Source organism: Leguminivora glycinivorella, chromosome Z (genome assembly GCF_023078275.1).
Source record: "Leguminivora glycinivorella isolate SPB_JAAS2020 chromosome Z, LegGlyc_1.1, whole genome shotgun sequence".
In the NCBI taxonomy this organism is placed as follows: domain Eukaryota; kingdom Metazoa; phylum Arthropoda; class Insecta; order Lepidoptera; family Tortricidae; genus Leguminivora; species Leguminivora glycinivorella.
Window position 1 is genome coordinate 44,329,739 of NC_062998.1, and position 144,179 is coordinate 44,473,917.

At 37.6% G+C, this 144,179-nt stretch overlaps 2 protein-coding genes across 3 annotated transcripts; one reads left to right on the top strand and one right to left on the bottom strand.

Moving 5' to 3' along the window:
* The first annotated feature begins 33,845 nt into the window (after nucleotides 1-33,845).
* Nucleotides 33,846-36,133, top strand: LOC125240496 (laforin-like). The gene is made up of 2 exons (XM_048148389.1): nucleotides 33,846-33,881; nucleotides 35,654-36,133. The coding sequence occupies exons 1-2, from the start codon at nucleotides 33,846-33,848 to the stop codon at nucleotides 36,131-36,133; spliced, it is 516 nt and encodes a 171-aa protein (XP_048004346.1).
* LOC125241477 (homeobox protein caupolican) lies at nucleotides 36,027-99,211 on the bottom strand. Of its 2 annotated transcripts, none has more exons than XM_048149988.1 (5): nucleotides 98,836-99,211; nucleotides 66,184-66,510; nucleotides 59,684-59,793; nucleotides 37,720-38,018; nucleotides 36,027-37,588 (listed from the first exon to the last, which is right to left on the bottom strand). In XM_048149988.1, the coding sequence occupies exons 1-5, from the start codon at nucleotides 98,875-98,877 to the stop codon at nucleotides 37,077-37,079; spliced, it is 1,290 nt and encodes a 429-aa protein (XP_048005945.1). In that variant the 5' UTR covers nucleotides 98,878-99,211; the 3' UTR covers nucleotides 36,027-37,076. The 2 variants fall into 2 exon arrangements, with proteins under 2 accessions (XP_048005945.1, XP_048005946.1); XM_048149989.1 differs by having other exon boundaries at nucleotides 66,184-66,494; nucleotides 98,836-99,210.
* Between the last annotated feature and the right edge of the window lie 44,968 nt (nucleotides 99,212-144,179).

A 144,179-nucleotide genomic window follows, 5' to 3' on the forward strand; every position in this document is an offset into this window, starting at 1 on the left:
ACCCTAGACTAGATATTGTTATTTATTGCAGTTTACAGTTAATTCAATTTGTTACTCTATGAAATTAAGTGAAATGGAAATAGGCATCAATTTGTCTAACGATAATCGCAAGCAGCATTCAAGTACAATCAGTGACATCAGTAGGCTTAGATTTATGACGGAAAATCAAAGTTAAGACGGAGCCGTAGGCGGCGAGTCGACTTTGGTAAACAGATATTTATCTATGAACATCTATTTTGTTAATGCGGCATTCAGATTAAAAACAGATGAGGGTAAACGATCGAATAAGTTGATATACCTAATTACATGAATACATATACCATATACCGTGGCGTCATCCTCACAGTGTAAGGGGGAGGGGGGGGTCATACTAAATGTGACAATCCCTGTTAAAGGGATACAAAAAAGCGTGACATAGGAGGGGGGGAGGGGTCCAAAAACCTGAAATTTGGTGTGACGTAATATGTGGATGATCCGAAAGTACACATAGATACTCGTAAAGGCTCTACATAGTATACGTTTTTATGAATGTATTTCTTAAATTGTTACATGTTAAGCTGATAAAATAAAAAGTTCGACTTTTTGGAACCCTTACACCGTGGCTTACACCTGGGCGACGGTCGCGCGATGGTCGCGCGACGGCGATGCGATGCATACGGAATCAAACCTTATCGATATGGAAGTATGAGACGCGACGGCGACGGTCGCGCGACCGTCGCCCACGCAAGACACGGCGTTACCAAAAAGGGTGTAAAAGAAGTAAAATCACTATTCATGCTAGTTCGGTCAATGTTAGAACTTCTTGTACTGACACTACACGATCGTGAGTTTCCGTGAAAATACGAAGGGAAAACATTGCGCACTAATACATCTGTATGTACCATAGCGTTACATATCGCAGCTGACTAAAATCGCCGTGTGAACATGAACAAGCCTGTCGTTGCTGAGAGTTTAAGTAGTGAAGTGATAGATAGCAAATGTTGTAAACTTGATAAAATACACGGTGCTCGTGAGAATTGGGAGAGATTTTATCCACGCATTTCTGAGGCCAAAAGAAAAAAATTAAAAACCAGATAAAGAAATTTTGCGAAAATAGTCATTTTTTTACTATTTTTGAATGTATTTTCACACAAAAAGTAAATGTTAAACTAAAACTGACAATTTAAATGAGTTTTAACGGTTTTTTGTCATTTATAAAGGTTATACTTCTCACTTTTTGACATCTTTCAATGATGATAGTGAGGACTATCCTCCATAATGGAATCAACGCCGTTAAAAAACCCTTTAGCACTGAGTAACAATAAGAAAATATAGTTTTTTCAATAACTAGGCAAAATCCAGAAAAGTGTATATATGACATTTTAATATTAAAATGGTATCATGAACATGCTGTTAAAGTCTCTCGCAATGCTCACGAGCACCGTGTATATCACTGATAATATAGCTGGATGCAACTATAAATACTAAGGAAATTGTTTATATTTTGAGCTTTTGTTCTTTATTAATAATCAAGTCTTTGAATCCAAAGTTCTATGCTCATGTGTAAATAACCAGTATCACCATGGGATCACCAATGGAGAAGTGTATCATCCTGGGGCGAATGAATGGTAAACGCGCTTGGGGTGGGGCTCGTAAGAGATGGTCTGACTGTGTGAAGAAGTCGACTGGCGGCAGCCTATATCGTGCAGTCCACATGGCTTATGACCGCGTTCAATGGAGACACGCTATTTGTGGTCGCGATCCTGAGCATTGAGGGAACGGGGAAGAAGAAGAAGAAATAACCAGTATAGCCACCAGACAAAGTCGCATTGCATACCACAGCAATATACAAGGTAATTAATATAATATTTGATGGTAAGCACCTATGGATTATGGATGCCTGCAATTCCAGATATTAGGTACATGTGCCGACCCTTTAAGGACCTGGGGACCGATTTTAGAGTCTCACGCGATCGAATTCAGAAAATCGTCACTGAAAATAATAGGCAATTCACCGTTTTCAACCGGTATTTTAATGACAGTAAGACTCAAAAATCGGCCCCCTGATCCTAATTTAAGAAAATCTTAGCATCCCGGCCCCAGCTTATTTGGCCAGAGTTTAGTCGAGACGGAAGAAAACAAAATGTTGATGACATTTTTCTTAATTAATTTTACTAATTAATGACAATAAAGTAAATGTTTGATGAAGAAATGCTTTTGGTGTATGGTGTGTATGTCTTACCTAGTCATATTGAAATTGTTAATATATCGAACAATGGTACCTACATATTTATTTACTCATTATTGTACACCAAATTATATTAAGAAAACAATGCATCATTTTACGTACCTGTTAGTTAAGAAAAGATAAATCTTACTAGTTGAATCGGTGCGACAGATAGGTAGTTGAAGCTGGTTGGGTTGGAGCAGAGAGTATTTTTAGGTTACGTCAGATCGGTCCGTCTGCCCGCAGATATGCTGCCGTGTCCCGCTGACGTTAACAAATTACATCGACTGTCGACTTTTTGAAACAATATACAGTTGGCGTTTAACTTATCTCGAGACTTTTCGTTTCGTGTAGATAAAGTGTTGTAATACTAAAATGTCATTATACTCCGACCGCTCGGTACTCGTAAGTCACACAAATACACCACTACGCACTAATAGTGTAGCACGTAATTCTATGGGATAGAGATTAAATTGGAACGATTATGTTGCATTGTATGGAAGCTGTAGATAATATTTCTCGGCGACCCTCGGCGGGCGTATCGTTTTAGTTAGTATCATAGTTATCGAAGCGATTTGTTACGTTATCTGAGTTACTTTGTTTGAGGTTGATAGGTTAACGTTAAGGTATCGTTGCTTGGATCTAGTCGTACTTATAATAAACCACGGTGTAGTTAGGTTCAAAACTAAAATCCGATTGGGTTGACAATTATTTATTTTATTATATCTAGTATATAAGTACCTACCTTATCTACCTAACTTAATTATGTATAACGAACGGCCTCAAAGCTGCTCCGGTAACATCGCGCGGCATGTTCGCTCTGCAGGAGTCATTAGTGCTAAGGCGTCTGCAACCTATGTCGGTATTACCTACTGTTTAATTAGACGACACCGGTTACGAGGTACTTAATTACCGTCCTACTTGCTACCAGCGGTCGGCTATTTGTAAGCCTTCTTTATGTAATAATCCTGAATTCATGACTCTTTACACTATCGATCGACCCTTAAAATAAAACGCGAATGACGAAAATTTAAAAATGTACAGAGACCGGTGCTTTGTTGGTAATGTGTATAATTTTGAATAGGATTAAAGTTACTAATCTGACAGAAGTCTACGTAAGATAGCATCGCGGACATCTCGGCTCTTCAAGTAACATATTGCCTTTTTAGACAAACGGTACGACACAACCCACGTTCTCTAACAATCGGTGGGCCGTCTTAAAAACTAATCACACGACGTTTTTTATTAGTCGTTGGGAGAGAAGTTAGAAGTGATTTGTCCAGGGCAATCTATCATTCGAGGCACTATGGGAATAATTAGTGTCAGCGAGCGCATCCGGACGGAGTGCGCGCCAACAATGAGCCCCGTGACGCACCATTCAAACAAACCATTAATAATTTTGAACGCTAGTTTTTCTTAGACGGATTCACTCTTGTAAATAAATGGTACAGCGGATTTGTAACTACCTACTTACGAAGACATTTTTTAACGAACGAAGCTGTTATGTTTAGTTGTTACTGCCGCGTCGGACAAGGTGTGGAGGATCATGCCAGTTGAGTTCTGCGATTGCGATCCTATGACAGGGCTCCTCGAGTTGGTCCAAGAAGCCCATGACTATCATCATCTTCCTTGCGTCCCGGCATTTGCCACGGCTCATGGGAGGCTGGAGTCCGCTTTCACATATAATCCCAAGATTTGGCGTAGCCACTAGTTTTACGAAAGCGACTGCCACCTGACCTTCCTACCCGAAGGGTATCTAGGCCTTATTGGGATTACTCCGGTTTCTCACGGTGTTTTCCTTCACCAAAAAGTGACTGGCAAATATCAAATGACATTTCGCACATAAGTTCCGAAAAATTGGTACGAGCCGGGGCTCGAACTCGCGACCTGCGTATTGACTGTAGCACGTTCTTAACGCTACACTACTAGCGTACTACGTAATAAGTACCTACATGTATAAAAAAACACACACAGTTGAGTGGTTTCATTTTGCGAATATTCATACTCGTACGATTAACATATGAAGTTAAAGCAAACGGTCACGGTCGCACACCACGTTTTATAGGAAAGGAACCGGTGTGAACGACCTCAGTTTCGAGATATGTTTTAATACGCATTTTAATAAAGCTTGTATTGTTTAGGCTGCCGGAATACATTAAGCTTTATGTCGTTGTAAGCAGCCGTGGCGGGCGGTGTTGAGCATTGTTCATAGGAGTAATTAGATGTGTTCCTACATAACATTAGTGTTCAAATTTAACGCTTGTGGTATTATCCTTAACATATCCTTCTTATTACTGTTTGTTTGCATTACCTACTCAGTTTAATTCCTACAATGCTTCACCAGACCAGGTTCGTCCCATCTAAGTCTCAGTCAAGTCAAACCAGTTTAAAATTCAGGGTACTTAGCCAACTTTACAATCGCTTGCGCTGATGTCGTCATGGTAGCTAACTCTCTCTATCGCGTTTATAGGGATGATCGGGTTGAGTGAGCTAGCGACGATAACGATATTAGCATTACCCAATATTTTGCTAATCAGTTCCGTTACGATAAACATACATTGGACCTTATTTTAACACCTGATATATTAATTAGGGGTAAAACATACCGCGACACCATGCTTGGCTCATAAAGAGCACCATTAAAACATACTACAACGAAACAACAATGGCGATCGACCTCAGACATTTCGGGAAGCGCATTCTCAGAGTAATAAAGAGTCCGTTCATAATTAGCGCTGCTTATTTAATATGTCTAAAACGTGATAATAAGGAAGTAATGTAAGCAAGATCGTTATAATAAAAATAGAGATTTCTTTATGTGTACAATTAAGTGGGCGAGCGTGTATTAATTACTTTACAGCAGCTGTTAACGTGTATGAAATACAGCTAGGTCCGCGGCGGGGAGCCGTGTCATAATTTGCCTTTTAATAAAACGTTCATCATTTCTATCTTTTTTAATTTAGGATACCTAATTGAAGTCAACGTTATAGACATAATGAGAAACTGTGATGTATTTGACTGTAAAAGTGCATACTTGAATACTTAATTTATATTTTGATCGTGTAATTAAAACATACAATTAAGTATACCTGTACATTTTCTTAATGTCGGCAAAGTTTATGTCGGACCATGGATAATGAACTAGATAAATCAAAAATTATTAAACAGATAACGGCCATAACAATTTAATAAAAAGATCCAAGATCTCTATATTTCCGTTTTTTTAATTGTCGGGTCTAAAATTAGCGGGACACAATTTTATAGTTTTGATTGCTGTTAACCCCAACCACTTTACAATAGTTATTTGTTTTACAAGGGGGCAAAGTTGTTGTTTACCGCACGGGCCAATATTGATACCCGAGCAAGCGAAAGATTCCAATATGGATTCAAAAAGTGGAATCTTGAGCGTTGCGAGGGTATCAAGGCACGAAGATTAAACAAACTTTGCCACCGAGTGAAACACAAAATTTTTCACCACACCAACACTATGAAAATATGAACTGTAAAACATCAAAATAAATAAAGTACTTCAATTTATTTAACGTTTATGATTCAAAATCAGCATGTATACGTGAATTCCAACATCAAGCTTTAGACATCAAGTTAAAATTTGTATGAAATTACTTTGCAGTTTGCACTCTTGTGGATAAAATGCAATTTTGCTATCAGTTTTCGAATATCAAAAAACGCCTTTACGCAACATTTAAATATTGTAACATAGTCGTACAGACGTACATCTGCATATCTATACAGATTTGCAACGTTTTAGTTTTATGATCACGGAGAAAACCTCGATTGCCTCATACGGCAATGGGATATGGCGAAACTATTATAAGAATTCCTAGTTAAGTATGACATCCTAAAAAAATATATTTTAATTAAAAGGCTCCGCATTATGTCGTTGTAAGTGTATAGTTTGCAAGTATCGCAATAAGCTACCGATACCAAATTGGAAGTCGTGGCAATTTCAGTTTAATAAATGTTATTTCTGCTTTGAGCTGAATATCAAAGTTGCAATGAAATCCGGTCGGGTTTTTCTGTACCTATCATTGGCGCGATTAAACAGAAGAAGACACGGATCTGTCGACAGATTTAACGAGGCGACTAAACAACGCCCTCTCAGAAATCTTTCACCTGAATATTTAGCTCTTTGAGTAAAAATAAATCCTTCCGTTTCTCGGAATAACAACAGTGTCAATTCGACGCGCTTTAGAGCAAAGATTATATTTGTCATCGGCGATCGCATTAACTGCGTCCGCGCAGTGTCTCGGTAGCTTCGCGGGCTGAAGGCTCCCACACCGAACAGATGTTTTGTCATCACGCCTTTACTTCGAAACGATCGAACGATCTTTTTCCCTGCAGTAAAAATGTATACACAGAAGACGCCTGTCTACTATTTATAGAGCTGTCATCTCAGCTTAAAGACCTAATGAGGCGTTTCTAATAACGTTCCGGGGCTCATTCGGTATCCCTGTTTGTTCACGTAATTACTATCCACACGCTCTTCGTCTCACTTTAAACACTTAAGGGAATACGCGCCACCTTTACTCCTAGTCCGATAGTGGTTAGCAATTCGATTATAGGTACTTCATACGTAACTTTTAAGAGTTTCTGTTATTACTATCCCTGATATTCGATAATCACAACTGTATACATAATTGATCTGTCTGCTAATTCTTTACGCTTGATAAAACTTATGAAATTTAGCAGGTATCGAGCTTCCTACACACCTAAAACAACAAAACCTATTACTACTGCATAATCTTTCCTTACCCTTTGATAAGTAAAGATTATGCATTAGTTTTTATTTCTGGGACTCTTTCATTTAGAATCATTTTCGATCAATTTATATCCTTAGGGACCGGCCACACTTAAGAGACGCATGTCCTGAGGTGCGGAACGGACGTCCGCGCCACGCCGCCTGAATGTAATTCAAAAAACGTCTCCTCAGTACATTTTGTATAGGAAGGACGTAAGACACACGCACCCCGGCGTGGCGGTGACGTCCGTTGCGCGCCCCGAGACACGCGACGCTTAAGTGGGAACGCTGCCTTAGGGGGTGAAACGGGAGAGGAAATATGTATCAGAAACCTGTCAAAATCACTTAGATAAAATCGATGCAAATTAAGCGACCTAGCCTAACTGTTAAAAAATAGGAACCAACCCCACGTACCGTAGCATCTGAAGCAATCTAAAGGACCTATCCTGCTAGTCTCTTGGGTTAAAGTGACTAGGGTAAACCACATAGGTACCAAAGTTTTCGATTAGTTGCCGAATAATAATTACATATGCCTCTGCATGCTTTCTACGACTCAGGTAAGGGCAGCATCCGTTGTCCCGTGGTCCGGTGTACCCTTTACATTTTATTAAAGTATCAAGAGGGACTCTACGTGTAGGCTTCGATGTTGTGCACGCGCACGCCTCCCAAAGGTCCGGAACAAGGTAGTTCTGTGATGGGAAAAAAAACCGGCCAAGTGCGAGTTCTACTCGCGTTTTAAGGGTTCCGTACACTACAAGAAGGGCTTAAGCGCCTCCTTTTTAGTAGGAACTTAAGTCATTTTTGCAAATAATCGATATTTTGAACAAAACGAAACAGAAATGAGTTTATATGTAATATTCAAACGCGCTCAAACAATTTCAAGAGATTTGGTGACTCCTTGCGGCGGCAGTGAGTGAAATTTGTAATTTGAGTTTTTTTCTTTTAAGTCCGACTTACGCTTTACTGTAGATGTCTAATAGGTTTTGCTGTAATCTATAGATTGAAAACTATCTCGTGTATTTTTTTGAAAATTTTACGCTTAGTAGTTTCGGAGATAATTCGGGATTCGGGGTGTCATTTTTTGCCTATTTTCTTAAATAACTTGAAAATTACCTTACTAAAAAGTATTAAAAAAATATTTTTGAAATACTTATAAAAACCTCTTTCATTTGATATGTCAATATAGTTTGAGAAATTTTGATTTTTAATTTTCACTTTTATTCCCCAAAAGTGGGCCCTATAATTAAATTTTCTTAATTTAAATTACATGTCCGTCTTTGGGTCACAGGTTTACATATGCGTGCCAAATTTCAAGTTAATCGTTTCAGTAGTTTCGGAGAAAATTGGCTGTGACGACGGACAGACTGACGCACGAGTGATCCTATAAGGGTTCTGTTTTTCCTTTGAGAAGTACGGAACCCTAAAAATATAAGTAGGTATAGAGAGATGTATGTCCTGTCCACCAGAACTGTTCAGATTTCCTTCACTGCACGTACCTATACCTGTCTACTTATACAGAGTGGGGCCTGTAACAAAGGCGAATAATTGAACTGTAGGCTATTCTCCTTATACTGATCAACATTTGTTCGGCGACTTTTAAAAATAACTTGTATTTTGATTTTTATCACCCTTGAAAGTTTTTTCTAAGAGGTAATGTATTGCGAATTTTGTTAAGTCTACAGTGTGACAGACAACGTCAATGACAACAATAATGGCGTACATTGAAGCTAATATTTATTTTGTATGAAAAATTAAAAAGTTAAAGACTTCATAATTTTTAAAAGTCACTGAACAAATGTTCATCAGTATAAGGAGAATAGCCTACAGTTCAATTTTTCGCCTTTGTTTTGTTACAGGCCCCACTCTGTATATGCATATATGTAAGTACACTTTAAAAACCTAAACTTGAACATTAAAAACTCCAACCATGAATAAAAACTAGAAACAGTTACATACGTAGGTACGTCCACTAGTAACATAATATTATGCTTTATCACATATTTATTTTAATTAAACGCACATCGTCATGTTTTAAAGAGGTACAGTGATATTATAATCCTCATAATTATGCTAAATCGTTACGCGGGTCGGAATAGAAACAGGGCGTGAACTTCCAATTTTCATTATGCGCACTTTGCGTTGGAAAGTGACCCTAAATCCGCGCATCCCTGTGCAGATAACTGTTAATTTGCATATTAACGAGAAACTTTGCATCGGAAATACTGAAAAATTCCGGAGGTTGAGTGTGAACGGGCAGGTGGTCGGACTAATGCCGGAATATTTCTCAAATCCGCCGCGGCCGCCCCGCTCAGCGCCGCGCGCTCTCGCGGCGAATTTTGCTCCACGGCGGCGGCGACTTGTTTCAGTTGATGGCTTTCCAAATACACTTTTATTTTCCTAACCATCTCAGATGCGATTTGCGAATACGGTGCTGATCATTAGCGTGAGAATTAGTTCATAATAATTTCCTACCTAGGTATAATTTAAATAATTGTTAAAGAAGTCCTTGGAATTCAAGTTAGTAGCCTAAGGTGACGGACCCAATCATGGACAGTTTAAGAAAAAAATTCGCCTGTTTTTGATATTTCACTGATAAATGTAAAAATTCTACCGCCAAGCGTGTTAAATCTTGAATGTCCTATCCTTCTTCTACATTTCAAGCGTATTGCAGAATAGATACTCCTATTGGTTTCTTCATAGTTAACAAATTAAAACTAGGTGTTTTTTCTCCAATTATGGACGGCAGTTCTCCAGTAATGGATCCCCCATTATGGACAGTGAAATAAGTTTAAAATTTTACTTTTAAAGCCAACTGATACGCAATGAGTCAATTTTATACACCATAAATACAATTAGTTTGGGTTATTTTAACATAGGATTGTTTCTTGTAAATTTTGGTTTTGTAAATTGTTCCTTGTCCATCATAGGAGGTAGGCAGTTTTTCGGGTCCAGTAATGGACACTCGCAAAATAACGTCATTTCTTTATATCTTTGGAGCAACAAACTAGTATGTTTTATACCTTATCTCATGCTTAATGCAGTAAGTAAAACGCATTCAAGATTACACCGTGCGTTATTTTTTTATTTTTTTATACATGAACTCATCTCTCTTAGCAACATTACTAAGAATTCGTCTTGATATTTTTTTCAGTAAACTGGTGAATTTTATCTTGTCTCCAAATCCTTCAGAAATAACCGAATTAATTGAAACTTCAAAATTAAACAGCTCTACAACTCTAGTTTATGGTACATAGCCGTCAGTTTTTGGAAACTTATTTTAGATACTTATTTTTAAGGATTTGTGTTTGTTTGTCCATAATGGCATCACCGTCCATTATGGGGTATTTTACCTTAGGTCTATTACATTTTGTCACGTATTACATTACTTACCTATTACAAGATGTTCTATCCAAATATTGATATTGCAATTCGAAACGCATGTTTTTTTTTGCTGAAGATTGATGTTTATATTTGTTATAATGGGTGTAATGGGTAAATATTCCACGAAAAAGTGCGTTGGTGTACCATACGAGTGCTTTAGCACTATGTCCGATCCGAATCCGTGAAAATAAGATCCGTCATAGCTGTATAACGGATTGGGATCGGATTCGCATCAACCGTACATAGTGCGAAACCGCTCTACCAAACACAAATGTAAATAAGAACCCGATTAAAACCATTCCAATTCTCCAATTGAGGCTGTAAAAAATAAATACTCATAAATTTAATTATAGTCAATTCAAATTTCTTGTTTGGGGCTGTTAACATGATAATGACACTGTAAGTTTTGCTAATAATGCGGTGTTGAGTGACGTTACCCAGTAAAACCCTCATATTACTTAAAGTCACGAAACTCGGCGAAGAGCACGTACCGTACCGACCCCGTGACGGTTTGTTATCATCAGTTCTTTTATAACTTCTAAATTACAGTATCTATTTGGGATGTACCTTCTATGAAATTATCTCTCAGAATTAAAACTGTCCAACATGAGTTCAGAACTTGAGCATGTGAACTTTAAGTTAGCTCCCACTTTTAACAATTCTTTTGTCGGCGAAGTAAATAATTAAATTGAATTAGATTGGACATCTTACCTTTTTATACGCAGAAGTTGTTAGATACAGCCTGTATCTTATAGGTTATAACCGATTGAACTATATTCTGAAACATAGATATAGGTACTCAATACTTGTATAATATTTATTGACGACCGGTCTGGCTCAATTCGGTAGTGACCCTGCCTTCTAAGCCGCGGTCCTGGGTTCGAATCCCGGTAAGGGCATTTATTTATGTGATGAGCACTGATATTTGTTCCTGAGTCATGGATGTTTTCCTATGTATATAAGTATGTATTTATCTATTTAAGTATGTACATCGTCGCTTAGCATCCATATTACAAGCTTTGCTTAGTTTGGGGCTAAGTTGATCTGTGTAAGGTGTCCCCAATATTTATTTATTTATTTATAAGTATTTAATATTTGAACTAATTTCGAGTGTTTTAAATCGACAGGAGTTAGCAGTTTCCTCTTCGAACGCTTAGTACCTACCTACATATAACTCTTTGAAGTTTTCACATAGCCACATAATGCATACCTTGGCGATAAAGGAGCGTCATACATACATGTGTCCTGTAATAGTACATTACGATACAAGTGACAAAAATACGAAGAAGGAAGAATTTCCTTTTTGCACGTGTATCGTACGACGTTTTTCAGTACAACATACAATAAACTCTAACTTGAAGAACTAATGGAAACAATAATACTAATAGAGTTAAATTTGGACTACAAATATGAGTAGCATTATTTCGAAGATTAATCATGCATGACGCTTAATGATTCAGAATATTCAGATTGCATTCCGATTTCGAGTTCGCGCGCGATTTGTAAAGATAATAAAGTGACTTGTAGGGTTGGAATAATAAGTAGGCACTTACTCGTAGTAAAGAATCAAAACCTTCTATATTTTTAATTTTAATAGCTAACAGTCGCCTGCGAGAGGCGAGAAGAGCCGTGCTGCGATTGGACTTAGCTGTCTCAGGAAAGGAAACGATGCATCTTTTTCTAAAAGTCTGCCGCAGTAGCCCATGATGGTGAACGTTTGTTTGGAGTTTGGAGCAATTGGAGATTTGGAGCCAACGCTTTGAAGTCATAAAGCACATAGTCTAATCGTAAATCTACCAATTGGAAAAAGTTTAGCAAAAAGCTCATTGTATTGCCTGGAAAAAATCTTTCAATATTGGAGATAAATGCAAAGAAAATACGAAACAGTTTAGTGGCATTCTCATCTTATGACGAGGTGCCAAACTTCGTAGGTAGGTACATAATTTTTAAGAAAAAAATCCACTGCTTTTGGGGTTCTGGTGAAAGGTAGGTACTGTTTGTAATGTTGGATTAAGTAGGTACTTATGTAGAAATGTGTATTTTTTAAAACTGCTTTCAATGTAAATCTTTAATTATTTAATGGAAACACAAATGAATATACGTATACCGTTAAGGTTTGAGGAGTTTCCTCAATTCCTCATGAATCCGATATCCGACAACTTGTAAGAACTCGATCTTGACAAAATTTGACTTAAAAAGTTAATATGCTTGACAAACATAACAAAGAGAACAAAAATCCTAACAAATAAATGTCACTGTTCTGAACGTACTAAGTACTAACTGAATGCTGTTTTTATAAAAATACCAAAGTCACTATAAGTGTGCCGTTCAGATTTGAGGAGTTTCGTTCTGATCATCATCATCAGCAGTTCCACTGCCCATACTCAGATCATCAGAACTGGGTAAAAATGACACCAATCTCTATATACGAGTATATAGGTATCTATTAGGTATACATTCAATATATAGGTATACATTCAATAAAAAAAATCAAAATCGGTCCAATAACGACGGAGATATCGAGGAACAAACATAAAAAATACAGACGAATTGAGAACCCCTTTTCGTGAAATTTGGGCGGTGGTTAAAAAGGTACCGTACTCGTAGACATACCTAAAAATAAGTCATAACTGAAATAATGCCGCTACTTGAAAAAGTACCAGCAAAGTACCTTCAAGCAGTAAATAGCAAGCGTGACGAACGCAGTCGCAGAGAATCCGAACATTAAGGACAATCGATTAATAGGCTCGGTGAACCCGCACAAGTGGCCCATGGCGGGTCTTTGGCAGCACGCACGGGAGATCGCGTCGAGTGGTGATTTATCGCAGGCCGCGTGATCCCTGCCTTGTTAGCGACCTATGCCGCGATTCAAACTTTAACATAACGTTAGAATACGGCTCTAGATACGATTACGATGGGAAACGTCGTTGTCAAAAACGACATTTCATCTAACAAACACGATACTACTGACATCATCATCATCCTCCTTGCGTTATCCTGGCATTTGCCACGGCTCATGGGAGCCTGGGGTCCGCTACGACACTACTGACATATCCGATTCATATTGTCTCTATAGGTAGTTCTAACTAGCTTCGCTATCCATACTCTGCACGCCAAGTCCTACAACAATAGTGTATTGGAATTCACAAAAAAATCATTTTCTAATATAAATATTTTGTAGTGCTTGAAATAACTCTGCTAAAACACGTGCTCCAACATTTTATATACATATTTTAATTTATTGCTTCTGTTACAGGTAACATATAATAGCATTAGTAAATATAGTGGTAATCATAGAAATATTACACATAGAAGGATAGTTTCCATACAACTCATCGGCCAACAATGAAGCCAAAACACGATCGATGTGTACATGGAACGCTCCTGTTTTACGCTCACCCCACGCACACATGCTTATAAAAAATGTTGCCAGAGTAGAATAAATATCCTCAAAGTTCAGATTTTTACAAAGTCGTTGTACTTAGTTATAATAATTAATTACTAATAATTTTTAGTGTGTGTTCCATGGGAATGTTGTAAGTAAGATTTTTTCGTGTATTTGGTGCAAAATGGCTGAAATGAATTTATTTTAAAAATATACATATTGAGTACTTATACAAATAAATTTCTGTTTGGTTACCTATTAAGTATCTGAAGTAACCGGGTAAGTAAGGGAACGCAAAAATACGTTTTTAGGGTGCAAACGGGTACAGCAGGAACCCTTTTCATATGGTGCGACTCTGTCACATTTCTAAATATCTTAAGAACTGTTCTACTTATGCTACTGATTTGTTTTTAACATCTACACATTGGGAGTGTTATTATAGTGCTAACACATGACCGTGTGAGGACCTTACCGCGCCAAAGTCATCCAATTACTTTCCTGTAAGTGGGAGCGAGGAAGAGTTATTATTTTTAACTGACTTCAAAAAAGGAGGAGGTTCTCAATTCGACTGAAGCACAGTTACTTTTAATTTATTAATATTGATTATTAGAGTGATATTTACCTACATATGAAATAAAACTGTGGAAATATCGCTTAAGTATACTGAGATTAATGACTTTATTTCGACTTTCGAACCCTGTTATAGTTGTATTGTAACCGAAAAATGACAATCAAACACAATCAATCACTTTAATTAACTAACTCAAGACTATTTAAAAACGGTGAAGTTATACAGACGTAGTGCGAAAAGCTTTTCCTTCGTATTTTTCCGAAAACGTTCGTATTTGTCATGCTAGTTCAGTCAATGTGAGTACTTCTTGTACTGAGACTGACTGAAATACGAGTAGCGTGACATTCGTACGTTTTGCAGACAGAAGCGGATCAGTTGGAAATCTAAAGCGAACATTATGCTAAAATTCTTAGCTAGAATTAGAATTTCGATAAAACAACAAAATTTATGTCTTTGGGAAAACTTAGAAAAATATTTTTTCGTTTCAAAATGTATATATTTCATTAAATATACCTGCACACAAAGAACCTAAAATTGTTATTACTTATACTTCAAACATCATTTGGCGGAAACAAAAATCATTGGACTGGCAACATTTATAAGAAATGGCGGACGACGAAAATTTCAATTTTAGTATTTACAATTTCGTAGAAATATCACAACTCTATACTTTCGCGTGGAATGTTTCGGGCGGTTTCTTTTTATTAATTAATGTTGTGTTATAACATACATTCTCTGCACAAACTACCATATTTCTCGCAAAATTTTTTTTTTCGGGAGATGTTTTAGACCGTACTGCGAGGGCTGTTTGGAGACAATCACACAAGCGCGGCGAAATGGAGCACTTGGCATGGCTGCACTAAGATGTTCGGATACACTATCTGGTGTTATAATTAATCTAAGGTATTAATCTGGTAATATATTATGTACGATTATTTAAAATTAAGTTTAGAATAGTTTTAATTTGTTTTGTTTGTTATTTATAGTACATTTATTTAGCCCTGTTTTAAAGTTATTTAGGTTTTTTAGATTTAATTTAGTTTTATTTGTAGGCTAATTTGTACCTATTTTAACCCTTAATTGGACAGTGTTCGCTGTGGCGAACATACATTTCAAAAAAATCTACTGGTCACATTTTCATCTTTGTTTATGTTCCTTTAGACTCAAATTGTAGCTTTGTATTGTTTTAATTGGTAGAAAATTATTTCACTACTGTCACAATATTCGTATGTCAGCAGTGCACGCAAAATCGCTTCAAGACGGCTACCGCGAAGTATCATCAAGTTATTTATGACATTATATTAGATTTTTATTTTGTCACATTAATAAAAACGACATTTATCGGTTACCAATGAGGTAATTAATCGTACTAAAGAGTTTCTAGTTTAGTGTAAGTCTTAATTTAGTGACAATGGCACTTAAAAAGTCATGTTCGTGGTACCGAACACTGCCATCTTCACAGTGAAACAGTAGGTTTGTTGCATGTTCGGTGTGGCGAACACTGCCAACTACGCAGTGTTTGAATTCCAGGGTTGCATGTTCGGTGTGACGAACATCGCCAACTTATCGGTGGACCTTATACTAAAATATTTATTTGACAAAAGAACACAAAGCTAAATAAAATTACATTAATATGGCGTCTAAAAAAAAAAAAATAGCCAAATCTAACCTAATTACGAACATCCCGATGCAAAAGTACCTACCCGTGTTCTTGCTGCGTTACCGTGTTGAACCGCGATGGATGTGCATCAGGAAGGTCCTACAGCGAGGATTCAGACCCCTTTTCCTCATGAGTCTTCCCACATCCCCAAAAATACTTTCTAAGAGTAGGTCTATTCATTCACCATCATTCATCCAAGAAAAAAATTTTCAATACTCTCATCCGAGGTTCGCTTCACTCAAAGTGTAGTTAGGCGTGCACTTTTTGCCTTCGGTGTCAATAAGTCCAATGGGCCTGATGGTATTCCAGCTATTATGCTGAAAACGTGCGCTGGGGAGCTTACCCCAGTTTTAATTCGCGTTTTTTGGCATTCATACTGCTCTGGTAAATGCTCGTCATCCTGAAAGACTGCTTGAGTCCATCCAACCGCAAAGAAGGGTGATCGTACAAACCCTACACACTGTCGGCCCATTGAGGCCCAGAGGAGAGAACCTCTCTTCTCTCCAAGACAATGAAGTAAGTGGTTAATAACCAGCTCTTGGCATACCTGAAGAACACCAGATTATAGTGACCGACAATACGGCTTCCACCATGGTCGTGGCGCTGGTGATCTTTTGGTATACTTATAGTTGGGCCACCGCCATTGAGAACAAGGGAGAGGCACTGGCAGTTACCCTAGATATCGCTACCTAAGGCTTTTGATAGAGTTTATCATAAGACGCATCTCCCCAAGCTACCCTCGTACGGGCTCCCAGAAAGGCCTTGCACGTGGGTCGCCAGCTTTCTACCTGGGCAAAGCATTTCAGTTTTCATCGACGATCAATACTCAGAAATCCGGCCCATTAACGGAGGTGTACCCCAAGGATCTATCCTATCACCGACCCTGTTTATCCTTCATATCAATGATAAGCTAGAAACTAGCAATATCTATTGCTATGCGTATGACAGCACAGGTCACAGCCAGTACACAGGTCGTGCAAATGCCTATCGTGAGCAGGTTTTGGAAATCAGAATGCAACTTGTGTCTCAAATCAATGCCTCTCTTGAGCAGGTATCCGAGTGGAGTAAACATAATGAAAATGAAATAATGAAATATTTATTTTTCAAGTAGGCATATTACAATGCGCATATGAACGTCAAATAAAGCTACGCCGGCTCTAACCCTACGCCTCAGCCTCGAGAAGATTTCAGTCCCCCCTCAGTTGGGAGGGGGTATCCACTATGGGACCGGCAAGAAACTCGGCGGGCAACTTTTCAAAACATTACATCTTATAATTAACATGCATTAAATAACAACATACAATTTAACATGCAAAAGTATTCATCAAAGAATATGAACAGACTAGGTACTCTATGGAAATCAATTTCAATAAATTATATTATTGCTTAATAATACGTCGTTCTTCTTCAGAGAAAACATATCAAATTGTCATAGAAGAAAAAGATAATATGAATCTCAATATCATTAAATATGTAATTTACCTACACAACATAAAATATAAAATATTTGATGTGCTTTCTTATCTGAACTGTGTCCTCTATACATAATACAATTATTTTAATTGCTATTCGTTTTTTGTAGTTTCTGGTTCGGGCCATGCATGTTTGTCTGTCAAATAGTCCTCGACTCTGTAATAAGCCTTTAACATCAATGATTTTTTTAAGTAGTTCTTAAGAGCTGGGAGGGGTAATCTCAAAGCAGTGTCAGGTAACTTATTATAAAAATGAATGCATTGCCCAACAAATGACTTCTGTACTTTACGGACACGAAACTTCTTTATGGCAAGCTTATTTTTGTTTCTAGTGTTATAATTATGGATATCAGAATTCTTAGTGAAACAGTCTAAATTCTTAACAACATAAATTATACTATCATAAATGTATTGGGAAGCTACAGTTAAGATATTAATTTCTTTGAAGAGTTCTCTTACTGATTCACGTGTTCCTAAGTTGTAAATAGAACGAATGGCTCTCTTTTGTAATACAAAGATAGTCTGTATGTCAGCTGCTTTGCCCCAAACCAGAATACCGTATGACATTACACTGTGAAAATAACTATGATACACTAGGCGAGCTGTCTCAACATTAGTCAGTTGCCTGATTCTCCTAACGGCGTATGCGGCTGAACTTAATTTGCTTGCTAGTTTCTTTATATGAGGACTCCATTGTAGATTTTTGTCCAATGTTAAACCAAGAAACAGTGTTGTATCTACCATCTCTAAGCATTCATCATTCAAAAGTATTTTTGTATCGATTGGTTTAACATTCGGCAGAGAAAATCGAATACATTTGGTTTTCTTAGAATTAAGAAGTAAATTGTTGACAGTAAACCACTGCAGTACATCAGCTAACGTGCTATTAATTACATTGTAATCCGTAGATTTTCGGTCAACATTAAAAAGCAGTGATGTATCATCAGCAAAAAGTACTATTTCACAAAAGTTTTTCACTATACATGGCAAATCTTGACCTAAAATTGAGCCTTGTGGCACTCCTAATTGGACTACAGTCCCGCTAGAGCGAGTTTTGTTAACAACTACTGTTTGTGTTCTATTGCTAAGGTAAGAAGACATAAAGTTTAGGGCATTTATAGACAAACCATAGTGTTCTAATTTCAAAATGAGCGTTCCATGATCCACACAATCAAAGGCTTTTGAAAGATCACAAAATATGCCAATTGCATCACAAGAATTTTCCCAAAAATTATATATATGTTTAATGAGTACCGAAGCAGCATCGGTCGTGGAACGGCCCCTTGTGAAACCGAACTGTTTGCTTGTAAGTAATCTATGTCTGTTGAAGTGTCCCAGTAGATCATTTAACATTAGCTTCTCAAAGACTTTACTTAGTACAGGAAGTATTGATATGGGACGGAAATTGGTTATATCACTCGAATCACCCGATTTAAAAAGCGGTATGACTTTGCTACATTTCATAAGATCTGGAAAGGTGCCTTGTGAAATTGAAATATTATATATTACGGCCAAGTAAGGTGCTATTATATCTATGACATGACTAATTACTTTAACTGATGTTCCCCATAAGTCTTCCGTTTTCTTTAAATTGAGTGACTTGAATGTTTTAACAATATTTACAGAGTCTACTTGACTAAATTCAAATGAATTATTACATTTCTTAACATTAGCACAAAGTAATGAATGGGCTTGAGCCGCAGAAGAATGTAAACATTTTGTGGTGTTAACGGCTATATTTGAGAAATAATCTTCGAATGCCGAGGCAACATCGCTGTTCGACACTATTTGTTGATTATCTGATACAATGTTGACTTGACAATCGCGTGATTTACATTTACCAGCTTCTTTATTTATAATACTCCAAGTTGTTTTCACTTTGTTGTCCGACACTTTCAATTTAGAACTAATAAAGTTTTTCTTGGCAGTTAAACACACTTTCTTGAAGATTCTTGAGTAGTTTCTTACATAGTCCAGGAATTCTGAATTCTTGTTCAGCTCTCTCTCACCATAAAGTTCATAAAGTCTTTTTCTACTTTTGTGAATACCTACAGTAGCCCATTCACTAAACTTTGTTTTAACTTTTGACCCACTAATAGATTTCACTTTGAAATTGTTATTAAATTGATTAAGAATTACATTGAAAACATCTTGATACAAATGATTACAGTCATAACGCGAAAATGGTATTATAGACAAACTATGTAGAATTTCATTTTTGAATGATTCCAAGCGAGATCCAGTAATGGGTCTATATGTTATTGTTTGTGGAGTATCATGAATAACGTTTAAGAAAGCTGCCCTTTGGCCGCTGTGATCGGAATGAAAACAGTTAAATAATTTCTTATCTATACATTCACAGTTACAAAAAATATTATCTAGGCATGTTGCACTAGTCACACCTACCCGGGTAGGTTCAAGAAATAAATTAAATAAATTAAATGATTTAAACAAACAGAACATTTTAACAGTATTACTAGATGACTCGAGCAAGTTAACATTAAAATCTCCACATACAATAACATGTTTTTGGCCCTTGCATACTAAATTCAGAACATTTTCCATTGTAGATTCAAATATGCTGAAGTCAGCTGATGGTGGTCTATAAACACATACAATAATATATCTGTCTAATTCAACACATGAAATTTCTATAGTTCTTTCTATGGAATATTTTACAACATCTTTGCGCTCTTTACACTTCATACAATTTTTAACAATAATAAGGGAGCCACCATGAGCAGCAGATTTTCTGGCAAAAAAACTAGCTAATTTAAAATTAACATAATCAAATATCAACTGTTCTTGTTTCAACCAATGTTCAGTAATACACATAACTTCAACATTATTACTATCTAAAAATAATCCTACTTCTAATTTTTGCTGGAAAACCCTGAATATTCTGGTGAACAACGTTCATATTCAGGTGTTTTTCCGCTGTCTTACAATCTAGTTTAAATGAGGCATGGGGTCCTTGGCTTTGTCAGCTGACTGAGACTTATATATAACACTATTACATCTATTTGGCTCAATATTGAAGGCCAATAACTCCACTAAATATACAAATAATTTCTTTGGCAAAAATACCTTCCGTGGAGCTAGCATGAAGCGCTCAATGAATTTATTTAAGTCAAAGAAATGGTACTTTTTATTAACAGCTATGGCATGGTACATTAAAGAATTATAGTAAGCTATCTTACAATTATAGTCATATGATACATTTTCTGCATAAGGTAGTGCACATAATATAATTTTCCCCACACCAGATTTTTCAATAACATTTAGTGTGGACATCAATTTATCTATGCTAAGCTTATCTACATTAAGACTATTTCCTAATAAAATTACTAATGTAGTACTGCTATCATAACATCCCTTTGAAATAAGGTCACATAAATGAGACAAAGTAATGTTTTGATAACAGTAATTTGTCACTTGTTGCTCTAACTGGTAGCTTAATAATGGGCCCATTCCTAACCCAATCTGATCTGAAAAAACAACAGTCTTACTGACTGCTCTAGGGGGCTGTTTAACTACTGCCGCATGCCTAGTTGTGTCGTGGGCCACATCGGCTTGAATAATCTTTGCTGGTGGCATTTGGCCACAATTACAATGTTTTCCATTTAATAATGCCTTACACCGCTCCTCCAAATTTCTATTTTCTAGCAGCAATTTATTAAAAGCCTGTATGTGCTCCTCAACTTGTTTTTTAGTAGTCTCATACATGGTGGATACTGCCAAAAGCTCATCTTTCAGCCTGTTAATGTCGGCATTTAATTTCAGAAAATTTGATTCCTTGACTTCCAGCTCTGAATGACAGTCTTGAACCCTATTTTTCATAACTGTTAATGTATGTTTTAGTTTACTATATTTTTTAATACATGCCTGGCCTTTGATCAGCTTTTGGGTTCTCCTAATATACCTATTAATCTTAATGTACTTTTTTAACTTATTACTACTATTAAAGAATACTATGTGTTTGGAGTCCCTACTCAATTGTGTTTCACCGCTTTCCAACTCTTGGTACACATTCTGTAACTGCGAAGCATCATAATCTCATCTAGGTGAACCCCAGTAGGAAGTTTTGCAGATTTTCTGCATATAAAACCCCATTTGACATAACATAGCGCATAAATTCCAAGACATTCCCCTTACCGTCTCCAAGAGTACCGGGATATTCGGTGTCAACATTACGAAGGAGGTCTAGTTTCGGGGTCACAAAGTACAAAAAGGGCACACAAAGTGTAGACAATACTTTTATGTTCATTTTCTACGAAAAAATTGTATGTTTCTTGACATTTATATAGCAAATTATTTCACACTTTTAATTCTTGATTAGCTGGCAGTGTTCGCCACACCGAACATAATTTTCCTGAAAAACTGAAAGATTATGATTTTTTTCATTATTTTTTCGGGGCTCCTTATGACCCATAAAAATAGTATTCAACAAAAAAAAACGGCATTTTTAATGTTTATATGTCTGCCAAATTAAGGGTTAATAAAAAAACCTATAAATGATTTTGAATCATAGATAATGAATATAAATGTACCTACCTATTTACATACGGTAGGTCTCGTAATCGCAACAGAGGCGATTTGCGTTACACGATTGCAACAAAGTGACATGTCAATCAATGAGAACCCATTAATAAACATCTAATCGCACTTGATAATACTTTAGCCTCATCATAATCCTAAGTGTTTTAATTATGACTTACAAATTAAGTTGTATATCTGAAACTAAATAACAAAGAAATAATGTTATGGTTTTAATTCATGAGCGGTCTAAATATGCCAGCGCAGGGCTTCGCCAACGCTGATTGAGTCCCGCATTAATTATATTATAAATAAATCCTTTGAAAAAAGTCAACAATTGTTTATTTGAAATTCCAACAAAATAACATTTAGTCGGTATGACAAAACCAACGCTGGTCAGGATTGTTGGCGGAATACTAATATGCCTTAAAGAAGAAATAAAGAATCGTATAATGCTGTGTCGTATTTGTAATATGGACATCGATAAATCATAGGGAACCGACCACAATCGTTCCGATGACATGGTATGTCCACAAAAAATAATACAAGCCATCATTCAGATGCCCCGTAGTATTGGGTGGGAGCCCGCTCTCCTGTAGGGTTGAGCTCGGCCCGCGCCCAGCACTGCCACCGGTCTGCGGTATCGTGCATTTGTTTCATTGCTGTCAGCGGAGAGAACGCCAGTATACCTCAATATAATTAGTAAATTGGACCTCTATCGAAAAGCAGTATCTATCACATGGTAGGTACCTACCAATTTCCACCTCCACTTGAATCCTTCACATTGCCCAAAATGCTTGGTTCCTTCACAATGCCCAAAATTCTTGCTTAGGTAGCTCTTAAATTCTTCGCTTCACCCATGACATGATTCAATCTATGCCTTTGTCGTAAAATATAATTTTACTCCCTCGTGAGTCTCGTGACACATACGAGTAATATATTGTTAATATCATATATATGGCAATATGTGCTTCTCTTTCAGTGGGTTTTTATATTATTTAATTCCATAAAATTTATATAATTTTGTACATGGCGTACTAGACGAGAGGCCTATGCTCAGCAGTGGGTGATAAAGGGCTGATATGATGATGATGACATGATGCCCAAGGTTAACCCCTTCATAAATTCATAATAAGTAATTGGTCACTCAGATAAGGCATATGTAAGTTAAGTAGGTTGGTAATATGTCCAATAGCCAATGACTTTTGAATTCCTGAAAAAAATTGGGATCTGGGGGCCGATTTTTGAATCTCACGGCGTTCGAATTCAGAAAATTTTCACTAAAAATAATAGGCAATTCACCGTTTTCAACCGGTATTTTAGTGACAGTGAGACTCAAAAATCGGCCCCCTGATTTGAAACAATATTTTTTTTATTTTAACTAGAAAGGTGCATTTTAGGAGTCATTATGAATTTTAATCTATCTAACAATAAAACTATCATAAAAGGTGACTTATTGGACCCGATAAGCGATGAAGCTTAGCGTCCGAGATAATCCTTTTGGCATCCTTATTAGGAATCACGACTCGCCCGGCTACAAGCGATATACAATTTTTGTTCTAAATGTTAATATGACCCTCGTCTTTAATTTATTTTCCTATTGTATCGACGAGAGAACAAGAGAAATTAAATGTTATCATAACAGGAATCGAATACATTCGCGACATATTATTGATCGTGTGAAATGAGCGGTATCAGATTGTCCCATGAATACTAAGTAATTATATTGTTAGTAGACTTTGATTATTAAATATTTAATGGTTGATTTTACCTTTGCATGCCATGGATATTCTTTCTGATTTTTGATCAAATCATGTAGGAATCTACGACACACACGTCCGTGTTTATTTTAAGAGTGGGAGTCAAGCTTGATGGAAATTAGCACGTAACGCGGAACCTACTAAGGAAAATACAGCCATCACTAGGATTTATAAAAAAAAATCTTGTAGCAAAAAAATGCCCGTCGGGCCGAACTAGTTGATATAAATATAGTATTGTATTTTATGCAACCGGCTTTTAAAGGAGGCCAAAAAAGACGAGTGGTGTGGGTAACAATTTGAGGCGAAGCCGAAAATGTTAGTAAAGACACCACGAGTGGACTCCGTAAAATGAATCTTCAGTATGGTAATCCATACTTATTACATAAAAGATCATATATACACCTCCAATCAGCCAATTTTACTTTTGCTTTTGTCGAAATTGTGCAAAACTTTGAATTGCCTTATCTTAGTAGCTATTTGATCTAACAAGACCAAATTATATTTATTATAAAGATAGTTTAGTTTGCATTAATTTGTCTTGGTAAGTAGTAATGGTAAATGTAAAAAGAAAAGAAAGCCTAAGTACAATTTTATGGATTTGCATGAATTTAATTATGATTTGACCCTATGGGCTTCTGGGCTCCCTTCGGTCGTATTTTAATTTATTGCCACTCTTTTCGAACTTCCTCTTTTTCGCACTTGTATCGTTATGTAGGTACTATTTTAACTAATCCCTCATCGAATTGTATTACATATAAAAGAACAGTAACGTTTTAAAATATGCATACATTCCCTTGACGATCCCGACTCATTGTTCGTGTCTAAAGAAAAAGCAAAACACCAAGCAAGATGGAGATGTCCAATATTTTAGATGGCATAGCAGTCGCCGCTACGAAATCAGAATTCCTGCTCCACGGATTCGCGCTAAACGTTAAGTGAAAAATAGCCTGTAATTCAATTTAGTGTGAGTCTTTATTACCTTGCACGACCGGGGACAGTATCGGATGTTCGAATATCCCTTTAGTAACCAAGTATGCAATAGATAACCATGTTTTATGCTAATTTTTTAAAAAGAAACATAACTTACAAATTTTCGAGAGCTATCGAAACTCGGAGTTGACTCACGGAAAAATGAGATATATGTACGAACAAGTTTCTGTAGTCCACGGAATTATGGGCAATCAGTGCTCGGATTGTTACGTTAACTTTTGCCCGTCATCGACTATTAAGTTTTCTTTGTTGTAGAAACATGTTGGACTATTTACACAACACGGGCTGTGAGAGAGCCTTTGTAAAAATAACTTGAGGCTTTTTACCAGGCGTCCCTGTCGGCCGGCACATATCGCTCTCACGAGTTTGAATGAAATGTTCAAGTCATTTGGTGGTGTGACGTTAGAATTTGCTTTTAATACATGAATCGTTTTGATAGCTTTATTATAGGAGTTGAACGACGGCGTTATAGACGGTTAAAGACTCAACAAAGCGCGCATCTAGAGTGACAATGAGTGGTGATTGCCTCGTGAGACTGTAATTGAAATGGGAAGTAAATACTCGGACATGACGCACCGTACAAAAATGTTGATTGGCCTTGGGAACGTCTTGTTAGGAACACTGTGGAACTATCAACATAACATAACAATTACCTACAAATAAAAGAAAGCTAAACAATGAGGAACTTAAAAAAATCACAATACATAAATATACATAATTATGCAAAAAAAATCTGTTTAGGTGTACAATCTACCCACATAATCTTCACGCTGTAACAAATTTAATGTTAAATAGCTGCCATATAAGTAGTTGGGTTGGTTTAGTTTGATGATAAACAAAACAAAATAGGGTAACTGCTAAAATTATTGGTCTTTCATGAGAAAAAGATGTTTCTCTTCGTTCAGCTCGCTTTAGAGTCTTAAGTTTAGACGATTATTCTCACCTTTTGCAAATGAGACTGGTGTAAGTACCTATAAGTTTGGCTTGAGTCGAATCACATTTGGAAAAATCTGTCCTTTTTAGGGTTCCGTATTTACATAACAATTATACTCTAAACCGACATCAAAGCGGTTGTTTTCATCACTAAAGATTGTAAAATATATTGATCAAACTTGAAACATCATCAAAAATAAAGCAATTCAAATGTTTTTTTATTATTGTTTATTGAGTAAGCGGCTCATATCCGTCCATTTTTCCTAATATTTTCATTACAGCTACACTGAATAGATGAAAGAGCCGCGTTAATATTTTGTCTCACCCTTTCATCTTACGCGGATTCATCGAATGTCAGTTTTTCCACGAGATATAATTTTATACATTTTAACAACCTCATTTAACATATAGTATTAAATCAGTCATGAGGCAATGCTATTAAAATATCGTGGGCTCTATTAAGTATGAGCGGCAGATAAAAGTAATCGGTTCTCATGAACTGTATTACAATTCCGGTGGGTCCCTTACAACATTGTCACACTCACAGGCTGTGCATCGCACCACTTGTTTATTTAGACTGTGGTGGCCTTTCATCTAGTATACGTGAGCAAATAATGAATGTAAGACATGGCTGTTAGGGTTGTAAGGCACATGCTAGAGAATCACAATCGTATTGAATGAATAAAGGTACCTACCTAGCCGGTTAAGCAAGTTTGTCACTAGGAAAGGCGCGATTTTTAAATTATCTATGGGATGAAAAACATTCGCGCCCACATTATTTTTGCTAGTGACGGAAACGGAATGATAATGGATATTTCAGGCATAAAACGACAACCTAATACTTAGTCGTACAGAATTTTTTTTTTTATTTAACACAGTATGGTGTCATTTTCTAACAGACAATATTTAAGGAGTTAAAAAAATTATACACCGTGTTTCCGGTATCACTCAAAACCTCAGACACCCCAACTGATTTTAATTTTTTTAAACGTATCTAGAATGTTCATTTTTTAATCTGATGATTATGATTTGTTTAAATTGAATTTTTAATTTTCTGTGCAGCTCTACTCGGCTTTTAACTCTACACTCAATAAAATAATTGCTAGCTACCATCATAAACCTTCAAACTGTTTAATTGTGTACGTTACTGCAACGACACAAGGTTTACCAATAGACAGCTATGGCAATGTAAAGCACTTTAACCTGTCTCACAGTAAACTTCAAATTGGACAGGTGACTCAGTAAGCAAATTTAAACCTAAAATTCAAAATGACAAGGTTGTAATTAGGTACGAGTTCAGTTTGTTATGACTTATGATAAACTTTAAATTTAAACTGACGCACAACGTCTATTTCGTAGCAGAAAAAAAAATCGTCCAAGTAACCAGCCAGTATTAATACCCTCAAATACTGAAAAAGGTATACAACCTCTAACAATATGATATGCACAATGTTGTATTACGAATTTGTAGAATGGGCACGTAAACAATCACTACATAGTATAAAACAAAGTCGCTTTCTGTCTGTCCCTATGTCCCTATGTATGCTTAAATCTTTAAAACTACGCAACGGATTTTAATGCGGTTTTTTTTAATAGATAGAGTAATTCTAGAGGAAGGTTTACATGTAGGTATAGTACCCGTGCGAAGCCGGGGCGGGTCGCTAGTAACTAATAATACAAATTAAAACAAAAAATATTACCCCCATCAAGATATACCTCAATCGATTCTACTCTCGATTCTGAACAAACAGTTTTCAGGTTTTTAGTGTTAAGTGAAACACGGTGTATAGCTGCAGCATGTGCCCATGCGTTTCTGAGACAGAATAAAATGACAGGCAAATCATGATCATCCTCCTTGCGTTATCCCGGCAAGGGTCCGCTTTGACAACTTATCCCAAGATTTGGCGTAGGCACTAGTTTTTACGAAAGCAACTGCCATCTGACCTTCCAACCCGAAGGGTAACTAGGCCTTATTGGAATTAGTCCGGTTTCCTCACGATGTTTTCCTTCACCGAAAAGCGACTGGCAAATATCAAATGACATTTCGCACATAAGTTCAGAAAAACTCATTGGTACGAGCCGGGTTCGAACCCGCGACCTCCGGATCGAAAGTCGCACGCTCTTACCGCTAGGCCACCAGCGCTTGTAAAATGACAGGCAAATATAGAACAAAATATAATATTTGATGCTTTATTTAGTTTTCACATTCATGTCCATAAAATATTTCCTGGTATAAAAATTACAGCCTGTGTATTTATAGAAGACATGTACGTATAAGTACAATGATTACTTAATATAATGTTAGATGTATTCTTTATCATTCTCTAAACCATTGATTATCAAGAATGAGGCCACTTATATCACATCCTCGACAACCCTAGTCGCTGGCGATGACGTCACGCCGGACACGGTACATCAAAGCTCGCCACTTCCATGATTTATGTAAGTATCTATATATTCACAGCGGCCCAATTACAGGCACGTACATTTCGTGCTTTTCCATAATAAAGAGTTCACCATCGAGGCCTTTGATGTCTAATTAGATGGCTAGATGAGCTGGTATTGTGGTAATTGATTGATTTATTCACGTTTTCTCCCCTTGTGTCCTGTTATCGGAATAGGGGCGATAGTAAAATATTACCTTTAAAACATAGCTAATGAAACTGAAAAAGGTTCGCAAGACAACCAAAAAATATACGTTAGATTCTAGCACTCTCCACAGATCTTTTATAGCTAGTACCTGGGCGGCTGAATTTTGCTCGGGGTTCGAAAATTCGCGTTTCTCGGGACATGACTTTTTAAGCTACATTGAGTTTTCACCCCCGAAAACCTCCACATAACAAATTTCAGTGAAATCGTTAGAGCGGTTTCCGAGATCGCCGGTATATAATATAAATAATGTGTGACAAGTGAACAAAACTGTCGTACATATGAAATTATACACTAACATAATAAGGCATTGAAATATAAAATGAGATCAAACTGTCGTACATATCAACTTATACACTAACATAAACACAACTTATACAATAATAAAATGAGATCAAAAAAGTAAGTATTAAGTATGCAGTAGGAAGGCAACGACACGCTCACTCAAAGGACACAAAGTATTTCTGCACTAATATAATTCCATATTCAGCTATTCGGTATGTTATTATCACTTTGCCCACCAGAGGATAGGCATTATGTAAAATGCCCGGACAAAATTCAGCTATTCGGTGTGTTCTTATTACTTTGCCCAACAGAGGATGGGCATTATGTATAAAGCCCGGGCAAAATTCAGCTACCTATTCGGTGTAATAATCATGTATTTTTGCCTAAATAAATGTATTCGGTGTGTTATTATTACTTTGCCCAACAGAGGATGGACATTATGTAAAGTTTTCGAGCAAAATTCAGCTATTTGGTGTGTTATTATTACTTTGCCCAACAGAGGATGGGCACTATGTATAATGCCCGGGCAAAATTCACCTATTCGATATGTTATTATCACTTTGCCCAATAGAGAATGGGCATTATGTGTAATGCCCGGGCAAATTTCAGCTATACCTACGCTGTGTTATTATTATTTCGCCCAACAGAGGCTGGGCATTATGTATAATGCCCGGGCAATTTAATTTTTTGTATAGTTATTATCAAATTGCCCACTCCCAAAGGGCATTATCACAGAACTAAATCAAGATAGAAGGAAAAAGTGCGGAAAAGTTAAATAGCGAGCAACATTGTTCGCCGCGCAAGTCAGTCTGCTCCCGACCGCTGCCCGCGAGTGACATACAGTGAAAAATACAAAATGGGTCGGTATTCGATAATTAACTGTTCAAACACCACCAATAAAAGCAAGGGTGTAAAACAAAGTGTTTCCTATCATCGGTAAGTACCATTTGTCCTAAAATATTTTTTATTAAATAAAAAACACGATTTTCCTATTTTTATCATCAAAACATTAGCTGACGTACGGCCGTCAAACTAGTTTTCCATTGCGGCTTTAATTTGACGAGTCCGACTTGGCGTGCGTTTAAAACAAGCGATATAAAAATAGGCTATTAAAACTGTCGAGACAAAGTGAAGGTAGATTTGTTATTTTGTCCGTCGAACTCACGTCGAACTTAAGAATAGTGGTGCACCACGGAACTATATCGTCATGTATGCTGCGATTTCCTTATTCGATTTAAATCGATTTTGCGAAGCAGTGGAAATTATAATTATGTTTTTATATTGTTATGAAACTATACATATAAAGTACGAGTGAAAAATAAATTTAACTTTAAAATAGGTTACAGTTACGGTATTAACGTTGAATTTGTGGTCGGCAGAAAAACAAATACAAACATAATACGCTTTATATTTATTATGAATAAAAATAACTCTAAAAATGTGTTAATTATATTTATATATTACTAAAAGTTGTAACAAATAACATGAGGATAATGCTGTGAGTACATGGTCGATTTTCTTAAAAATATTACGAAATATTAACTAGTATTAATACCTACCTACTAAAATCTTTGTTCCTGGCCTTAGGCAAATTATATACCTACTAGTGAATTGTTTGTCATCACACGAATACAGGTATATACTTACTTCATTTCACAACGAAGATGAACATCCGATATTTTTAACTTCGGCGGGCATCCCGCACGCAACCTCCACAATCGATCGAATGGGTTACGCGGCGACAACGTTCCCATCACTAAAGTACACTCGTGACGTCATAGGCTCGACACAAAACGTTACACGCTCGGTTTCGCTGTTAATCGCCGAGCATTTTCCTTCTATCTTGATTTAGTTCTGTGGGCATTATGTATAGTGCCCGATTTATCACTTGGTCCATAACACATACGTTACTTTATCTACAATATTTCTAAGTGCGATGTTTTATCATTTATCGTGCGACCATGCTTGCCTATTCGATAATATCTGTCTGTCAGTTCTCTTTTATAAAGTTCGATATTTGAAACGAAACAAATGAGTGATCGATGCATTCCATCATCGCAAATGCATTATGATTATTTCTTTGTAACACAAGTAATGATCTAATTTTAAAGTTTAAAATATTTAGGAGATTTGATTGTTGCTTATGTCCATGGGCGGCGATGACTGCTTCCCATCAGGCGGCTCGTCTGCTCGTTAAATAGAGTACCTATACAGGTTTCTAAGCTAGAGTAAAAACAAGTTTAGTATCTAAATTTTAAATTCCTCGTGATGGACACGATGGCCGATTATAGGACCCCCACGACCCCCTCCCTGGATCTGTTGGCGTGAAGTAGCAGGAGGAAGACAACTAAATGAGTATATGCATGCGTTTTCTTGTATGCTTGCCTGAGTAACAACTAGAAACTAATTTTACGATGACGACGTACGTTGATTTCCTTTAACGAAAGGATGACAAGTATCGTAGGTACTAATTGGTAGTTCAGTGCAGTAAATTATAATTAGTGATTTCAAAGCTAAAAGGGATTTCTATTGAATTTGTGTAATAATTAGGTATGCGACCCATCTATTAAGTTTATTAAGGATGTTAGTTAGTGCTATAACAGATCTCAACATCTTATTTACCTCGTGTTTATAGTCTATTCTCCAAAAATGCATTTTGGCATCTGTAGGTACAGTCAACCAATTGGAACCCTAGGCCACTGTAGAACTACGTCACAGTGACGTTACAAATTAGATTGTAAGAAATCTCTTACTGCTTGTCATTTTGACTTGGTTGTAGAGTGGCCTAGGGTTCCAATTGGTTGACTGTACATTGCCTTGTTTTAATGACTAATAAAAAGTAACTCAATTTTTAAATGATAACGTTAACAAAAAGTTGCGCACACAGCGTATTTCAGGTTTATTAAATACACTTGCTATCTCGTAATAATAAGTATAACTGCGATTTTGGGCTAGTTAACAGGAATTATTCGTTTCGAATTTGATACTTGAGAATATAGTACCTACATAGACCCCACTGCTACTTGCAAAAAAGCGCGGTTCTTGTAAATTGCGTGGTTCAATTACATTAATTTACCTAACTGCAATTTCTATGTAACCAGTCCACATCTCTTCTTGGAAAACTCTAGTCGGTAAATAAGTATCTATTATGAAAAAAATAAATGATGCTTTTAATCACAAAAGTGTAACTAAGCTTCAAGTTCAAGAAGGTACATAATTACTGTGAAATCCATCAGTAACCATAGAGGAATAAGTAAGGGAAGAGATGTAACTCCATACATCATGAAATGCGAGTTATTTGTATAGGCATAGTTAAGTCAAATAACGTGAATTATCAGTACCACTACTCGATACTAGGTGGCAACTGTGTCTCGTCTGCCAAAAAATTTAATATTAGAACAGTTTACTACTTATATTACAAGCAGAAGGAATTGAAAACAGAATACTGATTAATACTATTTTAATACTTAGGTAAAAATTGGTGAGCATTAGACTTTTCGTTCGTCGCGACATCTATTGACAAGTAGCAGTACTGTAAATTATCAGTGCTTGTGAAGTAGAAAAGTTACGCGTGAATGACGCGTGATTGTCGCTAGATGTCACTTAATTATGCCTATACAAATAACCCGCATTTACTGATGTATGGAGTTACAACTCTTCCCTTACTTATTCCTCTATGGTAGAAACCTAGTAAAAAGGTTCGTATTAAACATGGAAGTAGGTAGGAGGGACACAAAAAAACACTTATAACTAGATACAATATGATGCGTGAGTCGCTAATCCCCTAGATGAGCCGTTTTATAAGTATTTGTAAGCTAAACTCATGAATTTTATTTCAGGAGTGCGGTTTGTAGAATGATCTGCTTGACTGAAAACGGACTAATGAACTGAAACAGAGGAGACGATTACCTAGGTACCATGTTACCTTGCGCTGTATACATTTTACTGTCGATCCACTGATCGTTTCACCTTCACACTATCATACGTTGTAGGTAATTACACGTTTTTGGTCAGAACGTAAACGTGCAGCGTTTTTCGTGCGACGTATTCCGGGTCCAACAGGCTTCTTTGTGTGGTGGCCAGCAGACAGGGTTGCCCTTCCAACACCACAGGGTTGCATGCATGGCGAATTTATCAATGAATTCATTCATCATTTCTCCATGTACTTTTGCTGTTGATAGTATATGTCCAGGGTTAGCGGGCAATTGAGATTGAGTTAAGTGCGTAGTTCGTACTAAGGTGAAGGTGAGGTGTTCAGTATTTCTCGAACAACGCGTGCTACGTGGCCTTTTTTATGTCAAAGTCGCTCACGCATTCACGTTGTTTAAAAAATACTTATGTAAATACATATTGGCATCTGGGTCCGTTACTTACATAATTGTATTTCTTTGCTGTAATATTATTTACCTAAATAATTAAAGTTTTCTCATTCAATGAGCCAAATCTGGAGTCTTAGTTTATTACTACTAGTGGTTTGTTTTGTACATATATCACCTACTTGTGTCAGTAATTATTACTTTCCGCCTCAAAATGGATTGTTTCAAAAGAGAGTATTTTGTATTAGGTACTAAACAAGTCAGCGTGCGTATGGTCGCGTCAAATAGTTGCCATATTGGTTCGACGTTGTTGCTCGGGTGAGTCAGGAGTTCATGACTACGGTTCTACATACTAGTAGGTACAGTCAAGTTCATAAATATGTGTACATTTCGTCACCTTGCAATAAGGTGAATAAATGTACACATATTTATGAACTCGACTGTACAATTAGATAGAGGAAGCCGGTTAATATTTGTCGGAGTGGTTGGTTAATACAGCAGCTTTGGCACCGTACACAAACTGTAAAAATTAAACGAAAATCCAACTGCTGTCGACAGATCGCAAAAGGCGTTCTCTCGCTAAGAGTAATTCGATTAATTATTTTACATTTATTTAGTGGTCGCTGTAACCACGAAACTTACCCATACCCGGTCTGCCCTACATAATATACAATAGGTGTTAAAAGTAGGGAACTTATTAACTAGTCGGAGCAGTAAGACTTCTGTCAGTTGTCACACCAACAAATATCTCTAGAACTACTTAAGCTGTCGATTTGAAATTTGATCTTTGAAAGAGCTTGAATTGTACAATCGGAAGTATTCTTTTTGTTTCTAATAAGTGAATATAAATGTTCTTTGATGGAAAACATTGAGGAAATATACTTATGGTACCTACCTACGGGATTATACCCGTCACTCACATGGGAGTCATTTGAGCAAACGATGGTGCGTTTATCTTCCATTGCGGTATGCAACAAGGTACACGGGCGTTTTCCAAATTAAATCTCGAATATCGAATTTCACCAGATCAGGACGTGTTCCCGACGATAAAAAAGTGTCCCAAATTTTCCATTCAAAATTCGAGTTTCCAATACGTCACGCACATAGTATGTTTATACTAAAATCGTGACGTAAAAGGAAAAAAATAGGATACATTTTTTATCGTTTGGATCGAATCAGCTCGTGATTCTAAGAATGAGCCCAGACACGTCCAGATCTGGTAAAATTCGATTTTCGAGATTTATTTTGGAAAATGCCCAAATTCGTTTCATAGCAGAAATAAGACAAATAAAAATCAATAATAATATTTCTGTATTAAATTTTATTGCATCTATTCACACCTTTCTGGGGTAGGTTTTCAATGAGATTTAAGCTAACAAAACACAGTTTATATAGCCTTACTCGAAAAATTATATTGCATTAAAAACTAAAACATAGAAATGGGAGCTCACTTAAACAACAATAACAACAATTAGTTTTCGATGTTTTACAATCAAGTTTCAGACAGATTTATATTTTTATATTCCTGAACAACAATATTCTTTGTGCCAGCTTAGTTAATGAGTAACAGTTAAGGTAAGCGTCCATATGCCCGCTCTGTGGATTTTAGCGGATTATTCAGCGGATTTTAGAAATTTAATCATCATCATCCTCCTTGCGTTATCCTGGCATTTGCCACGGCTCATGGGAGCCTGGGGTCCGCTTTGACAACTAATCCCAAGATTTGGCGTAGGCACTAGTTTTTAGAAATTTAATAATCTTTGTATAATAACTTCACATTTGAGCAACCCCTGACCCGCATCGATCGATGTGTCCGATGCTTATTATTCGGATATGTGGACGCTTACCTTTACAAGGGACTGAAGCAGTGGATCCCGAGGAGTAGGTACCTAACATTACTGAAAGCTATCTAGGGAACACCCTTGCTAAGAATAGAATAGATTATTATTTTTTTGTATAACTGTGTATATGCATAGGTGTTTTTTTATACTTACAATAAGTATCAACAATTGCCTGCTAGGGCGAACGATTATGGTAGGCAAGAAAATATGTTAGTGGTCTAATAGCCATGCCTACTCAGCAAATTTACGTGTTGGCAGTTAAACATCGTAGGTACATAATATGTTAACTGTCAGACACAAAGGTCACACCTACGCGTAACACTAGGTTGTCATAGTTCAAGTTTCAACAAATATTGGATACCTACTCTGAAGTGGGCTTTACGCTTTATTTCTATCAAGACAACTTTATTTATTGGCGTCAACAACATAGTTGGAAGGCATAATATGAATGTGTAAAGATACGCAGAATAACGTTTAAACGACTTTTACCCATTCAATGAGTCCCATTCGGATCCGAACTTATCCATCTCAGCTTAGAGAACTATTTCGTTGTTTATGTACAACTAACTCTCAGGGTTTACAGTGTCATTTGCAGGCAATGTTATTTACATCAAAGAGACCTAATACAGAAAATTTATTGCGTTTACCTCTCTTAAATATTCGCATTATTATTACAATATATACTTACAACAGGGACATTATGTACAAAACTATAGACTCAATTTTGGACTTTCAGTCTCTACTTTTAAAATAATTTACAGTGTTAAGGAAATAAAACGAGGACACAACTATCCATCCATCGATCAACTTTCATACAATAATACAAGGCCATCTTAGACGTATGTAAATTCAAGTTAGTTCGGAGAGACCAAATTCTAGTTAGTATTTTCGAACGGAATACTTGTGCAGGAGCAGCGCACGCGGGCGCGGGCGCGGACGCCGACCGGCGCGGACGCCGACCGGAGCGGACGCCGACCGGCGCGGACGCCGACCGGAGCGGACGCCGACCGGCGCGGACGCCGACCGGAGCGGACGCCGACCGGCGCGGACGCCGACCGGAGCGGACGCCGACCGGCGCGGACGCCGACCGGAGCGGACGCCGACCGGCGCGGACGCCGACCGGCGCGGACGCCGACCGGAGCGGACGCCGACCGGCGCGGACGCCGACCGGAGCGGACGCCGACCGGAGCGGACGCCGACCGGCGCGGACGCCGACCGGAGCGGACGCCGACCGGAGCGGACGCCGACCGGCGCGGACGCCGACCGGAGCGGACGCCGACCGGCGCGGACGCCGACCGGCGCGGACGCCGACCGGAGCGGACGCCGACCGGCGCGGACGCCGACCGGAGCGGACGCCGACCGGCGCGCCCGCCGCGCTCCTCCTCCTAATGTCTAAACTCTTCACTAAATATGTATGTACCTACAGTATGTTAAAATATTTACGACACTCTTAACGACAAATGAAACGTCATCAATAATGAAATTTCATTTATGTTTAACATAGATAGACGATCATAGTCTTCTGACTAGAAATGAATTACTCAGATTTCGAAAATTCTCAACAAATCTGGTACTGGTAGTTATTTAAACTTAATATAAAGGGTTAAGGCTTACTGACCTCGTAAAATAAATAGTTAAGATGCGATGTTAGATTTATCTAAAACACTATTAAACAATAGACATAAAGTGGACGTAATTAAGAAGCGTATTTAGAAACGTGAAATCGTACATCAATATTACTTAATTATTATATGTCAGCGCACCGCTCTCACACGCATGTACATCACTGTAGTGTATAGCGCATGTTACATAGGTCGGTTTATAGTTATCATTTTTCACGTTTCTGAATACGCCTCTAGACACTAAAATATATGGGAGAAATGTGAAAATAATAATTTACACTCTACATAGATATAGGTACAAATAAAAGTCTAAACTGTGTTATTTTATCTAAAAAAAACGTAACACATGTTAATACCTATTCTTGAATTATAGATCACTTTGTTTAACCACCTCCGAATATAAATACATAAACGTGTTTGTTGCAAGGTCCAACTGGTTAGCACCTAGTATTGTCGGTCAGTCGGCCCGGCGCGGCGCGCGCGGAGCGGCCGGTGGCCCCTCCGCTCCACTATCACATTATTAAGCTTCTCTACCGGTGCACATTTATTATTATCATGTATAATGTATGTATACATATTTATAATATTATTCTATAGATTTATTTACAGGTGAGAAGGCCCTCGCGTGGTTGCGTGGCGACCGGCGGCACGGCGGCGACGGCGGGTCGTGGTTATTGTCGGTGCGCCAGCGGCGGGCGGGGGGCCGGCGGTCAGGCGCGCGGCGGCGGCTCGGCCAGCGACGACGTGGACGAGGAGGAGGGCGAGGGCGCGGGCGGCGCGGGCGCCGGGGCCGCCAGCGCCAGGGACCGCGAGTACTCGAGCAGCGCCACGTCGGCCGGCGTGGCGGGAGGGTACAGCCCGCGGTACAACTCGGCCCGCCCGTACGGGTGCGCGAGCCGCGCGGCCGCCGCCGCCGCCGCTGCCGACTGGTAGAAGGCCGAGGCGGACGGCGGCGGCGGAGGGGCGTCACCGTCTTTACTCGCCATGTCCGCCAAAGACCATATTCGCGGCTTGGCGGAGGCGGGCGTGCTGCCGGGGGGCGCCCGTGAGGGCAGGTGCTGGTAGGCCGGATGCAGCGGCCGCTCGTACGGCTCCGGCGACTCGGGCCCGCTGTCGGCGCGCGATTCTGACCACTCGGACTCCGTCCTCTGTCCTAGCATGTCCAACCTTTGCTGTGGCCGGTCGCCGTCTTCGCTCGATCCGGTTCCAGAATCTTTTCCATCTACAACAAAATTAATAACATTGTTTGAAAATGTTCATTAAAATTAATAAAATTTTTTTAGTATTTCCCACATTTCGCCGAGCAATTAGGACATAACGTGGGTTTGATTCAGGTACGATTACGATACGTACCTAATACATCCTTTCCGTCGTTGCTCTTGTGGTCATCGTCATCATTATTATTGTCATCGTCATCGACCCTGTTCCGCGGCTCCCACGTCATCTTGTTCTCCTTCTTGAGGCGGCGGCGCGCGTTGGCGAACCACGTGGAAACCTGCGTGAGCGTCATCTTGGTGATGATGGCGAGCATGATCTTCTCGCCTTTCGTCGGGTACGGGTTTTTCTTGTGCTCGTTTAACCAAGCCTTAAGAGTGCTCGTCGTCTCTCGTGTAGCATTTTTTCTTCTGGCTCCGTTAAGGTCCATTCCGTATCTGTTAAAAATAAAGAATAATGAATATGGATAAATTTTTAATCTGATTACATCGTAATGGAATTATGAGCGTACCAATCTTCGCTAAGAAGACAGGCACGCGAATTTTCACCCCGGTCGAAGTGCTTAAATTTTTTATGGGAACAATCATGCATAAACGGCGGAGTCTGATTTGGGCGAGATTTAAGATAACAGTTTTCAAGACCGCCGGGCGGGACCCTCGGCGCTGCCCAATGAGAGCAGCAGCATAATAATTGAAATCGCGATAAGCCATCGACTGCCGCGCCAGCGCTAAGCCCGGCTTATCTTAGACACAGCTAGCACCACGCATTTGTTGGACCGTGCGCCCTTATTTGAAGTGGCCTATCTTTATTACGATGCAATTCTCGTATCGGCAGCCAACTTTAGTAACCATTATTAATTAAAATATAATCAGTAATTCAATATTATATAATTTTACTAAAAATGTTACTACCTGTACCTACAGCTACGTACTTTTTCTTTACATCCAAACGATATTAAAGAAAGAATGAAATAGGGTTCATTAGTCAAATATATTTTGAACTGATTACATTTAAATAATACGCACAATAACTAAGCCTGAACTAAATTTTTGATACTCCAGTTTATCATGGCCATACGTTGTTTCGAATTTTATGACATTTTTGTTGTGGAGTGCAACGTTCTGCCGGCTCCATATGCCGCCAATGCAACAGTCGGAAATAGAGTAGGGTGGAAACTGGGGATGAGTTGTATGGGAAATTAATAAAACTGTCACTTAAATCGTATAAGTGACGGGCATCGCCCTTTATCGCTGCAGCCGCGTTCCGTTTTGAGTCTTATGCCCGCCCCCCAGGACTCCGATCTGCGCCTTCTGCGGCCGCGGATAAACTCCTACTACCCATTGTTAAGCTCGTTGTTGACTTAATAATACTCCTCACCCCGATCGAATAAAATGCTTATAAATAAACATAAATGAATTATGTTATTTCACATTTTGCGATGTGAAAACTGATATCCGTTTGTTACAGGAACTTCAATTGCTTAAACTACTGCGGCGGAGTAGCTAAATAGAAAGTTCACTTTAAATGATTATCTGACCGTAAAACACCGCTTTAAGGCGACATAAATTTAATGACGTTCGCGTCGGAGCGGGCTCCATGAATGAACTAACATCCATAGAATTGAAGTGACAATACGAAAGTGGAGCGACGCCAAGCTTAGGCGTATTCCACAAACAAAAAACCTTCATTTATCCACGGCGTGCCACTTTCACAGCATCCGCGCTCGCGGGGGATACCGCCGCAAAGCGTGCATTTTTTTATTATTTTGCTTCCCCCGGTGCGGCGCAGCACCCCGGCCGTTGCGGCTTCCCCTTCTCACCCTCACTCCTCCTTCAATTAAATCCCTATCTAACCCACCACCTCATGCTTCCTACTTAAACTCATAAAAATGAGATAAACACAAAAATATTGCTGGTATCTAAAGTTGTTGATATTAAACCTATAGCATCCGCGGTTAATTTGGACGTTTAAATTAATTTTTTTATGATTTTAATCGCGAGAGGGGAGGAAGCGGGTTGATATAATAGTCATGAAACGCTTCAGCCGAGGCATTTCATAAAAACGCAAATCCGCTTATGTCCCGTCGGTATAAAAGCGGAGTTTGTTTTCGTTGTCGTTAAACTGTGGGTACACGTCACGAACATTCGAATTTCTACATAAAGGCCTTCAGAAAACTTATAAACCCCGAGATTGAAGTATATAAATTAAAACTTGGAGTACGTAATTATTATTCACTGATAGTGTTTTGTAACTACATAAAAGATAAAAATAATTAACTGGGATATTATATGTATGTAAGTCGGTATGTAAGATCTGGCAGATCGTGATACAAGTCCGGAAAGGAGGAAATCCGAAACAAGTGGCGATAAATTAAAATCGACGAGCTACGAATTCTCTCTTCGCACGTGCATCGTACGACGTTTTACCGGTTTTACAGTATACAATATGGCCTTTTGAAATTTAGACCCGACAAGAAATATACTACTTTCCGAACTAGTGCGGGAAAAAACACCCAGTTTGCCCTTTGTCCATTTAAAGCCTATCCCACTTATTACTTGGTTTGATGCGACTATCGACAAAACTGTACGATCTGTTGCTTCTTGAGATCGGCTGCAGTCGCTGCAGACATACCCTAATATAATCTAGTTCCAGCTTCAAGAATAAACTACCGAACCTTTCGAATATTAAGAGGCAGTCTCTTATCGGACAAATAACTAAAGATGTAATTTTATACTTAAGTTTAAATATGAGTGATCATGCCGCCGGGGGAGTGACGCAGGTTAAAGGCTTCGAGGATATAATGTTACTACACTTCGATTTAACCAATGACACCGTCGCCGGTATAGAGTTACACGGTGCGATATTTTGAGAGGTAATAGATGTACACCGTTTTCTTTACACGCCAGTAGGTTGATCAACAAATTAATCTATGGACTAGAACTTCGGAAAAAAGTTGACACGCCGACAGGTTTTGTGTTAAAAGTGACATGGGACAGTGTCATATGAGGGAAGATCGTGTTACTGGCAGAACTCGTTCCTTCCCGCACTATCGCGGGCAGACAAATTGAGATAATGTCGGCAGCAAACCCGTACAACCGTACTTATTTAACTGTGAATCGTTTTAATAACAAACGCGCGGGCATATCAATTGACACGAAAACGTACGTAGTTATGTCATTGGAATTTTTAATAATTAAGTAATTGAAAAACGAGATACCAATATACACGTATTTATACACGCTAAAGTTATGAACCATACGCTAACATGAAAAAATAAACCAATAACATCGCCTTTCATGCTACAAGTAAATTACTATGTTCGTAAAAATGATATGAGATAAAGCTAATTATTTTGCCTCGTAATATAGAAATGGACGCACGCAACGACCAATCTCGGGGTTATGGACGAACTTTTAAAAGGTACTATACAGGCCCTAAATATTGGTGGGTAGATAGGGCGGTCGGGGGCGCGGCACGCCAAAAACACATTATGAGCGGGCAAAGCGCCATTACGGCCAACCGCACGCGTCGCGCGAGCGATACCCGCCACCTGAACATGCTAGCCGGCGACTAATTGGTCAGCCCCATGCATAAAAACCCTTATAGAACAACTACGGGGGAGCCTCATGTTTCCGCCTAAAACGTAAATAAAACGTTATAAGCACACTTTGGAAATAATTTAAATGATTAGTTATCGTGCGGTAAGGACGTGTAACCTGAAATTTAGGCGGAGCAGTGAAGCAGTGTTTCCGACAACGCGGTATCTTTGCTCTGAGTAGTGTAAGACCATAGAAACGTTCAATAAATTGATTGTAAATAACAAATTCACCTCACACGTGAAAAGTACATTAGCTGCAAAAGTACATATCATATTTGAAATGGTTGATCGACTTGATTATCATCATCATATCAGCCCTTTATCGCCCACTGCTGAGCATAGGCCTCTCTTTTAGTACGCCAGACTTGATTATATGTACTTATTAGTAGTTTTTGTTTTTAAGTAAATGATAGGTTTAGTTAACCATTAAATAACAAAGCATGAATACATACAGACAAGTAAATGAAAAAAACAAGACATAAATTGTCGTTATTATCAGTGGCAAATTATTTTTCTGTTAAAATTGTTAGTTGACCCGACCGACGTCCGAGCGCTGATAACGTAATAGTGGGCATGTATGTCGTCCGCACAGTTAATTAATTCAAGTAACAATCTGTCTTGTTGTCTTGTACGTGTTTACTGGCTGTAAAGCAGCTGCACCTTTGTCATTGGCGTAATCTGACTGAGAAACGTGACCCGCAAAGGTGGCGCGAGTCGGGGATCGATCAACCGCTTCAAAAACTGACTAGTTTTATCAACAATTAAATCTCCTTTAACTCCGTAAACAATGAAATAACTGTACCTACCTTTATCCAATATTGTCTTTGTTTCTCATTCACAAGGGCCAAAAAACGCTTATTTGATTACATTTATATTCTCAAAGTTACAGGAAGAAAAGCTAAAGGTTCCCATTGCATTAGCCGCCCATTGTTAGGCGGATTAAAGATAAAAGCGATCTATCATATCAGACTTTATTAATTCGATCATATTTATAACGAGCTGCCGTCCCGTTGCACCGCTCTCTTCGTGCGCTTCATTTCCTTCTCCACGTGCCCGCATCGCCGACACTTGTATGTTCATCAGCCATAACCACCTTAAGTAGAGAGCCCTATGCCCTGCCCAGCTTTGCTGATGCTGTGGTATCTCAATTAGATATAGTTCAACCTGCATTAGTATAATCATTTATTATTGTTGCTAGTGACGTTTCGGCTTAGAATTTCATGAAATCAGTTGCTGAAAATGATATCGTAAATACGAGTTCCACCTGTCGACACAGGCAAAATCTTACCTTAAGATAAGTTATCTTAAATAATATATAGTCGTTACAGGTTATGCTTCGAATAATATAAATAATGTAGCCATTACATATATTTCATTAAAATTGTCCTAGTACATTACGTTTTCACAATAAAACATAATAAGTATTTGATAAGACGCCTGTAAGGTTCAGCTGAAAATGTTAAACTCTTAAACTGTAGTAAGATTTCCATCGTTTTTTTTTAAATACGCATTCTTTGTTTCAACAAGGTTATATTAACATAAAGCAGTAAGAGTATAAAGTAAATAACAACCAACATGACGAAACCAAATTACCAGGAGATGCAAAACTGCGTCCATCAGAACTTTATGATAAGTTCTTCTTTTTCACAAGTCCAAGAGCTAAGAGGTCAGTCTTGTTCCCGATGTCAATAAAAATTGAGATCATTAACAAGGTCCATAGTATATTTAAAGAATATCTGTACTGTCAGGAATCGCATAATAAACTGAATTTACGATGTATGCAAGTAAACATATGTTCTTCGTGTGCGATATTTGAAACAATTACGTATCAATTAATGTTCGCAGTTTAAATGTATTTGTTTACGGTGAGCAGGGACAGACAGAGTTCATCTGGGAAGATGACAAGAGATGTTATTTATCAAGCGTCCGTCGGCAGGCCGGGAGCGGCGCCGGCGCCGATACGGGACCTCACAAGTCGACTAATGTGGAACGAATAAACTAGTGAAAATTAAGTGTCGCGACCACGATTCCTCTGCTATCTCAGGTCACGTCTCATTTTATTGCTGACATATTATTAATATCTCTGTGAACATTGAATTTTATGCCCCTGAGAGGCATTGTTTCACAACATGACCCAAAGTGAATTGTGCAACCTGTTTCGTCACCAGTCTATGATTGACTAAATTGATTGATTTAAACAGCTTTTAAATGAAATTTATATTCGAACAGCATTCTATAGATTATTTAAGAAGCAACCAGAATTACCATCCCTGAGTTACTACTACTCAGGACTACTGAGTTAGGTACTTATTATCGGCAGATACATATCTCTAGCTAGCTAGGCCCACAGAGTAAGTAGGTATATATATCATCATACTTCATCCATTTTAAGATACCGACTGTCCAACACCAAAATATTTTATTTAGGGATTGAGAGTAGAATTTATTTAAATATAGGAATGAACTAAAATGGAAGGTTGACCTCTCGGTTAGCTATATTTAATTAGAATAAATCATTTCACTTAATAAATGTCATGTGCCAAGAATATCAGTCTATATTTATTTTTACTTTGCCTAACTTACTGCAAATGCAAAGACTTAAAATGATGACTGCAGATTCTTTTACCCACTTTAACTTTACTAATAGGTACAATGTATAACCTTACACGGGCGATAAATTAAACCAGCCTTATAATACGTGTTATCATTAATTAATTGGTGTTTTAGAGTTTACTCTTAATTTTCACCCCTTAATAAATTTTTGGATATTTTCTCAGCAGCAAAATGTACCATAAACATGGTTGCGATGACAGTCAATGACAACCGTTAACGAGCGTATAACGTTTGTCGTTTACAGTTTCACATTGCGGGCCGATGTATTTTGTATGGATAATGTACCTTTAAGAGATTCGCCCGTTAGCTTTACAAACTGTATACAAGATGTGACTAGTAGGTATATTGTAGGTAAAATCCGACCGGCCGACCTCACTGCGACCTCAGCATCCATTCACCACTTGTCTTCGTGACACCGGAATCGTTATCAATGTTAGGTATTGTTTTAAAAGGTACTCATGTTGCAATGCAACGCACCTCATCATAATGCTATCTCATTGTTTTTTCGGCCCCGGCGGCAAAAACCACGGATTAAACACAAATAACTCCTAAAAGTCAGACAGCAGCCTTCTAAATTTAGCAAAATGGCTTTAATTAATGAAATGCTAAGTATAAAAATACAACAAATATAGCTTCACTATTTATGACAACACCAAAGAGTAACAAAATCTTACAATATAAACACTTGTTACAGTGGAATAACAAAATCTCAGTAGATTTTAAACGTTTTTTCTATATCTTAAGGTTATCAGGGCCCCCACTAAACATGCTGTAGAATGTGTTAAGACACTATCTCTGCCAAAACAGTCGGTGTTGTCATCTGTAACAGTCGACCAATGTTGTTACAATAGCGGTCAGGTCGATACACAACCGAAGGCCTAATTGATACTGGACGAAGTAACGTAACGACCAGTAAGATTACAGATGTAGACATTGTAGACAAGACACTACATTTCAGTCAAAATGAACGGCATTGTAAAACGCTCTCTCTCTGTCTCATCTTAGCGAGCGCTTCAGAGCCCGGGGTTCGCTTTCCGGCTTTTCCTCCTCCACTACGCACGGTCTTCTGCATCCCTGGGTTGGTACGCACATCAACCCCAACGACACGCCAACACTTCTTGGGTTTTTCCCTTCGACCGGGGCCAGCAGCAACGGCATTGTAAAACGCGGCACAGTGTTATTTTCGAGTATGATATAGTGTGTATGCTTTATACGGGCGATAAATCAAGTAAGACATAGAATTCATTAATATCATCATTATTTAGAAGTGTTTTAAGTTACTTTTTTTTCACCACATAATACAATATTGAAAGTTTTATCAGCAGCAATGTACTGTAAACGCGGTTGCGATTGATACGTGATATGAGCTTTTAAAAATAAGTGTCATCGAGCGTTTAACGCCTTTGTGTTTTCATTACACGACGGGCCGAATTATTTTGTATTAGATAAATTTTTCAATTTCAATTCTAAGTATAAGTTGTCTCTTTATCTACATTTCTTATGTCCTATACTAGCCACCGTTAAGAGATTCGCCCGTATTAGATTTACACACTGTATTAATATAAACTACTTACTGCTTTAAAATGTTTATAACTCGTACCTACTGTTTGCCGTCGTATGTATGGAAAGAGGCTATTCATGGGTCTAAAACCATAATCAAGAAGAAAATACGTACGTTAGTGGCGAAGCATGAGTCTCGTGCGCGGCTGACCGATAGGAAAAAGGAAAGAGGAAGCGTCCAATGCGCCTAGAATGAAATTAGCTTGTCGGTCAATTACTCCAGGCCCGGGCCGGGTTACTAATGGCGCGCAAGCGCTACCTGAATACGATACCGCTCATTGGCATGCGTCCGCGCGTACTCTTTATTGTTCTATAGATCGGTAATACACGGGAGGACTGGCATTTTGTGCTGTAAATCGTTGTCTATACACGTATCCTCGATTAACTGTGTGGTGCGGCAGTGGCACAGTGTTAGGACAAGTCGCGAGCGCTCCGATGACATCATGTCCGGAACGCGCCGCCGTTGGCCACACAGGAACGCGAACCTTTGAACGCAACGGCGACGAGTACCTATCGTTACGAATCGCTAGCGATGACGCATCACCCTTCCTCGACCCCATAATGGATAGCTATGTTACCTAGCTAGTTGAGTAGCAATGTACCTACTTAGATAATTGCACGTTAATGTAGTTTATGCAGAAATCCTGCCAATTGCTTTGGTAGCACTTAGCCGACGACATTGCGTTAAATAATTACGACGACATTTTGCTATGGCGGCACTGCTTATATGTAGACTTTTTATTTTTTGACTTCCACGAGGCTGTCTCAGGGCTCGACTGGATACATTGGCTCATTTATAGGCTCTAAGCCGTAATTACCAAAGGCGGTGCTTACGCTTAAACGGCGCCTTACCAATAGGTAAACTTATTTTAAGTCATTTGTTTCATGAGTATGGATTTAATATGGAACGACGTAATCTTATTTTTACTAGTAGTAATATTTTCATGTAAAGCCTACATCCACTCATCGCTCATACTTTTAGCATTCATTTTATGTTTCGTATATCGTACGTGTTTACTGAGTTGACAACGAGGAAAGCGTGCTCAGCTGACCGATTTCCCGAGGGGCGAGATTGACAAATAGTCTTATTCTTGCCTAACGGTCCTAAATGTTCTCTTTACATCACTCGCGCTTTAAGCCTTTTTTACTGAAAGCGAAGGCTTTTTATGCACTGCTCTTTGTAAAGCTGAAAATAAAGCTGTTAAAATGCTAGCAGGTACAGTGAGCTGCAAAATCGCATGGAGAAATTAAGAATGAATTCATTGATAAATTCGCCATGCACGATTGCAGTTTCTGTTCCTTTCTCATATACTGATGAGGTAAGAGTAAACGTTATAAAAACATTACAAAGTCCGTAATGTCACCACACATAGATGTTTTATTAGGTTTAAAATACTATACTCTTAGAGCTTACTTCATTATCATAAGTAAAAACCGGCCAATAGCGTGTCGGGCCACGCTCAGTGGGGTTCCGTAGTTTTCCGTATTTTTCTCAAAAACTACTGAACCTATCAAGTTCAAAACAATTTTCCTAGAAAGTGTTTATAAAGTTCTACTTTTGTGATTTTTTTCATATTTTTTCAACATATGGTTCAAAAGTTAGAGGGGGGGGACGCACTTTTTTTTTCTTTAGGAGCGATTATTTCCGAAAATATTAATATTATCAAAAAATGATTTTAGGAAACCCTTATTCATTTTTCAATACCTATCCAACAATATATCACACGTTGGGGTTGGAATGAAAAAAAATATCAGCCCCCACTTTACATGTAGGAGGGGTACCCTAATAAAACATTTTTTTCCACTTTTTATTTCTGCACTTTGTTGGCGTGATTGATATACATATTGGTACCAAATTACAGCTTTCTAGTGCTAACGGTTACTGAGATTATCCGCGGACGGACGGACGGACGGACGGACGGACGGACGGACGGACGGACGGACGGACGGACGGACAGACAGACATGGCGAAACTATAAGGGTTCCTAGTTGACTACGGAACCCTAAAAATGATAATAAAGTGAGCGGTTATGATGAGTTACTTGCAGAAAGCGGAGTTTTTGACCAGAATGCTGTACCTACTGATATACTTAGTACACTTGCGAATTTTGCAGGGGTGCAATAAATTAAGACACAACCGAAGGGAGTCTTTTAATTCGCAAGTGTATTATAAAACTTTTTACAGTAGGTACAAAGTAAGTTTAATGTACCGAGGGCAGCAGATAGGTTAGAAAGAACTAGAAATATATTAGAAGAACAATCGACATAGGCACATAAAGTACTGATTAGCGCACTAAAAGAAAAGCAGCATATGGCGATCTAATTATGCACCATCTAATTATGTTTCATGACGCGCCTACTAATTTTCTGATCTGGCGTAGGTATCGTAATATGCCTCGGCAAATCTTAGGAATTATCATGAATTATCATGAAAGAGTTTCTGGACATCTATGCCTAAACATTTTGATGATTTGGTGGAATGTAAGCGCTGGTAGCCTAGCCTTAGGTACGTGCGACTTTCGTTCCGGACGTGGCGGGTTCGAATCCCGGCTCGCACCAATGAGTTTTTCGGAATTTATGTGCGAATTGTCATCAGATATTTGCCAGTCGCTTTTCGGTGAAGGAAAACATCGTGAGGAAACCGGACTAATTCAAATACGGTCTAGTTTACCCTTCGGGTTAGAAGGTCAGATGGCAATTGCTTTCGTAAAAACTAGTGCTTACGCCAAATCTGGGGATTAGTTGTCAAAGCGGACCCCAGGCTCCCATAAGCCGTGGCAAAAGCCGGGACAACGCAAGGAGGATGATGATGATGGTGGAATGTAAGATCGAACTGGATTTATTATATTCAATATCATACTTAGATAGGTACCACCTGTTTATAATATTGAATTAACTGCAATAACTCATCTATTTATTTATATTAAACTTACATATCTAGTTTTAAAAGGAACAAAGTTTATATAATATGCCGCCAGGCGCCGTGTCATATTGGGAAGTTATAACCATTAAAAGAATACAATCGCAATTTCTTCCTGTCATAAATAAAGTTCGGCCGGTATGAGTAATCGTTACTTTGTGTGCACAATATCAGGCGGAGACCAAATAGACTGGGACGTGCCGGGCATCCTGACGCCCTCTCGCATTATCACTTGCTTCGACGAAATTCGTCTACCTACTCTTATATGGTGGTGGTAGTTGAATTTTCCGTTTGTAATTATGTCGGTGAAGAGCGGAAGTGTCGACGGTGGTTGTTACACTGGTCACGGCGCGCCGCTGACGGTGACGACCGGCTAACGGCACGCCGCCTATGGCTCGCCTTGGGGACCGTCCGTCCACTGCCCGCTTGTATTCAGTTTGTTGGTCCCGGAAAAGATCAATAAATTATCTTTACATCATTATTTTTCTCCCTTCTTCTAACTAAACGCAGAATATGGCGAAAATAGGTACTTATATGCATCGATCGATAGCAGGTGCCGATAATGTAATACAGCCAAAATTGGCTATACTTATTTATTACCTACCTTCTCTGGGCAACTTTACCATACATTAATCTTTTCTTTGATGTGTAGGTACTTTCGGTATGTAAAAAGCAAAGTTATTCATTTAATTTAGCCTATAGCCATAATTTTATTTGACCTTTGTATTGGAAGCGATGTCTTGAAACTCGAAGTACCCTTAAAACACTTTTATCAATTCCTAAAAATCTTAAATAATAATATGCGTCAGTAAAGTACGCACGGACGTGTGAAATAAAGGCACTTGAAATTGAGAGTAACTAAGTCAATCATCGCACACTATGACTTAAGTGATCCACTCAAGGCCACAGCTATGGAAATACATATGTGTTTCTGTAGCTTTGGCTAGCTAAAACTGATATTTCGTGTTGATTCTCCGTTGATGGGTGGATAAATCGCAAGTTATCAAATGGATATGTAAAAATTAAACATTTGCAATCCTCAGACAGGCGACAATGGTGATATGACAAGTTGATTTTTGTTACATACTTTTTTCAATTAATACGCGTTCTGGTTGATCGGAGATGCGCCTCTGATAGTTGATATGAATCGAATAAGGCACTCTATTATTTATTCGGGAACTTGCGATTTCTTTTACATCAACGCAGAATTATCACGAAAAGTCAGTATTGGCAAGTGGAATAAAGCTCAAGGCTCAGAACAGTTGTGCGCGCCGTAGAAGCTCGCTCCTCGGGGTGACAGTCGGGTGGAGGCTCGCAGAGGGTTTGTTTGCGAGCGAGGTGCCACGCCGCTTGTCCTCGCGCTAATTGTCGGAGAAGTGCCGCTTTATTATAACAGATGAAGATACACCGACACGATTTTACAAACAGGGCATTGTTGCCTCGGAGGGTAATTAAGGCTTTTAAATATGTTTGAGTTGAGTGTTTGCCTCTTGACCGTCCTCGAGCTTTATGGAGCGTCGAGTGAAACGTTAGCGAGAAGGGAGTAGACTTTTTGTAGGCACATTATTTATACCATTAGAACTGGCAAGCTTTCTCAGGTGTTCATTATAGAGAAAAATATTTTGATTAAAAAGTTATGTTTTAGATATTGTATTCAATTTAATTTATGAACAGTTGTTTGTAAATACGAACTATAAATGTTTTATATGAAACGTTTTTTGAAACCATATATAATAAATCCAATGAGTAAATAAGAGTATTAACGTAACGCTAATTAAATTAATACCTAAGTAAAATTCCTATCGGTTACGTAGGTACTAACACAACTATATTAAAACACACATTATTAATTCATTTTCTATTCAATTTATTTAAATTACCATAACCCACCGTGTACGTATAGGTAATAATTATTTATAAACCGATAAACGATTTGATACCCTCCCTGACAAGTGAGGTGTTTGGGCCGAAAATAGTTAATTACACTCATTGACGGCCCGGTTTGGAGTGTGTTTAGTAAATATCACTACGAATTGTTGGAGGGAGTGATTAAGGTGTGAGATAGGTATCAGGCGTCAGGGCTGGCTACGCCGGATTTTTATCGAAAGTTAAAATGTTGCACAGTATGCTGGCGAGTGCTTTAGCTTTACATATAACGGTGTCGAGAACTTAAGACTCGTAAGAAATCGTTTGCAGGAGGAAAGTGTCGAATTCTGGAGGAACTCAAACTGTGTATAAAGACAAGTACCTGCATAATTTAACTACGTTAGAAAATCGAACAGGATGCACATGACTTCAATAATGGATGAACTATAGAACTATTTTCTTGATTCAAATATTCCAGATATTGCCATGATAAGGTGTCCCAACTTTTTTTTGTTGTATGGATGGAAATACGATCAAATAGTTCAGTAAATTACACAATACACTAGATAAGGGTTTCTTTAAGTGTGCTCCAAAATTAGGGAAGTTCACTATCGGGGACAGTAGGCCAGTTACAGAACTAAATAGAAGGATCCGTGAGAATGATGAAATCTTGAAAATAATCCGTGACTACGTAAAATTCATTCAAACCCTACGCTAGAAGTATTTATTCAGCATCTGGCCCGCAGCGGCAGCCCTAGCATAGCAGTCCAGGCGCACCTGCCGAGCCGACCTGAACCCCGTATTACCTCATTATTAGTCCGAAGACGCCCCACCACATATTTTATGACGTTTTAATTGTGTTATTTAACGCTTGTTATTTTTTCGACAGCTTACTTTACTTAAGACTTGAAATAGATAGGCAAATTGCTGTAGTCTTAGTACTCCTCGTTGCAGAATGCAAAATACAAAAGTACGAGCACGCAGGAATATTTATTATTCGTTTATTATAATCATACCAGTATATCCCGAGTCCTAGTTGAGTCGATGATTTCCTCCATATACTCGTATAAGTTACATATAATCGAGAATATTCATTTATTTCATACAAATAACCTATTCTGGAATTTATTTGTAAAAATATAATGGATTAATTGTAATGACCTTTGCGTGCTCAGCAACACTAATCATCTCTTAATTCAAACAATGAATTTATTTATACTCTTAATTGTTATAAATACGGTTACTTACAGTGATAAGTCGGACCGAATAAAGCAAGGTCTCCTTTAAACACAAAACACCTGCAATACCTACATTAGTACCTACTCAATAAACATTATAATATACATGTGATGGCTTAAGTATTTTGCTCTTGAAACATTATTGGATTTGATATGCAGATAGCAAAAGTATATATTTTTTAATTTAGTGTCGTAGCCTACACATGGTATTTGAGGTTTTGGGTTTGAGGTTTTAGAATAAATTGTACAGTGTGCTGCAGAGTTGCATTGATAAATTCGCCATTCACTGTTGCAGCTCACTGCACATGCATGGACCTATTCTTAAACGTAATAAACTCGTAGAGGGTTGTAAGCAGATATAATAATACTTTATAATTTGACTAATCTTGACTTGTCACAGGAAAAAGCAACTGTAAGCCGAGCATTAGGTACGGAGGGGAATTCTAATTTAAGGTGTTCACTCGGTGGCTGAAGTGCATGCGTCGTTAATCTTTATTCAGCGAAGACGGCTCCGCAGTGCAGCGGCAATTAAAAACGAATAAATCACCCCCATCGATCGCTCCCCTTAATGAGCTCTTAATAACAACTAATATTTGTTTTGAAACTTCAACAGGTTTTATAAGTGACAGCTCCATTAGACTTAAGCACATATCTTGAAATGATTCGTTAAATTTATTTGTACCGATGTGATTAAATGACTACCGGGAATCCTCTATAGAATACCTGTAGTACGATTACGGTTTTTCCAATAGTTATATGTTGGCGTAATGGTTCTTTAACACGTGAAAAATATGAAACAATTCAAAAAGTGCATCTACTATGTACCTATTTCTATCTGGCTAAAATATGATTTTTGATTTTGAACTACCTACAGTATGTCTAAGGGTCGGTTGCACCAAACCGTCTGGCAACGTTCGTTCGTTAAATTTTATCGTATGGGAAGTTCCATAGACGTCTGCTGCGTGACGATGATGTGTCTGTCAAATGTGGTCGGTGCAACTGGCCCTAAGTAAGCAAAACGTGTACTTATCACTTAATAATATTTATGTTTATTTTTATTATTTGTAATTTCTTAGTTTACTTTATATTTAAAAAAAAGTCACTCACTAAGGCCTTGGTACAGTTGGTACAATAACAGCGTTGCAATTCGCCTAGCTTGCGTTTTGCAACAACATGCTGAGTTTGCCTTATCCCTACTGCACACATTGCTGGACACACAAACGTAATTTTCTGTTTGTGTGTATACAGTGTGTTACCACCACCCGGGCATTTATTAAAACAAATAATAATATAGCCAATTATCAATCGTTTGCGCATATCAGCAAATCATAGTTATTTAAATTAACTGAAAAAATAATTTTCAGAAAACCATGATTCAATGTAATGCGTGCACTTCTTAATACAATTGTCATTACTCACATAGCTCATACTTATGAGGTGTCATTGCCCTCACTTGACAAGTGTGTGTGCTGTACATTGCTGGCAATATTTTTGTTAAAAAGTTTATAAAGTATTTTTTTTTTAATTATTAATTAAATTAATATAAGGGCATGGTTAAGTTAAATAACTATGTAAGATTATGTACGTTCCTTCAGAAAAGCCTATTTGTTGGTAACACACTGTATAATTTTCTTAGGATGTTTTTGTGTATTTGTTGTTATCTTATTCTTAATTTTTGTATTTCATCATTTTGTGATGTATACGTGTCTTGTATTGAATAAATGACTTTTTCTTTCTTTAAGTAGCTTTTTTAGAATTAACATACGTAAATAGTCAAACTTACACTATGGAATTGCGTGGTTGTTGGTGGTTGGTTAATATCATGTAGTGCATGTTTAATATTAGTTAATGGGTCAAAAAAATGACTCAGGTACGGTCAGCCAAGAAAGTGGTTTACCACTTTTCGACTCTATTTTTTAGGAAATAAAGTCGGAAAGTGGTAAACCACTTTTTTGGCTGATTGTACCTATTACTATCTATAAAGAGGATCGAGTTTTAGAGAGTTACTGTCAAAGTAAAACGTGTAATCACAGTGCAAAGACTGCCATCTCTCGACACAAGCTTAAAACTTTTGAACCTCAGTTTTGACAATTTAGCCCATATTGTTAGCTTGGTATGTGTTAAAATGTCAACTATTAATATTAGAGCCATTTAGCCGAGCGTTCCCCAAAGGTGTAACGCCATCTAGGCCACCGTACCTTTTTCTCTATGGCTTTGAGGTACGTTTTTTTCTTAGACTTTATCCGTCTTCTACTAGTATACGGAGTTACATAGGTAAGTATGTCTTTGCTATCTATTACAACTATAGCTCTATCCGAGTTAAGTTAACTTGCAAAAAAAGATTTACACATTAATATAACACCACTGAAGATTGTCTGCAAACGACAGTGAGAACAAAGAAGCTCAGAACAAATCGTTTGATAGGTACCTCGTAATTTTCTTTAACAAAAAGTATATTATGCGTAAACTAAGAAGCCGGTCTCTTTATTCACTGTCTATCACTTTATATGGCAAGATCATTAACGTACACGTAACTAATGGCTTATTTTATTTATTATGTTCTATATTTAAGGTACAGCAGGGCAAATCTCGACTGGGGGCAAATGTAACTGGTCCAATTTTTCCATGTTTTACAATGTTTTCATTATTGAATAGGGTGTACAACTCAACATCATAGTGTAATAATGGAAAAAATGGATAAGTTTCAATTGCCCCCCAGTCGAGATTTGCCCCGCTGTACCTAACATCAATTTCAATTACCTACATAGGGTTATGTTAGCCATAGAATAAACATGAGAACTTAATTGCATGGCTTTCAGGTTTAAAACTATTAACTAGAGTATCATCTGTATCCACTGTTACAGTGGACTCACATTGCACTTTAGTTAATAGTGTAAAACATGGAATTCAATTACCGTCAAAATTGATTCCCGGTGCACCTTACATAGAGATTGTAACCTCTCTATAAGCTTATCTTAGTTACTTTTTTACTACAGCAAAAGCTTACAATATAAATAACTGCCTTTAATAATATTAATATTTGAAATTCTATATTTAGAATTTCAAATATACCAATTAAGTAGTAGCTTATTAGCTACTACTTAATTGGTATTATGAAGTAGCTACTAGGATAGTGTCATACCAAGCTTAGTTGGCAGTGATTTAAGATGGCCGGTGTAAATGTTATCAAATTTGATGAAATTATGATGTTTACTTAAGACGCAACGGGCAGGTGTCAATTCTCCACACCATTGCTCTCGAGTCTCTCGACTATTTCCTCCCTGGGGTTTTGCAGCTAAAGCAATGGTTTTCCAACACAGATTATTATTATTTTTGTCGGTGTCGGCTTACCTATTCACACATGTATCGTACAACACTTTACAAGTCATTATTTTTTTGCGTTAATGTGTTAATTATCGCACTAGTGCGGCAATATCGCGCAATATGTACTTGTAGGTACATGAATTATTACAAGTTTCGCAATACGGTATGATCGATTGTAATTGAATCAGTGTCTGTTTATCATTACAGTTGTCCATCAGCTATCGCCATTTCTCGACTGCTATCACTTATCAAAATTAATCATTCATAATCAAAACTTCTGTTACATACTGGATGAATACTAATGATTAGATTTAAGTAAAAAAAATATATATACAAGCTTTTCTTTGTACTTTTTCTGTACGACTACGTTACGTTGTTTTATCACCGAGTGCCTATGGCTACCTCTTGTCTCTACCATAACATCAGCTCCGTGTCATCAAAATACATGTCTGAGAGCAAAATATTGTTTAAGACGCCTTTTATGACGCCAAATTTTATTATATTACAAATAGAGCAAACTAGGGTTTTTTTTTATTTCATACGACCTGGCGGGTATTCGATTCTGTTCTGCAAAAACGTCATAGAAGACGCGGCGGCGGTCTAAAAGGACAGAATCTGACGAGAACAGATGACGAGAGACTGTCAATCGATCTGCAGGAGAAATGTGTGAGGACGATCGGCGTTGCTGGTAGCTCCTAATCTGACGGTTTCCCAAAATAAGATGTGTTATCAGTACTGATGTGCAAGTTCCGGAATCTTTCCAAAAAATAACTTATTTTTATTGAAAAATTCACGAAACTTTCACGAAAAATAAAGGAAATATAAATTTATGAAATGGAATGTTTCCATCCATACAATTGTCCATACAAAGTATGGAAAGTTTCCGAAGTTTTTCTATGTGAAAATTTCAGAACTTTGGAAACTTTACGTCGGCACATCAGTAGTTATCAGTTTTATCCAGTAAACACTGAAATAAATACCTATGGTATGGTATATTATTAAAAGCTCCTCATCAACCACGATTGACGGTCCTGACATAGTTTCAGGTATGCTATACGCTAGGGTGTTTCATATTTGTATGGGAAAAATAAAATTGTGATATTTTTTCTGATTTCGCTCGGCTTTCGGTTCTAGCTTATCTTAAACGCCTATATACCAAATTTCAAGTGATTTGGACGTTGTTTAGAGGTCGCACACATGAACAGTTTGAAAAAAAGTCGCTAAAAAGTAATGTTACTCAATTTTCTTTTCAAATAAAACAATAGAGTAGTTGTAACTTATTTGAAAGTAAAAGTAAACTTAAAATACAACAGTTGTAACATCCATTCTTCATAAAATAAGTCATCATCATCATTTAGCTTACATGTGTAAGCCGCAACCTTATCTTTTGTTCGCAAGTAGTAACGCATTTTCTGTGATGTTCGACGACTTTCAGCGAGAACCGTTTTGCTCTTCATCTTTGACTGGAGCGTTAATTTTTATTATTAAATATATAGGTATACTTACTCTTCTTTGCGGTATGATAGACTATTGTTAGACTATCGACCAAGTCTGGTGTTAGGGCTACAATAATCGCTAACATCCTGAACATTAAATAGTTCTAAGACAAAAATCAAAAATGTAAGTAGGGTCTATATCCCGGTCAATATACTTAAGTCAATGAACGATCTTGTTTTCTTCTTTGTCGTCACACTCTTGGCAGAGTGGTCGTGGTCGTCACATCAGGGGTGGTAGCAAGCTTAACAATGCATCGACATTCCTTACGCATTCGTAGAGTGGGCCACTAAGTGCAGCCTTGACTTGGCTGGTCCATCGCATCTGAACCATCACTTTTATACCACCTACTACAAAAAGTTACATAAATTTTGTTTCTAGCCTTTCCTGCGCCCATACTAACTTCTTCAGACAAAAGTTGCCACAGTGTGCGACCTCTAAATATTGTCCGATTTCCCTGATTTTTGGTATATGGGCTCTGTATAGGTGTAGAAACAAGAAGAAAAGCGAAGTCAAAGATAAATCAAAATTTTGGAAAAATGAAACACCCTACTATACGCCAAAAATTGTCGATGTAAATACACCGTGGGCATAAATAATCTGAAAGAGTTTAATCATGCGTTTTTGATGTAGAAACAAGAAAAAAAAACTATAACCATAGATCAAGCAAACGTATCTACTTAGCGTGTAAAATGAACTCAGTGAAATCCACTGAGTTGTCCGTCTTTAATCGCAGCTTGCAGCTTTCGGGCGTCAATTTTTGTAAGTTGAAGTCAACAAAAACATTAAAAATGCCTCGTTACATGATATTTAATTGCAACAACATAAAACTTATCAACACTCAAGGGCCTGAGACATATTTAAAATCACAGGCAAGTAACAACTTCAGTACAAAATCTGACACGCTCGGCCGCCATACAAATAAATGAACTCGTTTCTTCTATCTATATCTAATTCTGTGGTGACAGACAAGACTACATAGACTAGATAGAATACATAGTGGTGTAAACTTCAGTAAATAATGCGATTTTGCCCGATTTTGACGACGAAAAAGTCTTAGAGAAAATTTTAGGTAATTATCTCTGAATCTAAGCCAAATCCAGATACTTCATAATAATATTCTTCCTCCTTCCGTTATCCCGGCATTTGCCACGACCAAGGATTCTTTATATAGGATTTACCGCGGATTTAGCGCTACCTATTAAATACTATCATAGCTACACTGATGATGATGATGTTTACTATTTTTTTTTTTTTTCAAATGTGTATTGACGTGTTATCATGATTTTGAAATAAAGAAATATGTCATTTGTTCTTGTAAAAAATAAAAACACGCAAAAATATTTGGAGAAAATATGATTTTGGCCACTTTCAGGCTGCGAAACAGCGCCATCTAGTTTTAAGCATAGCTGGGCACCGTTAATCAAATAGTTAACTTCGATAATCGTTAATCCGTTACTAAAAAAGTTAACTTCGTTAATCGTTAAAGCGATAAATTTCGACAAATTTAACGGAAGTTAAAGTTAATCGATAATCCGTTAGCACGTGATAAAACTTGAATTTTACTTGCATCAATAATTCATTATATTTATTGTATTATGTTACTGTTCAGTACAGCAAAGCCTCTCAAAACCTACAACTATGTTCTTATGATTTAGTGGATAATTAAAGCATAGTTAAAACAACTCTGAACTCTTCTCAACTCTTAAACTACGGTTTTTTTTACTTTTTTACAAAACAATTGTGTTTATATTTTGACGCATTTTTAGTAGTTCCTTAGAATGCTACTAAAATAAGAGCTTATTATCCAATGGAATACGTAAGATTTTCATTAGTTATTTACTTTGTTTATTCGGTAAATATTCGGCAATGCAACCGAATTATTCGGCCGAATACGAACATTGAAAAACTTGCCGAATATGCCGAATACCGAATATTTACCGAATATTCGGCCCATCTCTACGCAAAACTAATAGAATGTTTGTAAAATACTTTTAGGAATTGTGGTAAAATATAGGTAAGTGGTGCATGCTCTGATATTTGGTTAGCAGTCTTAGCAGCACGGTCTAATATAAAGGTAACAAATGACTAGCTCTCAAGAACAAACTTTCTGAAAGTAGATAAACTGAAATAGCTCCAGTTACGACCAACACAGTACAAGTGTTTATGAATCATATAAAAATCATTTGATTACCTAATGAAAAGCGGTCGATTGCGATCTAAGGAAAATAATACGTTACCAATAACAGATGTATATTGCGCATTGCACATACGGTAGGTACGCGGCAACTGGCCCAATCTGATATCTGATACAACATTCATATCTAATAAACTCATGTTTTGTTACCTTTACAATTCACCGCTATCAGCTTGCCTACACAAGCGTCCTGTCTACATCGCCTAACATATAAATACGGGCACTGATTAACTGTATCAATCGTTATAATAATGATAAAGTGCTTATTTATCGCTTCCACACGTTGCCTTGGAAATTTTGAATCCTTTGATTTTTACGTTTGAATCTAACACTGTGATTTTGGGGCAAAATCACATTGCTATAGTTAGTGATTGTAGGGACGGCCGCATCTATAATAAGTAATAAATAATAATGCCTTGCTGATTTCTTTCTCTATAGTTGCTGTGCTACTGTACAAAATGGGAAAACAACATTACGGCGATTGAACCTGGTCAAATGTAAAGTGTCGTGGTCACTTTACATTTGACCAGACTAGAAATATAGTGATGATGATTTCTTTACAGCGATCATCTTTAGCTCATTGGTAATGACAGTGACCGAGGTGAGTACCGCAACTATTTAATATTATGTATATCCATGTGAGGTGTCATTCAGTACTTATTGTCTTGGGGATGGTTAAGGTGTACAATTTGTTATTTTTTGTGTCTAGTCAGGACGGGTCAGAGCGGTTTCGCACTACGTCTGATCCGAATCTGTGCAAATCAGGTCCATCATAGCCGCAAAACTAACGTTAACGCACGTGTTTACGCACTACATCCTACATGATTCGGATCGGACGTAGGTACCACCATAATACAAGCAAATGCGATTTCGTTCTGGAGCAACCCCACGTAGTGGAATAAAGAGAGTAACACGTGGGCCGGACACGTGAAGTGACAGTAGACGGGCCGGGTCGCTTGGACGCGTCGATGCTCTCATTTGTTCCTTTTTCATAGATTTGGACGTTTATCCTGTCGATAATGCACCCGACGGCGACTTATGTCCGTATGGCGAGAGCTCAATACTGTCCGGCGACGCTCCGGTGGGAGCCCGCTCAAAAATTAATTATGCCCGGCTCCAAACTCCCCGATACTGTCACTGGGAGTTAGAAATCAGGAGAGGCCCACGAGCAACGTGCATTTTAGATCGGTACAGGTTCATAAATACTGCACAATCATGAACTCTCCCAATCGTGCCTTAACTGTCACGGATTGTGACGCTATATCGTTACCTAAATAGACAAAATAACTCACCCGTTGAAGGGGTAGCCGGCGAAAGCGGCATCGTAGGGGTGGTATACTGTCGGGTAGGGCCAACTCGCAGCGCTAGCCGCCAAGTTCTCCTTCAGTTCGATACCCGCAGCCTGCAAAAAAAATATATTCGTTTAGAATAACACCTACATCCACCTTCCTCTTCATTTTACAAAAAAAAGCTGATCTTATTTATCTAAGCCGCCGTATAAAAAGCGGTTAAAATCAAATTAAAATATTTACGTATGCTAACATTGGCGCATTAAACACAAAAACTTTAATTTAACCGGTTTAAAGTCCGAGGTGAATCTATTATAACATCGTTTCCGGTAGCGTTAGCGCGATCCATTACGGGTCCTCGCCGGATTGATTCCCTGATCGATCGCTTAAAGTCCTCGTCTTAACTATTATACGAGCTAATGGGCCCAGATACAAGATGAGAGCATCAATCATCTACGAGACAAACGCACCTTTTAGAGTTCCGTCACCGGGTTACTACTTACTTCAATTTAATAACTACCTACATATTAACTTGTAAGCTTCGGCACTTTCAGTTTAAGTCGTTGTAATTCTTGTGGCATATATAATTTTCTTATGAAGTGTTGATCTTAATTTTTTATAATGCATTTTATAATCGTTTGAAACAATCTTATACACAGATGCAGGTACACTCTTTTTTAGCAAAGTGTAAGATTACCACGATAGATAATAAATTTATTCATATTATAAAACTATTAAAATTATAATATAGTGATTATGAACACGAATAAAGTTTAATTGGTACAAGTTATCAAAGAAATTGCGTAAAAACTCTTGACAGTAACAAAAGAACTGAGGGTCCAAAAATGTATAGCGACGCATTAAAATAACTCAGGAGCGACTCTTAATGCGGTCAGCCAGGATAAATCTATCAAAAGATTTTGTTGTCCAACAACTTCATTGGTGGCCGAATCGAAAATCCGATAATAAATTTTACTCAAGTACGACAGCGTAATCCAGGCGCTCTGTCGCTCTTTGTTGCTTAGACCTTTCTGATATAATTCCAGTTTTCTGTTACTACAAATAATCGGACTAAGCCGTGACGTGACGCGATTCTGCATTCAGGATTTATTGTACGCGCCGTGTTGTGCGGCGCGACTTGGCCATTTCGTCGATTTATGATAATTTACCAATCAGGTACGAGTTTTACTTGCTTTACCTATTAAATAGTAATAACTATATGCACTTGTAATTAATTTAATAAAAATGTAATTATCTCTAAAACGTTTGCCTATAAGTAGTCTATTTTACCTAAGAGTATTTTATTGACACTTTGCTACTTTAAAAATTACTACTACATTTAAAAATTCGTTTTTTTTCTTTTGGCCTCAGAATTACATGGTTAAAATAGATAATTGTTGTTCGCCGTATTGTATTTACCATGGTGCAATAAACGATTATGGTTAAGATAGATGTAACAAGCTACATACCTCTAAAGAAAAGAACACACTATTTATCAACATAAAAAATAATAAGTGAGTTATAACCATAAAACCATTAAATTAGTACGGAAAACTTTATATTTATGAAACACAAATGTTTAATCCGTCAAATGATTCCATGGACACGCAAAGGCACGAATGATTGAATGGTAAGTTATACCTAGAATGAAAAGTTTCTACAAAACATCGATTTTTAAAATATTTTCTCCAACATTGCCTATCAATTTGTTTCACAGCGGTTTATTTACCTAATCTAATAAAAGTTTTATCAATGGTTTTTACTTACGCTTCAAGTAATTTGGATAACAGTAAAATGTATTATTGATACCTGACTTGTTCACTAATAATTATACTATGTTCAAGTCACGCTTGTTCATGACATCAGTTTAATTTTGTTAATACCTACATAAGTATACAAAAAAGAAAATAGTATAACTATAATGAGAACTTCCTTTCAGATCTTAGAAAATGTATGTTTGTTTACAGTATTCAACACCCGCCCTCACAAAGACGGCATACAACTAGGGTATGCAAACCGGTTAACCGGTTAACCGAAAAACCGGTTAACCGAGACTTTTTGGCCTCGGTTAAAAACCGGTTTTCATAGTCTCTAACCGGTTAATAACCGAAACTATATTTATTTCCCAAAATGACCAAATTAGGCATAAAAAAGGGTCAAAAGTGCATAATTCTTCAATGTTTTGTAACAATAAAGATTTATTTATTACTTTTCATTGACAACATTACGCACCTGCACTGAATTTCTTAAAGTAGTCATAGTATGATCATGATTTTGTAATCTAACTAAACGTGAAGATTAAACAATAGTCCCAAGTCCACTCAAATATACATTTTATACAGTAAAGTCCGGTTAGTATTACGACTCCGCATGCATATATCTAACGTCCAACCGCTTACAATAACCGAATAACGGAAGCACAGGTATTTGTTTGGTTTTCATATGTAATATTATGAAAGTACATCCGTTTATTACGACTCCGGTTTTAACGACCAACCGCTTTTTACGACGTAATTTAACGCAAAATCCGTCCGTCAAGTCCGGTTACAACGACGAGCGACAACGTTTTTACTAGTAAATTGAGGAAACAAAGCTATTTCCGCCCCAAGCACGGCCCCTGTCTTGCCTACAAGTAGCAAGATGAGATTGTGGCCATGTGACTTTTTGGAGCATTGATTTTAATAATTTTAACAATTGGTTCGCCTGGGGTCTAATCTTATAAGCTCTAAATAGAACCCACTTTTTATTTTTCGATTGCATATGAACTAGTTTTACTTAATAAAAAAAATCGATTGTCATATTAATTACGTAAATCGAGGTTCAAGGAATGCAACTATTTATTATTACGATATACTTCAGTAATTTGCCGGTGATGAGCAAGCACGCATACTAAAAATGACATATCTTTAAACCGAAATGAATTTCGTTTTGTACGACATCCAGTTAGTACGACGTAATATCAGCGGTCCCTTGGGCGTCGTTATAACCGGACTCTTCTGTGTATTTCAAATTATATTTTTAAAATAAAGGGAAAATGAAGATCTTGGTTTTCTTACGTCAATTTCTTGTATTACTAGTGGCTCTGAGAGCTGTAGACCTCCGCGACATGCTTAGAAAACGCAAAACTGACAAATACTTAAAGTGATTATCACAGTAAAGCTTGACAGTTTTAAGCGCCATATACACTATGGGCACTCAAGTCCTTTATGGCAACTTCTGCATTTTACAAAATTTCAAAAAATTGGATAAAAATGATCTTCATCGTGCAAGTAATACCTGCTAAGACATCATAAACAACAAAATTCTTGAAGGTAATGGTAATATTATTGCGTAGTACGGTAATTTACTAAAAATCTGCAAAACCGGTTAAAAACCGGTTAACCGGTTTTGAAGGTATAGGTTCGGTTATTAACCGGTTTTTAAAGTTAACCGGTTTTTGCAAACCCTACATACAACCATTTTATAATCCGACAACGAATTCAAGACAGTACAAAAAAAATGCCATAAAAACATAACATTAGACTACGCTTAAAGAGTAAAAAAATAATGAATCGAAACAAAATAAAAGGCGTGAAAAAAAAATGCAGAGGCAGGATCCCATTGAAGGCGAGCTAGGATCGAGCAAGTTCACACTTTCGCCACCGATGATATACGATCATATCTCCATGAATGATTGAATCATCTGTCGGGACACGTTCACGGCCCCACCTTTTAACACCTTCCTCCAAAAGTTTTACTACGCGCCATATATTACGTTCCGTGGCTACTTTTATGTTGTTATGATCATTATCATTCAAAGTCACTACCCACACAGTTTCGAGCTTCGTATCACTCCAGCGGTGGTGTTGACTTTTAAGTCCCAGGACATTTAGTTAGACCCTTGATGTTTACAGTTTAAATTGCCTTTGTTCATTCTTACGCGATGGTACTAATTAAATATAAAACATTTGTTACACCTAGTGATTAACTATAAGATTAACACTAATATACAATAAGGACATTGTTCGGGTCTAAAATGTAATGACCAAGTTTTAGTATCATGAATAATGTTGCTTGCGTTTAGGCAATAATATAGGTAAATAAAAACAGGATGTTTTGAAAACAAGTCCTAATCGGTGATAAAGGAATCGTCGAACATATAAAGTCGTTAAAGCCGAATGGAGCTTCGGAGCTTGGTACAACTTTTTATGAAATAAGGGACAAAAAGGTCATACATCATCGGATTATTTTAATTTATACGTGAGCTTTATAAGGTACACCGTACACGTCGTCCCGCGGTGGTACTTAGCGCGAGAGGACGACAGCATCTAAAAAAACTATTTTGACATCCGAACCTTATTATTTTTCCGTAATTCCTATTGTTGCAGGTGTCAAGAGAGAAATGAATGATAACCGGTAAGCTGCTGCGCTTTAGATACTAATAATCTTATAGAATTAGATGATATCTTGATCCTGAGGTATTGGGCTTCTTTAAACATAATTACTTTGACTTAATAAGATTTCGACAAAATTACAGCTTTATCGGATTATGGGACTGGTCGCGAACGCTAATACGAATCGATTTAAACTGATAGGCAATATGTAGTTAGGTATATTTTTATTGCAATTGGTACTTACTACCAGCATTTATTTAGAATCAGTGTTTTATGCTATTTTTTTATTTGTTTTACATGTATTATATGCGACATGGTAATAAAATAATAATAGTAGCTAGTTATTTAGCCAGTATAACGTACACGCACGTAACGTCCACGTGTAGCTGTAGGTGTTTTGAGCCATTTTGCCGAACCTCCACTTGTACGGTTTCGAGGTTAATCTTCCTTGTTTGAGGTAGTTCTCCGCTCATTATCCGCAGGCCGCTTAACGCGCCATGAACTAATTGCCTTTTGGTAATAGCTTTATGTGTTGTACTTCAAACTTTGTATGTAGATACACATGCCTAGCTAAGTTCCTTGAGTCCAATGCGAACAGGTTTGATATTTATCGATATGTCCATTTCATAGTCAAAATAAAAGTTATATAACTAAAATATTGAAATTTATTAGGCAGAGTAATTTTGTGGAATATACTTTCATACTTTTAGTTATTTATATGTTTAGGGGTACTCAAATGTTAACCTTGATGATGATGATATCCTCTTATCCCTCATCAGGGAATCTTTAACTGACTGTTAACCTTCGAAGTATTATTTGATTTCTTGACTCCACAGTCAAATTTATACCATAGTTTTGTGGAGCACTGTATATTTATACTATAGTTACCTTTGATAGTAATAATTAAATAAATAAATAAATAAAAATAAATAATTCTATATTAAAAACGTACATACTTACATATTTATGTTTACGCACGAGAGAGCCGTGAAACCTTTGTTTGTGTCGACAATAGATTATTATTGAATACATTTTGTTGTGATAAGTACTTGTGATAAATTAAGATCACTTATGTAAAAAAAATAAAAAACCTTGTACACGGCTTGGGTTTTGAACACCAATTAGCACAAGAATACTTTTGTCGCATAATCATCCCTGCAATTACTTAGGTATCTATTGGTTCTTTAAATTAATGTTTCCAATTAGATTTACTGCATATTCTCCTGTAGATATTGTTGTATCTAGTTCATAACTGTACCTAATAATGTATCCTTTACGGTGTCACGTCAGAAAATTAACATCTCAACGGCAAATTATATCTAAGTGAGAATAAATTCATAGTTAAGTAGGTGCCTGGCGAGTTACTCTGCATATATAATTTACGTTTTAGCGAGCTCGGCCGTACGTGCTTATGCTTACTAGCTTGAATATATGTATATAATACTATATTTTGCCCGCTGCTTCTCTCGCGTTAGAAAGAGACAAAAAGTAGTCTATGTCACTCTCCATCCCTTCAACTATCTCCCTTTAAAATATCACGTCAATTCGATGCTCCGTTTTGCCGTGAAAGACGGACAAACAAACAGACACACACACTTTCCCATTTATAATATTAGTATGGATGTTGAAGCTAAACGACTTTGCGGGTACAGCTTCCGACTGATTTTTTTAATAAAATAGTTTAATAGATAGGACTCATACCTATGGCACTGCTGCCAAAAAAAAACATGAGAGCTTAACTATCTTCTCGAGTTTTTAAGTTAAACAACTAGATCATAGTGTATTATAATAATAATCAATCAGACGGGACATTTAGGAAGTATATAATACCTAGACGTGCGTCACAGCAAAGTAGCTCCTCTTAAAGATTAATTTAAGAACATAACAAGGTCTACCAACTACTCTTATCTTTTATACTCTCTGCATCCTGGCAGAACGTAGACTATCGTACAATGAAAAACAATTTTATAAAGAGAGATAGATAGTCTTTTTGAGATATACATAATAGGCAGAACATTTTTTTTAAATTGTTACTATAGCGTTAGCATGTATTGCATTTAAGACATCAATATCGGTAATAAGTGAAATTATGTATGTCCCAAAGCACAAGATAAATGAAAAGGTACTAACGGCGTTAGTGTAGAAAGGCGGTTGGTCGGCGGCCAGCGCCGGGAAGTAGGCCGCCATGCCGGCCGCGGTGGCGGCGGCGGCGTCCGAGTAGGGCGCACTGTACATGGAGAGCGGCACGCCCGACGCCAGCCGCTGGTAGTTGAGGAACTCGTACTGGCAGGAACACACCGTCTGGCCGGTTATAGGGTCCTGGAAGATGGGCCGGCCGGTGTCGCAGCAGCGCGGCGCGGCGGGCGCGGGCGAGCCGGGCCGCGCCGCGCCGCCGCTCGCGCCGCTCATCCCCGCCGTCGCCGGCGGTGGACTGTTGGAGGCTGTCGATATGGTGCTCTGTAAGTTGTAAATTTTGAAATGCCTTTATGGCGCGTTTTCACATTCGCTGTTGCAAAAGTACACGAACAAAATACACAGTGTTAATGGAGGCCTCCTAACGCAAAGCGACAGTCGCACAGGCAGATGTAACGCTAACAAACATTTACACGGGCGTGGTATGCTGACTTGGTTACGTGCAAAATCTATTGTGACCCTGCGAACGAGCCAACTGCTGAACTGTATTGATGATAGCATAGACAATGCGATTAGCATAGCTCCCGATGATGGATAGTAAATGTGAATTAAATGTGAGTATGCAAAGGGGACGTCGGGAACTGGGCGTGCCGCTCATGTCGTCAGACGATTCTCTACCCTTTTCTGTGTTACAAAATTAGATTAGACGTGGAAGCAAAACTAATATCCTTTGAAGAATTCATATTTAATAACAATAGGCTATTATTGTTGTAATAGATTTATTCGCCGGCCTACCTGAATCGATATCGCGGTCGCAGAATAAACATCCGGCGGTTGTCGGAGCACAATGCGCCACGGCCTTTATCCAATGTGCAGACTCGTACGCGGATAAATAGCTTTCTAAATATTTGTCGTTCGAATGAAAAATGGTCCCGGCTGTCCGAGATTTTATTGTAACTTCAATGGGATTAGGAACCGAGAAATGCCACCCGACCGCTTATGATACAACGCTCTGTCAATTTATTTCAAAGAAAATCGTAATTAATACGTCTTTTGTGCCCTGTGCTGTTATGCTTCCAGAATTTATTGAAGTTTGAAAATGAATCCTGTCTATGTGAAGTTAAAATAAGTTCTGTCTAGGTGTGATTGTGTGCGTGTTGGTGATTTAATAAGTCAAAGAGCATTGTTTCTTGCGGACGTAAGCCCCGTAAAGTAAAGGCGCGGTTAACTGCGAGGTTGGACTACGCTAAGCTGGTCCATGCGCCCAGAGTATGGCTTCACTCACTCCCTAAACGCGCCATGCCACCCGCTACTTCCACCTCTATTCACTCGTCCAAACTTTTCCTGGTCTATAGATACTTCACTTTAAATACTAGTTTACTCACTCTTATCACACAGAGGCTAAAAATATTTGTTGTGTTCAGGGACTTATAGAGGTAATCCCGAAGCCGTTCAGCGACGAATCCCTGAATTACCTACATAACATGCCCTGCATTACATAGTTGCTTAATCCTTGCTCGCTAACAGTGTACATGACGGGTTCTATGGGTACAGTTTGAATGGGTCGCGTTCGACTTTGAGGCCATGACAATAGTAACCATATTGGCCTGATACGAGCTCGCGGCTGAAAACGATGCCGGTGCTTAAAAGGGTTCAATCCATTCAAACGATACGAGTATACATATCTGTCGAATGTAACGACATAATTTCTGTGATCCAGTTCACCGCGCGGTGGCCATTGTGGCTGCTGCCTATATAGTTGTATATGTATACCGTCCAGTGGCGGGGCGTGAAAATTTTCGTTGGTAAAGCCGGAGGGGTTTATGGCATCTGTTTTGTATGGACTTCTACAGATACTAGAGAATTTTAGGGAACCCGTTGGGAATCGAGTTGTATCGACGCTCCGCCACTGATACCGTACCTGTCCTACCAAATTAATTGTCGACCGATTGATGATTAAATCAACTGAATGTTTCCAGCTGAGGACACATTTCAGGAGGTATGTAGTATATACACAATTCACCTTTCTTGAGCTACATTTTTCATTAAACTTCGAAAATAAAAAGTATGAATACTTTTACCACTTCAAGGGCGATATATACCATGACTGACAAAGCCCATACAAAAAAGTGTACCCCTGAAATGTTCGGGCCTATTAGGCAAAAACCTAGATGGCGCTGTTTCGCAGCCTGGAAGTGGTAAAAATCATATTTTCCCCAAATATTTTTGCGTGTTTTTATTTTTATATGAACAAATGACATATTTCTTTATTTTAATATGATATCACGATTATCACGTCAATACACATTTTGAAAAAAAATATATTGTAGGTTTCATCAGTGTAGTTATGATAGTATTTCATAGGTGGCGCTAAAAAATTGAGGTATGATTCTTAGTATGAAGATTGTAAACCCTATAACTATCATCCTTGCTTTTATTTTTATTTCTAAAAAAAGTTGTAATGTTAATGTGTAAGTAGGTATAAATTGGGTACAGAATACAGAACATTGAAGTAGGTAAATTTGGATATCAATCATATTACAGAAAATATTCCTAATCAAAATAACCAAATTAGACCAATATATATAGAGCATTTTTTTCTTCTTTGTTGGTTAATATAGGCCCCGCATAGATCACAAAAGTATTATGTAAATTGAAGGTTCAGCAAATATGGTTGCTCCTCAACGTTACGATTGGCCACTTTTCCTCGATAACCTATGTGAACTTGTATTCTTTGCGGCGACATTATCTAACCGCGATTAATTAGTGTAAGTATTTAAATTAAAGGAAGCGGTCGTATGCCGCGCGCTGGCTTAAGTATTGGTTGCGCACTTATAGGTGCTTATTAGATAAAGAACACAAAAAAGTTGTCATCATATCCTTTTCAAATATCGGACGGTTGGAGGATTAAAGTGCCGCTGCACCTTATCTTCAGCAGACATCTTTTAAAAAACAAACACGAGAAGTATTCTCTTTTTGTCGTATTTTTTATCGTAACCCGCAGGATGTGTTAGAGTCGTTAAGCCCTTTTAAGTGTTAAACCATGTAACTGAATATTTGAGAGTATAAGGGACCGATCTATTTGTTAAATAACTTAAAAAAATGTTAATCTAAAAGAAATCGGACCCAATGACATGAATTTCGTTAAAGACATCAGTCGGGCAAAAAATATCGATGACACGTTTGTCGCTCGACTAACCGTGGCGGTGGAGCGGTCCCCAGGTACCCGGCCTGCCCGCTGCTCTCCATAACATCTCATTAAAATATTTATACAATTTCTACATTAACGCATAACCGATGTTCCAAAAAGGATGTTAAGAGCACGTTCATTTTGTAAATATATTGTAAATCCTCACTGTATCTTATACATAATTTAAAGGAGTTCAGAGCAGTTCCCGAATACTTTGTACATAGCCACGTCAGCAAATTTTAATTGATCCTATTTTGTTACCAACATTTAGTAATATATAAGTCGACTTTCGTAAGATATATACAGGATAATTGTTATAATTAAGAAAACAAACATACATACTAGAGAACCTTAATGACGAAATAAAACTTACTAAAATCTTAATTCATCAAAAAAATCTTGGTAACAAAATAGGAATAATAAAAAGAAATATAACTTTTTCCTTAATTTTTATACAAACTTTTCGAGAACTGCTGTTCAACAGATTACAACCTCGAGTAGGTACAGTCAACTGCAAAAATACGTATCGATTTTATCCGCTCAAAAATATGTACCGAGACCTTATTCCGCCGACATAAAGTGCTATGGGACATATTTTTGATAAGTTGTACGCACCCATATTTTTACACTTGACTGTACCTAATAAATTACGCACTTAATTGGTAGACTGCTAAAGTTCCGATGTACTTTATGCACTTACAACTCTGGACGAAGTACGACGATTGTTATGCCAGAATACAGTAGTCACAGTCTACACATTAATTATTACTTAGGTAGGTATTATTCTAGTATCTAACACAAGCTCACATAACAGAAGTGTCAGAAAGACCGTATTCAGCCTAATCCGCTCATAGTCGGTTAATGAAAAAGCATGACAATTTGATAGAGCTGGTGATAAGCGTACGTCACGGCGGGTGCACTCGGCTCGAGAAAACCGCGCGATTATACCGTCCCGATTTTTTCCATCAAACTGATTTATTACCGTCCCGATTTTTATATATTTGTATAACAACTGTTTCAGCGTACGCTAGTTAATTATTTATTAGGTACATATTTGTAATTGTTACATCTGTGTTACGCTTTCTTGAGACACACAATTAGACCTGTGTTCAGCCTCTGAAGTTCCGTTATTTTATTAATAATACGGATTCCTTAACACAAGGAATGCGCAAGATAACAATTTAGGTACATGCGGCTTTAGTTGAGTTCTGGCTGTCTGGTTCGTGGACGTATCGACATAAATACTTCTTTGTTACTCAGTAAAATAAAGCTTATAGCGCTATTATGTATAATAAATGGAACAAATCAGTTTAACTTAGCTTATATGAATACTCGGATAATAATTATATGTGCGTTGATTAACTTCAAACTCGAGCAAATCCATTCTGCTTTAGGGTTTATTATGAATTTAAAGTTGAGCGACACATGTGTCATTTTCCATTGCACACACATGCGTGTCAGTGTCCCCTGAGTTGTGTTACATACATTGGTTAGAAACCTTTTTTCATCGGTTAAAGCTTACCTTGTACATGTCTTGTATGAAAATATAATTGTCACTTTATTCACAATTTAGGTAGTAATATTAATATATATCCTGCCACTAATTGTTCTCTGCCTCAAAAAAAATGTTTTCAGTATACTACTGTTACTGTTACAGTTTAGGGCTACCACACATTGAACATTTTAGTTCCCCATACATTTTAGTTTTGAAATGACGAATCATTGTGTATTAAAGTACCTAGACATGACATCTCATTCTGTTGTAAATATTTGTTTTAGTGCATGATGCATGATAATTTATATTATCAATGATTCACAAAACTTTCGTATGCCCTCGGGTACGACATAGTGAAACAAGAATATATACCTGTAACCATCATATACACCTATGTTTGACGAATAAAGAATTTGTATTTGTAATATTTGATAGAACATTCAACAAGCTATATATATTTTATGCATAATTTTCGGGTTTTAGGAGTTTTAAACATTGATTTAACGACTTGTACCACTAACACAGAAATCATTAAACGATATTATTAATAACAAATATCCACATAAATAGCTTTAAATACCTTAATGCATTGTCTCACACAGCTAACACTCAAAATACGGAATAAAAAGATTATGTATGATCTTGATCATGCTACCTAAGTTTAGTACATATTTATACATATAAGAAAATGTAATAGTAATGAGTAGTAAAGAATTTCTAAACATAAACCAAAATTCTCAATGTGTGGTAGCGACCCCTGTTACGAAATGTTAATGTTACGAAAAATTAAAAAAAAATTACAATGTTTTTTTAATGGCAGAAAACAATTTAAGGAGGTGATAAAATAAGCAATACCCTAGTAAATTAAGAGGTTACTCCACAGCGCAGGTACAGCAGAAAGAACCTGATCTGAGTGGGTAAATAAAAGTTAAAAGTTAAAACTCGTTTTTTGCGCCTTAAAACGTAAAACCGTTTCAATTATCAGCTATACAATTATTGAGTGATTTGATATATATTATGCATGTATGTATGTAGGTACTATGTATGTTAAATTGCTCTGGAGGCTACACATGGCCCACATCGGTGAAAATTGAAAAAATCTAAATACGCATAAATTACAAACGTCGTTCGGAAGATTATATCCGATGCCGGGAGAAAACGAGCTTAACGAAAACATGCCAATGAAAGGCACAAGACACTTGTTAAAGAGATTTAATTTTAATGTCAAACGGGGCAACGAACAAAACGAACATAAAAATAAGAATGTAGAACAGTTTTACGAGGTTTCCGCAACCATTGATAGTCGTATGTGTAGACGCAGTGACAATCTGTCATGTGGTGGTGGCATTAGCGAGTGCCGTGTGAGCCGTCCTTAATTGCGCACTGACGTGCCCGGCCCCGTTTGCGTGTATAGGAAAACACTAATTAATTAACTAAGCATTCGTTTTTTCCTAATGTGTTTCCGAAGATCTTAGATAAGTGCAGTCGGAGCAGCCGCGCGTGATTCTTCTATGTCCGACATGTGACTTTCGCGAGAGATAATCCTGCCGAGTATTCTCTTAATGAAGTGTCAGTCAACTCTCGCTGTGAGCCGTTAAGCCCGTGCATGCACCTTTCCTCGTGTAAACGAGATCGATTGTTTTCCATCAAAACTTATTTACATAAAATTGTGACTTTAATTGGACAATTACATGGTGGATCGCAAGTGTCTATTTCGACCGCATCCTGTCGAGATATCCGCGCCGATAACGCCGGAATTGGCCCACCCTCGAAATGCATAATGCCTTTAAAGAAATTCACACCTTCCCTAATGAAGGTAGAATTAGGGAAGAATAAATATTGAAAGCGAACCGCCAGCCGTATTCTAATGCCCGCGAAGCAGTAATGTGAAGATAAATACGTAATAATGGTGTATAATGATAATGAATGCATATTAATATTACAAAAGTTGTCCGCTGGCCTCGTTCACGGCCACCGCTGGATCTACAGGAGGTAGCCAAAAACATTTATTTAGTTTTGTTGATGTTCTGTTTACGTTAAAATTTTACTCATTGTTGCGATCCAAAGCAAATGGTTTTTGTAAGACTGAAATTTACTGTAGGTGTACAATCACACGTTGACTTTTCATTTGGACTTAAAACATTTGCCTATAAGTAGGAGGTTTGAACTGTCTTATTAACTGACATGCCTAATAAGAATTAAACTGGTTAACATTGTTGAACTTCTAATAAGACAGTACAGTTGTACTCTTTTACGATAAGTTTTACAAACACTGGTGCATTAATTATAAAATTAATGATTTTAAGATATTATTATATATTGGCTATTGTACTTATTAATACTGATGGGCAAATCGACTAGTTAACTGTCTTTCAGGGTTCTTTATCTAAATATATAAAAGAAGAAGCTGACTGACTGACTGACTGACTGACTGACATATCAACGCACAGCCGAAACCGCTGGTCCTAGAGATTTCAAATTTGGCACAAAGGTTCCTTATATAGTGTAGAGGAGCACTAAGAAAGGATTTTCCAAAATTCACCTCCTAAGGGGGTCAAATGGGGGTTCAAAGTTTGTATGGGGAAACAAGATTAGTTTGACTATTTTATTCGAAACTTCACAGGAAGATTCCTTAAGACATATGACTGAATACGTGTTTCAGGTTTTTTGAAAATTTAACCCCTAAAAGGGTGAAAAGGGGGTGATAAAGTAAAAAAAATCAATATGGGTATCGTTTTTATGGTTTATCGGGTCGCTGATCACGATAAATACAACGTTTTTAAAATCTAACGAGGCGGAAGTGAAATACCTTCTCCCCTGTTGTGGTGCAATGGGGTTTAAATATATAAAAGAAGATATTGACTGACTGATTGACATATCAACACAGCCGAAACCGCTGGTCCTAGAGATATCAAATTTGGCATATAGGTTCCTTATATGGCGTAGAGGAGAACTAAGAAAGGATTTTTCAAAATTTTCCTCTTAAAAGGGTGAAATGGGGGTTCAAAGTTTGTATGGGGAAACAAGATTAGTTTGACTATTTTATTCGAAACTTCACAGGAGGATTCCTAAAGACATATGACTAAATACATGTTTCAGATTTTTTGAAAATTTGACCCCTAAAGGGGTGCAAAGGGGGTAAAGTCAAAAACACAATAAGGGTATCGTTTTTATGGTTTATCGGGTCGCTGATCACGATAAATACAACGATTTTAAAATCTAATGAGGTGGAAAAGAAATTTTCTCCCCTGTTGTTGTACAATGGGGTTAAAATATCCAAAATAGCCATAAGTATAGCTTTAGTTTTTATCTTTACTTCTGGTTCAAGAGATTTCAAATTGACACGGAAGTTCCTTAGAGGAGCACTAAGAAAGGATTTTTCAAAGTTCACCTCCTAGCATGATAATTTTACAGGGGCAAGGACAGGGACAGCGACAGGGTTAGGGATAGGGATAGGGATAGGGATAGTGATAGGGATAGGGGTAGAAATAGGGATAAAAATAGGGGACGGGGACGGGGATAGGGGAGGGACGGGGACAGGGACGGGGACGGGGACAAAGATAGAGATAGGGACGAGGATAAGAATAGGGATTGGGGTCGGAATAATCGGTCGGCAATCGATAGATATATAGGCAGTGTAAAATGCAGGTGGCTCAGTGGGAAGGGATTAGTAAGTAGGCATCGGCGAGTATCCTGCATCCGTAATAACTATTACATTCAATGTGCTGTAAGAAGATCGTTGTTTGCTTGCCTTTTATATGTTTACGTTTGCAATATAAGCAAAATGGAAAAAATTGTAAGCGATAATGCAAGGAAGTACTTTTTACCCTACCGACCATAGCGTCGAGATACTGGCTATGTGGGTTGTATGAAGTTTCCCCAGTATAAATATTTATATAGGTAAAATTCATACATATTCGTACCTACTACCTACGCTGTGGTCGCTGTGTAACAATTCTACAATCATTGCAAGAATTTCTTTAAAAACGATAGTAATATGTGTAAGGTACAGTCAGCCAAAACCGGACAGTACAGCAAATAGATCAGTTACAATGGCCCCCCAGTCGAAAATTGCCCCGCTTTACCTGAATCGAAATAATCGCGGACAGATGTACCTACAAAGAAACCTACGGATCCAAATGAAAATCTTATTTTTTGTAAACGTTTCAATAAGAATATTTTTATTACGCGGGCGAAGCCGCGGGTAAAAGCTAGTTATGTTATACACGGAGTCCTTGTATCTGTTCTTTTGTCTAGTCTAGGCCCTAATAAATGCTGATATTTTGCGTAGTATGCACCAGGTGATTGGCTTGACCTTTGACCTTTTTCGATGCTTAAAATTAAATAGCTCGATGCCAAGTATAGCTATAAGTAATGGGATACCTATCTTACTTAACACTTTCGAAACCGGGCTCTACGCGGCGCTACGACATTTTCGCTACATACGGGGAAACCCCGAAAGTGTTAAAGAGGAGTTACTTCTGTTAAGTTTTCAAATTATTTACATTTCAATGTTTCATCCAAATTATTCTTGTTTACATTACTTACCTACTAGTTTTAAGGAAGAGCGGTACCCCTTACCACAGGTATTTGTTTACTTAAAAAGGGGTATCCACAACTAAAATTATGTATGTAATTCTTAAAATGAATAAAGATTTTTTTTTATGTTTTAATCTAGATATAACCTACTAACGGTAATTTCCTGTACTGATTAGAATATTCCTATAAGTACCATAATTAATTGTTGTTAAGAGGATACGGTAGCGAAAATGCTAAATTGGAAAGGAGCCCACCTTTCAACTTGGGAATTTTAGTTAAATATACAAGTGTTATTAACTAGATTTATCGAAAAAAAATTGTCCATTAAGAACAACTCAGTCAAAAGATATTTCAAAAAAATCTTTAAAATCGAGGTTCCGCTCTCGACTCTTTCCTCCTTCAAAACTTAATCAATCGGAACGAAATTTAAGAATCTGAATAACAATGAAATAATTTATGTCGGACCGTTTAGCTTTTTTGGTTAATTGTTACCAATCTTGAGTATCACACCTTTTTTTGCGCCACAATGAAAAAGGCCGTTTTTGGAAATTTTTGATTGGCTCTAGAATCTTTAAAAAGCAGAATATAAAAAAAATCAAAACGGTCCGACACAGATAAAAATAATAAGAATCTGTGTTGAAAAAATCATTGCTCTATCTTCAAAAACCAGGGAGGAAATAGTCGAGAGCGTTTGTATGGAGAATTGACCCCTACCGTATCGTCTTAAGATCCGCTTACATATTTCCTTTCCATACAAAGATATTCAAATAAAGAAACACTCTGTATTCCGTCTACGTTGTAAAGTGCGAGTGAAACAGAAAAGGTATAAAACGTGTCGGCTATTCATAATAGACCTTATCGGTCGGTGATCTGTTAGCAACGTGGGTAAAATACACTTGAATTGTTTTTTATATCGTATTCTTAATTTAATTATAGTTACTTCTTTAATATGATACTAAACTAGGGGTTCGGTTTAGTTTAGATCGATGATTTTAACTGTAAATATTATGCTAAGATTAAACTAAGTTCAATAATATAGGATTTTGTGATTTTTGTGTCGTCATATAAATCGTCTATTTCAGATTTTTTGAGGTGCCTAAAGGCATAATTTTGTATGAACTTAGTAAGTAGATAACAAACCCCTACACAAATATTCAAAGATGACTTAATTTACTCTTCTCTTATAAAGTCGGTTGGTTAAGACTTAGGTGGCTATGTGCAAGTAAATAAATGAAATTGACGTTTACATTATTTAATAAATCTTTTTTTATATATCATTATTATATTTGCAGGCTTCTCTGAGGCAGTCACAGAACTTCTAAAGTAGCTAATTTAGGACTTAATGTATTACCTACATATCTGCAAAGTTGTGTACGGAATGTTTACAGGTTATAAGATATAAGTCAAAATTACAAATGCACACAAGTACACCTGGGACATTCTCAGTCATATTATTGCGAATAAACTGTTATACAAATTGCCCGGGGCTAATTTCTAGTCAGCGAATGCGTTAAACCGGCTTATTATCGTCATATTCTATTCGTTCGTTTTTTCGTATTGTCATGTTCGCTGTAGGTCACTATGCGCTATTTGCATTAAATAAACGCTTCAATAACATTCTGGTATGAATAAGATGTGTCATAATAAGAATAATTGATTGAAAAAACCTTTATGTTACATTTATGCGTTTACTTAAATTACGTGCTGTGTGCGAACGGTTGCAAATGCAATTCTTTCAATGCAAATGTAATTACTTCAGGTGGGCGATTTTTGAATCTCACATACGGGATTTTGTCACTAAAATACCGGTTGAAAACGGTGACTTGCTTATTATTTTCAGTGACAATTTTCTGAATTCGAACGCGTGGACTCAAAAATCGACCCGCAGGTGTTCATCCAAAGTTCTTATTCACATTGCAAAGTTTGAAATGGCAGCATTGGTGGCTGGTTTTCAAGTTGATAAATAATCGACGGTTATTGGGTACGTGTTTTATGACTTTTATGGCGCTGTCGATATATTTCACATCGCCCCAAATATTAATATGCACTTGAAATGGCGATCGGAGTTGGATTTTCAACACGTGCTTTCCGCCTCGCTCCGTCGTCGCCTTATTACAGTGTTTCATTCAAACAACTCATTCATAAAATTGCAACTCTTTTGCGAGCAACCGGAGCTCGCCGCGCTCCATCGCCCACACAAATACGGCCTTTTACCACCACCTTTTAATTTTTATCGCATTCGAAAATTATATGTATAATTTATCTCGACGGCGTCGACCCGATTTGTGCCTCTTCAATCATTCTCAGCGTCGTGATTTCACTAATGAAGTTGTTGCGGATTGTTTTGTGATATTTACGACCTTTGCTAAGGAACAAACATGTGCTAGCTATTGCTTTCTAATAATAACTGGCACTTTATAGTGCTTAATACCCCTTCGGGCGATCCAAACACGCCGACACCCATAAACACCGAAATAGACTGGTGTTCATAATCACGACGTGAACTATATTTGCAAGTAAAGTTTTATCGGTTTTTATTCTTACGCTATTTGATATCGGACATAGGATATCAGAGTCATACACTTGTGGCAGCAGGCAGGTCTGTCGTAACTAAGTACCCCGTCCCGTCTCTCGTACCTACACTCGGCTAACCTCAGACAATATGAGAATTAGAATGTCAAATTTAATGTATGCTGTTTCTTCTCAGTAGGCAAAGTAACTACAGTAAGACAGTCAGCGTCGAACAAATCTATTCATGTTGGGTGTACCTAATTAGTCGTAAAATACATATATATATGGACTTTTGCATCTTACTGAACACCTTTTTAGTATCTATAGCAATAATATTTTATGCTATAGGTACTTTTATACATCAGAAATAAATAAATGCACTTACTTGGACTCGAATGCAGGACTATTCGGTTCATACGAGTCACTAAACTCACTACCGACTAAGCCAAACGCCAGACGAAAAAAAAGTAATTCATTACAGTAAAATTAACTCGAAGAGTGTTCATAAATTAGAACAATACACTCTAGTCGTAAATACGATTTTCTTTATGCACTAAACCGCATCTTTTATTACCCTGCACATAACACAAATATATACATGTACGATTGCATGCATTGATGTACAAAATAATCGTACTTTATAGTACATATTTGTTTAGGTAGTATGAAGTTTATTTTATTGGCAAGTAATGCTGGATGGTTACATGCCAGCTGAAGGTTCGCCTACTTGCGCGGCGGAGTGCTTGTATCGCACCAGCTCTTCATATTAATCAGGCGGCTGCGAGTCCTTTATCACTGCTCAAGTGCTTGCGTTTATCAATTATTTATGAAATGCGAAATAAAATTTTCCGTGTCGTAGCGAGTATTGAAATTTGAATTATCGGTTATTACGTGTGCCATTAAATCGGTGGCGATTCAAAACATCCCGTTCCCGGCCAGCCTTTATTGCCAGCCTGTCGCTCCTTAATCGATGACTGTGTTACGGAAATAACCCGTGTTACCACCTTTGCATTTTATGCTTGCCCCGCATTATTGACCATGGACCTTGCGGATCGTATACTGAACGTGTTTGTTTAAAATTGTTTTTAGGATTTCAGTTATCAATTTATCATTAACTATTTCAAATAATAAATAAACTGTAATTGAGTCGGATATACTTAATCTATTTCTTTCATGAGTAGTTGACCGCAAGTTAAAATTGACAATGAAGTTTACTAATTACGATCATCAAATTAATAAGCGTATCTCTTCCGACGAATGATTAATATTAATATGCATGTCCGCACTACATGTAATCGAAAACAATTATAGGTAAAAAGCATGTTTTATGGATATTAAACGCATTCTGAACAATAAAAAGATGTAGGAATCTACTTATTCTATACAGGAAGATACGAATCATGTGTACGTAAGAGTAGTATCTAAGTAGGTTCCTACTTGAGCAATAAAATTAGACATTCATTTAATGAGACCGTTAAAGTAATTGAATAAAGTAGCAACAGCGGCTGATCCATATAAGCCGATTCCCACCGGCTTGCCTAAAATAGGTTACTAGTAAAGTACCTAATATAAAAGTAGGTTTCTTTTTGCTCAGAGTTGTCTAGCAGAAATTTTCACCAGCCGCCACTGTTAAAGGTAAGTTACTTTACGAGTAGACCGTATAGGTAGGTACAATAGGTACCTGCATATTTAAGACTAAGGGCCAGTTGCATCAACCACATTTGACAGACACATCATCGTCACGCAGCAGATGTCTATGGAACTTCCCATACAATAAAATTTAACGAGCGCTTTAACGGAGACAGACGGTTTGGTGCAACCGGCCCTTAAACTGTGTATCTGCCAAATATTCGTTTAAAACCTAATGTCATCGTATCTGTCGGTTAAGTAACTATTTCACCTGATGGAGGTGTATATTTTTGGAGGAATTTACCGGATATTGTTGATATGTGTAAATGGCGCGCGACACACGGACGCGGAAAATGTAGGCACAGTTCGAATTAGGATATACAGAATTCACAATATTCACATTTCTTCTTTGTTTCTTAGAAACACGATTAGTTAAACTGATAACTAATAAAGACACACGCAGCTGTTGCAATATTCATTAATGAAGCGTAGCTGGTTCTGGAAACCCATCATGGTTTTTCAGCATTTATATATTCATGATGAAACAATTACACTTGAATAGGAAAAAAAAGCGAAGGATTATTTTGAACATAATATAGGTTCATTAGGCGTATATTGACCGGGATTAGATATAGACCGTGATTACCTTTTTGATTTTTGTGGAGCTTCGGAAGCTATTTCGACGCAGTTACTTGCATTATGATCACGGAGTTTTCCGTGATTCTTATTGTGGTAGGTATATACAGGGTTACTTTTTAGTCAGTTAACAAACTTCGTATAAATGATCGCTAAGGTAAATGAAATATACGTTTTGTTTTATTTTTATCCCATCTCAAATAAAAAAAAAGAAAATTGCACCCAAATTATTCCACAAAAACAGTAGAAAACTTGGTCACCCTAGTTACTGACGGCAGCGGCGGAGGCGAGGAGTGAGCGGGGCACTCGCGCGCGGCCAGTGGCAGCGCTTGCGCAGGGGTGGGGAGAGGCGGGTATAGCGGCGTAGGGTTCAAAGATGGCAGCTTTTGTTCTTAGCCGCGCCGGTTTTACAGCGATTACAAATTTTCCTTCATACTTTCACGGGCTTAGGACCGTCAAAGCCCATGTCGATAGTCAATAAAAAACATTTAACATTTTAAGACAAATTAATTCACAGAAGAAGTCGATAAAGTGAAAAACGACATGTGCTTAGGCAAATTGGAATCAGCTAAGTATTTACAATAATCGTTTGATTTAGGTACTTACAAATGGAGTCCATTTCTCCTCACTTAACTCACTTACACTAATTAAATTGTTTGCAGACATGACATGGGAGACGAGCATTAGGCAAACCGGTATTTCTTAACACAGGCAGTATCTCTGCCTCGTACAACCTACGAGCCGCTCGCAGATTGTTATTAGCCCTGGCGTACACTCTCACCATTTCATAAAACTCGCGGTTTGAGTACATCGTTTCGCGTTAGCTCACTGGCGTGCGAGGAAAACATAAAACGTATCCGTAAGAGAGCGCGGCGTGAGACTGAGGGGCGGTGTTTCTTTTGTAAAGCGGCGAGCGGCGCGCGCGCTCCCCCGCCCCCGCCGCGCGCACACCCCCGTCATACCCAATCATGCGCCGGCCGCCGCTGAACTCAAATGAACCCAAAATCAGCTGTGTGTAGGGTGTCCGTAATTTGTAAAAATTATGAGGAATCAAAATAAAAAAATAATAAATCTTAAAAATAATGTTTTTTTATTGAAATGGGTTCTATTAACGATACTGAATTCAGGGTTTTTTTTTGTAAGGTGACTAAAAAATAACCCTGTATAATATAATAAATAATTCCGTTAATCACGGTCCTATACCCCGGTCAATATAAGTCTAATCAAATCAAACTAACCGGAATCATTAAAAACTCTTATAACATGGGTTCTTATAGTAGGATAGCTCAAGAGAGTTTTTAGCAGTTACTCGAGCGCGCCAGATTAAGATATGAGGGATACCTTTCACACTGTAGAATTACCTCCACTATATACATGTGAGCCTTTTGTGGTGGGGGAGGGAGGGTTCGGCTAACTGAAATCGTCAGATTATTGTCTCCCCTTATTCCCGTTATTATTTTCTTTGACATAAACATTTGACTACTATAATTAATACACAATTTCCCATTATTGATTTGTAACTTCTTGACCCTTGAGTCAGAATCGAATAGCCGCCTTCCGCACCAGTGAAAGCAAAAACAATGACTCCCAAACACGCTCGAGGTACCTGCTACAAAATTAGCATCCAGGGCTCCCCCTACCATTACAATTTAAGGCCGAAGTAACAAAATGAGACATAGTCGATATTTATTAAAATAGACCCGAGAAGGTTTTTACGACGTAACGTACGTAGTTATGTATAAATAATATTGCACATAGCACCTATGTGTTCTAAGACAGTAAGCAAGCACCAAAAGTTTGTTTTTTTAAGCTTTAAATTGCCAAGTAACAGGCAATTAGCTGGTTTTCAACTGATAAAAATGGCTGCGATTCCCTTTGAACCTAGATGTCGAACTAAATTACTCACAGAGGATACAACATCCGATTGAGATCCCAAGAATTAGTTAGCCCATTGACGAATGACACCGAATTTCTAACTAATTATAATAAGAGTTAGGGCTTATTTAAAATGTGTATGAATAAAATGCTAAAAAATGCTAATGCTATGTTAAAATACCAACATCGCATTGTGTAGAAATGTTTTCCATAATGTCAATGTTTAATGAGGAAAATGAGGACTACGTTCGTAACGTACGTATGGAGAAGCGACAGTCCCTTTTCCTCCAAACATTGTAGAAAAGAAAACTGAATATGATCAAGTCTCCCAGTTACTAACAAAGCTTCCGATTGAGTATCGTAGAGATCATGTGTGTGTGTGTCGGTATCGAGACGCTTTCGGCCATGTAAGTTCTAATTCTTTTGTGCAATTAATAGAGACAAATCAAGGAGACAATCTGTGAGCCCGTGAGTCGCGCGGCGACGAGGTGAGAACGAATGGTATGTAGGCACCTCATCCGTCGCGACGCTGCGCCCACGTCGTAATTGTCCTACATGTGTACCTATTTTAAGTTCATATAATAAACTTCCACGACGGTGGCGTCTGATTAGGGGCGAGACTGACAGATCTGTGGTCGCGACGAGCCTCAATAGCTGTTTATTGTGTATTACAGCCGCCGAGTGTCGACTTCGGGAGTTCGTAATGTTTATCAACCCGGACGTATCTTACCCGCGCTTCATCGTAAATACCTATATGATAGGTACGCACGGAATTAGTGGCAAGTAGATTACTGTCTATATGTATTCCAAAATAAATATTGGAACGTAGGTACATCTAGAAATACGTATGGACACGCCGCATACCTCCCCGGACGACCTCTGGCCAGCACATACTTGTGTGCCTTATGCCGAGGCATAAATATACTGTCCCTTAGAATTCGCAGCATCCGCGTATGTAACTGCTTTACACGATCTTTTCGTTCCCGCAACGCAAAATATCCTATTATAAAAGCAAAGCCTTATAGCATCGCATGTCCGTCCTCATTGGCGCGATTCAAATTAATCTCTATTGTAAAGTGAAAAGATTGATATTATGTATTGTGTGAATGTAAGGGATCTTATTAATATGGACGGTGTGTCACACGAACACACGCGCACCGAGCCGGTTGCTACGTAGGTGTGTGTAAGTAACACTATCTCAATCCGTTGCCGTATACGTAACGAGAGACTACAAAATATTACTAACCGCGTGAACGGCACTCCCTTCATTTCGGAGAAATTAATTAAAGTTTCCGAGAAGCGAGGGTCTCATTCACCTAAGTATCTGATTAGGGAGAGCCGGTCGGGGCGCCGTGCGATCTTAGGTGTCGGGTGTACGGTGTCGCACTCCTCCGACTCCGAAACAATAGCTACGTGTGATTGTAACTCATTCAGTCCTCTGGAGTTTTATTTACAACCGTGTCATTGCGTTCTGGAGTAACGAACTTGATTGGAATATTTCTGATACACGTAACTGAACTGTATGAGATGATTGCATTAATTTGACATATAAATATCATATTATACTAGTGGTATCTACATAAATACTGTAATTACATGCACAAGCTAAGTTAAACACGGCATTCTTTACGCTGCTCGCTCGCAGAACTCTAAGCCCATATCATATAACATACTCTACAAAAGAAACTCGCACAACCTTTGACTCATTATAAAGAACAATAGCTCACCATACGAACGGTTACTTATTCATGGTACTTTATTAAAGTTGAAAAAAGAGCACCACCAATCGTTAAATTACGATTCGGAACAAAAAGGGGTCAGCTGAGAACCGACGGTCGACTGGGAACTGCAAAAATGACGAAGATTGTTCAGGGCTCATTATGAAGTTAAATGAACGGTGTTTGGTTTTGTTGCCGGTTACGTGTTCCGAGGCCGAGCACGCGTGTTGGGCCTAGGACGTGTCAAATCCGAAAGGCCCTAACGATATACCAATCTCGTAGTCATAATACGGACTTGCTGCCTTCCTGTCGGCTAGCATATGTGGCGAGGCATGGTCCCGGCCATAAATACTGAATAACTCAACTCTAACTACTAGTTGCTTGACAACCATTCAAATTACTGAGCATGTTTTAACTGTATAGTCCAAACTACTAAATTTCTAAATTCTAACGTCGAATGCGATACCGACTAGCCTATACCTGGATGCGTCTAGATCCGGAGCAGTTAAGTCTACGTGACTAGTCATCAAAACATTCTGGGAAAAAAGGATTCTCGGTATCGCCGCGCAAAACAAGATCAATAACCTAACCACAAAATTAAAATTTTGAAAAAACCCCCGACCGCGACATAGTAGACCGATTTTCATGAAACATAGCTAAGAACACTCCCGACTAACTCACCTTTCAGACAAAAAAAAAAACTAAATCTGAATCGGTTCATCCGTTCGGGAGCTACGATGCCACAGACAGACACACACACAGACAGACAGACACGTCAAACTTATAACACCCCGTCGTTTTTGCGTTTCTGAGTTAGTCGGGACTGTCGGGAGTGTTCTTAGCCATGTTTCATGAAAATCGGTCCACTATGTCACAGTATAATAAAGAGTACTATCGTACAGTATGGCCACTCCAGCTCCCCGCTGAAAGTGCCACCCACCCCCTCTCGGTTACCTCACCTTTACCGCCTGTCAAAAACGCGAACAGTCGATCTGTCATATCTCACTCATACAAGCATGGTACGTAGGAACTAGGAACGCACCACTTTCTTATATTTGATCGCCAGTGTCCGAGATGTGACTATGTCGCGGTCGGGGGTTTTTTTCAAAATTTTAATTTTGTGGTTAGGTTATAGTTTTAGAAGTATTTTGCACCGTCGTAACAATTACCCGTATTTTAGGTACCTACTTATAAATCTTATAATGAAATCAATCAAAATGTATTGTTCGCGTTCCGTGCTCGCTTTAATTCAGCCCAGCGCGTGGTGTAAAGTCGCTCACAAAATATTAATCTGGAACCCGACTCTCGGTAAGCAAGCCTGACGAGTCGTGTGACCCAAATAAAAACAACTTTGTCACCTTTTGTTCCAGCTTGTTTCGCAAATGAAAATACAGCGCAGCGGTGGGGAAGTTGCGTTTACCATTTGAAAGCCTGAAGATAAATTAAATAGGCCGACTAGTTGATTGACGGATTTAAACTAAATTAGCTGGTTTAGTTTTAGACAGAATGTGAACTTCAGCAGTAGCACATGACAAGGTGTGCAAAAAGTTTACAATAGTACATTACGATACAAGTGCGTAAAAAAGGAAGTTCGAAACGAGTGGCGATAAATTAAAACACGACCGAAGGGAGTGTTTTAAATCGACACGAGTTACGAATTTCCTTTTCGCACGTGTATCGTACGACGTTTTTCAGTACAGATGGCCCTCCGAAGTTTCGACCTGACAAATAATGACCCACTTCTCGCACTAGCGCGTAAAAAAAACACCATCTGTACTGAAAAATATATGACATGTTTAAGTAGGTATAGGTATACAGAGTCGTCCTCCCAAAGGTACCTATACCTAATGTAAGTATGTAAGTGTAATTAATATCACATAGGTACATAATAATATTCATCAAAATCCCGAAGTACTTACGTCCTTAGATGGCTAGGTAAGTACTAAATAGGTACTTTAATATGAATCTCGTGTTTGTTTTGATAGTTAAATATGTGAAAGCACGTCATGAAGATTAAAACAATGTACCTACACTTTACCACTTGCAACACGACCATTAATTACGCACGTGAATTCATATCATAGCGACAATATGGACTATTTTTAAATAATAGGTAACGATTACTAGCCACAACAAAATGGCGGCTGCATGGTAGCCATTTTGTTGTCACTGATTCGATTTTTTTTTCAAAAGGGTGGCGGAACAATAGTCTTGCTTGGTACCTATACACTTTAAGTATTATTCTGGCTCGAAATAAAGGCTTTTTAAAAGATTGTTCTTAAAGGTCACCCCTCCACTAAAAACTTTATAAATTTGTTATTGAACTCACACCGATATAAATCTTTATTAACTAGATATATACACAACTACAACAAATAGCAGGTTATCATCAAGTAACGACAGCGTGTGATTATTTAACTTTAAATAAGCATTGCACTTTCAGTTAAACAAGTATAATTATCGCCTTCAACAATATTTTAAACACCAATCATTTATATAAACTATAATTGTGGTGTTATAATTATTCAAATGAGAGGTAAACAGGCCATTATTCGTTATATTATAGCTATCGAAACTATTAGGTGACTAGGTTTTGTAGCTTAATATATACAACGATAGTCCTTATTTAATCAGATTTATTTCACAACCAATTTTACAATGGGGTGCCAAATAGGTACCTAATATAAAATAAATACATAGTAGAAAAGGAAATCGAGGCGAATCGGTTCCGGACTCGATGAGACGTCTGAAAAGTGATGTGAGCAGTAGGCAAGTTAGTTGTGAGCGAGCGTATACTTGTATGGCCGATTAATGATACATTTAATTGGGCGAGAAAACCGACGCCCGCGCATGCCCCTACCCAGAACGCGATTAAGCGTTTATAGCCCATTCTTATAGTTAATTGCAGTTTAAAGAAAATTAAAATACGTAGAAGATCCTCGCATACTTGCCTGAAAACGCACGTAACGGTAGGTTTATTTCACAGAACATATGCAGTAAAATGACTCGACATTGATTACCATTTTAGTCAAAATCCATTATCGAAACGCTCAAGTTAGGTATCCCTTAATAAAAAGAAGAATTCAGAATAGACTCCTGGACTTGTTTAGCAAAAATGTAAAAAATAATTTTGTCATTTCTTAGGTACTTCCTTTAACGGATTAAGAGTAATTAGACTAATTAGTATAAGTTAGCAAAGTATACACATGTTCGGTGTCACCTCGTACCTCGTGCGAACTGCTCCAGAGCGACCAGTCAATGCCAGGTCTGGAATGAGCCGAGATGTTTTCACACATGCAAATATGTGTCCCAAATCGCCGGAGTGGAATTTATCCCACGTCGTCCGACCCCATGCGTCCAGTCCAGAGCTATATAGATTTAGATACTCTTTATTATGTTATAATGTCGCCCCTAACAGAGAATTGAGAAGTTAAAGATCAAGAAAATATTGTGTTGTCAGTAGTAGAGGCGAAAGCTCGGAAATAATGAGGATAATCCCCTTTGTTAAGGGAGTGCGTCCCTCGCATGAGGCTTCTTATCAACAAGATAGTGAAAGTAGATCGCGCACGCACTGCCCTGCTGCCGGGCATTATCTTTATTAACATTCGACTACTGTTCACTTAGGATTTCACCGTTTTAATTATGACCCGAACTAAGTAATTGACAGATAAGTGTGACGAGTCCTATATTAATTCGACAGCCATGAAATTTAATAAACCGTTATCAAAGAGCAAATACGGATGAGCACCGGTTCTAATAATTTGCCAATAAATTAACCACTCAAAGATAATGTGGGAACGATTGGGGAATAATGAATTTATTGGATACCTACATAGTGGATGTTCGCACGGACAGCGCGGACGGCGCGCGTTTTGCATTTTTGCGCTCCATTCAGTGCCCCTGCTGCTTTGTATCGGCTAAGCTCGCACTGCTGACTGCTCGCAGGCATTCTCTGCTGAGAATTAGGCACAATATTGTTGGCCGCGCAACCTTGAGATGGAACACGAAATATAATATTAAATTGCTTTCGTTTTAATCTTTTAGACCTCTCGCCATAAACATCTACCTACAAATATAAGACGCGAGATTGTAAAAGTCATTGAGGTATAACGTAACGATAACGACTTCCACTATACAACCTGGATTTTTTTAAATACAAGAACTATTGTAGGAATTAATTTATTTGTTATTAATAACAAATTAATTAATTGTTAACGCATACATAGATTAGATAGGTACCTAATTAACATATAATACTGTAAAAAAAGAATTATTGGAAGTTATTTATTTCTTTTACTTAAACTGTAAAAAGACTAATCTTTTACTTCTAACATGTAAATAAATACTATTCCAGGTAACAAGAATATACTCTGTTGGAACTTAAAGGACAAATATATAGGTACTTTCCATACCGTTTGATTTTACTTTGTCGATTAGTATTTTTAATTTGTTTTATGATGATGATGTCCTCCCAGACGTAACCGTCGACGTCGACGTCCTGGCAAGCTTTTAATTTACTTAATTTACTATTAATAAAAAATATTAATAAAAAAAAAGAATGTTGTTTATATAGGTAGGTTGTTATTTATTTAATCTGAACTATATAACTGTGGGTCTAGTGAAAAAGGTTATAACTCAAATTGACTCGGTGAAAAAGGGCACAAGTCCCACCTCGGACTTGTGACCTTTTACACCGAGTCAATTTGAGTTATACCCTTTTTCACTAGACCCACTATAAATTAGGAGTATTATTGAATATGTACATTTTATAACATAATAAAAACACTCAAATTAAAATCTTAAAAATAAATTATAACTCAATTATAACTAAATAACTACTTAAAAATAAGCTTAATAATAAATAATGCTAATGAAATAATTAGAAAATAATACCTAATCATAAAAAAATACAGTTTATTGTATCTTTATTTCATTCGCTTTTGATGTTTGCTGGAATTGTAGCACCGGTCACGATCTCTCTGCTTAGTGCGTTTTCACATTATCCGATCCGATATCGGATATCGGAAGGATTTCAATGGAGAAAATCCAAGATGGCACCTGTAATGTATGGGATATCGGTCCTACATCCGTCCTTTTGCAACAAACAGTAAGGTAAAATACCCCATAATGGACGGTGATGCCATTATGGACAAAAAAACACAAATCCTTAAAAATAAGTATCTAAAACAAGTTTCTAAAAACTGACGGCTATGTACCATAAACTAGAGTTATAGAGCTGTTTCATTTTGAAGTTTCAATTAATTCGGTTATTTCTGAAGGATTTGGCGACAAGATAAAATTCACCAGTTTACTGAAAAAATATCAAGACGAATTCTTAGTAATGTTGCTAAGAGAGTTGAGTTCATGTATAAAATAATAAAAAAATAACGCACGGTGTAATCTTGAATGCGTTTTACTTACTGCATTAAGCATGAGATAAGGTATAAAACATACTAGTTTGTTGCTCCAGAGATATAAAGAAATGACGTTATTTTGCGAGTGTCCATTACTGGACCCGAAAAACTGCGTACCTCCTATGATGGACAAGGAACAATTTACAAAACCAAAATTTACAAGAAACAATCCTATGTTAAAATAACCCAAACTAATTGTATTTATGGTACGTATAAAATTGACTCATTGCGTATCAGTTGGCTTTAAAAGTAAAATTTTAAACTTATTTCACTGTCCATAATGGGGGATCCATTACTGGAGAACTGCCGTCCATAACTGGAGAAAAAACACCTAGTTTTAATTTGTTAACTATGAAGAAACCAATAGGAGTATCTATTCTGCAATACGCTTGAAATGTAAAAGAAGGATAGGACATTCAAGATTTAACACGCTTAGCGGTAGAATTTTTACATTTATTAGTGAAATATCAAAAACAGGCGAATTTTTTTCTTAAACTGTCCATGATTGGGTCCGTCACCTTACATAAATTAATGAATGTAATTACACTTCATTAGGTTGCATCATGCGAAAAGTCATAGCCAAAAATAACGACGGTATGTAGTTATGTAAATCAAGAGCCAATAACTTTGTTAGTTTTGAATATGGTCCTAAAACAATAATTTTTGTAGAGTTGATATAGTGCCGAGTAATATATAGTATCTTTAATATATTATGTAGAGGTTACTATCTAACTAGGTAAGGTACCTACAGCGGGGCAAATGTCGCCGACACGAAATCTCTTGTTTAATCCATTTTTTTCCATTATTACACTATGATGTTAAGTTCTACATGTATCGACTGAACACGCCTACCATATGTAACCGGTGGACAGTGGACACTCTATTTAATAATGCAAACATTGTAAAACATAAAACAAATGGACCAGTTACATTTGCCCCAGTCGAGTTTTGCCCCACTGTATCTTATACGAATATTGATGATATTTTTTTTATATAGGTAAGTATTTAGGCAGTTTATTCAGAAGATTTGGCTCAACCAGCAAGATTTATTACTGACTATACTAAAAAAAAGGAAAGTGAATGACAAAAGTCAAAGTATTTTTTTATATAGTACACGATTTGTTTTTAAGACTATTAGTTTCAGGGCGGCACATCTTCCGTTTTTATGTATACTGACTATATATGTATAATTATAGTGGCATTTACTTTTAAGTGTTATGAAATAGTACATTACATCAGAGGCCGGGAAAATGAGGATTTCCGGCCAAGTGGATATATACGGCCGAGCGATCGTGCGAGCGAGGCCGGATAGGGATACGAGGCCGGGAATCCGTTTTCACGCCGAGGCATGTACTCGTATAGTCCTTTTCTCAAACATACAATGAAATAAAAAAAAATGCTCTAAATAAAGGACAATATTTTATAAAAAAAAGTTACTTGCAGGCCTAGGCCTAAAAAATAATATGAAATCCCTTTACAGTCCTCTCGAGTTGTTGCGCCCAAAAAGCGATACTTCCCAGTCCATTTTAAGGAACGTAAAGACAATATTTCATTGCATGTTTGAGAAAAGGATTTTTTTGCTATTACGGGGTTGTTGAAAGAAAACGTCATCGTGATATTGCAGTGATCGCCCACACCCCAATTGAACCCTTATTCTACGACACCCACGGGGAGAAAGAGGTTGGCGAAATTCTTAACCCGTCACCGCATTGGTACCTGACAACCTAACAATAAATAATAAAAACATTAAGAAAAAAATCTAAATAGTTAATAATGTGTTGTTTTTATTTAATAGAACCTCCTTCTTCTGGGTACAGAAGTCGGTTAAAATTTCTTAATTGCATTTATAACTTTCTAAGTTAATTTTATAGGACATCCTGAAAGTCTCATTTCAAACTCTCCTGTATTATTTTATCAATATAAAATAGTTATTTGTTATACAAGGGGGCAAAGTTGTATTTTATCGCCGAGTGTGGAATTGAAAAACGAGCAAGTAAAAGGATTCTATAGTTGAACCACGAGCGAAGCGAGTGGTTCGAGAATAGAATCCTGAACTTGCGAGTTTTTTAACACACGAGAAGTAAAATACATTTGTACCCGAGTGTAGCACAAAACTTTTCCCCTCACTATAGCGAGGAAACTACAACGCAAAAAATGCGTTTATCACTGCTTCCAGTAGTTCCACAGGTGGTAAATCATCTTTATTACTAGATTCACCTACTTTTATCAATTTTAAACCAGTTAATTTGACTTTATTCAAGGTCAAATTACTTTACCCACTAGTGGATAAAATGCGTTTTTACCCGCTGGTATTAAAGGACAAAACACGTGTTTCCGAGCTAGTGAGGGGAAAAATGATTTAACATTAGGCCTAGCACATGATGGCCGCGGGAGTACGTCGCCGCGAGATAGATGACACGTCTTTGTCTAATTGTATTAATGACATAAGGACAGGTAGTCTATCTCGCGGCGACATACTCTCGCGGCCATCATGTGCTAGGCCTGCAGGACATGATATTTAGTCATATTTGATTACGATGGTTGAAATACTTTGCTGAGGTTTTTTTTATACCACCTCGGTGGCAAAAAAGTATACGTTCCGCCTGATGGAAAGCGGTCACCGTAACCTATGGACGCCTGCAACTCAGGGGGTGCCACATGCGCGTTGCCGACCCATTAGAAACTTGTACAATCCTTTATTTTATTTAAGTAGGTACCTATATATTGAAAGTATAGTCACGGTTATTAACTTTTTTTAGTGTTTAAACCGAATTTGTTGTTCAATTATTTCTCCATGAATGTGCAATTATGTCCAATGTAAGAATACGCTAGAAAAGGCAACAGTTAGGTAAGTAAACAAACACCGTGACTTATTAGATACATGATATAAGTTGTTCAAGGCCCATAACAAATACTAAAGCATAAAATTGTAGAATATAATCATAATACGTTGATTGTGACATGCAAGATAAAGACAGATTTCTATGTGCCATTTTACATAATGTACCTACATACATTAAAGCTAAGTATGGCATAGATGTGTCAATTCGATTGTTCATCAACGACTAGCCACGTAGATTATGATCTATGTGTTTACGTGCGGCCGGGAATGGTAAGGCTCTAACTACCTACGAGTGTTATGAACGAGTAGGACGTTTCTCTTCTGAGCTGAGGAGCTGCCAACGTGTAAGCGATGTGGGCGGGCTCAACAACTTGACAACATTTCATTTCTTCAGTTTAGAGCGTCGACTTTTCATGAATTTTTACCGGTTTGGAACGTATACCAACACATTATATTTTAATTTCGACAGTTTTATTTAATGTCGTATTTTTTCTTAAACACAAATACAATTTCAACTTATCGATTTTTTCCATGTTCTACCATTTCTGCACTATTAGGCCCTCCGCTCACGAGGCTACTCTCAAGCGACGCGATTGCAATGCAATTCATGGTTGCATACTGGTATGCTACTCGTTTCCGCACACAGTGCTACGCAACTGAGACGATTTTTATCATTTGCAGTGCAACATTCGTGCGTACAAGATGATGAAACACGATGAATTTTGAATCGTGACGTTATTTATCACTCACCCCTTCATAGTTTGTAGTAGGTTAATGTAATAATAGTAGGTAAATAAACCCTTCATTTCATAAAAACAAAATATAATACCTATACTGACCTGTCATATTCATTTTTTTGCCAATATCATTCCACGCCTTTTCCACCACATCTTTTCTCATATATTCTGGCAGCTTATAATTATACAAACACGGATAATTTTCCACTTCTTGGACAAATCGAATATTAAACTTTTGATCCACCGCCATTTTTGTTTGCAACGTGCATGCGACTCGAGTAGCGTGCGACCAGCAATGACAGTCGCGTGCGACTGGTAGCATATGGGTCGTAGACGCGTCTCGTCGTGTGCGGAGCGACGTTAATTTGTATGCAGGCTACTCACGAGCGACGCGTATCATACGCGTATGAGACGAAAGTCGCTTGAGAGTAGCCTCGTGAGCGGAGGGCCTTAAAGAGTGTTCACGAGTGTTTAGGAGATACATATTGAACTCAAGATAATTCACGATTCATTTGATGAGTCTTCGTATATTTTTTACAGATATGGCAAATCTCTCTCGTCTCTTTCGAGCAAAGAAAACCTTGCATACTAACTTCTTTGTCGAGAGAGGACCTTTATTCTTCAGCCTATATTATATATAAGTACAATGTACAATAACTAATTGTTATATTATAATTATCACTCATATCATTAGTGAATGTTATATTTATTTATGTACCACAATGTACTAATGCTGTTCTCAGGCATGGGCCGCATGGGCGTTGGTACACCAGTCGCATAGAAGCAAGTGGTATAAGTTTCAATGTTCAAATGAACATGAAATTGGTGCAAAGAGAGATAAAAATAATGAATTAAAAAGCATGTATAAAGCGTGTATGCTAAGTAAAAACTACATAATAAATAAACATTAATGGAGAATTAAATAATGCAATTTATGGACTCTAGTCGATTTTTTAATAGTGTACCTACTTACCGCTACCTACAAAAAATATATACACGGTGTAATTTGAGGAAACCGAAAGATTTTAACTACGCATTTCTCAGGACAAAATAAAGATACAATGTTATATGACGTTAAGCAAATTTCGCCAAAAATATTTTTTGGATGTATTTTCACATAAAAAGTAAATGTTATTTGTAAAACTGGCACATAAAATAAAAATTTACATTTTTTTTTCTAAAAAAGTACTTTTTTGCAACGAGTCAACTCACTAGTTACTTTTCGATATCTATCAACGAGGATAGTTGTCCTATAACGGCATCATAAGCCAACTATCCTTGTTAAAACAGCGTTATGTTCTGAGAAATAATAATTGTTGTTTTTTTAAATGCTTATAACTCTGAAAGTAGGCGAAATCCAGAAAAGTTTATACGACATTTTACTCTTCTAATATGATGAGGAATACGCTGTCCAAATTATTCGGTTTCCTCATGTTAATTGTACAAAATTACAAATTGTACATATGCTTTTTTGATAGCGTTGTTGCCACTAAGGGACTAAATATAACTAAATATATTGATAGATATCATAAACCAAAATATAATATTCAATTACAGCTGCACTTACTAATTACTACTTACATGTATTTTTTATGTGCAATACATTTAAAAATAGTTGTCATCTCTTCTTTTGGTCTCAGTAATTCGGGTTCCTCATGAACCGTGTACATTATTTTAAAACATTTACTGCAGAATACAGGACACATCATATAAAAGCGAAACAGACTAATTGATTAGACTTAGACTGGGCCCAAACCAGACAATGATTATAATTATTAAGATGTCACATCGTTACTAAACCCATCTGTCGCTATGACATGACAACTGACATTTCAACCAGACCAAAGACTCTTGACACTGAGAGCTCGGTATAGCAATTGTTCGAATCGGGTGTGACGACACGCTGTATCTGGATGGAACGCGTAGGTACCTACGTGTATGACTACAACAGTGCCAATGTACACGATTGGCAATAACAAATAAGGCCTGCTGTCCACGAATAGCTGCATAAACGCTGCACGCATTAATATCATAGAGCTATCTATCTATCTATCTATCTCTATCTAAAACTTTTCAAAAAGCTGTCTATGGCATAGTACGTATAAGATAACTCTATGTTTTACTGTGCGTGAAACCGTTGCACTCTGGCGGAAAAACTTTGATGTAATATTTCCTTTAGTAACGAAATTGTGAACGATAAATGAACGATCTTAATTGTAATAAAATAGTCTGTGTCCGACAATTCAGCTTTTATTGGATAATTGATTAATTATTACGCGGTTTTTGCCCCTTTTTTGTAGGCCATTAAAACAAAAATACCAATAAAATATCATTTTAAATTGTTCTGACACATGTATAGATAGACAAATAATCATTGCTCTAGCTTCTAAAACCAAGAATAAAACTGTAGAGAGCGTTTATATCGAGAAATACACCTTATATTGTTTGTTATTTCATTTCTTGTCATGCAAGTTAACATACGCGATTATGAATAAAATTACTTGATATTAGGGCTGCCATCTCGAATGTCGCCAAACCCGGACAAAGATACAAAAAAACCCGGACATTTGGCGTAAATCGCATTTTTCCCCGGACGGGTCAGAATTTATTTTTAAAAAACATGACCTTTAATTTTCATCCATTTATTTTTTTCATTTCACACGTGTAATTTGGGCATTTTCGCGAGAAGAAACACCAAAAAAAAATGTTTTTAAGGTAGGTAAATTTTATGTTTCCTACTATTTTTCCTACTCAGAATCACGAGCCCTTTCGATCTAGGACAAAAACAGTAGACAAAAAACGAAAGTTTAGTGGTCACAAAATTTTCTATTATTTTGCGTACTTTCCACTTTGTAACCGCGGTAAAAAGTGTTTGAAAAATGGTAACGAAGTGGAAAAATTAAATTTGGGACGCTTTTTTTTCCTAGTTGGATCGAAAGGGCTCGTGATTCTGATTAGGAAACATATTAAATTTACCTAATATCTTACAAAAAAAAACTTTTTGAATCTCATTTCGCGAAAATGCCTATTTGCAATAAACAATAACAAAAACAAAAGAATTTTTCTTACAAAAAAAAAAAAGGTTTTTTTTTAGGTTACTAAGTTACTAGGTCAAATGGGGTATCGTTAGAAAGAGCTCAAATTGCACATAATTATCAAAACTATTTCTTATATTTTTTTTGTAAGAAAAAAAGAATTTTGCAGGAAAATGTTTAAAAAAATACCGTTCTTTCCCCGCCCCCTTATCTCCGAAGCTTACCAACGAAAAATTGTAAAAATTTTACGAAACATTGGCTTTATGCTAAATATTAAAGGAAAAATTAAATCGAGTGTGTATCTTGGAAACTGTTTCTTTAATTGACAAAACTTTTCAATTTTATCACCCTTGTTTATATACATCTATATCATATTTCAAAATTATACGAGATTTTACCTAAAACATTATGTTTCAAATAAAGTAAAAACTGTCGAAATCGGTTAACATTATAAAGAATTATCCCTGAATAACCATCATATAATACAGGCCGCGCAAATTAGTTAGAGAATTCACCGAGGGATGGCACTATACTATACACAATAATGCTCATTAGTACCTATACTTCTAGTCAAGCCATTAGAGTTACATATATGAACTCAGTTTTTTTTAACCATTGAAAGTTTGTACGAATACGGAACCCTCGGTGGGCGATCCAAGTCGCACTTGGCCAGTTTTTTATTATGTAAACAGATATTAGTTAATCAGTCAACTTAAATTCACTGATAAATACTTAAATTCAATGAGGTGCTTCCTTACGTGAAAAGTGTCCGGGTTTTCCCCGGACACTTCTTGACTCCCCGCCCGGACGGCCTCCAAACTAGGACAAATCCGGGGAAACCCGGACGGATGGCAGCCCTACTTGATATCTATATTTCGTCAACCGAGATTCCGGATTAATACCGGTATTTAGAAGCCCTAGTAACCAAGTGCAGAATGACGAACACGCGTCTATGCAGCTACGCTTCCGTGGCTAGCAGGCCTAAGTTGCGCACAGAGCCATCCATCACCCTGCCATTCGGCATGTAACGTTAATCGCGTTCATTGTATTGTCGTAATTGTTTATCAACGTGAAAATTCACAATCGTTTGTTCTCGTTCGAAACGCGTGAGTCGATTGTTGCATATTGGATTTTCCTGTACCTAACTTATGTGTATGTATGTAGGTTTGATAGTCTTTTTGGTGGTGCGAATGACCCTAAGGGACTACCGAAACGAGTTAAAAATGTGTCAAAATATAAATATAATTACATACACATATTGCAAAAAAAAAGCTTAAGAAACAAAAACGAAAAATTTGGTACCTAATCACTAAATGATAGAAAGAGCTTTAGTAATATAAATGTATCCATTACCAATCATTTAAAAGTTTTAAACTCAATATACGCGGTGTAGCATGAGGAAACCGAATAATTTTAACAGCGTATTCTATATATCTTCATCATATTAGAAGAGTAAAATGTCATATAAACTTTTCTGGATTTCGCCTACTTTCAGAGTTATATAAGCAATTAAAAAAAATAACAATTACTTGGCACAACCGAATATTCGGCCGAATGTTCGGTTCGGGAAGAGCTGAACCGAATGTTCGGTCTAATATTCGTATTTGGCCCATTTCTACTTGGTAGCTAGTTTCTGACCAGCGTTAATTTGACGAAACGTGAACACAAAACTTCTTTGCTGTACCTAATTATTGCAAGCTTTATTGTCTAAAGTTTAGACTCTACACAATGTATGCTATGATCAATATGATCATAACATGTAGGTACACCATATAAAATAGGCATTATATGATATGACTTATATTCTAATCTGTGTATGGACGAAATAAATGGACGGAAACTAATAATTGCTAGGAAATACTACTAATAATAGCCCTGATTACAAATTTAAACGTTTTCACTTACATACGGGCGCCTCCAATTTTAATTTCCTATAATTTGATTAGTAGCTATCTAACGATTATTGTCGAGAATCGTGAATGAAATCTGTATCGGGCCATCAGCGCGGCGGGGTGATAGTTTAATTGCTTCCTACGACGGCTTGACAAATGTTTAAACACCGTTTACTGTTATGGATTTTACAGGATGAGGATTGAGGATCATTGATATACCTAATACACTCATAAATATAAATCTATACAAAGTAGGTTACATACATTTTGAATAAAAATGCAGTGGATCAATTTCAAATAAATTATTGTTTAAAACGATGCAAGTGCACATAAGTACAAATGCTTTGTTTTGCAAGCACGGTCTATTCTGTTCGCTGTGTCAAATGTGCAATACAAGTGAAATTAAAACTATTTTAAAAACCAATAGGAAAGTGGTTATGATACGACGGCTCTCTTCATAATCGAATCTATTCTCCTTAGGTCCTAATTGGATATTTCTAACTTACTAATTAAAGCTAGCAGTGTAAAAACAACAGTAACAATGATGGATACAGAAAAAAGTCACTACTACTGTTTACTACTGTTGTTTGTTACTACTGTTTAGTATGTGAACAATTATTGTAACCGGCATAATTTAAACCGGACACAGCGGGAGCTCTGCCGGAATCTTTACTCGGAATTAAAAATGTTATTAAATGGGTGTCGAAATAAACTTTATTTTACCTTTGTGCTGGGGTTTGTTTACTGAACCAGTCGTATTTATCTAATAACAGAATCTTGTAGAATCGGACTCACAGGTGGTTTATGCTTACGCAGTCAACTTAAGTGTTGCGAATTCGAACAGATAAAAGAAAATCTTCGAGTAACATCACGTCACTTCAAACGTTGGAACAAATTGTTCTAAGATTTTTTTTTATATTCATGAATAGATGAAATGAACAATCCAAATGTACCTAATAACTTTTAACTAACTTAAGTAACTATGTCAGCATACCACACAACAGGTTATTTATTAGTAGACAGATTTAAACTAAGATCGCTTAGCAAAGAGATGAATCAAAACTTCTTTGTTAAGAAAACTTTTGGAAACTACTTTGTGTAGAGTTGTCAAATAAGTGTAAACTTTAAATAAGTACCTGATTGGGCGGAGATCCTCGGAAGGCGAACTGGGACGTCATTTTTCACTGTAATTTTTTTGAGTTTGAACAATTAAAAAAAATCCACGTATTATCCGCGTCACTGTCCGTACACTTCACTGTGTCATGTCTGTCGGTTTCAGCCGGCGCATCCGGCGGTGCAGGCTGCCGGGCCGGGCGCCGGATCGATGCGTCGGGAGCGGAGCGGACCGCGTGGTGACGGCGCGTGGTGGCGCGCGCGGCGGCAGTGGGTAATGCGGTAGCTGCCCGCCAGGTGATAGTAATTGGCGCCGCGGTCTCGCTCTGCCGTCGACCGTCCCGCTCGGCGCGCACACGCACACTGGTGCCTGTGTGCGTGCACCTCACCGCTCCTTCTTTTCACGCTGGCGTCGCCGTTTGACCCCGCGCGCTGACGACGCTCTCGATTTTTGCGGTGCGGTGGGTGGCGCCCGCGGCGGGGCGGCCCCCGCTCTGGCCCCGGAGGTGGGGGTAGATGCACTCCTTTTTTAAAGCTTCTCTTTCTTTTCTCGTATTTTCTGTTAGTATTGGTAAGAAGCGGTCTCTTTTATTTTATTTTATACATATTTATTGTGATAATTAACAGTGACGATGCGCACAGCGAGCTAGTCGGTCGAAGCGTCGACTTAATGATAGCTTTGCATTTGATTAAAGGTAACCACGACATTTATATTTTTTATTTTTTTTGATTGTAGAGGGGAGCGGAGACGACACGCCGTGACACGCGGTACCTGAAAGCGAGCAATTTCATCTTGCCGTACCCGAAAATACTTACATGGGTGCTTATAAACAATTATCTCTTAGGTACTTATGATGAGCAAAATTTACTCTTCAGCTCTAGTTCTGCCTTTCAGCTCTACAATTGTCGGAGATCTCGTAGCACTACCTACTGTATTTTTTAAACAGGAAGTTACTCAATAAGTGATTTTATCCGTAAATGTGAATGTAATACTTTAAACAAATACACAATTGTATCTAAATCTATACGAAGAAGTAAAATCTTTCTCGTGTGACTACTTAGTGCAAGAAGAAATGAAAATCATGGGTCGACTCTATACTTCAGAGCTCTATTTTTACATTGAATTTTTGTCTCACTGCCTACGCTGGTAAATGTTTAATAGAGATGTAATTCTATGTATAACGTAAAACGTAACTAATCCCTCACACAAAATTATCAACTTAGAGTAGCAATCATCGCAACTGAAAGATCTAATCCTAGTTTAAATCACTACAAACTTGCCATGTAAGTCAATGTAGACAATATTGTATAACACGTCATTAAGCATAACTTTTAGTGAGCTTTAATGTAGTTTTGAGCGCACTCGAACAAGCGCCGGTCAATCTATGACACCGCAGATTAACGAAATAAAAAGCGCAACGTTCCCAATCGATCTGTTCCCCTCTTCTTTCTTATCGCGCGAATATTTCACACTGCACGCATACCGACCGAAAAAACTCGCACACATATAAAATATTCAAACGGTATAACATAAAAATAAATTATCTTAGGTGAGTATGAGAGTGTTTGCGTGGCCCCCTCCCCTGGGCGGGTCGGCGGCGACCAATTGCGCCCGGCGTCGCGCGCCGCTCGGCGCGCAGCGCGCACTCGCGCCGCGGCCGCCGTGCCGTCCGCACGGCGCTGTCTCTTTACATGCCTATTTATTACTAATAATGCTCCCGGTACCTACACTTTATTTTGTAAACATTGACTTTATATGAATTAACGTAAAATTAAAATAATTTTTATTTTTTTCGGGGGCATATTCGGATTTGCAAAATATGATGCTAATTTGAGTTCATTATCATGCATCACACATTGTTAAACAACATTAGTACAAACCTACACATACATATACTGTGCAATGTGCACACACTAACCCAATAGTATTTCGATGTACTAACAAGAACAAAAAACACCTACCTAGGTAAGTATTTATAATTATGAAATAATCTATTGAATACTTTTTGGGTTCAGGTCATACTAGTAGTAATACGAGTAGTGGAATTCCGTACATCCGTACGTTTTTCAGTACAGATGGCCCTCTGAACTTTCGACCTGAAAGAAATTAATCACTTTTCGCACTAGTGCGTAAAAATAGAGAAAAAAAAAACGAAGCTTTTAAGCAAAATTATAAAAAAAACGAAGCTTTTTCTACATATTGTTTTTTTTTTCAGATGAACAAATATATATTCAAATAATTAATTGAAATACGGTTGTACTCACGTTATTATATCGCTATTGCTGCGACATGTTTCGGGCCAATTCGGAGGCCCCTCTTCAGGCGTATAGGAGTTCACGCGACGGCTAGACTCCGCAAACAATAGCGATATAATAACGTGAGTACAACCGTATTTCAATTAATTATTTGAACAAATATAATACGACAATAATGGTTTTTTGTTAATTTCAATGACATGTAGGTTACTACATTTTAATACAGAATATATATGTGGTTGACTGGTAGAGAATGCCTTAAGGCGTTAAGTCCGCCATTTGTACTTTTTATTGATAATTTGTGCAATAAAGTTTCTTCTTCTTCATGTACCATCTCCGTCCAGGAGGTCGGCGACCATATGTCCATAGTCTCTCTATTTTCAGTCATGCGAATTAGTTTGTCTATGCTCTTCACTTTTAACCAGTCTTTTATATTCCTACTCCATGATATGCGCCTTCTACCACGGCCACGCTTCCCTTCAATTTTTCCTTCAATTATCAATTTCAGTAGGTTATATTTATTGTTTCTATATATTTATATGTCCGAAATATGCTTTTTTTTCTTTATTGTTGATACGATTTCTAGGTCTTTTTCCATTATTTCCAGCCGGCAAATCATGCTGCCAATTTTATCACTTATCCACGTGGATAAAGCATCCGTCACGCTTCAGCAAGTATATCAGTGTGAGAGTGACAGATGTCTTATCCACGTGGATAAGTGATAAAATTGGCAGCATGATACGCCGGCTGAACTCTTAAATTTGTTACTCTGTCAGTCCATTTTATCTTGAGCATCCTTCGATAAATCCACATTTCAAAAGTTCTTAGTTTTTTGACCACTTTCTTTTTTAGGGTCCAGCTTTCGGAACCATACATAAGAATAGGGATGATGTAACATTTGACCAATCGCCATCTCAGTCCTAATTTTATTCTCCTGTTAGTCAGAAGTTTCTTCATTTTCTGGAAGGTTTTTCTGGCAATTTCGATTCTTGTCCGAATTTCTTTCTCCGAGTCCCATTCTTCATTTAACCAACGACCCAGGTACTTATAACTATTTACTCTGTCTATTATTTTATTATCTAAGGATAATGACTTTATTATTTCTGTAGTTGGTTTTTTCTTCTTAACAATCATGTGTTTAGTTTTTTTAAGTCCATATTCCAAAAGTGTGTTATTTAGTTTTTGCAGCATTAATTGAAGGTCTTCAGGGTTAGTAGTTAGAAGGACGGTGTCATCAGCGTAGCGTATGTTCTGTATCAGTTTGCCATTCACACGGATTCCAAGATCAAGTTCTTCAAAAGCAGTTCTAAAAATCATCTCTGAGTACAAATTGAATAAACAGGGTGATAAGATACAACCCTATCTTACGCCTTTCTCTATTTGAACTTCTTCCGTTACAACATTATTAATTTTTATTTTAGCTTTCTGTTTCCAATATAAGTTTTCTATAAATTTAATGTCGTTGCCATCTATTCCTATGGACTGTAATATATTAATTAATTTAGCATGGTTAACGTTGTCGAATGCTTTTTCGAAGTCGATAAAGCACATATGGACATCTACATTAACATCTAAACATCTTTCTACCAAAACTTGAACGGCTACTAAAGCGTCTCTAGTACCTAATCCGGCTCTAAACCCAAATTGTGTGTCGCTTATGTTTTCTTCTACTTTCTTATATATTCTTGTTTGTATGATTTTTAGAAATACCTTCAAGAAGTGACTCATAACACTGATCATTCGATGATCACTGCAGTGTTTGGCATTGGCCTTTTTTTGGTAAAGGTGTGAATATTGATAAAAGCCAGTCTTCAGGGAGCATATTGTCTGATTGATAAAACTTGTTTAATAATGTGACTAAACTATCTGTATTGTAGTCATGTATCAGTTTTAATACTTCGACCGCAATTTCATCGGGACCCAATGCCTTTCTACCCTTCATTTGTTTTAAGGCTGATATAAATTCTGACTTCAGTATTGCTGGACTTTCTAAGTTGCAATCATTTAGAGGCTCTGTCGGTGCCCTGTTATCTTTAAAGAGCTGTTGAACATACTCTTGCCAGACGTCGCAGGCCTTTTCTTTATCAACCACTATTTTCCCATTTTGATTTATGAGTGTACTTTGAATTCGTTTTTTGTCTGTGTTTGTGAACTCTTTCACCTTTTTATGTAGATTAAAGCTATCGTGTAATTGCTGCAATTTTTCTATTTCTTTACATTTATTTGTTAACCACTGTTCCCTTGCGGCAATGATTTCCTTGTTTATTTTCTTATCTGTTTCTTTATATTTTTGATCATTTGTATTTTTATATTTTCGCCTTTCATCCATTAGTAGTAATATATCATCAGTCATCCATTCCTGTTGCTTGCCCGCCTTTTTACTAAATAGTTCCTCCGATGTTATTTTTCTTATTTCTGTCACCAGAGCTTTATATGTTATTAAAGGATTGTCCCCGTTCTCGTATATAGGTTTTATACAATTGTTAAGTTTGACACTCACTGAGGTTTTAACAGTTTCATCTTTAAGGCAATCAATCAATAGGTAAGGATCAATAAAAGTTTAAATAAATAAAAATAAATAAAAATATATAATAGTACAAGATTTTAATTCGATAAACATCCAGTATACAAATATTTACCTATTGGGGAAACCACGATGCGGCGTGGAGCGTGGAGACTGGAGAGGTGGTGGCGTTGCTAACAGTAAAAGCGATAACTACCGACTACAGATTTCGTAAATATTAATAATATTATAAAACCAGAAATTTAAATTGTTAAATTAAATTCGTTTAATAGTTAACATAAAGTGTAAAAAACCGTTTATAAGTGTTAAATGCTTTGCAAATTTTGAGATTTAGTAACATTATAAGAAAACATACCTAGGTATTGGCAGAAAAAACTGTTTTTTTTTTCAAGCCAGAAAAAAAATCGTTTTTTGCAACCCTAATCTGTACCGAAAAATAAATTAATGTACTTTTCATCACTCTGCCACACTATGTATGCTCTTGCAGTTGCACGCAGCGCAGGCGGCTCCCGCTCCGCAGAAAAATCTTTCGCCCTAGGGAGTTATGAAATTTCTACTACCGTATTTAATTCTTTTTGTATTTTTTATAATGCAAGTGTGATGAAACATATTGTGTTTGTAACTCAGGGCTTAAGAATATTGTACCTAGACTCGATTCCTTAAATCGCTCCGGCAAGCCATCCCCATTTAACTTACTCTGTGTGCAATATTTAACTCCCGCCTAGGGTTTGCAAGATCCGCCGATTTTTCGGATCCGGATATTTCGGATCTTAAGATTTGCCGAATCCGGATATCCGGATATTTCGGATAAAACGAATCTGTGTTGAAAAGGTCACTTTTTATAGGGGTTTCGTCAAATCAAAGCTGCTGTTACCGAAATAAAATAATTTAAACTCACAAAACCACATAAATATAGTCTATTTTCGCTTCATCCTTTAGACGAACTTTTAACATACAGTTGTGTCGTTTAACTTCAAACTCGTATAAATCGATTCGGTTTTAAGGATGATTATACAAAAAAAGCAGAATGGATTTACCCGAGTTTGAAGTTAAGCGACACAATTAATGTCACTCCCATTGTACAGTACAGCATATAATATTAAACAGTAGGCCAATATTTTTGTTTAACATACATAAGCTAATGCAGGGTAATTTAGTGTTGTTGACTAATACCTCCGTTTTACTGGGGCGTCTATCCGTAACCACAGCCAATAAATACATCCATTCGAAATTGCAGATGTAGGAAAAAAGATAAAATAATATATGTAATTTCATTGCGTTACACGTATTAGACGTGTAAAATATGTTACACATATTTAGTTATCATGTATCATTTTCAATTGTTTTTCTGAACTTATGTGCAAAATGTCATTTGATATTTGCCAGTCGCTTTTCAGTGAAGCTCTAAGGCTGGCAGCGCATCTCCAATCCTTCTGGTGTTTTGGGTGTCCATAGGCAGGAGTGATCGCTTACCATCAAGCGACCTGTCTGCTAGTTTGCCTCCCATCTTATTAAATACAAAAAAATGGATCTGGATATTAATTAATTAATTCCATGATCTCTAATTCATCATTAAGCTAAAAACATCCATGGCAATAGTTTCTGCTTTATAGAAAATTAATAATTTATCGTTATTCCTGCGGGATAATAATAATAATAATATAATGGGATGCATCCAGTTAGAAACGAAAGCAGTTTTAAAAACAATGGTTTACTGTTCATGTTATTTAGTTTGTTAACATATAGTTTTATGGATTCATCGCATGGCGTAATGTACCAAACCTAACCTAGCTTGATATTCTGGAGTATCTGAATGAAATAAATGTGAATAAACATTTTAGGCGACAAAATACAGGAAATAATTCATAAATTTTATTCGAAAATTCTTTCTGGCGTGGACAGATACCCATATTTAACGGATCCGTATTATCCGTTTTATCCGGATCCTATGAGACCTCGGATCCGGATCTCAAATTCAACGGATATCCGGATAATTCGGATATCCGGATATCCGGATCTCAAACCCTACTCCCGCCCCACGCAGTCATTACACAACAAAGAAAAACTGAAGAAGAAGAAGGACAAGAAATAGAAAGATAACTTCTGGCACTTTGGCTAGGTCAGCTCAACCACAAATTATTTTCGGGCATGTATACATAACCTTTTCCTAGTGTTTTGACCCAGAGGGAGAGGCCAAATGTTTATCAAAAATGGTTTTAGAAGACCTACTCATATTGGGTTGCATTGCAGTGCAGCACTGAATATAATATAATGTTGCAGCGAAAAAATCCTTCCTTTTCGTGAAGGCGATCGATCTACCTTGATAAAAATGTCAGTTTTTGGTTTCCGACTTTGTCAGTGTCATGGCAAATTGCTTTACCACTGACAACCACGGAGCAAAGCCACAAAACAGACAGACAGAAAGACTGAGAGATTGACATCGGACAGGTAAGGTATAAAGACGATCAACCAAATCTTGGCACTAAAAAAGGCGGCGAATTTGAAAAATGTAGGAGGTCATTTCTCAAAATTTTGCCACCCCCACCTGTCAGTACGTTTATGTTAGAACTTTTTTTTTAGTATACAATATCTTCATAAATAAATTATCAATACATATTGAAAGACATATTTTACATAGAGGCCTGATGCTTTGAAATCGATTTATTTTATATTAATGAAATAAATAATAATTGTATCTAAGTTTTGTCGTTCACCTTCCGTGTCCCAACGCGGAGTACTCATGTTTCGAGTTGTTAAAAGTACACAAATTATTAACTTTACTTACCTTTATTGCTGTATTTTATTTGCATATATCCTTAACTTTTAAAACTAGACTATCTGATAATAATATTACACTTATGTTCCAAGTTATTTGGCTTTAAAGTTTGTCCACGGCCGTTTTTGTCGTTGACCTGTCGAGACAAACTCGCAAGCACTGTGCGATCCCTACTCCACCTCTACCGCCTCACCCCGCATGAATCGAAGCCGCCAGTATCGGCCATCACCTGCAAGCAACGGCACGTGCTCACTACGCCTTGATTAGAAAATAGAAAATTTTAATTACCTCGAACGGGAGTTTGTAACGGGTAAGTAGTCGTTATTCTGTCAATCATAATTTGGTTATTGTTTGAGATACTGCATTAACTGTAACATATGTTTCGTATTTTGTTGCTTAATTTTTAGGCACCTAAATATTTAGTTTGTTCGGCAAATACTTTTTGAGTTTTGGTGAAATAACTGGCATTTTGTCGGTCACCTGTGCATCGTTCACCTGGCTAAAATAGGCAAGTGAACGACATTTTGGGACAGGGTGACGACAATAATGATAAATTTACCAATCGTAATAATACTTTTTTACACCTTTAATATTGGTTTTGTGCGTTAAATGAGAAAAGTATTACTGTTATATCGGTTTATGCTGCATTTCTCAAAGGATTGTTGCTTTTTTGCGGTGTGTGTCCTTCACCTGTGCGATAAAGCCAGGTGAACGACTCAGTGACAGGAAACCGACACGTCGATCACTTGTCATAAGCCAGATGAACCATTACGAGGGGCGATCAATCGGATCAATAAGTAATGATAATGAGTATTAAAACATAAATTAGAATATGAGTATCCTTATATTTTTATAATTAAAAGTAACTCTTTTGTGATTTATTTACATATTTTAATTTTTTCATTTGTTTTTTGCCCCCTTTAAAAAATGAAATCTTAATTATAGTCTAAATACCATCTCAGGAAGCAAGTGCTTGCTTGAAGTGAAGTCACTTCATTATACTTCAGAGTAGCTATTATATTACAATTTTATTTAAAGGTCGGGTATAAAATATTAATGGCCCTTATATTGCCTTCAATATGAGGTATGTCACTTGTAGCTTTAAATACACCAATTAAGCAGCACCCTCGGCAAATTGAGGGTTCGGCCAATTTTTATTTTGATTGTTTAAATTTTTTTTATTTTAACAGGACTTACCGTCGCCGGCCAATTGTCTTCATAAAACACGTGCCTTCCTAAACCTTGAAACATCGAGTCCATAGAGTCAGCCCATGATAAGTCTGCAACGATTTTGATAGCCCTGCCTCTGTAAGGGTTAAGTAAACGTCATCATTTCTAGAAGTTTGACGTTTAAAATAACACTTGCACCGCTGGGGCTGTCAAAATTGTTGCAAACTTATCGTGGGATGACTTTAACACTTAAAAGTTCATTAAAAATGTAGGTTAGGTGTAGGCAAAAGTTCATAGAAAATTAGAATTTCGTGCCTTTTTTTTAGTGCCAAGATTTGGTTAACCGTCTATATATTATAAGGATTATTATTGGATGAACTGCTGTTTTAAGGGCAGGTTATGTAAGGCCAATACTATATCGTCTTGAAAATATTCTAGGAAGGTATAAGAAAATTTCCTTATCAGAACATGATACCGTATTTGCACTTAAGAGGGCTTTCGTGTTAAAAATAGTGAAATCGCAACCGAGCGCTTGATCATACCGTGTGTGGTATCAAATTAAAGGGCTTTGCGAGTAGTTTATAAATATATATCACATTATAGGACTTTTTCTACTTGGTCTAACAAAATATGAGAAAATGTCCAAAAGTGGTAATAATTGTACCGGTGAAGGCTCGTTTTCAAAAAATTGGCAAAAATCAATAATAGCAATTTATAATCACTAAGGCATAACAGCAATTTAAGTAAACGTTGCAGATTAATTTAGTACAAAACTTACTTCGATGTGATGTAGATTTTCAAAGAAATTGTCACTTAATTTTAGGTAATTTCTGAAAAAAATTGAATTCGCCTTAGGCTAGTTTACTCTTTTTCAAAAACTTAAAATAAAAATCTAGTCTGAAATGATTGTGGTACAGGATATACGAATTATAAATTTACCCGTTTTAATATTCAAAATTGTCCAAATTTTACAAATAAGATCGACTGATTCAGCTCTATAGGTGCGTTTTTCTAAACGTGCATTAGAGAAAAATTCATAATTAATTTAATGAGTTAGTTTTCAAAAATCCAGTCTTATAAAAATCAAGATAATAAGATGCTCTAACTGGAACTTGAATTAAATAAATCTATTGGATAACGGAAAGTATAGTATTTCACCGACTAAAACTATCAATTTTACATTCTTTTGACGTTTTTTTTGAAAGCAGCCTTAAATATCTCTCCATGATTTTTTTATGCACAACACCTGTGATGTGCATCTACATCTAGGGCTGGTCGGTAATAGTATATTATATAATGGTAACTTTATAAAGGCTATAAAAATTGAGTGTTTAGTAAGGTACGAGACTTTTAGCTTTCATAATGTTACAATTGTATACTATACTTTTTCTACGACAGCCAAATACGTACCTGTCAGCGAGAACAATAAAATGGGTTAATTTCCTTGTACGCTTTCTTCGACTTTTCAGGTAACAAATTGTCAGTCACTTTGAGCCCCATATAGCCTTGATTTCTTCGGGAGTACATTGTTCATCAAAATCACTCATAATAATTAATAATTTAAGATTTTGCACAATAACGTCGACCGATAATAAACTACAAAACACTGAATACTTATTATTGCAAATGAAAACAAACCTGTTAAATGGAAGTTTTAGGTACTTTAAAAAAAATTAACAGAACTCCCATATTCGATTACTGCTCAGTAGTTATCATATGAACCTATAGACAAACAGACTTTCTTATCGTTACTCAAATGAAGTTAATTTGGATACCGCTGACAATAATCTAATTGACAGATTTAAGTGCTGGAGTAGAAAAAAGCTCGTCCATATGGATGTCTCACCTATATTATATTATGCATGTAGATATAGGTATCTATTTAGTACGTAGGTATACACTCTACATAACTGTAGTGGTAAAGGGTATATGAAAAGTGTACCTACACGTTCCACATTGTAAAAACGGGAAATCTTCTCTGGTGATATTTTTTTTTTCATTATAGTATATTTATGCAACCGGCATTTATAGGAGGTCAAAAAAGGCGAGTGGCGTGGGTAACAATAGACTAGTTTCCTACTAGTCAAATCAGCTCCTTTTTAAGAACTGTCAAAACGATTTGCTAATACAATATGTGGCGAGTGACGTCACGGTCAATTCACATTGACGCATTATTTGACAATCAAAGGCGTATTTTTGAAGCTTTTAAACTTGCGTGCATATTTTCGATTTTGCTATTCATCCAACACAATTTATTTCATTGGGTGCCATAAACATTTACGATTTGGGACGATTGTTTAATGTATAGTTATATTTTAATTCAATCGACCCATTTATAATATATATTGTCGAGATATATTGCAAATAACATTAAATAATTATGACAAATCGCGTAACATATTAAGGTTTTCAAATCAAATCAAATATCTTTATTGCAGTAATATTACACATTACATACAAATGTAGCAGGTAATACAGACCCTGTAAGGGCATAGCAACTTACATATTGTAATTATGTAGGTACTTATTATAAGTACAATTATTTCTTATAAGCTAATGATATGTCTATACCAACATATAGACATCTGCACTATAACTATACATATTTGTAACATTATGGTGATTTTAATTATTTTTCCAGGAGGCATCATCAAAAAATTATTTCATTGAATAATAACTTTTATCTAACAAATATCTATTTAAAGCTGTTTCAAAAAGTTTGGGTTTTTGAACGTGCTTGCATAAGAGACAACACTAATTTGAGAGAAGACGCGTTTCGTTCCATTCTGTTTACACGACTCATTGTGACCTATTTTTTCAAAATATAAACCATTTTATAAATTATGTTTAATATGTCTAAAAGTAAACAATTACATAGGAAATATCAATGTTTTAAATATCAATGCCTTAATAGTATGTTTATATGTAGTTTTATTCCGTCTTAGTTAACTAGGCTAATATTAAAACAACTCGGTAAGTAGTCATAAAACGGAACGCATACTTTTTACGCACTAGTGCGTAACTAGTCTATTTGAGGCGCTTTAATAAAGACGCCACGAGTAATACTCAGTTAAACACCGTTGCATACCTACAATATGGGTTGCCCTCATCTGGCAGAATAATTTTGGCCAGAAACACACTTCGCATAACATGTTTCGTAGAAAAACATTCGGTCGAATGGTAATTTTTCAGAAAACTTAGTTGGCATTGTCATGTGTAATAATAATGCAAACTAATAGTAATAATACCGCGCATACGTCACATTTTGCGGAATATTGTTTCACAGAACATTACTTTGGTCGACTTTGATTTAGCATAATTTTATGTACCATAATAATCGTATAGCATACTATTTATTACAAGAGCAGAATTATGACACGCTATAGAAAAGGAAATACTGTCTCAGAGCCCCCGTTAGGTACGACGACGAGCGAAGCGAGGATAAGTGTTATAGGTATCTTGCATCCGCAACACATCTTACTCGCTATTAAAAAGCAAATTGCAACTTTAAGTCGCCTAAATATCATGCACAAATTTTAATAATATTATCTGCGAAAGTACCATTCGACTAGAAGACATGTAGACAAGTACATTATGCTCATCAACATTATGCCAACGTACGATTCGGTATTATAAAAATTTGTGAAATGATTTATGCCAAAGCATATTCTGCGTAAGGTATTTCTGCCAAAAACTATTATGCAAATTAGATATATGCGAAAACAGTTTCTGCAAGATAATAGTGAACCCTACAATACTTTTTCTACGACAACGCACTTAGTTTTTAATAGTTTTCTGAAATAACTTTCGTGAAATTCACACTGTTTCCGGGTCAATCACGGCAAGAGTAACGAGTCACCATTTTATGTATGTTCCATTTATTCACGATGCAACTTCAAGTGATAATCTATCTCTAAATAAGTGTTACTTCCCGATATATATTACCTGACTTTATAACTTCTTATATTATTTTAGTGTTATATTCAAACTAGTGTTTCGAAATCATATAAACTAGTAAGAACTAAAACAATAACATGAAAACTAAAATTAAAGCTATAAATAAAATTAAACCTATAAATAAAACTAAATATATGCATAGATCCTTTCATTTGCAGCTGTAGTTCAAATAAACGCTCAATGAAGCGTCCCCAGAACTTAAAAGCCAACTGAACAGTCTGACGTGAATTAGATATATATATATGTCGCAGGGAAATGGCCAAAACAGAGATTTGATCAAATCTCTAAGGGATTTGATCAAATCACGCAGGATGTCAAAATGGCGAATCCATTTCATCATTTCTCTAGAAAATTTCAGTCATTTGACTAAATCCCTGACTCTGTTTAGTGATATCATAAAATCGGCCAATAGACATGCCACGTTTTGTCATTTCACTAGATTTGTTTAGGGATTTGATAAAATCCCTGAACCACGACAGTTAGTTGATGAAACGAACTCAAAAAGTCAACTAGTTTTAACATTTCCCTAAACAAATTTAGGGAAATGATAAAGTCTCAACTGGTGATTTGATCAAATGTCTGAACTGGTTTCTATTGTGAAATAACAGTAAAAACCTATAGTACCGAAACCATTATTCCACAGTTCTGTGATATAAAAGAGTAATTGTGACGTATACGGCGATGAGATATAAAAGACATTAGAAAACGACTATTAACGCTTTTCAAAGCTATATAAACGTATCCTGAAAACTTCATTATACAGCAAAATAGCTCTATAATGGTATTCATACCACTACTACAGTGTTAAATACTGTAGCAGTGTTTTCCAAAGCCACTATATCCCAAAATAGTGGTATAGTTAGGTTTTAATTTCTGTTAAAATACGACTACTAAAAATACTATAAGCGGCTTGTTGGGAACCTTAATAGCGCAAATTGATAGCATAACCGTGATTCCTAACACTATTATACAATAATATTGTTCTTTAGTAGGTTATTTGATCCTGCTATAGACCAGGCCTATAGGGGCTCTATAAAATGGTGATATAAACGTTTACATCACTTCCTAATAACACCTTTTAGCTGTATAACACAACAACTATAGCGGCTTGTCGGGAACCTTAATAGCGTAAATTGATTGCATAACAGTGATTTCTAACACCATTATATAATAATATTGTTCTATAGTAGTCATATTTGATCCTGTTATAGACCAGGCCTATAGCGGCTCTATAAAATGGTGATATAAACGTTTACATCACTTCCTAATAACACCTTTTAGCTGTATAACGCAACAACTATAGCGGCTTGTCGGGAACCTTAATAGCGCAAATTGATTGCATAACAGTGATTTCTAACACCATTATATAATAATATTGTTCTATAGTAGTCATATTTGATCCTGTTATAGACCAGGCCTATAGCGGCTCTATAAAATGGTGATATAAACGTTTACATCACTTCCTAATAACACCTTTTAGCTGTATAACGCAACAACTATAGCGGCTTGTCGGGAACCTTAATAGCGCAAATTGATTGCATAGCAGTGATTCCTAACACTATTATACAATAATATAGATCTATAGTAGTCATATTTGATCCTGTTATAGACCAGGCCTATAGCAAGAATCTAATATATCCAATTAGATTTATTAGACTCTTGCCTTTGTCACTTGATTTGATTGAATCCTTAAACTAGATTAGTGAAATGGTAAAATTGAATCCGTTTTACGAGTTTTTGGTTATCTATAAATAAGAAAAAAAAAATAGAATAAGTGAAGAAACAAAGCTAAAAATGTTTCATTTTAAATTATTTTCATATTTATTAAAACATTTTGTCTTTTCACTGAACTTGTTTAGCGAAATGATAAAACTAGTTGACTTTATAAGCTCGTTTCGTCAACTTACTGACGTGGTTCAGTGATTTTATCAAATCCCTAAACAATTCTAGTGAAATGACAAAACGTGGCGTGTCTGTTGGTCGATTTTGTGATTTCACTAAACAGAGTATGGGATTTAGTCAAATGACTGAAATTTTCTAGAGAAATGATAAAATGGATTCGCCATTTTGACATCCTGTGTGATTTGATCATATCCCTTAGTGATTTCATGAAATCTCTGTTTTGGCCATTTCCCTGCGACATATATATAGATCAGCACAATAAAAAAAACTAGAGATGACTTGCTCTCATGGGTTTGCAGTTACTTCTACATAAAGTATAAATATATATATTCACATCGTCACTATGCAGAATGGAGGTCAGGTATAATATTATCATTAGTTCTTGCCATTGCCACTATTACCGAATACCGATGCTTCATTTCATTTATAATTTAAATACCACATAATTTAAATTCGTTTTGATATAATTGTACTTATATTTATAAACCAAGGTAGCAAGTGGTCCACGTAAAGGGATGATAAATATTAAGTATTGATGATGGTGGACGTGGAGTAGTGGCGGTGAAACGAACTCTACCCTCCGCAAAGCAACCGCCACTCCGCGCCGCTCGAACAACCCATTGTTCCAAATTGTATGCTTAGAAATCGCGCATTTAAAACAAATGAACAGTGACTATAACTCATTCCGCAACAGATGTTTGCGAACCGCCGCCGCCGTAATCGGTATTATGAGATTGCGCTAATTTTTTCAGAATTTTAAGAGCTGCCAAATGTTTACAATCTCGTTTTAGTGCCTTTGATGTCCCCTTTGATATCACCACGTGTGCTCGCCGGCTGCATAACACATCACTGTATAATAACCTGAACGACAGATTGAAATAAAATGGGAAGACGCATCGGCATCTTAAAAAGGTTCGCGTAAGAAAATAAAAAGAAAGTGAGCGTTATTTGTTTTAGTCAAATGAGTTTCTGAGGTCGGCTCTCATACATATCGAGTTCGTGGAAGGCTTTATTAGCGCTGCACCTACCGCCTCAAAGACACATCGCATTTAAATATCACACTGAAAGCGTCAATCTACATACTACGTCCTATTGAGCAAATCCTAAAAGTGATTTATACCGAGTCCCTATTCGATTGAAGCAGATTACAAATAATGAATAAAATTGCATACGAAATGAGTAGACCTCACGGTCCGTGGGTGTTTGGTTGTTTGCGCGGGGAGGGTGCTTATTGCCTGCTAGCGCGCACCCGCGGCTCCGCCCGCCTAACTCCATCGCGGGTGATGCATGCTTCATCCGACCAGCTAAACTTCCGGTACATCATATCTCTGGGGAAATCATATTGAACGGCCATTATTCATAGTTTTTGGTCGGAGCTGGTGAGCATCGTCTTAATCTAGCGTGTGATTTATTTATCAATTATCTCTTTAACTTTGTAGATCTTAGGGTTGAAGAGTTGCAGTATTGGAAGGGTGAGGACAAGTTGGTGCGGAAGACAAAAGAAGGCAGAAGCAGGAATGAGTCCGGGCGGGCGCTTCCGCCCGGCGCGGGTAGGGCGCGGATAGTGTTATGTAGCGGAAGGCCGCGCGTAGACCTAACCGATACTAGACATGTCAATCTGCTTTTCCACTATAGTACTACTCCACTGCCTCGATATTTTGCTTTATCGCTATGAAAGGTTATTTAATATGAAAAAAAGATTATGTAAGTGCCCAAAAATTACAGTTATTAATTTCACATATCTCTACTTTCTTAACGAACACAAAATATTATAAAATATTCGCAAATAAATTATACGTCTTCTATATTTCATCGCGCAGCGTGAGGGAAGCATTTTTTTATGGTGGATAGGTACCTAATAACCACCTCAATACTCGCCCTATTCTTTATTATATGGCATAACTTCTAGGTACGGACAGCTCCGACACCACTGGGACAACGCCATCCCTAAAACGTTCGAGGTTTGTCTCAAAATGTTATCAAATCATATGCGATAAAGTCCCGCTTTTTAAAGTTTGGACACTAGTATAGGATGTTGCCACTTTTTAATGTTTATTCTTAGCCTGGCTGTATAGTCGATGGGACGATGTCAGTTCTAGCGGCGCTCGTGGCCTGTCTCAGCCGAGCACGTTGTTTGCGGACACGGCGCGGGCACGGAGAGGAGGATGGTCATTTAGTGGCAGCCCCCCTCCGTGTCTGCACAGACTGATTAAACGATCTGCTGTCTGTGTCGAGACTTGTTTGTTTTGCTCCTCTCATCGATTCCACTCCGCTTAAGTGTTTGAGTGAGATTTTCTTCATACAAATGTATTGGAAATTGTATACTACTGTACTGTGCTCTTATTTCTTTCAATTTATTATTATTTATTTCAAACCTGCCTTTCTAGACTGGCGCTATTATGTGTTAATTACGCCTCATTAATGTTTTTATCACCTTCGAGCAGCCTCCGCTCGTCTAATTACAATTTTTATGTCTTTGTGTACAAAGTAGCCGCGGATCCGAAAGTGAACTATATTACGCCGGCTTTTGTGTGAGTTCGACATGCAAAGCCTGACAAAGGCTAGTATAGTATGTAGGTGTAAAAAGATGGGGTGATAGTTGTGCCGAGGCTATTAAGTTCTTTCAAATGATAATTATAATTTGCCAACGTTACAGTGAAGCCTTAGTCAATCAATGTAAAATATCAGTGGCGGCTGGTGAAAATTTCTGCTAGGCAAAAAGAAAACTACCTTAACATTAGGTACTTTACTAAGTAATCAATTTTAGGCAAGCCGGTGGGAATCGGCTTGTATGGACCAGCCGCTGCTGTAAAATATATATAAGTATTGATTATTTTATCGTGAAAATTATTTATCTAATAGGTATTGTACCTACGAATGGACTAACTACATACATAAAAGGCGCGACTGGTCATACAAATCCATTTAAGTGATGGTCTTCTTAACTTATTGATAGTTCATCCATACATTCCATAGATAATTTGGTACACGCATATATGTATAGTCGCCATCAGATATTCAAAAATGTTTATTAAAATAAAATTACGAGCTTATAGTAAAACAAAAAAATTAAAAATTTAACTTTACACAGTGTGTTACCAACAAGTGGGCTTTTTTTAAAGGAACGTAATCTTACATAGTTAACGATGCCCTTAATTGAATTGATAGTTAAAAAAATGACTTTATAGACTTTCTAACACTAACATTTCGGAAAATTGATTTTTCAGTTAATTTAAATAACTATAATATTTTGCTGATATGCGCAAGCGATTGCTAATTGACTGTATTGGTGGTAACACACAGTAGACAACGAATTAATATATGAACCTTGACAATAGGCACTAACAGTATCGAGTTGTGACTAGGAAAAAGTAAAAAGTCTAGGATTGTTTTAGAGAGGATAATATTTTCTGCATTAAAATTCCTAGTCCTAACCCAATGATTCCATAAAACGGGTAAACATTTTTTTTTCTAGCTTTCATTATCATAACACTATACCTAGTAACCCCATGGACGGATCCTCACTACTCGTATTGTTTTACGCCTTATGTACTTAGTACTAGTACTAATGTTACTCTCCATCTCTTCGACTATCTCCACTTGAAAAATCACGTCAATTCGTTGTTCCTTTTTGCCGTGAAAGACGGACAAACAAACAGACACACTCTTTCCCATTTATAATATTAGTATGAATTGTTAGCCAGCGCTGTACGCTATTCTAGAATTTGCGTGAACCAACTTTCAAGGCAACTCTACTTCAACCATACTATATCATATAGAGGTACATCTGAGGTTATCAGGAGAACATTTTCAGATAGGCACTTTGTAACCGACCTTGGGTTTAGGGATAACATGGTTTGTATGTATATGTATAGTAGTCCCACCTAGGTTAGCTAAGTACGGAGAGCTGCAAAAGTACATGGCGAATTCATCAATAAATTTGCAGCTCACTGTACATGTACATTTTACAATATGTACATATGCGGGAATCGTAAGGGGCCGTAAAAGATCACGACTCAACAGTGGCAAGTGGCAACCTTTACTAGTATACCTTTAATAAAAAACTGGCCAAGAGCGTGTCGGGCCACGCTCAGTGTAGGGTTCCGTAGTTTTCCGTATTTTAATAAACTACTGAATCTATCAAGTTCAAAACAATTTTCCTAGAAAGTCTTTATAAAGTTCTACTTTTGTGATTTTTTTTCATATTTTTTAAACATATGGTTCAAAAGTTAGAGGGGGGGGGGACGCACTTTTTTTTCCTTTAGGAGCGATTATTTCCGAAAATATTAATACTATCAAAAACGATCTTAGTAAACCCGTATTCATTTTTAAATACCTATCCAACAATATGTCACACGTTGGGGTTGGAATGAAAAAAAATATCAGCCCCCACTTTACATAGGGGGGGGGGTACCCTAATAAAACATTTTTTTCCATTTTTTATTTTAGCACTTTGTTGGCGTGATTGATATACATATTGGTACTAAATTTCAGCTTTCTAGTGCTAACGGTTACTGAGATTAATCCGCGAACGGACGGACGGACGGACGGACGGACAGACAGACAGACAGACATGGCGAAACTATAAGGGTTCCTAGTTGACTACGGAACCCTAAAAAATCGGTGTGCTCAACAGATCGAGACATTATCTTGCACCGGCCCATCGCCTACCGCTTTATAAGGCTCAAGTTTACTTACATGGAATACTGTCAATACTGTTTTCATCTGTGGGCAGGGGCACGCGAGTGCCAACTTCTTCCTCTGGACCGCATCTAAGGAGAAGCTCAATGACTGGAACCTTGCCGATGCGTTTCACTATGCATTTTCTATAAGTACGCACCTCGTTCTGCTTGCTCGTTTGCCATCTATATCATTAAAAAAAACTCAAGGTCACTGGCCAATAGGTCGATCCGATCGTAAGTAAAATCAGGGGCGGCTCACTCCGCGATCCTTTCGCCGCGCTACAAGTACATGCCGGCGGCCGCGAGTTCGCGGCCCATTCAGTGGCGACGACCTTCGCGCGGCGCAATAGAATTCAATGTCGTCTGCACGTGTGCGGTCCGTTTGTTAATGTAGGTAAGAATTTAGAATGGCGGCATTTTGTGAACATCAAAGGAGTGAGCCTTCTGTACTTGTACTATTATATATTCTGTGGTAAAATTATGTATGACAGTGCTGCTGTGTATGTTATTTTTTTTATTTACGAAACAAACAGCGCAAAAGGCCTAATTGAGACAATATGAAAGCTTGGACCGAGCTAGGACTACTACTAGGACTTGGACGAGCATACATACACATACATACATCGAGTAGTAGATACGTATAACCACTTGCCGTCAGGTGCGAATGCCTCAACTTAACCTCGTAACAAAACTAGCGCGTCAAACCAAACAATACTTGTTTATAACAAAGTGAAATTATACATTAAAATTAAACGACTACTGTCGTATTAATAACAATGCAAATATTCATAATTTTCATAGTTGGCAATTCAAATGAGCATTTAGTTAGCACCGGGTCGCGACCCGCCTCGCCGACTAACTGCCCGCTTCGGAGTGGAACATTGTTCGCGGCAATCACATTTATCACCCGATTTTAAAACGGCCTAACAAATACGGTGAATACATTCCAAAATGTAAATACAACTGTTTGACATTTTGGATTTATTTCATGGCCACCGAGGCCGAAAAGGATGTTTATAAATTAGGTATCAACTTTAGTAAAATTTTGTTTATACGTAATATATTATTATAGCGTGGCGTATATTTATAGGCCCTGGTAGCCTAGCGGGAAGTACGTGCGACTTTCGTTCCGGAGGTCGCGGGTTCGAATCCCGGCCCGCACTCGGAATTTATGTGCGAAATGTCATTTGATATTTGCCAGTCGCTTTTCAGTGAAAGAAAACATCGTGAGGAAACCGGACTAATTCCAATAAGGTCTAGTTTACCCTTCGGGTTGAAAGGACAGATGGCAGTCGCTTTCGTAAAAACTAGTGCCTACGCCAAATCTTGGGAGTAGTTGTCAAAGCGGACCACACGCTCCCATGAGCCGTGGCACATGCCGGGATAACGCAAGGAGGATGACGTAATATTATAGCGTGTATATTTTGATTGTTCCCGCATCACCAACAAGGTAACGTGTTAGTGCTAAGAAGTAAGAACCCATACAACAAGTAATTATGGTCCTAACAACCAGAACGTAATTAATTAAAAAAAAACTAACAGACCACACTCAATTTTGCTATCAATTTTCGAAGAATCAAGAGAGCCTTTACCGGTTGGTGAGGTTGTGGTTGCATAAGAAAACATGTCACGTTCATCTTTATTAATATCTGTAGGTACCTACCAATAATTCCATTGTTTATTTATTATGAGCCCTGCATATCTGAGAATCCTATTTTTAAGCTGTATTAGATAGGTGTATCAATAAATACCTAACATCAATACGCCTTAGTGAAATTGTCACAAGTTGGAGTCACCTTTTTAAGTAGTTTACCTACACCTATCTAATCGACCTGAATCAACCACATCTCCAAGAGGATTGTGACATTTGTGACCGAAAACAATAAAAGAAACTTTATACCGACGATGCCGCTTACATGCGACTTAAGCACCAAATTTACTTTCACATATGATTTAATAAATTACGGTACAAGTGCATAAATCATAAATATTTTATTTGTAAACATAGGTACATATAGATCTTACATGGAGTTGTGTCAGTGTTTTTTTTTGTGGCAATATTCGCGTGCGTATAAAAGGAAGTCCTTAATCGACACGAGTTACGAATTTCCTTTTCGCACGAGTATCTTAAGACGTTTTTCAGTACAGATGGCCCTCCAAAGTTCGTGACGTGTCCATTTAAAACATTTAAATTTATCGCCACTCGTTTCGAACTTCCTTTTTTACACATTTGTATCGTAATGATCTATTTCATCACACCCGTAGAGTAAATGTGTAATTGATTGCACGCAGGCGGAGCGGGAGTTATAGAAAAACTGTTGTACCAAGGGAGTTACGAAAATTCAAGTACCTAGCATAATTTTATTTTAATCGTTTTACATATTTTTTTTTGTTGCAAAGTGTGATTTTGTGTTTAACTCGGGGCGGAAGAAAATTGCAAACTCGGGTCCACCGTCCACCTGATAAATTAACAAGCAAGACAAAGGAGCATGAGGCTCTACCGTTTAAAAGTTCCAATGCCAATCAGCTATCATGATGAGATAAGATGGCCTCCTTGATGAGTATTTACTACGAGTATGATACCCTAATCCAATCGTTGTCAAAAATAAACAAATAAGTAACAAACATTGCAAGCTAAATACAAAAATTCTACTCCCGAGTTACAAAACGGATACAATTTATTTTTAAAAGGACAGATATAGTAACCGTTATCAGGGCTGTTAACAAAACTGTCAAGCTAGCGACAGCGACAGTCCTAGTTCCTAGTACTACATACTGTCTACGAAATACATTTGTCTATCCTTTTTTGTGTTGTTTTTAGGGTTCCGTACCAAAAAGGTACAACAGGAACCCTTATGGTGCGACTCTGTCCGTCTGTCTGTCCGTCTGTCACATTCCTAAATATCTCGATAACTACTAATGCTATCAACTTGAAATTTGGAATAGTTGTGAACATTGTAAACCTCTACAAATAGAAAGTATAATTTTTTTAAATATATTAATTTTAATTGTAGAAAATGGCCAAAATGAAAGGGGGGCAAACTGTAAATTTCAAGTTACTAGGTCAAGTGGGATATCGTTGGAAAGAGCTCAAATTGAACGTAAATAAGCTATTTTTTATAATTTTTTTGTTGTGGAAAAAAAAGAATTTTGAAGGAAAATGTAAAAAAAAATACCGTTCCCCCCCCCCTTATCTCCGAAGTTTACCAACGAAAAATTATGAAAATTATAGTAAACATTGATTTTATGCTATATATTACAGGAAAAATATAATCGTGTTTGTATTTTGAATACTTTTTTTTTAATTCACAAAAAACTTTTCAGATTTTTACTTTCAATTTACCCACCCTTGCGGATGAATATCGTACTTCAAATTAATACGAGATGTTACGTAAACCATCTTCTGTCCAATAAAGTAAAAACTGTTTAAATCGGTTAACATTATAAAGAATTATCCCTGAAAAACCAGGTCGCGCAAATTAGTTAGCAAATTGACCGGGAGATGGCGCTATACACTATAATACTCATTAGTGCCTATACTTTTGTCTTCTAGTCAAGTCATTAGAGTTATATGAAAATATGAGATTATTTTTACTAGGTAGTTTGAAAGAAAGTTTGTACGGAACCCTCGGTGGGCGAGTCCGACTCGCACTTGGCCGGTTTTTTTTTATATCAAGGTTGACTGATACCGTACGCCGCGACCGATCGTATCCGTATCAGAAACATCATTGAATGAATGGGCTAGGACCGATATGAAAAAAGTTAAAGGCGACCCATCCGTGATTAATTTAGATACCTATGATCCTCGTACAGTTCCCGTTTAGACCATTTTAATGGGTCCGCTTTTTCATGTGTAGTCAACTGAGGTTGTCTCTGGAAGGCTTATCTTTATGTTGTTAAATGAGAAATCGTAAATTAAGATTTAAATAAAAGACGTCTTGTAAACAGCAAACCTTTTGCTAAAAGCGTTCATAAATTGCCAGAAAGGTTGATTTTTTACGTCCCCGTATTTCGTTTACGACGCCTGACATTTTTTTACCTAAGTTTTAGATGTGGTGTAGACCATGTAACAAGATTGTAGCTACACGTTCAATGTGTGTAAAAAAATACATCATTCAGTTGACACTAGCAACCTTCTGTTGTTAAAAATAATTCTTGGGTTTGTTAAACAATGGTGTCCGCAATTTAAATTAACTTTGATTGTATGTGTAAAAACATGATTTACATAACCGAATAACAAGTTTATACATATTTAATTAGTGACGGAATAACTAATTTCGAGACAGTACAATGGTAGTGAAAGGTCAATGAGCACAACCACCCTTCGAAAATCGATAACTTGTACTTACTCGTATTTAAGTTCATTCATTAGGCAAAATACCTTAGGCTTTAATGCCGCCGTTATATTACTTACCTACCTCGTTTGTAAAACTATTTGATGAATTTTCAGGGTCGGATTTCTGTCTTGGTGCAAAAAGGTCCGGGAAAAGGGTTCGAGGTAACTTACGTAAACTTAGCTATAGTTTTGAGACGGATTCCTTAATTCTATAAATACCAAATACCAAGCGCCTGAGCATAGTGGGCATCCTGAAGCTAGCCTCTCTAAAATGTATGACGGTATTCCTGCAGTGCGTAACTGATTTTTCATCACACCCGCACCTTAAAATGTGCTATTAAATATACACGCAGGCGGAGCGTGAGTTATAGAAAAATCGTTCTCCCAAGGGAATAATGAAATTTCTTGTACCGTACTTAACTTTTTTACATTTATTTACATATTTTTTACATTGCGAGTGTGATGAAAAACATTGTGTGTAACTCGGGGAGTATGAATATTACTAACTCGAGTCTTTAAATCGCTCCGACAAGCCGTCGCGAATTAACTTACTCTCGTTAGTAATATTCAACGTCCTCCCCTTGTTGCACAATGTACTATTAATAATGTCTTATCGATTAAGGTAAATTAAGAGACAATGTATTGACTGAAGCTTAAAACATTAAAAGATGGTTTCCAACAATCACTAACCCCCTTATTCATAAACGTTGACTAAAGTTATTAAGCCGATAAAGTTCGTTTGTCCCTTTCCGACGTATTGGTGTGATAGAAAGGGACAAACGAACTTTATCGGCTTGATAACTTTAATTAACGTTTATGAATAAGGGGGTAAGTGTTTGGTTGATGTTCTGGTGATGGTGACCGAGGAGCTGGCGAATTCTTTGCACAACTTATCATCATTGTACATATAATTAGGTAATTCACGGTAAGAACAATGCCACAGAAGCGGTATTATATTAATAGAGGCGTAGTTACCGTCTTGTCTTCCGATTTTATTTCTTCTCTACTTTGGAAGACCGTCAAGCTTGACGACCTGAGGCTGTGAATTATCCACTAGTTGCCAGGGACCTTTAAAGGGGACGGCGCAATCACATTTTTTACCATAGGTACTAAATTGAACCTTATTACTGAGACAGAAAGGCGATCGTATCAGACTAGCGAAAACGGTTCACATGAGAGGCGATTGTTTGGGCTGGTGTCCCTCTCGCACGTGTGGCCAGTGTTAATGAGGTTACCATAGTAGTATATTACCTGACCGTATAACTTCTTATATTATTTTAGTGTTATATATTCAGACTAGGGTTTGGATATATTTTAAAGAATTGGCGAATAATTACAATGTAATTATTTTGATGCCAATAAATCAAAGATTTGCATAATTTAAAAAAGCCGTCAATTGGGTACCTATTAGTAGATTTGGTAGTAACTTTGAATATTGACTGGTATCCCCAATTTATGACAGTGATGACGTCACTGAATAATGTTGACATTGTCAGTAAGTGCGAGAAGGACACCAGCCGAAACAATGCCCCCTCATGTGGACACACTTTTTAGCCTAACTACTCATTCTGGCTTCACTATAATTCTGTGCTAGTTGCATCTACGTTCTTGCACTATCATTTATCAAATTCAACGTGAAAGTAGGTACTGATAAGTACTGGCTGTCTCTAGCCGCAAATATACCTAATCTCCTTGACGCTCCGCAGGGAGGCGTACTCATCTCTCTCTAGCTAGACAGACACTTGCGTATCGTTCTTGTACTGTACCTGTAGGCTATAGTATCTGGGCACCTAGACAACGTCTCACTCAAACCCTTGCGATTATCGTAACTAGCTCTCTCTATCATGCCAATACGGAAGAGCGATAGAGAGAACTAGCTACAGTAACGATATGAGCGTAAGCGATTGTAACATTGGCTAGGTACCCTAATATACTCATGAAAGCACGACAGACACAAGGTCTGGGTTGCCCCGCACGATGTTTGTGACACTAAACTTATCGATACTTCATTATCTCCGATTTCTAACAGTACAGCACGCATGCCCAGGAACGCTAGTATTAAACGTCATTCAGCCAATCTTATCTTGAGGGACAGTCGCTTGTTTTCGACCCCCGGTTTATTGGTCGCCGTTTATTATCAAGATAAGTTATCTGTGAAGAGCCAATTAAATTTGAAAACAAAGGTAACATAATAAGGCGCCAGAGAAAAACAGGCGCGGAGCGGGGGGGTCACTGGCACTGAGGTGAGACTAAGCGCGCTCAGAAGCGGAAGTCTGCTCGTGTCGGCAACTCGGCACCTAAGAAGGCCACTCGCGAGTAATGCGATTGAGTCGTTCATAATGGTGGTTCGATTAAAACTTTGTTAAAAAAAACAGAATATATTAAGGTGCATTAGGTAGGGTAATTTCGAAAGTCGTCTAATTTCGAAAGTCGCATAAAAATCACCATTATTTCCATCATATCAAGATTCCCCTGTCGGAATTACCCGACCATATTTGTCATTCGGAATTGCCCTAATCCACCTTACAAGTTTTAGAATTAACGATTGAAAAAAATATTTATTTATTTTATTTATTTCACCTTTATTGCACAACCAAAGAAACATGTACAAATGGCGGACTTAATGCCAAAAGGCATTCTCTACCAGTCGACCAATATTCATTTTTAAGCTTGGATTTTTTGTGATTTATGTAAAAATATTGTTTGGTTTATACATGTCATAATTATTTAATACTTACGGATTTATTTATTTTAAAAATAATTCATATGGCTGTAACCATTCGACAATAATACCTATAGTTACTTCAAATACAATAAGTTACCATCGCCATTTTTAACCACTTATAAATTTATTACAGACGATAATAATAAACTGCGAAGAATTGTCCAGTCTGAACAAGATATTGATTCTTCCGGTTGCGTAGGCGCTCCTTTGTCGCTCATAGGGTCTCGGGCTCTCGGGCACATTGTATGGAGGCGTCCCGAGTCGATTGTCACAAAACTCACAAATTTTTAGTACTGGTGGCAGAAATTGATAACGTCAGTAGGTCGCATGCATCCCATACCAATGAGCTTATTAAAAAAAATACAACGCGAGAACACCCGATGAATCCTAGTGCTGCTTGGTGTCCCGTTTGAGATATATACTGGCCTTACCGTCTATTCCAGATGGAAGGACTAAAACCCAGTACCAGTATCAAAGCTTCAGAGTGAATTCCCTGAGTGATCCCATGGCAAATGGTATATTAAATAGGTTCGAGTAGGTAGGTTATAACTACTTTTGGTAATTTTGTAGAATCCGTCTCCATACTAGTCAAATATTCCTCCAGTACCTCAATCGAGCCACTTTATTGCCCTTATTTCTTCCAAACGCAGACACAAAGAACTGTGTTTATAGCTAATGATACTTAGGTGTGTATTTTAACACAAGATCCCAGCCTCCAAAAGAAACACGTAAAAAATATTCTACACGATATTAAAAGGATTCGACTGCTGTACATCGAGTCCAGATTCTCTTGGTGGCGCCTATTTTTTGTTTACATTTTTTAGTCGCACATTTGGTTGAGACTGTTGAGAGTTGGCAGCGTAATAAAATGGCAACAGTAAGAAATTTAACAGCCACTTTCGGGGTAGAATATTCGACGATAAAATGTCCTCCTAAGCGGCCGTGGGAGAATTCATCCAGTTTTCTAGATTTTTTCGGCGTTTTATTAACCAGCGTAATAAATTACGAGGAGCGGCTCCGATTGTCTTTAAAACCTGATTAAATTTTATAGTCAGGGAATTTCCAGACGTCAACAGTTTAAAAGTAGGGAGGAGTAACTGCCGACGACGCCGCGCGTACGACTACGTGCAACTTACAATGAGGCGCTCGCTTAAGTAGGCACGGTAAGTACTTTAGTCAGGCTATTGGACCAAGTTTTATGGCAATCATAAAAAATGAAACCCAACACAGACATAAAACTGAAACAAAAATACAGTAAAATAAAATTAGGGTAACAAGTCGAACTCTTGATTTGATTTACTTAGCTATGTCATGCAACGAAATTACATCGGCGAGGGCACCGGGCGACCGTTCCGTTTATTTTAGGCGAGGTTTAATCAATGGCATTACAAAACCAACCTACTAATAAATAAGAAGTATTTATCTAAACAGGAACTAGTATCGCGCGAGTCAAATGCAGGTAATGGCTTACTGTTCCACTATCTCGTACCCCCAACAAAGGCCCCGCGCGTAACGACAAACGACAAAGCATCGCTTCGAGATTAACTCAATCAATTTAAGATAAAACTCTGATCCTACTGTTTTCTTGTGTGGCCTCTCGAGCTATCGTACCGGAGCACAATATCCGCTTTCTAATGATTATAAGGTATATATCTTTGTCATGTTTAGAAGGAGAATGGTCATCAATTTAATTCAATTTAAGCGGTTAACGTAAAGTTATATTTTCCGTGACAGATACATACCTGAGCACAGATATTTGTTCCTGAGTCATGGAAGTTTTCTATGTATATAATATAAGTATTTGTTGTCTATTATACCGGGTGCCCGGTTATTAATGGACAACCTTTTAACCACCAAGAGGGCACCTTATACTGGTCCAGAAAATCGACATTAAGGTTTAGTAAAAGTCGCCTGGTTTTCGAGATTTTCACACTTTTTAAAAGTAGACTAAATTTGCTACAATATGATACTAAAATTGCCTTTGTAGACCCAATAGTTTACGAGATTAAGCTTTTCAAAGTTTATTATTTCTTTTCTAACTTCGCAATTTTAGCTCCCACGACCCATTATGCAGCTGCAAGAAGTCAGCTGCAAGAGGTGTTCTAGGTTGTTGGGCCTGCATCTCTGATCATCATTTTGGGGTTGAGGCCTTGTGGCCTGCATATCCATCCCCAGGTGAGAGAGGGTTTAGTGTGACTCCCAACCGCGCCTGTACTTGTAAGAAGATTGTAATTACATGAGAATAGAAAATGATGAATGATTATGTAATGGTATGCCGAAAGGAGTGAAATCGAGCCGAGTCGTGTGGGTAGCCTGGCTAGATTGAAGCTGGTCTGGTTTTTACAGCAGCCCTGGCGAATAGTTGGTGCCGCAGCTTGTTAAGGTCATGGGTGTTGGGCACGTGTTGGGGTTGGGGTTGCCTCCGTATAGAGCAATAATTATGACTCGCTCTCATGACGAGATAGCAGCAGCAGTAGTACTATCTCGTCAGGTGTGGAATTTATGAAATGGTATCAAATGATGAACTTTGGAAGGTTTATATAATCTCGTAAACTATTGGGTCTACAGAGGCAATTTTAGTATCATTGTAGGCACAGATGTCATATATACCATAGATCAAGCAAACGTATCTACTTAGCGTGTCAAATGAACTCAGTGAAATCCACTGAGTTGTCCGTCTTTACTCGCAGCTTGCAGCTTTCGGGCGTCAATTTTTGTAAGTTGAAGTCAACCAAAACATAAAAAATGCCTCGTTACGTGATATTCAATTGCAACAACACAAAAATTATGAACAATCAAGAGCCTGAGACATATTTAAAATTACAGGCAAGAATCAGCTTCAGTACAAAATTTGACACGCTCGGCCCCTATACAAATATATGAATTTGTTTCTGTGATTGTAGGCCATGCCAGGATAAGCTAAGTGAATCTGCCCCCAGCGAGTTTTGGCTTGTATTTTTAGGGTTCCGTAGTCAACTAGGAACCCTTATAGTTTCGCCATGTCTGTCTGTCCGTCCGTCCGTCCGTCCGTCCGTCCGTCCGTCCGTCCGTCCGTCCGTCCGCGGATAATCTCAGTAACCGTAAGCACCAGAAAGCTGAAATTTGGTACCAATATGTATATCAGTCACGCCAACAAAGTGCAAAAATAAAAAATGGAAATAAATGTGTTATTAGGGTACCCCCCTACATGTAAAGTGGGGGCGGATTTTTTTTTCATTCCAACCCCAACGTGTGATATATTGTTGGATAGGTATTTAAAAATGAATAAGGGTTTACTAAGATCGTTTTTTGATAGTATTAATATTTTCGGAAATAATCGCTCCTAAAGGAAAAAAAAGTGCGTCCCCCCCTCTAACTTTTGAACCATATGTTTAAAAAAAATGAAAAAATCACAAAAGTAGAACTTTATAAAGACTTTCTAGGAAAATTGTTTTGAACTTGATAGGTTTAGTAGTTTTTGAGAAAAATACGGAAAACTACGGAACCCTACACTGAGCGTGGCCCGACATGCTCTTGGCCGGTTTTTTTTTATTCATTTGTCTTTGTATTAGGATCGAGTATGCTAAATTTCAGCTTCCAAAACTTTGTAGTTTAGTAATTAAAAAAAAAACGAAATATGACCTTTCTTCGATTTTTTTTTTCTGGGCAGCCGAATTTGACGTGCGTCACCAATGCGTCACCGTCACGTATATTGTGCATGTAGTAATGTAGTGTTTTTTACTAAACTATAAAGTTTTGAGAACTGAAATTTGGCATAGGTACTCGATACTAATACAAAGACAAATCAATAAAAAAAATACAAGCCAAAACTCGCTGGGGCAGATTCACTTAGCTTATCCTGGCATAGCCTAGCCTTTAGTCTACTTTAAAAACTTCCTAAGAAAGGTTTTTCAAAAAGTAGTTCTTTAGGGTAATAATCGCCAAAATTTTAAAAGAAAAACGATTTTTCTATTTTTGACAAAGTTGCGTTCGGCGCTCGAGTTCACAAACTTGGATTATTCATTAGGCCAACATCATAAACAAGTCTACAAAAATCAGAAGTACCGGATATTTATGACGCATATTGCCCCGACTTTCAGGAGACGAACGAGTTTCAGGAGAGAAGTTACTGTAATTATTACTATCCGTGATCCGTGGTATGGTATCCTAATGGTTAATAGCATGCTGAGAATTTTACGAGTGTTATGACACTCGTTAGCAGTAAGTTACTGAATAATGATTGTCCTAAAATCGATAACTTACTTTTAAATATTTATTATTGCCATATTTTACAATAATTCTAATTATATTAGCTACCTACTTTAGGTAGAACAAACTCACTTGCCATACTTACCTACCTAAAAAATACCATAGGGTACCTAATGTACCTATACCTGTTGTTGGTTTGGTTATTTGACCTAAACTGATTTATCTACCTATCTCCTATTATTGATTTATTTTTATATACTGCGCTGGTGGCCTAATAGCGAAGCGCTGGTGGCCTAGCGGTAAGAGCGTGTGACTTTCGATCCGGAGGTCGCGGGTTCGAACCCCGGCTCGCACCAATGAGTTTTCCGAAACTTATGTGCGAAATGTCATTTGATATTGGCCAGTCGCTTTTCGGTGAAGGAGACATCGTGAGGAAAGCGGACTAATTCCAAAATAAAGCCTAGTTAGCCTTCGGGTTGGAAGGTCAGATGGCAGTATTGGCAGTCGCTTTCGTAAAACTAGTACCTGTCAAATCTTGAAATTAGTTGTCAAGCCGGACCCCAGGCTTCCCTGAGCCGAGGCAAATGCCGGGATAACGCAAGGACTAAGGAGTCTAAGGAGGATGATGATTTATTTTTATATACATTACGCATAGTAAAGAAAATGGTAATAATGATAATTTGCTGTTAAGGAATTATATATGAGGACGTGAAGTAATTACGTGTAGTACAGAACATAAGATTTAAGCCGAATCCCACTGGCTTGCCTAAAATTGATTACTAGTAAAGTACCTAAAGTTAAGGTAGGTTTCTTTTTGCTCAGTGTTGCCTAGCAGAAATTTTCACCAGCCGCCACTGGTACATACATATATATATTTCTATCCAGTACAAAAATGGCAGTTTTAATGGTGCTATCCCTATCCCAATCACAGGCTGAACGGCTCTTAGCATGTCAAGTTCACACCATCCGCTGTACAATGAATGGCTATTTGAATATGTTCTCCAAACTTAGCAATGTGTAGAATAAATGAGATATGTGCCTATATGACCAGTGAAAAAGGCAGCAGCTAACGAACGATCTTGATTAGACTACACAATGCCTTAGCGGCCGGTCCATTAGTGAAAGAGTAGGTGTCACGACTCGCGCTCTCGCACGCCTTTCATTATTTATTCCGACTTTCGACACTGCGCCGGGTTTATGGAATACAAACAAATGAACGTTTGTGTACGACGGATAAATAGGCAGGTGAGAATTTTATGACGTGCTGTGATGAGTCTAATATTTTATGCCGCTGCTCGTCGGACATTGTGTAATGTTTATACTGGATTCATGGGTATAAATCTTTTCTTAGCAAACACATGGTTATTGTTGTTTTATTTAGTTGTCATTTTATGACATGCATTGGTGGATGATATGCGGAATGGAAATAGTGACTTGAAATAACGAATTGGAATTTCACCTCCAACATTTAAATTTGTTATTTACACCCATTTCAGTAGGTAACAGTGGCTCACATTCCCCGTATCAATCTTGGTACCCTCCTAAATTTTTTAATCAACGCACGTACCACGCCTTAAACTACTTACAGAAATAATAATGAAAGTATAAATACAGTACAGTACAGTATACTTACAATACTGTCTAAAATAAAAGAGATAATGCAATGTCGGTTCCTAGGTAATAATGAGTATGACTCGGACGTTCTTCACTGTCCGTCAGATTCAATCAGAAGAGTCGGTGCGTCACAGATTTACGAGTAGCTATTCTCTTCAATTTCATTGATTCCAAGGTAACTGATACCTTCTTAAATTTAAGTTAATGCTCCGAGCATACAAGCAATTGAATTCTTAGGTACAGTAATAATTGTAGAAGTACTTCTACACTTGATTAAACAAATAAACAACGGGTGATTCAGACGCTTGGTTGTTATTTGTTAAATTGGCAACATTGATTGATGTTATTGTTAATTCGTCATTTGGCGGTATATTTATATTCTGTGTATTTTGTCATTTCATGACAGACGTACAGAACAATACATGCAGGAAGAAATTATTGCTGTCCACAGCAGTGATAATTGCGCAGCATTGGACCCAAAGAATCGATCCGCTATCGGTCGTTGAGTGCATCATTTCGCGTAATGGATTAGTGAATTGGATATGCGATCGTGTCACCTCACACCGTCTTTAGGGATATGTATGAGAAGTAATACGACCACGCAGATAAACCGCACAAGTTTAGCTTGAGTCACTTGGAAGCCAACTTTAAGTTCGCCAAATTTAAATCGTTAATTGGACTTCATTGGAGCCAGAATATGCCCGATTTTTTATTATTATTATGAAATGGGTTCACTAATGGCCACAGACTAGCCGAAGCGAAGACGTGGCCTACGATGGAGGTCACCCAGAAGGTGCCTGTTCACCCTTCATCTTAGACGTTTAATCGAACGAAGAAAATATTAAAAAAAAAACCATTAGTCAAGTAACACGCATTTAAATATTTCTGTGTCTTATTTTATTACAAATGTGTATACAATTTTTTTAATGACAACATTTCAAAATTTCCAATGTCCCTAAATCGAAAACCATTTCGAGATATACGCCTGTAGATCACAAAAATATATTTTTTAATATTTTTTTTTCCTTATTTTTAGTAAAAAATCATAAAAATAGTTAAAAGGGGAAGTGACGTTACGTAGCTGAGTCAGACTATTCAGAGCTGCCACTATAACCAAAAAAATCTTCCGGTTGGGATGTCACTTGAGTTTGACTGTGACACTTATCATCGCTAGTAGTATGGAGATTTAGAGGTAAGGAGCGGAAGCTTAGGTTTCAGAAGTGCAGATATAAAACCAGGTGGCGCTGCAATTGCAAGTACATAAAGGTTTGACACGTCATTTTCGACTGTTCTACTTTGACAGATTTCTCTCCTTATAGTCTACATTCCATAGCTCATATTTGTTGACAGTGACACTTGACAGGCAGACATCTCGGACTGTTTAAGCTGACTGTTAAAACTATTTTTTTTTAATGATTTTGTCGTTTTCTTAGGTGTATGAAACAACACATGTGACGTCAGAACGCTGTGTCTTGACGTTTGTAACTTACGCTCTTTCTGTTCGAAGTAGTAATAAAAAGGGATTTTCGCATTAAAATAGCAGTTTTTGGGGAAAATAAAAAATACGTGTACTTATCTTTAAATATTGAGTTCTTTCAAACCAAACAATAAAAAGTAGTAGTCGAAAATATGAAATGTTGTCAATTATGATTGATGTATAAAGTAGAAAGTGTCCTCGCTTAGACGAAGATGCGTTTAATTTTTTTTTATCTGTAATCAGGTAGTTATGCTAACGAAGTACCCTTACTCTTAAATGAGCACAAACAGGGCGGTCGAAGCGGAGATATTTCCTTTTCAATTCCACTCGTTTTTGAAAACAATGCCGCCTAAACTGTTTAATTTACATCGGGAACAGGCAAGCAAAAAGGCTAAAGTGGTGACATGCACGGACACACCAGAGCCTAGCGTCGCGGGCGCGGTCGGCGCGCCGGCGCAAAAAGGACGAATCATTAGAAGGCGCCACACGAGATCCCATTTAAAAGTATGAGAATATTTTCACAAAAAGCCTCACATTCAACTCCCGGCACATTCATTTTATGAGAACAATGAGTGATTTTTGTATTTTTCTTTAATTCTATGTCGATTTTATCCGCGGCAGCGTCGAAGCGAGCCTCTGTGGTTGTCGCCTCGTTCCGTCTTCGACTTTTTGCTCTCGGGAAGCGCGGGCGTCGGTGGCGGCCGATGGTTTTATTCCCGCGGAGGCGCTACGCCGGCGCCCCTCCCCGCGCGGCGCCACAGCCGCCACATTTCACGCCGCCTTCGAGTCCGAGCGCCGGCCGGCCAGCCAGCGCCCCGGCCCGCTTGTCAATCGCTTTAACGAGCGCATTCAATGTATAGCACTATGTTTAAATAAAATTATCCAAATCTCCCGGCGCCATTGCGAAACCGGAATGTTCATCAAACCGACAATGGCCACTCGGACTTCGTCGAAGCTACTTAAGCGTCTCTCGAGCGTTAAATTACTATTGATACTTTAGATCGTGAGTCATCTCTATCACAGAAGCTGGTAATTGCATTATTTATTTAAGAACGGCAACTTAAATGACTGGCACGGAGAGGTCTAGTAGTGTTATTTTATTTCTATTAGATGTATGACGGGTACGCGTAACATCTCGACGTGACGGCATAATGGTGCGGAGACAATGGACTTTAAGACTTGTTTATTGACGGGATGGAGTTGTTTTGAAGTAGAGTGCGCAGGAGCGGAGGCGGCGCGCGAAGAGCCAATGATCGCCGGTGGGAGGGCCGCGCCGGCCGCGGCGCAGGCGACGCCGTCTGACTGCACTCCACGACGCAGGATGCTGCTTTCCGCGTGCACACTACAACTATCCAACATCCTCAACTTACTCGTGAATGACTTCTGCCGTAATTGAAACGTTAATATACATTTGATTTGTTTGTTACTTCTTTCATTCATACAGTATCCTTGATGAAGTAATTATGTAGGTACACACATGAAGACATTTTCGCGAGAACAATCCAATATATTTTAATAGTTTTTTTTTCTACTCAAAATCTCGAGCTCTTTCGATCCTACTTTGAGAAAAAAAAGCGGTCCGATATGAAACTTTTCCATCCTCTTACCATTTTACAAACGCTTATGGTCACATCACTGGCAGACTGGCGGGGAGTTGTGTCAACTTCTTCTAGCTGTACGAGTTTTTTGAACAACCTGCACATGCTTTTCATTAGGCACTTGCACGCTAGAGATGTCACTTTGCCTACACACAACACGACATCTGAGGCTTTGTGACCGGAAGGTTTCTCATGTTTACATTTACTAATCATCGGATTCCACGTCTAAGTGTAAACTTAATCACCGGATTCCACGTCTAGCTCTCAGTCAACTCCAGAAAGAAAACCACAAAAAGATACTCGTTACGGAGCGTCAACGATCGCACTCTTTGCTAGGATCTGGGATGATAGATAGATAGATCTTTATTTGTATTGACCCCGACGTCGCCGCTGATTCTGTTGCTGACTTGGTGCTCGAGGATCCAGGTCCAGGGGATGGAGCTTTTCATTCCATGCTCTGTATATCCTGTCGGCGTATATGCTTCCAATTTTATCACTTATCTATGTGGATAAATCATCCGTCACGTTTTGGCAAATATTTCAGTGTGAGAGTGACAGATGTAGTATCCACGTGGATAAGTGGCAAAATTGGAAGCATAATACGCCGGCTGTTGGTGGTAGATGCAGCAGCAGTAGTACGGGATGAAAAGATTAGGTCAATAAAAATGGAGTATTACTTTGACTCCAAGTCCTTCAAAACAGTTGTTGCCAGAGCAAAGTCGCTGCACATCGTTAGAATTAAAAAAAAATGTGGGGACACCTTAAACAGATCAACCTATTAGCCCCAAACTAAGCAAAGCTTGTATTATGGATGCTACATGCCATAGATAAATACATACTTAGCCGCGGTCCCGGGTTCGAATCCCGGTAAGGGCATTTATTTGTGTGATGAGCACAGATATTTGTTCCTGAGTCATGGATGTTTTCTATGTATATATGTATTTGTATATTATATATATCGTTGCTGAGTACCCACAATACAAGCCTTCTTGAGCTTACCGTGGGGCTCAGTCAATCTGTGTAAAAAATGTCCTATAATAATATTTATTTATTTATAGAAAACATCTATGACTCAGTAACAAATATAATATCTGTGTTCTTCAAACAAGTAAATGCCCTTACCGGGACTCGAACGCAACGTCCAGGCGAGAAATTGGAGCGCCTCCTTTCGGGCACTCGTGCGTTTTAATCTCTTGCCAAAGGTATAGGTGAATTTCTACACGCCACGTAGGATATCCTGTTTAACCAAAGCTCAGTGCGTAAAGCACGTCGTTCCCATGACACTCATAGTTAAGTCGAATGGGAACGAAAAAATCCCTGCGATTATGCTGAAGATATGCTCCTTAGTTGGCTACGGTCTTAACGCGTCTCTTTCCGCTCTCTTACTCATCCGGCGTAGTCCCAGCTTCTTGGATGTCAGTTTTTCGCACCCGATCGATCCCTAAAAAAAGCGACCGCTCAAATTCGTTCAACTATAAGCCAATAGCCCATAACCTCCCTTTTTCTCGAAGAATATGGCGTCCATTATCAACTACCAGCTCTTACAGTACCTGGAGAACCACTATCTGCTTAGTAGCCAACAATAATCTAGTTAACCTGACACTTCGCTGGGCGCAGACCAGACGTTTGATCGCGTTTGGCACAAAGGACTTCATTCGAAGCTACCATCGTACGGGCTTCTCAAGAGATTGTCTGTTTGGGTCAATTAGCTTCCTGACAAACAGAAGCATTAAAGTCGTCGTTGACGGTAAATGCTCTGATTCCATGTCTGTGAATGTTGGGGTCCCCCAAGGCTGTGTGTTATGAGTTATGATCTAGGTACGCTATATTCCTTCCGCATATCAATGACATGTTGAAAATCAGCGACATTCATTGTCATGCTGATGATAAGTACAGTTAGTGCCACTTACATCGGCCGCATGGGGATAAATTAAGACTTCATCAAAAAGTCTCTGAATGGGGTCGACTTAACTTAGTATTTTTTAATCGTACTAAAACATAGGCTTGTGCGTTTACCGCAAAAAAGTTACAGTTTGTCGTATCACCTTGTTTTATTTGCTGCCGCAGCCAGTCTACTTGTAATATAGGAATCCTATGCGTCGATATTTCGAGTGTAGTCCAGTTTCGCGGCCACTTAGAGGGTAAGGCCAAACTAAGTAACTTTTACTATGGAACTACCACCGAAATCGCGAAAAAAAAAAACAACTATCCTATAAACAATATCAAGATCACACAACCAAAATGTATGAGACAAGATGGTCCCATAATAAAAGTATGTATGACTAATTAGTTATAGAATTAAAATTGACGATGAATATTCAGGAGCTTTTGTTAAAAATAAGATTATTTTGTTTTATAATGGTATTTGAAGATATTGGACCTTGGACCCCAGGCTCTCATGAGCTGTGGCAAACGCCGGTGTTGTCGCACAAATAAATAAAACTAAACAAAATTGTATATATATATTTAGGCAGTGATATATTTAAGGTTTATTATGTGTTGAGCCGATTTATATAAAAAGATGTTAACATGATTAGTTAGGGTTATTCCAGCACGGAAGTTCGTAACAAGGTTCGCAAGCAAGCCGAATAGTTCCGAGTTTGCCCGAGCGAAGGTAACGAGTTTGATGTTTTTGTACGGAGCGCCACTTTGTTCGGAACCTTCGTGCTGGTAACATATCTTGCTTAAACATTGTATTTGTTAGTCTTAAGAATATTGATTAAAAGGCATCTGTATCGTGAACACTTGTTTGATTTAATATCAGAAGTGGGATCTTACATACGCCATGCCTCCATTTCGGCCAACTGGCGAAAGTAGCCGTAAGAGAAAAAGAAGATCCCGGTCTAGATCTCGAAAGGTACGTCGGCATAATCGAAAACGCTTGACGTCCCGGCACCGCCGTAAAACTCGTTCCCGCTCATCATCATCGTCCACGAGTAGCTCGTCGTCGTCCAGCAGCAGTGGCTCGTCATCGCCAAGCCTCTCGACTAGCAGCAGCAGTAGCTCGGACCGCGGGCGCAGCCGTAAAAGGGTAAAGCGCGATAGACACTCGCGGCGTCGCCGCCACCGTTCAAAAGTAAGTCAAAACGCAATATTATCCTCTGTGATTCCTGAGTTTGACCCATTAGTGGACGATGTGAATATGTGGATTAACGTGGTAGAAGCTAATTCAAAAGCGTTTGGCTGGTCGGATAAACAAACAATTTTCCACGCTTTGCAAAAATTACGGAATACAGCCAAAACGTGGTATGATTCTTTGTTGAAAACTGAAACACGTTGGACTACTTGGCGCTGGAAACAGTGGCGGAGTACTCTTTTAGATACATTTGAGACCAAACGTAACATGTTTTTTATGCTAAAGGAGCTCATGCAAGTAAAACCCATTGAAGGGCAGTCTTTATATGAATTTTATTTTCAGCAAAAAAGCCGTATAGATAGATTAAATCTGTTGTTTTCTGATCAAGACATCATTTCTATTATTGTTGGGTTAATTGGGGATAAAAATATTAGCACGGCAGCTGAGGCAGGTAGTTTCCGATACTGCGATGACTTAGCCTCGTTTTTGCACAATAAAACTTTCACATCACAAGATAACAAGAATCAGTCTGTTCAAAGGCATTCCGTTAATTCATTGTCAAAAACACATGCTTCTCGACCTTCACACGTTGTTGAAAAGAAATCAGATATCGCGAATGGTGATTCGAGCATTGTTGATGCTAGGATTAAATGTTTTATTTGCGGGGAAAGTGGACATAAACGATTTAGTTGTAAATTGAAAAGTAACACTACCGTAAAATGTAATTATTGTCAAAAACCCGGTCATTTAGAACTTGCTTGTCGAGCAAAAAGCATCGGCAATAATGCAACGTCGAAGGTCGAAAAGGATGTCGAAGTTAAACTGATAAATGCATCCAATGCTAAAGAGAAGTTTTTTAAGCACGTGAACTTAAACGGTTGTAAACATCTAGCTTTCATTGACATGGGAAGTGGGTGCTCGCTCATGACATATAACGTAGCTCAACAATTGAACTTGCATTCATATAAATTAGATAACCCTGTGGTACTAACCGGTTATTCAAATAGTTTACAAACTCGGGTGACTGATGCTATCGAGACGTTGTTGAGAGTAGATAATGTGGAATTGTCAACTATATTTTACTTGACAAATGATTTGTCCGGCTGTAATATTTTAATAGGCCGAAACTTTACTGAAAGCAGAGAAATTATGTACACGAGAGTAGGCGATACACTTATTTTCCATAAGATAACACAAGAACAAGTTTTACAGATAGAATCATCATTGCTAAATACGAATTCAGATAAACATATAGATATAATAAATAAAATATTCACGAAATTCCCTAAGTGCATTTCTAATGACTTAGGTACCCTCGGAAGCACGTCCCGTGTAGAGTTAGAGATAGAATTAACTACTAAAAAGCCGGTTTGCCAGCGTCCATACCGTATGTCCGAATCTCAAAAGCAGGTTACGCGGCAAATAGTCGATGAATTGTTGGAAGCAGGAATCATCCGGGAAAGTAATTCACCTTATGCGAGCCCCGTACTCTTGGTTGATAAACCAAACGGCGAAAAACGTCTTTGCATAGATTACCGTCAGTTAAACAAAATTACTGTACAGGAGAAATATCCCATGCCTTTAGTTGAAGATTTAATTGACAGGCTCAAAGGGTGTAAAGTTTTTACATCTATTGATTTGAAATCTGGCTATTACCAAATTAAAGTTCAAGAAGCATCAATTCCTAAGACAGCTTTTGTAACGTGTGACTCTCATCTAGAATTTTTACGTATGCCATTCGGAATTTGTAACGGACCGTCCGTTTTTCAGAAATTGATGAATATGGTGTTGGGTAATTTGCGTTTTGGTAGAGTGATATGTTACATGGATGATTTGCTGATAGCCACTGAGACCTTGCAAGAAAATGAGGAATGTTTGGAGGCGGTGTTGAAAGCTTTGCAAGAAATTGGGTTAACAATTAATATGGAAAAATGTTCATTTTTTCAAAATTCGATTAATTTCCTCGGGTATGAAATTGACGCAACAGGTATTCGACCAGGCAAAAGGAAATTAGAGGCAATTAAAAACTATCCACCGCCTGCGAACATTCATCAAGTTCGCCAATTTTTAGGTCTAATAAATTATTTTAGGAAATTTATTAAAGATTGTGCTCTGTTATGTAAAAATCTGACCAAATTGCTAAAAAAGGGAGCATCATGGGAGTGGGGCCCAGAACAATTGCAGTCATTTAATGTATTAAAAGACGCGCTAGCAAATGCATCACTAACGATATTTGACCCTAAATTACCCGTCACCATGTATACAGACGCTAGTCGTGATGGCGTTGGATGTATTTTAGTTCAGATGACGGAAAACGGCGAAAGACCCATTCACTTCTATAGCCGACAAACCACAGACGAAGAGAAACGTTATCACTCATTTGAATTAGAGTTTTTAGCCATTACAGTGGGGTTACAAAAATTCAGACATTATTTATTAGGGACTCATTTTAAAGATCGTCACCGATTGCAACGCGGTTAAACACACTATTAACAAAAAAGAAATCAACTCTCGTATAGGCAGATGGGTTTTAGCCACACAGGAGTTCACATTCAATATAGAACATAGGCCAGGCACCCAAATGCAACATGTTGACGCGTTGAGTCGGAACCCCGTTACGACATCACCTCCCATGTGCTCTGAAAGTGTGATGTCAATAACGGTAACTGAGTCTGACTGGTTATTATCCGTCCAGATGCAAGACCCTAACATACGTGCAATAAAAGAGATTTTAGAGTCAGGTGAAGCCGATGCTCATAAACAAATATTTAATAACTATGAGTTGTTGGGCAGTAAAGTGTATCGGAGTACTGAATATGGCCGGCGTTGGCTGGTACCGAAACAATGTATCTGGCAAATTATTAGACTCAATCATGATGACTGCGGTCACTTTGCAGTAGATAAAACTTTGGAAAGAATAAAGGACAAGTACTGGTTTCCTCGAATGAAAAAAGTTATTTCAAAATATATAAGGAATTGTATTAACTGCATTTACTTCAAAAATATACATGGAAAGAAGCCAGGTAAATTGTTTCCGATACCAAAATATGCACGGCCATTCCATACATTGCATATCGACCATTTAGGCCCATTTATAAAAACAACCAAAAAAAACGCATATTTACTGGTTATGGTGGACTCGTTTACAAAATTCGTTTTTATTGCTCCCGTTCGTAATACAAAAAGTAATTCACGTAATAAGTGAATTAAGTAAAGTTTTCAAAATATTTGGCAATCCTAGAAGGTTGATATGCGACGCGGGCAGTGCATTTACGTCTAAGTTATTTAGAGATTACTGTATAAATAAGAATATAAGACAACATGTAATTGCCACTGCTATGCCTCGCTCTAATGGACAGGTTGAAAGGTACAATTTGACTATTTTGGAAGCTCTGCGTAGTTTGGGTGCTAACACTGATAGTAATCGATGGGATGAACACATTGACAACATTCAACAAAGCATCAACAGTACTATTAATAAAACCACGAATGCAGTCCCAAGCGAGGTGTTTTTCGGCTACAGACTTCAAACCGATGCCGATAAAATTAATTATGACAATTATGACGAACGACTAATTGATGTCACAAGTCTAAGGAGTAGCGTAGACACAAAAATAAAGGAAAGTGCCCAGAAACAGAAGGAATCTTTTGATGCAAAAAGAAAAAATGCACATGAATTTCAAGAAGGTGATTTAGTAGTCATAAAAATACCGAGCCAAAATAATGATGGACAAAGCACGAAATTATTACCGGTATTCAAAGGTCCTTTTCAGGTAACAGAAGTTTTAGGTCATGATCGATATAAAATAGCAGATATGAGAGGTGCCGACCGATCAAACAAGCGATACGAGGGTGTAACCTGTGTTGAAAACATGAAACCATGGATACATATCAAGGACATGGATATTTAAAGGTCAAGAATGGAAACACGGATGTTGTCAGGTATTTATTTTATTGATACAGATAACTTATGAACATGTCATATATTACAGAGACTAAATATTTGCCTTCCGATTTGATTATGTTGTCTGGTGCAATAGCTTCGAACATCTAAAAGTGGTACATAGTCCTGAATGATAAGCTGACCGTCGATGGAACAGCAAGGGATTACTTGGGACTATGTGACTATTTTGGTGATTCGAATTTGTTTTCTAAATGCACTAACCGTCGAAGGAATAGTGCCATTTAGGAATCATCTAGAAGTTACTGTCTTTGAGAATTTTGCCTACAATAAAGAAAATTATGGGTTGTTGGCCGGCGATGGAATAACAACTCATAATTTTGATGTTAGTCACTTGGATAACAAACTAAAACATATTATGTTGTGTGTTCTCAGATATGCACCAGACTATAACGCAACCGAGGACGGATGCGTGCGCAGGATAGCCGGATGTTGTCGCACAAATAAATAAAACTAAACAAAATTGTATATATATATTTAGGCAGTGATATATTTAAGGTTTATTATGTGTTGAGCCGATTTATATAAAAAGATGTTAACATGATTAGTTAGGGTTATTCCAGCACGGAAGTTCGTAACAAGGTTCGCAAGCAAGCCGAATAGTTCCGAGTTTGCCCGAGCGAAGGTAACGAGTTTGATGTTTTTGTACGGAGCGCCACTTTGTTCGGAACCTTCGTGCTGGTAACATATCTTGCTTAAACATTGTATTTGTTAGTCTTAAGAATATTGATTAAAAGGCATCTGTATCGTGAACACTTGTTTGATTTAATACCGGGATAACGCAAGGCGGATGATAATGGTATTTGAAGATCTTGCGCTGAAAACAATCTGAAAATATGTGTGATCGCTGTGACAGCACGATAGTGCTTGCGGAAACGTCGTACGGCCGCAGTCGCTGGGTTGACACAGGGGTGACACCGTCCCCCCCCGAGGGTGCCCACCTTGCCGTGGTGGGGGGGCTTAGTAACCGTAGACTGGTCACCCACGGTGAAGCTAAGAGGTACCCAGGGCCGGCCTGTTATGGGCGCTGGCTGGCCCGAGGTGGTCGCTCTAAGTGGGCTTGTAAAGCCCACTTTAGACGCGTCTGGGAGGACTGCGGTGGGAGGGAAGATCCGGCAGTATGGGATGCCGCTCTGTGCCCTCCCACGGTAGCCGAGGTGGGATCGCAGGGGGAGAGGCGTGATGGTATAGCGGTGCGCCACTCTCCCTATCCCCTGCGACCTTGGCGGGGCCGCAAGGGAAGAGGAGTGCCGGTATTACGGTGCGCCGTTCTCCCTATCCTTTGTGGCCGACATGGTTAGCGGTGGAACCAAAGACCATTTCCATGGGCGCCGGAACTATTCTGGCGCCGATGACCTCAGGATGGCAGCTACGGGGACGCCTGCCATCCGTACAATCTGAGGTCCCGAGGTGACGGCCGTTACAACGGCCCTGAAAAGGGCGAGGCAAACAGGTGCCTCCGGAGGCGGAGATCCGCGATGCGGACTGGTGCTGGTGGTGCTGCAGTAGTTAAGCGTATTAAGCGTTCCTGCAGGACACCGCTTCAGCACAAAGGTGGAACATAGTGGGGTTTTAGTGGGTATACCTGGGGCCTCATTAGCCCGCGGCAGGGAGTCCCACATAACCGTCCCGGCCCGTCCCCGTCCTACGGTATGCGTAAAGCATTTCCCCACTTATAATGGGGTGACACCGTGCTCGGAAGTGAGTTCATATGTATTATCAGCTGCAAAAGTGCATATGAAGAAATTCGCCATGCACTTTTGCAGCTGATTGTACATTCCCATACTGTGTAGATAATAGCTCTGTCGCCGCGCCGCGTTAGTGTCGCTGCGTTAGTGACGTCAGAGCTGCTGTACCTACTCAAAGCCTTAAGGTTTTCAGTTTCTGACTTTCTGGTGACGTTGTGTAAGCATTGATGATTTCCTTCACCGAAAAGTAAAACGTAAACATCAAATGATTGCCACACAAAAGACCTGAAAACCCCACGGCTTTGTAGACTGAAAGACGGACCATCAAGAAACATATATTGTGCTACAGTATAGGTATCTAATAGAAACCGATGTAAAGATGTGATGGCAGGAAAATGTACATTTATTTTGTCAAGACCATGAGGACCTCCGCAAAAAGAAGCTGTACTCAGAAAGCAGAACAGTAAAATTTACATAGGTAAATATTTAATACCATAGTCCGTGAGTAGGTTAATGACCTCAACAAGGTAAAACGTTTAATCTAAATCAGCGTTCTTAATAAAGCGCAAATTTAATTAACAACCAATAGTTTTGTTTTGTGCATACACGGTATGAATTATAATTTATAACCGCTTGGCAATAAAAACTGTCGTCTGATATGGACGTAACATAAATAAGGCGAGTAGCGTACACAGATATATGTTAGCCAATAGACTACGTAAATGCCCATACTATAGTTTGCATAAAAACTAACTACAGTCCAAGTTGTTAGTGCGTTTTCACATTATCCGATCCGATATCGGATATCGGACCGATATCCCATACATTTAAGTCACCATCTTTGATTTTTGCCTTTGAAATCCTTCCGACATCCGATATCGGATCGGATAATATGAAAATGCACTTAGAATCTAGATCTACATCCTTTTTCACATAAGTTGAGGTGATTTTGGTTTTTCATAAAAAGTGTTGATTGTAGATTGTACATAACTAACTATTTTGGCTCAGTGATCCAAAGTGAATCTTGGCCTCCGAAATGAGAGATCGTCACCTGTCCCGATCCTGTGAAGCCTCTTGCCAGTTAGTGACTTGAAGCTGACGCAGGTCCGCACCACACTGTCCTCCCAGCGATACCTGGGTCGACCCGCAGGACAGCCACCAGCCGGTCGACCCAAGAACGCTCTCTTGACAGCCCGATCGTTTCCCATTCTAAGTGACCGAACCAGCGAAGTCTGTGGGCTTTCGTTTCGCGGATGATATTGGGTTTGGCCACTAACTCCTCGATCTCGAGATTTTTCCAGATCCTCCATGTGCCATCGTCTCTCTGAATAACAATGTTTACAAAAAAATTGGTAGCAAGTAGGTATAATCAGATCAAATCATGTAAAAAATGTTTTTCATTACACACCTTTAGTAGCTTAGGTAAAAAGCATATTG

Coding starts and splice junctions, on each gene's coding strand:
- LOC125241477 (XM_048149988.1), bottom strand. CDS start 98,877: ATGACGTCCCAGTTCGCCTTCCGAGGATCTCCGCCCAATCAG. Junction 66,511..98,835: donor GAGGATCTCCGCCCAATCAG/GTACTTATTTAA, acceptor TACAACTTACAG/AGCACCATATCGACAGCCTC. Junction 37,589..37,719: donor CGACGGAAAGGATGTATTAG/GTACGTATCGTA, acceptor ATTTTGTTGTAG/ATGGAAAAGATTCTGGAACC.
- LOC125240496 (XM_048148389.1), top strand. CDS start 33,846: ATGGTGCGTTTATCTTCCATTGCGGTATGCAACAAG. Junction 33,882..35,653: donor CCATTGCGGTATGCAACAAG/GTACACGGGCGT, acceptor ATACTTGTGCAG/GAGCAGCGCACGCGGGCGCG.